We start from the raw sequence: 142569 nt of genomic DNA on the forward strand, positions 1-142569 counted from the left end.
TAAATGTACACAGTAAAATTTCCTGTGTGCATGGACTCTGTTCTTGAGATGCATGGATGGTTGCTTTGAAAGGTAGTTTCTTTTCACTCAAGTGACCTCCTACTAATTTTATTCTCTTTTTCAGTCTATTGCGTTGCTTAGCAGACCATTTTACCTGGTAGTACTCTTTGAAGGAGCATGTCTTTTAACTCTAAGTACAATTGGAGATAAAACCACCTCCCTAGTGTGTATAGGCTTTAAACAACCAGATCATCATCATCATCCCAGTACTGTGCTAACATGAGCATGGTTTGCAAATCAGACTCTAAAGAGGCAGAATAATTAAACTCAGAATAATTAAAAAGTGAAAGTGAAAGTCGATCAGTCATGTCCGACTCTTTGCAACCCCATGGACTATACAGTCCTGGAATTCTCCAGGCCAGAATTCTGGAGTGGGTAGCCTTTCCGTTCTCCAGGGGATCTGCCCAACCCAGGGATCAAACCCAGGTCTCCTGTATTGCAGGAGGATTCTTTACCAGCTGAGCCACAAGGGAAGCCCCAGAATAACTAAAGGCTCAGATAATTAAGCTCCCAGAAAGGTGTTGAGGGCAGCAATGGATGGGCTCCATGTCTGATTGTTCGAGATATGCAGTGTCCACGAGTGGCTGTCCCGGCTGGCTCCCTGATATTCAAAGTGTGGTCTCTGGACCACCAGCAGCAATTAAGAGTTTACTAGAAATCCAGAGGGTCAGTCCCCTCCCAGGCCTATTGGATCAGAGTCTGCATTTTTAGTACGATCTCTGGGTCATTTTTCTGAGTGTTAAATTCTGAGAAATACCCCATCTTATAACCTGAGGAGCCTGCCTTCTGAAAAGACACTGGTATTGTAAGAAATAAAGCTTTCAGAAGAGGACACTCCTAGCAGAGTGTAGGAAGAAAAGCTATTCTATTTCTTAAGGGTTTTTTTGGTTTGCTTTTTTTTTTCTCTTACTGTGGACCATTTCAAAAGTCTTTATTGAATTTGTCACAATACTGCTTCTGCTATTTATGTTCTGATTTTTTGGCCATGAGGCACATGGGGTCTTAGCTCCCCGACCACATATTGAACCCACGCCCCCTGCATTGGAAGGTGAAGTCCTAAACACTGGTCAACCTGGCAAGTCCCAGAGCTGTCCTAAAAGCCACGCAAACCAAAATTCTCCAGGCTCTGCTCAAGCTTTGGGTGGCTATTTATATATTTTGTACAAAGTTGTTACTCCCTTTCCCCTCCATTGAGAATGTGAAGAAACGTTAGTCACTCAGTCGTGTACGACTCTTTGCAACCCCGTGGACTATGGCCCGCCAGGCTCTCTGTTCATGGGATTTCCCGGTCGAGGATGCTGGAGTGGGTTGCAATTTCCTTCTCCAGGAGACTTCCTGACCCTGGAATCGAACCCAGGTCTTCTGCATGGCAGGCAGATTCTTTACCGTCTGAGCCACCAGGGAAAGCCCCTGAGCATATGAAGCTGATTCCAAAAAATAGCCGGAAAAAGGGTGAGAGAGGAAGGATTAAACATAATGTGAAAGTCTCACATCCTTGTTTTTTATAGTTTTACTTATTTATTTGTGGCTGTGCTGGATCTTTGTTGCTGCGCCCGAGCTTTCCCTGGTCGCAGGGCACGGGCTTCCAATTGCGGGGGCTCCTCTTTGGCAGGGCATAGGCGCTAGGGCACGCGGGCTTCAGTAGTTATGGCACTTGGGCTTCGTTGCTCTGCGGCATGTGGGCTATCCCTGGGCCTGAGATTGAACCCGTGTCTCCTGCGTTGGCAGGCGAATTCTTAACCACTGAGCCACCAGGGAAGCCCGCGAGTTCTTACTGAAGCGTCTTCTTAAGTGATGTCCGTCACGACCGTGATCCTCACTGTGCCTCAGCTTCCCCGACTTCAAGAATAGCCCAGTCATTTCCCAGGGCCTTCCTGGGACTCATAGGCCAGTGTTCAAGGCCTTTGTGGTCCCCGATGAGAGGCGTGGCCCCAGCTGGAAGCATCACTGGGGCCTTTTCGGCTGGCGCCTCGCTCAGCAGCCTCCTTGCTCTCTGGCCCGGACTGCCCACTTTTATCTCTGTCCCTGGCTTGTCTGGGAAAAGACCGGCAGGCCACGAGGGTGGGGAGAGGGGGATAAAGCAGCTTCCAGCGTGGATGAGTCAGAAGAAGCTTCATTTGTGGCTGGCAGATCCTTGTTACTCACAGACCTGTGGGTGAAAGGAGCAGGAATTTTTCCCTGTTCTTCCGTGATGAGAGGGGGCCCACGGCCTCTGGGCCCCAGCCCCCCGGGGGTGGGGCAGATACACAGTGACATGGTCAGGCAGCAGATTGGTCTTCACACATCTGACAACACACAGCGATGGAGGTGAATAAATGGCCATGACTCGCAAAGTGGGTTTTAGACACGAGCATGCAATGAAAGGTCTGTACATCAGGGGCTATCATAGAAACTCCTGGAAGAAGTGATTGCAAACGGGCAGCTCCCAGAGCAAAACACATGCCAGGTGTGCCTGACTTCAGAGAATTCGGTATGTGTAATCTAAGCATCTCAGATTAGTGAGGGGAGGCGGTGTGATGCCTGACACCATGCAAGCGACTGCTTTACAGCAGGACTCACCCATGGCGCTTTTGTCAACTGTAGGAAACATGCAGTGACATAAACCAGCGGCATGAAGCCCCCTCGCATTGCTGCCACTGTCACCACCATCCATCTCGAGCTTTTCCATCTTCCCAACTGAACTTGTGGCTTCCCAGGTGGCTCAGTGACAGAGACTCCACCTGCAGTGCAGGAGACCCGGGTTCGATCCCTGGGTCTGGAAGATTCCCTTGGAGAAGGAAATGGTAACTCACTCCAGTATTCTTGCCGGGAAAATCCCATGGACAGAGGAGTCCGGCGGACTACAGTCTATGGGGTCGCAAAGAGTGGGACACGACTGAGTGACTAAATAACAACAGAGGAACATGAGTATCCAAGTAACTCTCCAAGTCCCTGCTTTCGATTCTTTGGGGGTAATGCTCGGCAGGGGAATTGTTGCATCATCTGGAATTTCTATGTTAAAATGTTTGAGAAACCTCCATATCATTTTGGTTTCAATTTATCCACATCCTTGTGCTGAGTCGCTCAGTCGTGTCCGACTCTTTGTGACCCCACGGACTGTAGCCCCCCAGGCTCCTCTGTCCATGGGATTCTCCAGGCAAGAATACTGGAGTGGGTTGCCATTTCCTTTTCCAGGAGATCTTCCCGACCCAGGGATTGAACCCGGATCTCCTGCATTGTAGGCAGACACTTTACCGTCTGAGCCAGCAGGGAAGCCCCTGTCTTTGGAAACGCTGGCATTTAAAAGAGGCAGAGTAAAACTCTAGATTAATTTCTAAAGCATCAAAAACAGTAAAGCGTGTCGATTTAGCAAAGCCTCACTTGCTTTTTGTTGTATTAGGTGCAAAGTTGAAGAGTTGCTTTTTCAGTCCTTGTTCCCCAGGTCCAAGGGATCAAACAGCACTGAAAACAAGTATTCAAAATCCCAGCCTGCAGTCCTGTGAGATCCTGGCCCAGGAGCTCGGGGTCAGGTGGTTGGAGCACACCACAGGCTGTGATGGGAGCACCCAGGCTGGTGGCATGTGGGACAAGCTTGCCACCAGGCCCAAGTCGTGTTATCCCACGTGGATGTGGGTCAAGAATGAGAACACTGCTTTTGATTTATCTGCTAGGCGGCTTTTGGGGGGAGGGAAAATGACTTTACATAAAAACTCTAAAGAGAAATTCACCAAAACTGATATTGGCAATTACATTATCTATTTTTTAAAGATCTTTCTAGATGTGGACCATTTTTGAGGTCGTTATTGAACCTGTTACAATACTGCTTTTGTTGTTTACATTCTGGTTTCTTGGCCCTGAGACATGTGGTCCATCTTAGCTCCCTGACCAGGCATGAACCCGCACACCCTGCATTGGAAGGTGAAGTCTTAACCACTGGACTGCCAGGGAATTTCCTAAATTATCTCTTGGTAGAGGGATTGATATGTTTCATAACTTCTTCATATTTTAGAATTTTGTAATGAACAGTACTAATTTTATAATCTCAAAAAGATGCTGTTTTTAAGCATAAAAGGAAATATCCAAAAAAAAGGCAGAATAATGAGATTATTTTTGCTTCATTCAGAAAGATAATGGAAAATAGAATACTGGCAGGCTTAACATTCAGAAATGACCCTGGAGAGCCAGGATCACACACCACACTTAATTCTGTCACAAACTGGGGACGGTCCTCGGCATTTTCTGTAATCCATCATAAACTCGAGGAAGAAAGGATCTGCAAGAATCCCTGTGATAGCATGCTAGCCCTGCACACACTGTCTCAGGAAGAGGACAATGATGTGCTCAGACTCACTCAGAATCTATCTTTTTCCTTCTGTGTGAGCTGTCCTTCTATCTTGAAAGTTTTGAAAGTCTCAGGTAGGAAGTGGCATATGAAGGCAGATAAATGTTGAGTTGTAATTCCTAGCTGTGACATTTTAATTCATAAAAACAGAAAGATTTAATGCCTCTGATGGGAGCATGACACATTCTAAAACAAAGGAAGTCACTAAGACCTGAAGTAGACGTTGGAGGTTTGGTTGGTTTGACTGGGAGGAAGCTAATCTTCTAAAAGACATGCATGGCTGCTCTGAAATTCAACTTCCATGAGTATTTGTGGGTAGGTAGGGAGAGAGGTGGAAATTGTGTTTGGGGTATATATTCTTGTTTTTAATACAATTTCTTCTTCATCTTTTTTTTTTTCCTATGCTCCTGAATTGAAATGTTTCTTCCTCAAATAAAAGATGCTGTTTATCTATGGCCACACCTCATGGCCTGTGGGATCTTACTTCCCGAACCAGGGATCAAACTCATGGCCCCTGCAGAGAAAGCACAGAGACTTAACCACTGGACCACCAGGGAAGCCTCTAATGCAATTTCTTTATATGGGCCTCATGAGAAAGGGGCCTGATGGTCTGAAATCTCTAGACAAGAGAAGTGAAGTGTTGATCCTGCAAGCTTCGGCTTGTGTTGGCAGGTGAATGAATGTGCTGCCGCAGGTGGGGGTCAGAAACTTGCTGCGTCCCACACCCATTCCTGATTTGCAAGAAAAAAGCCAACCCAGAAGCTGGAAGGAATCCAGAAGACATGGACCAACCCACAGCTGCTCCCTAGAGAGAGGTGTGCCCGCTCGCTTCTCAGGCTTACTAAGTCTTAAGATTAATGAGGGGTTGCTGGCCCAGGAGGCTGTTCACAGAGGCAGGCTTGGTCCTAACCAGCAGCGTTGCCAGGCCGTCAGGACACACACACACAGAGCAATCCCCTTGTGAAATCCCCTACATCACCTTTGCTGACTTAGAACTGTGTAGACCCTCTTTTTCGGGCCAAAGGGACTCAGGAGCAAACACTCCCAGGGAGATCTTCCTTTCCTCGTCACATCTTCAGAATAAATTGTGTGCGTGTATGCTCAGTTGGGTCTGACACTTTGTGACCCCCATGGAGCCCACTAGGCTCCTCTGTCCATGGGATTCTCCAGGCAAGAATACTGGAGTGGTAAAGTCAAAAGGGACCTTGAGATTAGCCAAATTAGTGAAAACATTCACCTTAATTTACTTTGAGGGGCTTCCCAGATGGCACTCGTGGTAAAGAATCTGTCTGCCAATGTAGGAGAGACAGGTTTGTTCCCTAAGTCCGGAAGATCCCTTGGAGCAGGAAATGGCAACCCACTCCAAGCTTCGAGATGATTTGTTGTGTGTGTGTATGTGTGTTAGCTGCTCAGTCGTGTCTGACTCTTTGCAACCCCATGGACTGTAGCCTGATGATTTGTTACACGGCCGCAAATAACGTTACTGAAAAAGTGTATGTGCTGGGGTCCGGCTGCTCGCCGCCCAGAAAGCCAATAAACAGGCCGGGTTGGTGGAAAGGAAAGTTTGTTTTCAGAAGCCGGCACCCAGGAGAGGGAGGTGGACATCTTTCCAAAGGCCAGCTCCTCCCGCCCACTCTGGCAACCAGTGGGGCAAGAGCTCTCACAGGCGGAAGGAGGGGACACGTGCAGAAACAGATGGTCGGCTCTGCCAGTCATCTTTAGATTGGTCAGCGGTGGCCTGACCAAGGTCATCTGTTGTTTTAGGTACAGTTAATCTTCGGTTCCAGGGTCCATGGGTTCCCATTTCTTTGAGGCCAAGTCTCAGAATTGTGGCAGCTTGTGTTGTGCGTACGGTCTGGTCACCCTGTAGTTAACTGCTTCCACCTGGGGTTTTAGTATCAATAAGACAGCTCCCTGGTTATGGTTCCGAGTATTATTTGTAGCCCTCGAGAAAGAACTGAAGGTCCTTGATGATACTTAATAACTACATTATTACTATTTGATCTCCTTTGACTGTTTTCCTTTGTTTCTGAATTTCTCATTTCTCTGATTAAACTTATTCTTCGACTAAAGTTTCCCACAGACAAGAGGCAGGCAGAGGAGATGGAGGGGTGCGGGCAAGGACCATAGGGTCCTGCTCCATTTCAATAACTGAGACAATCTCTGTATCTCAGCTGAGAAAAAGTGAAAGTTGCTTAGTTGTGGGGTCTTTGCTTAGTCATGGGGTCTTTGCAATCCCATGGACTATACAATCCATGGAATTCTCCAGGCTAGAATACTGGAGTGGGTGGCCTTTCCCTTCTCCAGGGCATCTTCCCAACCCAGGGATCGAACCCAGGTCTCCCACATCACAGGCGGATTCTTTACCAGCCGAGCCACAAGGGAAGCCCAAGAATACTGGAGTGGGCAGCCTCTCCCTTCTCTAGGAGATCTTCCCATCCCAGGAATCGAACCGGGCTCTCCTGTATTATAGGCGGATTCTTTACCAACTGAGCTATCAGGGAAGCCCATCTCAGCTGAGAACCTGTTTATTAAACTTTACCACAGGGTTTTGCTTTTGCTCTAGGAACGGAGAATATAGTTTCTACTCTATCATGAGTGGGGTAGGTGGAAGATGATTTGAAATTGGATATGAGGTATTTAGGTATCTCTTTTAGAACCAAATTTTTGTTTTTATTTATTTTTTATCAATTATTTTGGGGGGGTTGTGCTGGGTCTTCATTGTTGTGGGGGCATTGAAAACAGGAACACCTGTTTTCAGGGGACCCGGTTTCCCCATTGTGTTGGGGGATGATAACAGCGAGACTGTCACCTCCTGGAGGCAGAGATAGTAGCAGCATCCATTGCCCTGTCGTGATTTGCTGATGTAGCTGCACTCGACATCCGTGTATCTTCAGCTGTGGCGGGCGGGATTCTCCCGGCAGTGGCTTCTCTTGGTGCAGAGCACGGTCTGTGTGGCGCGGGCCCAGTAGTCGCAACACACAGGCCTGCTTGCTGCGCAGCCTGTGGGGTCTTCCGGGATCAGGCATCTTAACCGCTGGACCAGCAGGGAAGTCTGCCACATTTTGATCAGAGGGAAATAGGAGCTGAGAGGCCGAGCCCCATGTGGCCCCAGCCCATGTGGCCCCCATCAACCCCGGGCAGCTCTGGGTGGTCTCAGCTCTGTGCCGCCTTGAGCAGCAGAGATAGCAGAAGGCATCAGGGGAGGGAGTATGGATAGATTCCAAGGCGGGGAGGCGGTCAGGGTGCTAAGAGCATTGCCAGCAGCAGCTCCTTGGAGGCGGGGAGCCGTCCCTCCTGCAGGGGCCTGGATCTGCGGCCTAACAACTGCCCGTCCTCCAGACTGCTTTACCAAGGGGCCATGTCCTACCTGCCACACTGCTTCCGCGCCTTCTCCTTCTGGACCCAGGACACCAGCCACCCACAGCAGGGCCCAGGGGCTTTCAGCTCCACCGCTGACTGGCCCTCTTCTGCCTGGCTTACTTGTGACAAACAGAATTTTTAAGTTGGGGTTGGGGGAGTGGCAAGAGAGACTCTTGTTTTAAATGATCAAATATTAATTAATTTATTTGGCGGTGCCAGGTCTTAGTTGGGGCCCGCGGGATCTTTGGTCTTCGTTGCGGCCTGCAGGATTTTTGGTTGCAGCTGGTGAACTCTTAGTTGCAGCATGTGGAATCTAATTCCCTGACCAGGGATCGAACCTGGGTTCCTCTGCATTGAGAGCAGGGAGTCTTAGCCACTAGACCACCAGGGGGAGTCCTGAGAGACTCTTAGTTTGATACTACTGGTTCTCTGAAGAGTATCCACGAGCATTAAGACTCTCAGTTCAGTTCCTCATGGGACCGCTCATTCGAACGCTATTGTCTTTTACAATCCAATAACTCAACTTACGTTGTGTATGTTAAGATGAAGGTGAATTACCCGTTATTTCATTTGATGATAAAATATAGAAATCCCTGGCCCTACCGTGTATTTTCAGTCTCACCTGCCATGAATTCATGCTCACCTTTACAGCAAGATAGATCTACAGAGTTGTCCCAAGCCCACTACTCCTCATTCTGTTTTGGGTTTCTTTGCACATGCTGTTTGCTCTTTCTGGAGTGTTTGCTTGACTTTTGTAAGCCATGAAAATGCCTATTCATTCTTCATTGTTTGGTTTTGATTTTTCCAACCCCCATGAAGACCATCACCATCCTTCAACCCCTCTCTTCTTTTTGTGCCTTTATCAGACTTTATTTTAATGGCCTACATAAATGCCAGTCTCCCAGGCTATCTTATGAGCTCCTTGAATACAGGATTGTATTCTTTACTGTTTATATTTGTTTTTCCAACACAGGACTGTCCTTTGTTCATGTGAGTGTGATCAACATTTCTGCAATTTTACATTGAAAGACAAAAAAAATTAATGAGGGGAATTCCTGACCTTTTACTCCAACAGGTTAATGATCTTCTCCTGGGGTTGTTTCCATCTTAGTTATTGGTTAGAATGGAAATTACACCCTTTTGAGGACACTCCCAGAAAAGCTAGTAAATGTTCTCAAAGTCTTTGTTTATCTATAGGATGGCATAATGCCATAAATGAATAATTACATGTGTGAAGTATATAATATGTTGTGTAATTAAAGACGTGATGCTAATAGAATCTACCTACCTACAAGAGCTGCCTCTTAGCAAGTCATCTTTAGGGCCACTTGTGCAACGTTTCTATGGAGTATATTCCAAGTAGAACAGAGAAACCATAATAAAGGACAATTGAGACCTCCCTGGTGGTCCAGTGGTTAAGACTCTGCGCTTCCACTTCCGGGGGCATGGTTTTGATCCCTGGTCAGGAAACTAAGATCCTGCATGCTGTGTAGAGTGGCCAGATAAACCACATCAAACAAAATAAAGGAAAATCAAGCAAAGTAGCTACCATATGAAATCTAACCAAATATCACTTATGCAGAAGTATGTGTATCTATTTTCATACTCATACGAAAGGCTCTCTTTTCATTTTTCATTTGTGCTTTTCAGGAGGACCTTTTCCACTTAGGAGGTGTAAATATTCAAGGACATGTCTGATTTGCAGGCAGCTCACTTACATTCAATCAGATCCCTGAAAATCAGCTTCCTGATCCAGTCGAAGGTTTAGCATCATCTAAATAAAACCACAGAGATATTCCAAGAGGCTGGAAGTACATAAGGGCCATACCTGCTCTCTTTTAAATGTGCCTCTCTTTGAAAGCAGATGTAAACGTCAGCGCCTGGGATGCCGTTTTCTTTCCTCCTCACCGTCCCCTTTACACCCCTTTGTCTGTCTCACAGGGACTAGAATTCTCTGTATTTCAAACACATTTTGAGCATCCACAGTGTGCTGAGCACTGCCTTGTACATCACCTCAATACTCATGCTTTTCTGGAGATGGGTCAGAAAACGGCAGCCCCAGACCAGTGTCGGGGAGCAGGGGGCAGACGAGGGTGCAGGCGGTGCCGTCCTGGTGCGAGCTCAGTTGCTCAGTCCTGTCCGACTCTTTGCGACCTCATGGACTCTAAGCTGCCAGGCTGCTCTGTCCCAGGCAAGAATACTGAAGTGGGTTGCCATTTCCTACGTACAGATGGTGAATCCCCAAGAGGAGGAGGGTTTGAAATCAGATCCCTGTGCAGAGGGAGCACAACTCTATGTAGCTTCCTCTCTCTCTCTCTGTTTTTTAAAAATATCGATTTATTTATTTAGTGTTGGCTGTGCCGGGTCTTCGTTGCTGTGAGCAGGCATTCTCTGGTTGCGGTGAGTGCAGGTTACTCTATGCTGTGATTCACGGGCTTCTCATAGTGGTGACTTTTTTTTGTGGAGTCCGGGTTCTACAGCGTGTGCGCTCAGTAGCTGTGGCTCACGGGCTCAGTTGCCCTATGGCACATGGGATCTTCCCGGGATCTTCCCGGACCAGGGATCAAACCTGTGTCTCTTGCATTGGCAGGCAGACTCTTTACCACTGAGCCAGCAGGGAAACCCTGCCATCTCTTCTTTTATTTTAAAAAATGTGTTGGTGTCAAATATATTTACCAGAAAATTTGCCATGTTAATCATTTTAAGCATACAGGTCAGTTGCATTAAGTACATTCTCTGTGTTGAACAAGGATGACTGCTGTTTTCAAAGCTCTTTCACCACTCTGAGCAGAAACTCTGTAAGCATCCAGGGTAGAGTGCTACCTCAACAGTAGCAGTCACCGAAGGCTGTGTGGACAAGGCTGTGTGTAACCCGGGGCTTCAAAGATGGACAGGATTTCCACAAACAGGGAAGAGGAGAGAGGCAGCCTGGTAGGTGTATAAATGGTGTGATGAGGGATTGTCGTTCGGTCGCTAGGTCATGTCCGACCCTTTGAGACCTCAGGGACTGCAGCACGCCAGGCTTCCCCGTCCTTCACCGTCTTCCAGAATTTGCTCCAACTCGTGTCCATTGAGTTAACAATGCCATACAACTGTCTCATCCTCCAAGACTCAGTGGGAGGGAGTTTAATGCCTGTGTGAACCAAGAAGATCTGTTTTGGGGTAACTCACGCATCTGGGAGAGAAGAGAGGACCCAGCTACAGAGCCAGGACCGGGCTGAGTTGAAAGAGCCTTGAAGCAAAAGGAATTGTCTGGAATCACTGATGTCCGTGGACCTATATGCCCCCCTTACACAGCTTCCCAGGTGGCGCTAGTGGTAAACAGCCCACCTGCTCGTCCGTGCAGGAGACGTAAGAGACGCGGGTTCCATCCTGGTCGGGAAGATCCCCTGGAGGAGGGCGCGGCAGCCCCCTCCAGTATTCCTGCCTGGAGAATCCCATGGACAGAGGAGCCTGCTGGGCTGTAGCCCACAGGGTCACAAAGAGTCGGACACGACTGGCGAGACCTAGCACGCACGTGCGCACGCGGCTTTGGTGAGCACCGCCTTTCCCGTTTCCAGAGGACTCATGATCTCCAGTTGGAGCTGGAATGTGGTCCCCAGAGAGGCTTCAGCTGGAGCAGGTGCCCGAACAACCACGAGGCACACCCCTTCGTCTCCAGCTTTTATTCTGTGGCCTCCACCCTGGTCAAGGCCCTCATCACCCCGCACCTGGAATGACTGCATCAGCCTCTCATCTGACCTCCTTGCCTCCAGCCTCACCTCTGCGCCAACCACGGGCAGCCCCACGCCATCTGTTGAGCCTGAAGCAGCATCACCCACAGGGCGTTCCTTCGCACCAGCGTCTTAGTGCTGGAGCGGGAGGTCTCTCTGCTGCAGTGAGCGTCCCAGAACTCCCCGCAAACAGAGCAACTGCATTTGTGTCACTCATTTGGTTCTTCAACTGTTTTCTCACCATTCATTACACCTCAGGTGTAGCCAGAGTGGTGGCTGATTTGTGCCCCTTCTACATCCATAAAGTCTTTTTAAAAAATAGATGTTCATCACCCAGTCGTGTTCGACTCTTTGCAACTGCCGGGACTGTAGCCTGCCAGGCTCCTCTGTCCATGGGATTCTCCAGGAGAGAATACTGGAGTGGGTTGCCATGCCCTTCTCCAGGGGATCTTCCCCACCCAGGGGTCGAACCCAGGTTTCCCACAGTGCAGGCAGTTTCTTTACTGTCTGACTCATCAGGGGAGGCCCTAATGTTAGGTCCATGAATCAAGGTGTATTTTTACATATATACATATCTTTTAAAAATATTAATGTTTTTAAAAATATTATTCATTTATTTATTTGGCTGCATTGGGTCTTAGCTGTGGCAAGTGGGATCTTTCAGTTGTAGCATGTGGGATCTAGTTCCCTGACCAGGGATTGAACCCAGGCCCCTGCATTGGGAGTACAGCGTCTTAGCCACTGGAGCACCAAGGCAGTCCCTGGAACTCACATTTTCTGTGGGAAGGACCACAGGCGCCGCCTACTAGGACTCCCAGGTTTCAGAAATGCAAAAACAAAGGCCTGTAGGACTTAATGACCCCTAGGGTTGGCTCAGATGGTAAAGCATCTGTCTACAATGCGGGAGACCTGGGTTCGATCCCTAGGTCGGGAAGATTCCCTGGAGAAGGAAATGGCAACCCACTCCAATACTCTTGCCTAGAAAATCCCATGGACAGAGGAGCCTGGGGTCCATGGGGTCACAAAGAGTTGGACACGACTGAGCGACTTCACTCACTTTCACTAAAATCATTCCCAGGGATCAGATTTGACCTCTGGATTGGGAAGATGCCCTGGAGGAGGACACGGTAACCCACTGCAGTATTCTTTCCTGGGAAATCCCATGGACTGAGGAACCTGGCCTCTGGTTCATGGGATGGAGAAAGAGTTAGACGCGACTGAGTGACTGAACACACACGTGCTCGCACACACACACGACTTAGCGACTAAACAAGATCATTCCCAAGGTAAATACTCAAACTAACAGAAGAATTCAAACCTCCAGGATTATCTTAATTCTATCTCAGCGCTGCTGAAACGGAGGGACCACCAGGCCCCCCCCAGGTTACACGGGTTCTCTTCTGTCCAGTCATTTTATTCATAAGGAATCAAGAATCAGAACTAAGTGTAACCGTGGAGGTCAGTTGATCTAACCTCATCTTATAGTTGAGAAAACCGAGGGCCAGCGTTGCCTGCAAGGGTCCTGCCCAAGATCAACGTTTCCTGTACCCGAAGTCACACAACGTGCGGCCTTCTGTGTCTGACTGTTCACTCACAGTGTCTCCTTCAGTCCCAGTTACGCCCGCAGTGACGCACACACCCTTCCCACGGCCTCAGAGCTCCTCCCAGCTGCCCCCCCAGGCTCATGCTCTCCCCTGCTCACCACGCTTCTGTTGTTTGTATCCAGTTTTAGATCCCACTTCTGTTATCACATGGGACTTCTCTTTCTCGAAGTTCCCTTAGTTCGATGATCTCTAGTTCCATCCACGTTGCTGCCTGGCCTCTGTGCTATTGCTTAAACAGCCAGATAGCTTTGTTGTTTTAAATTTATTTTCATCATATAGTACATACAACTTATTTTGTCTTAGTTTAACTTAGCTTATTGAAGTATAGTTGGTTTACGATGATTCAGATGTACAGCAAAGTGATGCAATTACACCTACATATTCATTTTCAGCTTCGTTTCCATTATAGGTGACTGCGAGATTGAGTGCAGTTCCCTGTGCTGTAGGGCAGCTCCTTGCTGTCGATCTGTTTTATACAGTAACGTGTAGCTGTTGATACCAAGCTCCTGATTTATCCTTCCTCCCTCAGCCCTGCCTTTCCTCCTTGGTAACCATAAATCTGGTTTCTGTGTCTATGCATCTTTTTGTTCTGTATATAAGTTCATTTGTATCATTTTTTTAGATTCCACATATAAAGGATATCAAATGGTACTTGTCTTTGTCTGACTTATTTTGCTTGGTATGATCATCTCTAAGTCCATGGCAAATAGCATTATTTCATTCTTTTTAAGGCTGTTATTCCATTGTGTATATGTACTACATCTTTTTTTACCCATTCATCTGTCTACGGGCATTTAGGTTGTCTTCATATCTTGACTATTGTAAACAGAGCTGCAATAAACATAGGGGTGCATTTTTTTTTTATCATAGTTTAGTCTGGATATATGCCCAGGAGTGGGATTGCCAGAGCATATGCTGACTTTGGTTTTTTAAGGTACCTCCAGGCTGCTGCCCACAATGGCACCAGTTTGCATTCCCACCAACCAACAATGGTCGACTTTTAACGCGTCAGCATATGCCCAAACCTAGCTGACTGCCCTCACTGAGCACACAGTCCTTCGGCGTCCTGATTACAGCTGGCCTGGCTCCAGGTCGGGAGAGGCCCTCCCTCCTAGAGGGGCAGCTCCGTTCAGCAGGCCACTGGACTAGAGCTTGCTCTGAGACTGCCATGGCTTCTGAGCCGGGAGCCCGGGTCCGGATGCTCCCGGAGTCCTGGTGAAGCTGCAGGGCTCCAGGGGGCCGTGACTCATCACCACATAATTCCAGCCCCAGCTTCCCGGGGAGGCTGGAAGCAGGGAAGGCCTGAGAGGCTGAAGCAGACAGAGGGGAAAGCGGCACACCCAGGGTGGGGCCCTGCGGGGAGGTGCCCGGCCTGACTCACCCCAGGCTTTCTGCAGGGGCAGCCACGCCTTGTGCCCAGGTTTCGAATGCCAGGTGGGGAATGTGCCTGCACCAGGCTCCCTCGATCAAGTTGCAACAGGTCTCCTGAAAAGAGCGTTCCCATTAAAGTGAATGGAGTCAAAACAGGCTGACCTCTCTGGAAACACAATTTAGTTTCTTTTCTAAATGTTTCCTAAGTGCTCGGGAGACCCAGGTTCAATCCCTGGGTAGGGAAGAGTCCCTGGAGAAGGAAATGGCAACCTGCTCCATTTCCTGGAAAATTTTCCTGGAAAATTCCATGGACAGAGGAGCCTGATAGGCTACAGTCCATGGGATTGAAAAGAGTCGGACACGACTGAGCGACTTCACTTGCAGAGACGCCTGAGAGTGTAGAAGAGAGAGAGAGAAAAAAAAAAAGCAGACCTTGACATCAAGGAGGCTGGGAGCTAGAGCGACGGGGAGGTTTTATATGATCCATCCTGGCAACCTAAAGAAACCAAGTTGAGTGCACAGAGGAGGGGAATGGGTGTGAAGCCTCACAAGTTCCTGCATTGTGGTCAAGATCTTTCCATTGTGTGTACTCATGAGCACAGCCGCTACTGACTTAAGAAGAAAAGTTCTGGAAGGGAAAGGCTTGATATATAATTAATTTTCAAAACCTGAGGGGTGGCTGCTCTTTAAAAAAAAAAAACCCTCCAAACCTTGAAAGCAAGTGGGACCGGCATGTGGACAGACTGGAACCCTCTTGCCTTGGTGGTGGAGTGTAAAATGATTCAGCCCCTGTGGAAAATACTTTGGCAGTTCCTCAAAAAATTAAGCACGGAATTACCACATGACCCAGCAATTCTACTGCTGGATATATACTCCAAAAGAAAGCAGGATCTTAAAGAGATGATTGTACACCCGTGATCATAGCAGCATTTTTCACAGTAGCCAAAAAGTAGATATATCCCATGTATTAATAGGTGAATGGATAACAACGTGTAGTCTGTACGTACAGTGGAATATTTCGTGTGTACTCAATTGCTCAGCTGTGTCCCACTCTTTGAGACCCCCATGGACTGCAGCCTGCCAGGCTCTTCTGTCCGTGGAATTTCTCAGGCAAGAATCCTGGAGTGGTTGCCATTTACTTGTCCAGGGGATCTTCCCGACCCAAGGATCAAACCCGTGTCTTCTGCATTGGCAGGTAGATTCTTTACTGCTTAGCCACCTGGGGAGGCACCATGGAATATTATTTGCCTTAAAAAGGGAGAATATTCTGACATATGCCACGACACAGATGGGCCTTGAAGACATTCTTTGAAGTGAAATAAGCCAGTCGCAAAAAGATAAATACTGCATGATTTCATTTGTATGAAGTACTCAGGGTAGTCAAATTCATAGAGACAGAAAGTAGAAGGGCTGGGGGAGGGGAAATGGGGAGCTGGTGTTTGGTGGGACAGAGTTTCAGTTTGGGAAGATGAAAAGTTCTGGAGATGATGGCTGCATACCAACGTGAATGTGCTCAATGCCACTGAACTGTACACCTAAGGATGGGTGCAATGGGCGATTTTATGATATGTGTATTTTACCATCATTAATCTATACACACACACCTTGGGGACAAACCTTCAGGATTTGAAACCCTGTTTCAAGGTTTGCCAGAAAGATGAGCTTGGTGAGATTACTCAACGAGCGTGAGGTTTTTGCCATCTGTGCAATAGGCTGTTTCAAGCTCTGAGTGAGACACTCAGGCGGGGCACTTGGCACAGAGCTTGGCAGACCCTAGAGGCTCAGTAGCAGTGGCTATTGTCCTGTTGAGGCTTCGGGCATCTTGGCTGAAGGTCAGTGAGAAGCTGGCCATGGGCAGTCTTGTTTAATGAGTCCTTTGATCTTGGTCCCCCAAAGAAAACAATAAACTCCCACCACATCTATGTACACCTGTGAATACACACACCATGAAGACGCACGTGGAGTACAGATGAGCCAGCGTCTCTAGTCAGCACGTTTATTGCATGTATTCTGTCTTCTCTACTGATGTATCAGAGTCTTGCTTTACCCTTATGTACACGTGTGTAAGGCAGAGAGAAGCCTTGCGATCGTGGACCCCATTGGACATTTGCTTTCTAGGAGGAACAGCTGGAGTCGTGTCGGACGTGTTAAGGTGCTGTCCGCATAAGTCTCAGAGCGAGGGCTGCAAGAAGGAGCCGGTGTGCAGTTATGGTGGCCGCAAGGGCAGAGCCCCACCCAGCCCCTAGCCCCCAGAATCACACTCTCGGAGCCCCTAAGGCCTTCGTGTGCCCCCTGGTGCCAGTGGAGTGTCTGGGAAGTGCATCTGCTGGAGGCCCAAGAAAGTCAGGCAAGGAGAAGAGCGGGGAAGATGCTGAGGAGATGCGCCCTGTGGGCCCGAGGTCTTTGAGACAGTATTTGGGCTGAAGTATGAACACGAGCATGTGCGATTTTGCAATTCCAGTGACTATTTCTGGGACAGTGGTTCTTACCTGGGCCGGGGGGCCTGTTATGTGGGGACTCTCTCCTTCTGCTCTCCACCTCCAGGGGACACGCAGCCAAGTCTGAAGGCATTTTTGTTTGTCACAGCTGGTGTCAGCGGTGAGGGTGACAGGGTGTTGGGGGTCTGGGGGAGGGTGGAGGTAGACCAGTCTGTTGTTGTTCAGTCACTAAGTCGTGTCCGACTCGTTGCAACCCCATGGGCTGCAGCACCCCAGGCTCCCCTGTCCTTCATTATTTCCCGGGGTTCGCTGAAACTCATGTCCACTGATGACGAGATGAGAAGTGAAGGTACTCAGTCATGTCTGACTCCTTTCAACCTCATGGACTGTAGCCTACCAGGCTCCTCCGTCCATGGGAATTTCCAGGCAAGAGTACTGGAGTGGGTTGCCATTTCCTTCTCCAGGGGATCTTCCCCGCCCCCCTCCCCACCCTGGGATCGAACCCAGGGCTCCCGCATTGCAGGCAGACACTTTACCCTCTGAGCCACCAGGGAAGCCCAGGAGAAAGGCCTCGCTGGGATTCGAACCCAGGATCTCCTGTTTACCAGACAGGCGCCTTAACCGACGAAGCCAGGAAGCCCCCACTGAGTCGGTGATTCTGTCCAACCGCTTCGTGCTCTGTCATCCCCTTCTCCTCCTGCCCTCCGTCTTTCCCAGCATCAGGGTCTTTTCCAATGGGTTGACTCTTCGCATCAGGTGGCCAAAGGCCTGGGGCCCCAGCTTCAGCATCAGTCTTCCCTGCGAGTATTCCTGGTTGATGAGAGATGCTGCTGAAAACCATATAGATTCTCCACACTACATTGTCAACAGGTCCCAGGTTGGGAAATCCTGCTCTTCAACAGCCAGAAGGGATTAAAAGAAATCATTTCCTAGCTGAGAAGAGGAAAGAGAAGAGCTATTAAAATTGGATGGTTAAAGGGCATTCCATGGCAGATCAGCTGTTAGGACTCTGACCTGTCATTGCTGAGGGCCTGGCTTCCATCCCTGCTGGGGAAACTAACATCCCGCAAGTCAGGAGGTGCAGGCAAAAAAAGAAGAAAAAAAATTTCAATGGTTATAGAGGAGGCCCAGAGACAAAGAATGCCTTTTTTATACAATTTGGTGTTTTTAAAAGTTCTCACCTTTTTCTTAACACACACATACACACACAGACTGCTGACCAGAGGCTATGTATTACATTGATTTATCTTTTATTCTGCAATAGAGGTATTAACATTTAAAATTGCATTTGGTTAGGAGGGGAAATTTTCTTTATAAACTATTCAGGGCTTCTTTATTTAGACTTTCATTGTATTAGCCCGAACTTGTTTCTTATCTTGCTCAACCTTCAAAAGAAATTTGTCCAAACATGAAAGCCTTTTAAGCTTCACAGTGAGTTATACCTGGGAAACTGCTTTATAAGCCACAGATTAAAGTGTGAAAAAGGTTCGGAAAAAGATGCGCTAAAACATCCATGGAAAATGATGACAAGAATATGAGGCTGCCCTGTGGGGTGGGATACGAAGACATGTCTTCACACGTCCCCCCAAACATCACCTTCGACAGAACAAACAGCAAATCAGAGGCAGGTCCTCAGTCTGACTGCCTGGGTTTCTGTGCTGTTGTCAGAAGACAAGCTGGGTGTCGCTGGGCAAGTTACCGAACTTTTCTATGCCACTATTTTACGTCAGAAAATAGGGATAACAATAAAATGTGCCTCAGGACTTCCTTGGAAGTCCAGTGGATAGGACTCCACACTTCCATTGCAGGGGTCGGGGAACTAAGACCCTGCAGGCTGCATAGGGTGTCAAAACAAAGAGCAAAACTCCCCAAAAGCAAAACAAACAAACAAAAAAGCCACAACAGAATGTGTCTCATAGGGTTGTTGGGTAGATTAAGTGAGACAGCTAACACAGTAATGCGCTGAGCCCAGCGCCATGGCCAGCGCAAGGCCTCTACAAGAGTTAGCTGTTACAGACGGGATCTGAAGGCAGGACAATGATACCTTTATAAAGGTTGGAGAACAGAAGTGATTTGCTTTTAAATGTAATCACTTTTTGATGTCTCTCTAGTTCAAAACAATTCTTAAATTGGTTTTTTTTTCTAACCCCATTTTATTTTTTAAAATGTAAGTTACTGATTTGGCTGTGCTGGGTCTTCACGGCTTTTGTGTGGGCCTTCTCTGGGTGTGGTGCAAGGGAGCGCCTCTCTAGTTGGGGTGCTCGGGATTCTCACTGCAGGGCCTTCTCTTGTTGCAGAGCGCCAGCTCCAGACCACGGGCTCAGTAGCTGGGGCACAGGGGCTGAGTTGCCCCGAGGCATGCGGGATCTTCCCAGGCCAGGGATCAAACCCACGTCCTCTGCCCTGCCAGGTAGATTCTTAACCAGCGGACCACCAGGGAAGTCCTGTTCCTTTTATTTGACTTGATTTTATTGATGTATAGTTGATTTACAATGTTGTGTTAGCTTCGGGTATATAGCATAGTGATTCAGTTATATATATATATATATATATAATATATTATTTTTCAGGTTCTTCTCTCTTAATAGCTATTATAGAATAGCAAGTCTGCTCGTTATCTGCTGATATGTAGTGTGTATATGCTCAAGTAGTTTTAAAACTGGGCAAAAGGTAATTAATTTTCTTTCCCTCTCTCAGAAAACAATAAGCCATCGTGATAGTGGCAACAGTGAATGCTTACAAAATTAGAAAAGAGGATTCACGAAGAAAGAGCCCGAGAAAGAGTATTTAGATAATTTACTGCAAAAGGAAGTTTAAGAACAGGTTTTGTGTTTATGCAAATTCCAGATGCTCAGTAAACATTTACTGGCAAATAAAGCTAGGAGGTACTTCTTGGAAGAGGAGAAGCAATACGACAAGGGAAGGCTGGGTAGCGCAGACGAGAGAAGTCACTGGGTAGATGAGACGTTGACGGACGACGTCCCGCAGGAGTATTAACGCGCTCCGGCCAGGATGCTGAGGGAGTGGTTTTTACCCCTGGCTGCACACTGCGGGCATTTTTAAGAATCCTAAATCCCAGACTGATAACATCAGACTCTTGGGGGCTCAAACCTGGGTAATCTGTATTCTGGAGTCCCTATCAATTCCAACCTGCAGCCACGGCTGGGAGACAATGCTCTAGACAATTTTTTCTCATACTTGAATGACATGATAGTTGCCTGTAGATTTTAATTAAAACTTTCATTAAAACTGGTTCAGTGGGGTGTGTGTAAGGGAAGGGAGCAGAGGGAGGAAGCAGGAGGCTACGGTGCCACATTTTTAAGAAATTCCCAGGAGAGGTCCATTCTGCAGTTCTGGGGATCCCATCTGGAGCTGCAAGTCTCCGAGGCTTTGAAAATGAATCCATGTAAACTCAAGTATGTTATCATTCTAAACTGCCTCCATACTTCTTTGAGAGGAAATTCTTTCCTTCAACAAACGTGTAAAAACCTTGTGTATCTTTGTGCTTTTGGAGGGCGAGTTGTTTACCTTTCATCTTATAACAGATGGCATTTAAGTTAGGAAGAAAAGAAAACCTCCTGATTGTATTATTTTCTGATGGCAGTGAAATGGGGGTGGATATTGACGGGTATTCAGGTTGGAGAATATTAGGAACAGGAATTTCATTTCAGAAAAGTACCGAATGAAAAATATCTGTGCGAAGCAATAGCAGAGGCTAGAACTTTCAGGAATGAGGCGGAGGCAATGGACAGGTGAGGAGACTGAGTATTTAGGTTTCTTAAAAGGAGTCTGTAGATGGTGCTGAAGATTTGGAGGTATCCGAGGGAAGAGCCCTTACATTTGAGGTTTTATTTGGAAACCTCCATTGGCCCCTTTTATTCATGGGGCTTAGCAGGTAAACCAAACACAGAAGCTCAACCGTAGAATTTCTCTAAAATCTCATCCCTATGTCATTTGCATCTTCTGACTTTCAAACCACATGCTATTTGCATCTGATTTACAAACGTTGAGGCCAACTCAGTCACATGCCAGTGCCCGGGAAAGCCAGAGTATGAATCTTTCTAAGCGATCTTCCCCTCACATCCCCACATATTTAACATTATCAAACAAATGACGGCTGCCCAGCATGAAGAATGCTTAATTCAGGGACTTGCCTGGTGGTGCAGCAGTTAAGACTTGGCCTTTCAGTGCAGGGGGTTTGATCCCATCCCTGGTTTGGAAGCTAAGATTCCACATGCCTGGCAGCCAAAAAGCTAAAACATGAAAGAAACTATTTTGTAACGAATTCAATAAAGAATTTAAAAATGGTCCACATTAAAAAAAAAAAGTGCTTCATTTATCCCCATGTTGTCAGAATTGGCAGCAAATCGATGGATGGCCTAGTTATAGGAGCTTCATGTTCATCGGTCACACGTCTGATACCAACTTTGCTGAGCCTGGCAAGCACATCACCATGACTGCCGAATCCCCAGCTGCTTATGAAAGCACCAGACCTGCTGGATCTTCATAAAGCAGGACAAACCTGCTGTTCCTGACCACGTGCCAACAGGTACAGGAGTGCCTTGGACCATCACTGCCCCAAGCTTGAGAGCAATTACATTTTTAAAAAGGAGGCTGTGTTCCTTTATCTCATGAAAAAAGTAATACTTGGACGAGACTTCCCTGGCCATCCAGTGGTTAAGACGTCACCTCCAGTGCAGCGGGTGTGAGTTCAATCCCTGGTCGGGGAGCTAAGATGGCACAATAAGCCTCGTGGCCAAGAAACCAAGACATAAACAGAGGCAATATTGAAGCAAATTCAATAAAGGCTTTATAGGTCCTGTTACTGTGGTGACAAATTCCTTCCCTGCCGCGCATGTTCCAGATGTGGGATTATGCAGCCTAGACGGCTTGGCTAGCCTACTTGTTCGCTTATTCTTGTTCAATAACGTAGAAGGGAAAATTGTTTTTCTTAGTCATCTTCCCTGATGCTGGGAAAGATTGAGGGCAGAAGGAGAAGAGGGCCTCAGAGGATGAGATGGCTGGATGGCATCACCAATGCAATGGACCTGAGCTTGGGCAAGCTTTTGGAGATGGTGAGGGATAGGGAGGCCTGCTGCAGTCCGTGGGGTCACAGAGTTGGACACAATTGGGCAACTGAACAACAAGTCTTCTCAAATCCGTTCAGGAAAATAGCTCTCCTTGGGTATGAACTCCGACTGGTGGGCTGTATTCTCCATGATAACATCCTCGGTTTCTCCCCTACAGACCGCAGCGTCTGGTAAGTCAGTTGTCGTGTTCTCCAGAGCCTTGAGCCCGGATCACTGTTAGACTCAGTCAAGAGTGATTCTGTCTGTGATAGGAATTAGTTAAGGCTGGTAGAATTTGTTCATCCCCACTCTCGAAACATCTTTGGGACTATGGAGATCCCAGGCTTAGGAGGGGTAAGGGCCCTCCAAAAGGGCCACCTGGGCGTTTGTAAAATAAGATAACATTTGCTTGACTGACTGTATCATCCACCCTCGGGAACTTTTCATGCTAAATGCTCATTATTTCTTAGGCTCGCCCTTCCCTCTCACCTGTCCATTAACACTAAGCCTCATTAGCCAAGTCTATCAGCAAGCCTTTATTGCCCGTTGTCAGCTCTGGAATTTTAAGAATGGCCATGAGCAGGTCCCTGAAGCTTCCCTGGGAGGTGACTGATACAGAGATTCAGGGTTCATGGAGGCCATGAGCAGTGGTTCTCATCTGTGGTGACAGGTTGGAGTCACCAGCTTTTGCGCTGAGGCTGAGCCTCAGACCAGGTGAACCCACACCTGTGAAGATGGGATTCCGGCTTGTAGCTCTTGAAGCTCCGCCGAGTGACTCCAGTGGGTACCCGGCCTGGAGAACCAGAGTCGTGGAGAACTGATTTTCATCTAACTGGCTTCACCTGGGGATATTATTAAAACATTTAAATGCCTAGGCCCCACCCCAGAATGAATGAGTCGGAATCCATGGAAAAGGAGTCCAGGAAATGTGTATGTTTTCCCAGCTCCTTCAGATGACCTGATACAGAGCGTGTGGTGGGAACCACTGCCATCGGCAATCTAGCGAATGAGAAAATCTAGATTTGAACCCATTTTGGGCTCTTTGGCTTTGCAAGCCATGCATGACTGTAAGATGATGAGGTAGCTCCAGGAGGCCACATGGGGGAACGGACACAGCCCTGGGCTGGGCGGGAAGGACCCTGAAGACCATGACTCACATCTTGCTGTGTGATGTCAGACAAGTTCCAGAACCTCTCTGGTCAGGAGCCCAGATCTGCCTTCCTGTGATTTCTCCCACGCCTTGTGTTTTCACACTTTCTTTTTTCTTTAATTGATGTCCTATTGGTTTTCATTTGGGATCAGCATATAGCATGATGATCAATTTCTATATGGTTCTTAATATAAGTATTGATACATTATAAGGTGATCTAATTATAATTCTTCCAGTTTTTCTATTGACTTTCCAGCTTAAAGTTCAGCAATAAATTGTTCTTTAAAAGAGGCTCTTGGGACTTCCCTGATGGTCCAGTGGTTAAGAATCCTCTCTGCAGGGCAGGCGACTTGGGTTCAGTCCCTGGTCGGGAACTAAGATCCCATATGTCACAGAGCAACTTAACCCAAGCACGCCACAAGTAGAGAGTCTGTGGGCCCCAAGGAAAGACCCGCGTGATGCAAGGAAGATCCTGCCTGCCAAACCTGAGACCCAACGCAATCAAAACACACACACACACACACACAAAACAAAAAGGAGGCTCTCAAAGGACCTTGAGGGCGTTCTGCTAAGTGCAATAAGTCAGACAATATCGTATCATCTGGCTTATCTGTGGGATCTTAAAAACCAAACTCAGAGAAGCAGAGTAGCGTGGTGGTTCCCGGGACTGAGGAGTGGGGGAAATGGGGAGCTTTTACTCTGAGGGTACAAACCCCAGGTACAGGATGAATAAATTCTGGGAATCTCACGGACAGCATGGTGACGACAGGTACCAGTCCTGTATTATAGGTTTATTAGCGACAGAGATGGGATTGTCTCTTGGCAGGCAGTGGGGTGTCCTGTTGTGGAATTCAGATACATTTAACTTGAAAACCTCACTGCTTTTTCATGCACTGATGCAAAGACTTTCAGTGCGGAGTATGAAAAAATGACAAAAAGCCTTTAAGAGGTTTGTTTGTTTGTTTCCTAAATGGGAATGACTTGTCCCTTCTGCCAATTCTTGGAATTGGAGAAAACAAGGTTGAGGGCGGATGCTGAAAGAGAAGGCTTTGGGAGCTCACGGTTCTTACGGTCCCGCCCCTGCCGCTGGGGGGTGGCGGGGGTTAGGAGAGGGGTGGCAGCCACAGTATGCAGGGACCTGAGCCTCCCCGCCCCGTGTTCACACGTGGTCTGCCTTCTTCCCCCAGGAGTGCGATGGAGAAGGAGAGCGGCGTTTCCTTCTGAGCGAGAACGCGGTGGGGAGGCAGCTCTGTTCTAACTGGCCCCCGCCGCTGAACCACCAGGCGCTCAGCCCCATAGACACACCCACTGAGCCACTCTCTTAGGTGACCCATGACCTTAATTAATGGCCACTATTCTGTATTCACTGTTTACCAGCAGGTGAATAAGGCCTTTAATCACACCAGAGAAGGAAACGATTAGCAAAGTAGAGGCTAGATGACTGTGTGACCTGCAGACCCTAGACGTTTATCTGGCTGATCAGTTTGGGCTCCACAGAAAGTGTAGCTCCACTTTAATCAGGCAGGCCCTCTTCCCTCCTCTCCTCCTGGGGATGCGCCAAACACTTGCCTCATGAAGACACACTCTACTCTTGACTGTTGGTATCTAACCACCAGTCACCTTCTTTAGAGAAAATGTATGTAGTTTTGAAATTGCTTCTTCTTTTATTCAGATTCAATTGCCAATGAAATAGCCTTGACATTTCTCTGTAGGCATTTTCAGTAAATTTTCAAGTATCATATACATACATTGCGCGTGCACACTAAGTCACTCAGTCGTGTCTGACTCTTTGTGACCCCACGGACCGTAGCCCACCAGGCTCCTCGGCCCAAGGGGTTCTCCAGCAAGAATACTGGGGTGGGTTGCCAAGCCCTTCTCCAAGGGATCTTCCCAACCCAGGGATCAAATCTGCATCTCTTAAATCTCTTGCATTTGCAAGCAGGTTCTTCACCACTAGCGCCACCTGGGAAGTCCCCATATAAACATCAATACATGCAAATCATGAGTATACAGGTGTATGAATTTTTATGCCCAGGTACACACTGTGCCTCCAGGTTGAGAAATGGAACCTTACCTTCACGTCAGAAAGCCCCTGGTTACTTCCCACCCAAGGTAAGCACTACCACCACTCTAACACCAAACCACTGTGCTGCGCTCAGTCGTGTCCGACTCTCTGCGACCCCGTGGACTGCAGCTCGCCAGGCTCCTCTGTCCATGGGGTTCTCCAGGCAAGAATACTGGAGTGGGCTGCCACGCCCTCCTCCAGGAGATCTTCCCAATCCAGGAATAGAACCCAGGTCTCCCACATTATAGGCAGATTCTTTATCGTCTGTGCCACCAGGGAAGCCCCCCCCCCCCCCCCCGCCCGCCTTTTTTTTAAATGTCAGCCATCATAATTCTAAAGATGCTATTTTGCTTCAGCATTTCCCACCGGCCTGATGCAAAGCCATGGAGCTCACAGGATGAAGCATCTTTCCCACAGGTGAAGTCAGTCTTTTTGTTTAATCCTTTTTGTCACAGAGGAAGCAAGATGTGCTGTGAACATCTCCAGGCAGCTGGTGCCTTTCATGGATTATTTGTGGGTCAACTTCAAGTCAAATATGTTTGCAAATTTTGTGCACTTGTAGACTATGCAGGCGAGTGTGCACACAAATGCACTGGCATTGAGGGTGCACAAATACCCTTTTTCTGTTTTGACCTCTTGTTTTCCTTTTTCTGTTTTGATCTCTTGTTTTCCTTTTTCTGTTCTCAGAAGACCACCTTCTCCACTCCATGCTCTCCTAGCACAAAGATCCTCCTCAACAAATCCTACTCTCCAGTATTCATCACCACGGCACACACTGCCTTGAACTGGTTTTACTGTTTATCACACAAAAGGCATAACTTTTATCACACATAAGTTATCACAGATAACTTCAGAGGATACCTTTTTCACTTGTGCTTTCGATATAAACACCAGGAAATCCAGACCTGGGAGGGGAAAAACAGATAGTAAAACCAACCATCAGCATGTGTGACTTTTTGATGACCAGCCTGAGGGTCGGGCCTGAGTTTTCCATGAATGAGGGGATCTGTGGTTATGCATTTGTTTGTTGAAGGCACAGGCGCCATGTTTATTAACTCATTCATTCATTTCCTGAGCCCTTTTATGTGCCAGGCTTTGTGTTAGAGGCTGGATTTTCCAAGGAGGAGCTCTGTGCTTTACACCCAGGGAGACCTCACCATAGATAATGCATCTGACCACAGATCAGAAGATTCTAGGTTCAGCTTCTGGGTGGCTCAGAAGCTTTGCTCTTTCCAGGTAGCTCAGCGGCAAAGCATCTGCCTGCAATGCAAGGAGAGGCAGGAAATGCAGATTCGATCTCTGAGTTGGGAAGATCCCTGGAGGAGGGCAAAGCAACCCACTCCAGCATTCTTGCCTGGGTCATCCCAGGGGCAGAGGAGCCTCATGGGTTACACTCCACGGGGTTGCCAAGAGTCGGACAAGACACAGCACGCACGTGTGCACAGACTGACGTGTGATCTACGTCAGGAAATTCGGTGTACAAGAAACTCTTGATTTCCTAAAACAGAATATTGGTGCTTTTAATGATGCCCTGTATATTATAGCACTCTAAATGCATTTTCGGATAAAGATAAGAGTATTGTGCATGTTTCTCTATAATAGATCAGGACAAATTCTGAATTGGTTAGATTGTCATAAATCCAGTTGATTATTACTTTATAAATTAAACCCAATCTCTTTGCTGGTTAATTAACAACAATGCGTTATAGTCCTCCAGGGCTTGCCTCCCTGGAGGTAATGGCTGGCTCACACTTGGCCGACCTCTGTCCTTTCAGCTCTACAGCAGGAGTGAGAATCACCCATCGACACCTCCGTGTTGCTGTGAGATTTGAAGTCTCATGTTGGTGGTCCAGTGGTTAAGACTCTGTACTTCCAAGGCAGAGGTCTTGGGTTCAATCCCCAGGTAGGGTACTGAGATCCCACATACTTATGGCTCGGCCAAAACAAAGACAAGATTCTGGTTTAAAAAAAAAAATAAGGTCTCATGTCAGAAGAATACCTAGACCTCTTCAAGGAAGTACTCAGTAAGTGTACGAAAAACATGTTGAATAGTCTTTTCGAGTTGTGCAATAAGTTGTCAGTTGTGTGTGTCAAATGATTTCCTGCAGGTCCGTGGCCACAAAGAAGAGTGACAATAAGAGGTTTGCCCAAGGGCACGGGGTGGAGGGTGATTCTCTTCTTCCAGAGGCACACATCTTGTTAGCAGCTGACCATTGGATCATTTCCAGCTGACAGAACTCATACCTGTCAGTTCAGCTTCCTCTGAGGCCTGGATTGCAGCGAGGAAAGAGGCAGGCCAAATGAACTCGCTCAATGGGATTTAAGTTTATCTGACGGAACTCACTGCTGGAAATCCCTTTAACACCTGCAGTAATTATGCTGTCGTCTGTGGGCTGAGATACCACGCCCAATCCCGCAAGGCCCCATTTTGTATCCTTGTTGAATACGGAAGAGACATCAGTATCGGAGCTCTGCCCCAAATTAACATTCCTCCCCATAGAGAATTCTAGACCCAGAAGCGACGCGTGCCCCTTTCCAAGGTGCCTTCACCCTGCCCACTCTCAGCTCAGGGTCAGCAAACTCACAGATCAATGCTTTCTAGTCTCTGGGACGGGGATGTGTGAGAAGGAGAGGGCTTCTGTCACGGGTTTTCCAACGTTGTCTGTAGCTGTGTAAATCACGCTTTACATCTATGCATTGTTGTTTAATTGCTCAATCATGTCCGACTCCTTGCAACCCCAGGGACTGTAGCCCACCAGATCCTGCTGTCCATGGGATTCTCCAGGCAAGAATACTGGAGTGGGTTGCCATTTCCTTCTCCAGGGGATCTTCCCAACCCAGGGATTGAACCTGGGTCTTCTGCATCTCCTCCATTGGCAGGCGGATTCTTTACCGCTGAGCCCTAGGGAAGCCCACATCTATCTGTACTATTTTTCAAAAGTAGAAAGATGTGACTGGGATTCACAAAACATAAGTTTGTTTCAAAACCTTATTATATGCGTGGCAGTGTTTCTCATTATGTACTTCCTCCGTCGGTTGCTAAAAGAAGCATGATTTTGCTTATGTGCAGATTTGCAATTTTTAATATAAAGTGATCCTCATAACTTATAAGTTTGGGGGTCACTGTTTGAGAGTGTTAGCAGTCTATGTTTAACTCATGGATGACTTCCTCCAAGCTGCATAAAACATTGAGGTGTCATCATTGCAAAGCTGCTTCACTGGGATCTTTGAGTCCTTTTCTGTAAAAGTCAAAATATTCTTTTTTTGTGGCACTCTAGCTCAGTAGTTGAAGCATGTGGGCTTAGTTGCTCCACAGCATGTAGGCTCTTAGTTCCCCAACCAGGGATTGAACCCATATCCCCTGCATGGCAAGGGTGATTCTTAACCACTGGACCATGGGGGAAGTCCCCATTGCATTATTCTTAACTGCATCCTTTCCTGACTCCTTCTATCTAGCTGGGGAAATACAATTTAAGCACATAAGAGATTAAAAGTTATGAAAATGCAGAGAGAAAACATGCGGTATTTGATCAATTATCAAAGGCTTTGAGCTTAGAGAAAAGAGTGGGAAGAGGGGAAGGAGATAGAAAGAGCTGAGACAGAGTGCCACCCAGGAGTTCGGACATCAGGGCAGGTTTTTATAGACTCTGCTGATTACCGTTGGAGTGACCATGATCAGATTGCCTGACCCCGGTGAGCCTCGGTTCTACCATCAATAAAATCAGGATTATAATACCTCCCTCACAGTGTTACTGTGAAGATGGCTTATGACAATATGTTCTAAATGCTTTGTACTACACCTGGGACATGGTATGTGCGAGCTAAACGGTGGCTATTATTTGTTTTATTGGATTGTCAATCCCATCAGCATTGAAAGGATGACATTTATTTATGCTTCCCCAGAACTCGGCACAAGGCCTGACTCATAATAGGTACTAAAAGAAAATGTTTGCTGAATGAAAGGATGGAAAGATCGTAGGATGAATTTTATTAATGAGCCATGTGAGCTGGGAGGGTCTCATGGAGAAGCGAGACTTAACGTGACTCGAGCAGAATGCAGAGAGAAGGTGGGTGAGTGTTGCCCTGGGGGGTGGGCAGGAACCAAAGCACAGAAGCAGAGAAGTGCAGCGTGGGTAGAGGGTCTGCAGGTTGTGCAGGGCTCTGGGTGCTGAGACTGGGGGTGTGCGTCTTGTCTGCTGCCAGCAGGGAGTCAGTGTGATCTCGAGATGGTGAATAAGGTGAGGAGGGAAACTTTCAGAAGGTTAGTCTGGAGCAGGAAACTGATATCCACACCACATGTCCATTCTGAGCAGATGGAATCCCTGACCAGTATAGTCATTCAGTTTAGTCGCTCAGTCATGTCCAACTCTTTGCGACCCCATGGACTGCAGCATACCAGGTCTCCCTGTCCATCACCAACTCCCGGAGTTTATTGAAACTCTTGTCCATTGATGCCATCCAACCATCTCATCCTCTGTCGTCCCCTTCTCCTCCTGTCTTCGATCTTTCCCAGCATCAGGGTCTTTTCCAATGAGTCAATTCTTCACATCAGGTGGCCAAAGTATTGGAATTTCAGCTTTGGCAACAGTCCCTCCAATGAATATTCATGACTGATTTCCTTTAGGATGGATTTGTTGCGGTCCAAGGGACTCTCAAGAGTCTTCTCCAACACCACAGTTCAAAAACATCAATTCTTCAGTGCTCAGCTTTATAGTCCAACTCTCATATCCATACATGACTACTGGAAAAACCACAGCTTTGACTGGATGGACCTTTGTTGGCAAAATAATGTCTCTGATTTTTAATATGCTGTCCAGGTTGGTCATAGCTTTTCTTCCAAGGAGCAAGCATCTTTTAATTTCATGGCTGCAGTTGCCATCTGTAGTGATTTTGGAGCCTCCCCAAATAAAGTCTCTCACTGTTTTCATTGTTTCCCCATCTATCTGCCATCAAGTGATTGGACAAGATGCCATGATCTTAGTAACAACTATGGAAATAGAGAGAGACAGTTTAATAACATAATAAAAGAGATAATGGGGCTTCCTTGGTGGCTCAGTGTTAAGGAACCTGCTTGCCAATGCAGGAAACACAGGTTTGATCCCTGGGTCTGGAAGAGTCCCTGGAGAAGGAAATGGCAACCCCCTCCAGTATTCTTGCCTGGGGAATCCCATGGACAGAGGAGCCTGGTGGGCCATGGTCCATGATAATGCAAGAGTCAGACATGACTTAGCAATAAACAACAACAAAGGAAATAATAAAGCAGAGATTAAGGAGAGCCTAACTGTCTCTGTGTCTTATCTAGTCTCTATGAATTCTTAATGTGATCATTTAAACCATTTGCCAACATGCATACTGATGATTCTGAGATGTACAAGATGACATTTTAAAAACCATGGCAGGTGAATGTTTAGCTACAGAGTGACACGCTGAAATTGGAGGGTCAGATCCCCGAGGAACATGGAAGACGTGGCATCAACAGAGTCAAGGAAGAGAGGTGATCTGAGGTCCACGCTGGGCTTTTCCATCTTGGAGACTTGGGAAGATAAAACAGTACTTCGATTAAGGTGGGTAATGGAAATGGGTTACTCCAAGAGAGGAAAAACTGAACCGAGCAGCTCAACTGCCGACAAGAGAGACTCAGCTGCAAGGAGGAAGGTGAACTGGTTGCGGTGCAGGGGGGGCCGGCTGGGGTGGGGACGCAGGGCTGAGGGACAGAGGGATGGACCGGAGCCAGGAGGCGGGTGGGAGGAGCCAGGTGCGGCCCCGCCTCCTTCTGCCGTCACCTGGGCTGGCCTGGGCCCGCCCCTCCTCACTCACATCACCTGATAGGAGGAAGCAGGTGGAGCCTGGAGGTGGCGCTGGAGCGGGCTCCCTGCCTGTGTTTCGTTTTCAGGAAAGAGGTCTGTGTGTCTGTGGAGGAAGTTACTCTTCCCGATGAAGGAACCATTTCTGGAAAGGGATACAGGTGAAAGAGAGAAAGAAAAAAAGAAGGGAGGAGAGAAAAGAAAGAAAAGGGCCTTCCTTTCCCCTATTCTCAAGGGGAGTCCATTCATTCATGGACAATATTTATTAAATTGAAAAAGCCTCACTTTCATTTTCTTCCTATAACCGCCGTGTTTACTGACTGCTGATTTTATTGCCACAAAACTCTCTGCCAGCCACAACATAGTTGTTTTCTCCGGCACTGGGGGAATGCAAGAAGGATGTTTAGGTTGAACCCGCCTCCCCTGCAAGTTTATTGATTGATTGATTGATTTTTACTTTTGGCTCATTAGAAAAGACCCTGATGCTGGGAAAGATCGAAGACAGGAGGAGAAGGGGACGACAGAGGATGAGATGGTTGGATGGCATCACCGACTCGACGTCAGTTGGAGCAAGCCCTGGGAGTTGGTGATGGACAGAGAAGCCTGTCATGCTGCGGTTCATGGGGTTGCAAAGAGTCAGTCTTGACTGAGTGACTGAACTGAACTGATTTTTGGCTGTGCTGGGCCCTTGTTGCCCCGAAGGCTTCTCTCTAGTTGCAGGGAGCAGGGCCTCTTCTCTTGTCCAGGAGCACTGGCTCCAGGGTGTGTGGGCCTCAGAAGTTGTGGCTCCCAAGCTCTAGAGCACAGGCTAGGGAGTTGTGCCACATAGGTTTGTTTGCTCCAGGCATGTGGGGTCTTCTCGGGTCAAACCTGTGTCAGATGGAGTCTTTACCACACAGCCAACCAGAAGCATTCCTGCCAGTTTTATGTTTGAAAAATGATAGAACATCCTGATAACTGAAGATTTCATAAAATGTACAAAGAACCCAAATGGCTTTGGACCTCTTGACCACAGTTCCACAAATAGCAGATGGTGGAGCAAGACCTCCAACAATCAAGGGGAAATTATTTCTGTTCTAGATTTCCATATCCAACCAAATTATCAGCTAAGTATGTGCAGCAGTGGGAAAAAGAATGCTTTGGGACACACAAATTCTCAAAAAAATTGTCTCCCAGGCACTTCTCAGTAAAGTAGGTGGAAGATGTGTGCAATCAAAATGAGGGAGTGAACTAAGAGAAGGAAAGACACGGGACTCCAGAACACAGGGTCCTGCCAACACTCAACAGGCAACGGGGACCCTTAGGGGGAGGATGGAACTTCCTCTCAACAGTGGAGGAGCAGGTCTGCAGACCAGTGGACCCAAATTAGAGCAAGTCAGAAAATTCCAGGAAGGATTTCTCCCTTTCTTTCTCTTGCTATCTCCTTTTTAAAAAAATATTTTGAGGCTGCAATATCTTTTTGAAAAAAAAAATTGTAATTAAAAGTATTTGTAATTAAAAGTGTTGAGATGTAATTGACACAGAACATTATATTAGTTTCAGGCATGTAACATAATGATTCAATATTTGTATATGCTCTGAAATGATCACTGCACATAGTAGGTCTAGTTAACATCTGTCACGGTACATAGCTACAAAAACAATTTTTTTTCTTGTGATGAGGACTTTTACTTTTTTATCAACTTTTTAAATTGCAGTATAGTTGATTTATAGTATTAGTTTCAGGTATATAGCAACGCCGTGATTCAGTTATATATATGTGTGTGTTTTTTGGATTCTTTTTCATTATAAGTTCGTATAAGATAATGAATGTAGTTTCCTGTGCCGTAGATCCTGTTGCTTATCTCTTTTATGTATAGCGGTGTGTTATCTGTTAATCCCACTGTTATTGTTGTTCAATTGCTAAGTGTCCGACTCTTTGCGACCCCAGTCCACCAGGCTTCCCTGTCATTCACCCAGGTCCGTTGAGCAGGTGATGCCATCCAACCGCCTCATCCTCTGTCACCCGCTTCACACTCCTAATTTATTCCCCCTCCTTCCCCTTTGGTAGCCATAAGTTTGTCTTCCATGTATGAGGACCGTCTCTGTGTGAGAAGATGGGAGAATTCTGGAGCTGGATGCTGGTGCTAGTCAAACATCTTTGTGAATGTACTAAATGCCACTGAACTATACACTTAAAAATGGTTTAAAGGGTGTATTTTATGTTACTGTATTTTTAAACGATTTTTAAAATAAAAAACTATAAGTGCTACACAAATGAATTGAGTTATAATTATTTTTCGAATACTGATAAATATCAGACTTTTAAGACTCAAGTATTAAAGGACCTCACTTTTATTTTCAAAACCAGGTACAAAGGCTACGTTTTTCTTTTAAATTGCACATGTTTATTTAAAAGATCTATGACTAGAAATGTATATTCTAACGAATAGATCTTTCAGTGATAACATCTATGTTTTAAGTTTATATGTCTTGTAATCATATTTTTAATGTAAAAAATCTTACCATTTTTAATGTAAAAAAATTATAACTTTAATTTAAAAATCTGACCATATGATTTAAAAATTGCTTTTTTACTTGACATTTTCCCTTCAGTCTATGCAAGCACTCTCATTTTCTTCAAACTTTTAAAAAATTTTAGATTTACACAACCATTTTCTTAACATTTATTTTTAATGATAACTCTGAGATCAAAGTGTATTTAATATTAATATAGTGCCTCTTACAAGTCAAGTCCCTCTGTAGTTAAAAAGGAGGTTTTAAAACCCTCCTTTTGTGTATTACATATTTTCTCAGGAATACATTAAATAGGAATACTGACTTTTGTTTTAGGAATACAGTAATTCGGATTTTAAATTGAGAGATTATTTTTTGCCTTATTCAGTAAAGAAAAACAAAAGCTTGCTCAGAGGTGACAGATGACACCTCTTCTGAGGGCCAGGGTGGGAACGGACTCCAGATGCTTTGCTTGATCCCACCTGGAGCCAAATGGTAAGTGGTCACAGCTTCCAAAGGGCCGTCAGACAGGTTTCACGGGAATGACGCGTAGCTCTCCACACCCACCTCTGCAAGACAGAACAGCCTCAGGGGGTGCTGAAACTGCCTCAGAACTGTGCTACAACTTTTTCCTCAGTGTGAAACGTTTCTGGCTGATGTCAGCAAGGTTTAAATGTTTCAGGTTAAATTCTGCAAATCAGTAAAAAGAAAAGCACAAATTAAGTTAGATTGGATGTCAAGGGCACTGATTTATGGCAGTAGAAACACTCCTCCATAGTCTCCTCTCGATTTTGGATGACTTTTTGTTGAGCCCAGCTCTTGCTAAAGGGAAGCCAGGGCTAAGGAAGGATCCCTGGGAAGACCCTCCAAGCACTTCCCTGCGTCCCTGGGGCAGGACTGTTTCCCTAACACACCTTTGGGGATGGTCATAACCACCTCCCTCGGATTGCTCCTTGCTCCAGCCCTGCCTCACCCTCTCTGTTTCTCATCCACAGGGAATGCTGTTTGCCATAATAATGTGAAAGTTCTAGAACAGAGGTGTGTTGTATAGAAAGCTCGAGCAATTGCCCCTTACCACTTTTAAGAAGCCTTTTTATTTTTTTTTTTATTTTATTTTTTTTAAGAAGCCTTTTTAAAACAACAACAAAATAATACCCTTAAAAAATAAAAAACCCAATACTAACAAGACATTTTAAATGAGGTTGGAAAATGCTCATGACATAATGCTAAATTAAGAAACTGGAAATGAATCTGTGTAGGGAATCTGACATTAGTTTGGTTAAAAAAAAATTATTGGAAAAAAACTAGAAGGCAATCTAAAAAAATTGTTTAGCTTGATTGCTTTGGTCTGGATTGTATATTTTAGGTGAAATTTTCTTACCTGTTCTATGTTCCCTTCTACTGTTTCTGAGTATCCTATAGCAAACATACACACTGTTATAATTGAATGGTGGGGGAACCCCAACTTTAGATTCATCCTTCTAAGCAAGCCTCTTGCTTGATCTGCTAGCAAACTTTCCGCTCACATTGAGGTCTGCCCTCACAGGCTGAGAGGGGGGCAAGAAGTGTAAATTCTCATGGCCTCTTTCCACTGTGCACAACTAGGAGTTCAAAGTGTTTCTTCCTGATGTTCTATAATCTTTCCAAGTCTGTGACAAAATTAAACTATCATAAACTTAGATGTTAGGAGAGTCAGTCAAAGCTGAAGATGTTTTTTATTTCCCTCTCCTAGCTCTTGCTCTATTTAGATTCCCACTTTCTGTGATTTTGTAATACTACCAATTGATTTCTGTTTCATATTCTGTCTCCTGCTTTAGCTGCTTTAGTTGTCAACATAATTGAAGACAGGATTTTTAAAAATTTATTTTGTAACATTAATTTTTTAGTTTTAAAATTTTATTGAAATTTTTATTTGAAAAAAAAATAAAATTTTATTGAATGCTGCTTTATAATGTTATGTTACTTTCTTCTATACAGCCAAATGACTCAGCTATACATATGTATTCTTTTTCATATTCTTTTCTAGTATAGTTTGTCACAGGACATTGAATGTAGCTCCCTGTGTGTTTTGCTATTATTATTTTAAGGAACTTATTCTTTAAACTTCCTTATGTGGACACTTCTCTCTGCAGCAGAGAAACAAGGTGTATGCAATAAATTCTTCATGATGATAAAGTGATAATGGTTGGCTTGCCTGTGAATGTCTATAGTTTGGAAAGATGATCACTTCAGACAGTAGGTGACATTTGGTTTGCCCTAGACTCTACCCAAAGTTAGGTGTCAGATCATTTATGGCTTCATTTCCATTCTGACTTAACGTTGTTAGTGTATGAATCTCTAGTTTCACTTTTCCTAAAAGATGGAGGCCATATTAAAAACCAACAACAGTACAACCAAACCAAAACAAAAATATGCCTTATGACTTGAGGATGTCAGGAAAGACAACCAGTTCACCTATAGGAATATGGTTAAAAATGATGAGTAGTCTTTTTGATGTATCTTCTGCAAAGCATGCTGATTACTTTATCGTCACTGTCTTTGTAAACATCCTATGTCTAGTGTAGGAAAATAACAGTTGATGGTTTTTGGTTTCAAACTAACACCAATCATTGCTCAGAAAGATATTCTTTCATGCCTGATTGGACAGGAATTTTGACCTTGTGGAAAGGGCAGAGACTGGAAACAGAATTCTGACATTTTACGTATTAAGTAACTCAAGGAGACCTCTTAAGCTCTCTGGGACTCACTCTTTCCTGTCACTAACTTGCGGTTTTTGGTTTATAGGCTCTCGTGTTGAGGGAACGCAGTGGGTAGGACTGTGATCCCAGCAGGCTACGGCCAGCCTGGCCCCACCACGGCCCAGCCAGCTGCTGGCTCTCCTCACAGGCTTTCTTTGACAGAGAGAGCTTTGAGGCTCTCAAAGTTTTGAAAGCACCTGGGATAAACGTTCTTCAAAGCAGATTTCATTTCTGAAATCCTCTGTGGAATATACATTTTGAATTCTTTCAGTAAAGGCTGAGTGTTTTTAAAGGCTGTTGTTTAGTCGCTGAGTCATGGCCAACTCTTTGCGACCCCAGGGACTGCAGCAGGCCAGGCTCCTCTGTCCTCCACTGTCTCCTGGAGTTTGCTTAAATCCACATCCACTGAATTGGTGATATTGAGCAGCTATTCATAATTTTCTTCATGGAGCTATTAGCACATCATATATCCGTGTGGTGCTGATGGCTGATAACAGGGCTTATTGTCTGTATCTTGACTCTGTAGACCTTTGAGTAAGCGTTCCAGCCCCAGTATGGTAGAACGGTAGTCCCTCACAAGTGTAAGCTTAGAAAACTCCTCTGAGAGCGTATTTTTGAAGGCTAGCTTATTTGGCCCCTGTGTCCGATTCAGCGACTGTATGCTTGCCCAGGAAAATTAATGTGAGTTATTGTTTAGCTTGGTGGGTTAGAAGTCACTTGGCCAAGGTTGTAGATGTCTTCTATGGAGCCATACCTGTGCATGTCATCAGCCATGCCTTTAACTTGCAGCCTCCTGATCTTGCAACCTTGGGCTCTTAATGAAAGAAGAAGATTAGGCAGGAAAGGACAGATGAATCTCCAGGATCTGTGCTATCCAGCTAAAGAGAGTCAAAAAACATGCTCAAAACATGCAATTTATCAGATACCATCTGTCCCCAAACCCAGGGGCAAGTCCTCGGTACAGAAACAGAAAGTGTATTTGAGATGTTTCTCTCAGCTCTGCAATTTCTGAAAAGTTAATCCCCCTCCTCTGGCAAAAACAAAAAACCACTACAAACAGAAAAATTCTTCTGTTCCCGGGAAACTTGAACCAAGGAAAATAGAGTTCTGGGCTAATTTATATATTTCACAAACATTTTCCCATTTCTGAAATGGAATTTCTGTGGGTTTATGAGACTGCTTTCTTCATTTAAAGCTTTGAATAGCTTCAACAACTTTAGGAGAGATTAGTCTTATTTTTTATAATACTGAGAACACAGATTTATGATTTCTGGAGGAGTCTAACTTATTCATAAAAATGGAAAAATAAGATAGTTATATATATATATATATATATATATATATATATACACACACACACACACACACACAATTCCAATCCTAGTTTCTGTAGTTCTAATTTGTTAAACAATTCTCCTTCCCTGGGAATTCCCCAGGGGTCCAGTTAGGACTTGGCGCTTTCACTGCCGGTATCCGGGTTTGATCCCTGCTCAGGGAACTAAGATCTTTCAGGCCTCATGGTGAGGCCAAAAAAAGAAGAAAAGGATACTACTTCTGTGGCAGGCAGGAAGAACAGCTATTTTAACTCACAAGTTGTAAATCTTTTCTGTGGTAAAGGATTATCATTTATCCCCAAAGAGATAGGAGATAGTCCCCATGGGATTTTGAACTAGTAAATGGTTCTGCTTAATCTCATTGAAATCAAGGGGCTCTGTTTCATTTAAAAAATATGTTCAGGATACGACTGATGCCTCTTTCCTAACCGCAAGGTCATTTTTAAGGTCGGCTAGAGAGAAAGTGACTTGTCAGTGATGTGTCTGTAACAGTACAAGGGGACCTATCTACAAGTGGAAGGGAAAAAATAGCTGACCTTACTCAGGTCAGCTAGTGAGGACTGTGCCAGACATTGGATTCTAAACTTCAGCAACCTAGTTGTAAGAAAAAAAGCTACTTTTTAACCCCTTTCCTGTGCCCCAGAAATTCTGAAGACATACCATGTAACAGCAGACCTAATATTGTATTGCAATTATTTGCTTTCCTGCTGCAGATGAAATCCTACCGTGAGTGACCAGCAATGAGCCTACAGTAGATGCTTCATAGCTGCTTTCTAAATGTGTGCGTGTGTGTGTTCATGTTAGTCTCTCAGTCGTGTCCGACTCTTTGCCACCCCATAGACTGTAACCCGCCAGACTCCTCTGTCCATGGGATTCTCCAGGCAAGAATACTGCAGTGGGTTGCCATGGCCTCCTCCAGGCGACCTTGCCCATCCAGGGATTGAACCCACATCTCTTGTGTCTCCTGCTTTGGCAGGCGGGTTCTTCACCACTGTGCCATAGACTATCCAGTGTGAATTCTGAGAGGGACCCCCCTCCACTACCCTGCCTCCCTCCTGCAGTTGAGCAGAGCTTTCGCCACACTGGGAGCTGGTTCACAGATGAGTATTGTGGTTAAGGAGACTTTTATTGTGACCTTCTTACTACACATTATTGGAATAAAGAAATCCCTGAATTTTTAACATTGAAGTTTTACTATAATGTTTTTGAGGACAGTCTGTGTGTTTTCCAGTCTAGCATTGGCCCTTTCATATAAGAGGTTATACCTACTTGATGAATAATGAGGTATATAGAGGTATTTTATACATTATGGGCTGATACCCTGGAACGGTTTCTCCCCTCCCACCCATGGATATCAGCCACTTGTACTGATGCTGACTTCCAGCCACTGATTCAGTTTCAGAAGAAACACTGTTCTTGTCACTGTGTATGTGTGCTCACTCAGTTGTGTCTGACTGTTTTGCGACCCCATGGACTGTAGTCTGCCAGGCTTCACTGTCCATGGAATTTTCCAGCCAAGAATACTGGAGCAGGTTGCCATTTCCTTCTCCAGGGGAATGTTCTTGTCTATATATCTGTGTTTGTGAAATCTTTTGAACACTATCACATTTGCCTTTATTAGAAAAGGAAATTGAGAAAATGTTGGGAATTACTGAGTGTGCTAACAGTGGTAAACTTTTATCTCATGATATCTTTAACTGCTTGGACTTAGGCTGGTGAACTCTGCAGTTCATGGTGGAGAAAAAGGATATGCTGTCCAAGATTTGTGCCTAAAAATTGAGGGGAAATTTAGAGTGCTATAAAATGGTATCTTTAGAGAACTTCCATTCTCTTTACAACATGCAAATATACATGCAAAGATAGTTTGATTTTTGTTCTTTTCAGTTTATATACATATACATACAAATATAGTTTCAGTTTATACGTGTACATACAAATACAGTTTGGTTTTTGTTCTTTTCAGTTGATAAACACTGCAGAAATATATTGTATAAGAAGATGAGTTAACTGTCATTGTTTAGAGAGATGACAAGTATTTATTATAAAGATCTTTAAATGGTGTTTATTACAGAGTAACTGAACAATGTTTCTGAAGTATAAAAACAGCCTTTTATGGACGGTGTGACAGAGACCGCGGTGTGGGTCACACTCAGGTACTAACTGGGAGGGGCCCTAGATCAAGTCGCTGGAATGTTCTGCCTTACTCATCTGTAGCCAGTGGACAATCTCTGTCCAGGGTTCTCTGCTGCTCTCAGCGAGGCTGAAGGTCCCTGGCTTGTGGGAAAAGCTGTTTCTAAAAGGATGGGTCCAGGGAGCTGCTGCCCAGGGGCGCGCAAGACAGGAGTGGTCCCCGAGTTCTTTTATAAAATTTGGAAATTTGGTCTCAGGGTGGCAGTCTGCAATTTCTCGTTTAAGATAACTGATCATCATCAGGCAGAATGAAAGAAACTGCAATTTATAGTTTCACGGTGCCCTATGGAAACCGTAGTGTTTTCCTTTTTATCGTCATACCAAAGAAATTATTTACGGTGAAGACTTCCCCGGAAAGCAGTGATTCTGGCTAAGGACTTGTTTCACGCGTCGGAAAAAGGACTTCTTCAATATTCTGAATTACCAGACTAAAAGAAAATTTTTAAAAAGCCTCCAAACAAAACCTCATCATCTACGCGTTCTCTCCTCAATAGTTCCTAGCCGAGGCTTGGCCCGCACCGTTTCCAGGGATAATCAAAAGTAAACGTTTAATAGGTAACTGCAATCGAATGACTTATATTTTTCAGCTTATTTCCGCCCCGGGGGCCGTAAAATCCTCAAAAAAGGGGAGGGGGGCGTCTCCCTCCCCGCCACTCCAGCTCGGGGCGGCGCGCACGCCCTGCCCTCGGCCCGCCGCGCGCCCCGGGCGCTTGGGTCCCGGGCCCCCGCCCTGTCGAGTTACTCAGGCCCCGCGCGCAGGGCGGAGCCGCGGGCCGGCGGCGCAGGTGGGGAGGGGCGGCCGGGGCGCGTCGGTGACACCCGCGGGGGGGCGGGGAGGCGCGGCGGCCGCACCCCGTCCTGGGAAGAAACCGGCCAGGTGTGGCTTCGGCGCCCAGCGGGGAGGAGACTCGCGCCCCCGCCGACCAACACCACCACCCGCCCGCGACCCGGCTCCTCTGCGCCCGCGCCGCGCTGCGAGCCGCAGCTCCCGCTCCCGGCCCGTCCCCGGCGCCCGACCCCCGCCCGCCTGCCGCGCTCGCAGCGGCCGGGCCGGCCCCAGTGGAGAGGCGCGTCCTCGCGATCCTTCTGCGTCCCCGGCTCAGCCCCGGCGTGGGGCTTCTCCCTGGAGCCCCTAACCCTCTCCGAGCCGGCCGGCCCTCGCGTCCGCCCCGGCGCTGAGCGGCACCCCGAGTACCCGCCGACATGAGCTGCAACGGAGGCTCGCACCCGCGCATCAACACGCTGGGCCGCATGACCCGCGCCGAGTCCGGCCCAGACCTGCGCTACGAGATGACCTGCGGCGGGGTCGGCGGGGGCGGCGGCGGCGGCGGCGGGGGCACCACCAGCCGGATGTTCTACTCGCGGCGCTGCACGGTCACCGACCAGAACTCGGACGGCTACGGGTGGGTACCGGGCCGGCCCAGGGCGCGCGGGTGCGCGGCCGGGGCCGCCACCCTCCCCTGGTACCCTGGGAGCGGGAGGGACCCGGGACCGACGGGGAAACTCAGGTCCCGAAATGGGACGGTCGGTCAGTCCGAGGTCCTGTGCACATTTCTCGCTCGCGCTGGGGCCGGATCGGCTGTCCAGCGCGCGCAGCGCCGACCGGGGTGGGCGCGTGCGCCCGGGGAAGGGAGCCGCTCCTACGCGTTCGAGGCCGGCCGGCGAGGCGCCGGGGTCCCGGCTGCCCCCGGGACTATCCCTAGCGCGGCGTCGCCTTAGTCTAGGGCCGCAGATGGGTGGTCAGGAGGACGGGGCTGCGACCCCCAAAGCCAACTTCTCTACCTGTAACCAAAGTAAATCAGTACAGAAGCGGGGCTCCGGCCTGGGGGTTGGCCGGGGCGGGGAACTCGGCGGGCGCTACTGCTCATCGCCAACTCGTGGTCACCCCGAGACCCCCTCCGGAGCGGCGCCTGGGCAGCTCGGCCACCCGGGGGGCTTCTGTGTAGAGGCTGCGCGTCCCGGTCGCTCGAGGTCCCGGGTCGAGAAGGCTCCGCCTCATCGGCCTCTCCTGCTACCTAGACCAAGTTTCCCGGCGGGGGCGGCGGCCTGCTTCCGCGCCCCCAGGCCCCAGAGCCCGAATCGGCCGCGCCGCAGCCCCGGCCGGGAAGCACACCTGTGGCTCCGCGCCTGCGCCCTTTGTTTCCTGGTTTTTAAAATGCACCCGAGAAACAACTTCGTTGTCCGGGTGGCGGGGGGCGGGCGCAGACTCCTGCGCTCGGAGCCGGGGCGTCGCGTCCCACCCCCGCCGACCCGCCACGCCGGGGGTGCCCCGGTCCGGGTGCTTCGGGGAGGGCCGTGGGAAGAGGGCCAGGTCTGCCTCCGAGTCAGCGGGGAAATCAGCGAGGGGGTCACTCGGGTGGGGGCGGAGAAAGATAACAAACCTACATTTACCCGGTTCCTGGAGCCGGGGTCGCCCACGTGAATCGTGAGAATTTCTCGGCCCTCACCCGCCTTTCCGCCCCCTGCAAGTCCTTGCCTTTTAGGGCTTTGGGGAAAAGAGGCCTGGGTTCCAGAACTTTGCCGACCTTGCCTTGTGGCCTTAGGCTGGGGAGGAGCAAATTGAATCCACTCCCGGGGGTTTTGTTTTGCCAGCAGTTTTGGAGGCGGGACGGACTCGAGTTGCAACGTGCTTTCTGCTTAGATTTATTCATTTCTTTATCTTCCCGGAGCCTCTTGAAATTTTATTTTCCCTTTTTGAGTTACCAAAGAATCGTCTCAGTCTTGGCGCTCTTTCTTTTCTTACTAATTTTCTTTTAAAAGTTTGGATGCAGCTCTTTCTTTAATGAGCAAAATGCGCCTGGGGGTTTCCAGGAAGACTGTGCCAAGCCACTGGGAGGCTGGGAAGAAGCTTTTGCTCATTTTCACTTTGGTTTTTAAGTTAGTTTGAAAACTTGGCCAACCATTTAAGTCCGAAACTTTACTTTTCCCTCCAAGTCGTCCAGTATTTGGGAAGCATATGCTTTTAAATCCATCCATGCTTTTAAAGCCATTTAAACCCAAGTCAGAATTAGCAAGGCCACTTCTTTCCTGCATTTTATGAACCAAGTTTTTTTTCTTCTTTTTTTAATGCTCCTGATATCCTATGTTTTAAATTGACAATACGCGTTTTTGTTAATGGACTATTTCACTCCCTTGGCTTCTTGTAGAAGTAAATTTGTAATTAATATCTTCGTTAATGAACTGCATAAAAAGACACCTGGTTTTTAAGAATTCTTCACCGAAACCTTTCGGCGAGGTTCAGTGTTTTCGCATAGTAGAGCATCATTTTTGTGTATTTGGTTTTTCCAACTCGAAGGCTGTTTGTAAATCTCAAGTTTTACATCTCTTCGGGAAGGGAAAACTGACTCAAGTGAAAAATGACCTAACTTGGGAGGGAGGTGGTTTTTCTGCTCTTTGCTGTGGAGCTGCCGGCCGAGGGGCAGCAGGGAGGAGAGGGGCTGAGTGGGGGGCCTCAGTCGGCATGTGGCCGGGGGTCTACGTGGATTCAGGGACTGGAGTTTCCCCTGGCCTGCCGCTGCCTGGCAGGTGCTGTTGCCTTTAGAGGCCAAGCGTTATTAGCCACACACAAAAGCCCACAGAAGCCAAGGTCTGCATTTTACTAAAACCGAGACTGACTGCAGTGGGTCCCTGCACACACCGCACCTGTTTTCCAGGGCTTTTTTTTTTTTTTTTTTTGCGGTTCCTGGCAGGGACTTTGCAGAAGCAAGATGCCATCTCTCACCCACCTGCCCTCTGCCAGATGAATGTTGAGGAAGGATTTAAAAAGCACTTTAGTGACCGGAAGTTTTTCTAAATTGAGGTGCTTTGTTTTTAAAGCAAAAAACAAAAGAAAAACAAAAAGAAGCCCCCCCCCAAAAAAAAAAACCAGTATGAGAGCGACTGGTTGAATCTAAACTCCTTTGTTTCTGAAGCTCCCACTTTATTGACTGAATTGGATTGGTGGGTTTTTTTTTGCATGATCAATGGTTGCATGTAGCCTTTTCCTAAATACATTGATTTGAGTGTGAACAGAGCCCGAATCTTATTTTTCCTTTGAGAGTGGCTTTACAGTCTCTTGCCTTTGTCGGTCCTTTTCTTAGTAACACTTGTCACTGTTTAGGACCTGACTGTTCTCACTCTGACAATCCCTCCTTCCCTCGTTGTCTTTTTCATCTTTGTTTTAGACTGCATGGAATCTGCAACGACTTTATTTACTTCTGCTGCTCTAACTTAATATTATCAAGTTTAGTGCATATTACATGTTTAATAATTACAGATGTTTATTTTTGAAAATTTAAACACTGGATTTTTCCAGTGTAGGACGTTACTATTTTCAATGAAGGCAGAATTGCTCTAGTCGTTCTCCTGTAAAAATCACAAATCTGTAGTGAGATTTAGTGGCCCAGTAACCAAGTCCTCCAGTTAGATCTTCTGCTGATGAAAGTGTGGAATTTGTAGGAGGATTGCCAGCCAAACACGGTCACTAAGGTTTTCCTGGTGAAGACTCCGCCCGCCGTGCGGGAGGCCTGGGTTCGTTCCCTGGGTTGGGAAGATCCCCTGGAGGAGGGAACGGCTACCCACTCCATCTGGCCTGGGGAATTCCATGGACTGTGTAGTCCATGGCGTTGCAAAGAGTCGGACACGTCTGAGCGGCTTTCACTTCACACTCACTAAGCCACAGAAAAATGTGCATAAAACGGTAATGCTTTTCTCCAGAACTCAGCGACTTCCAAACCGGAACGTGTGTGGTCACTGCTGCGCTGCGCTCAGTCGCTCTGTTCTGTCTGACTCTTCGCGACCCCATGGACTGGAGCCTGCCAGGCTCCTCTGTCCGTGGGGTTCTCCAGGCATTGCAGGCGGATTCTTTACTGTCTGAGGGAAGGGAAGCCTCCCTACTTGATAGCTATTTTATTTTGTTTTATTTTTTTGATACCTATTTTAAACTACCTTTTAAAAGAAGCCTGTTTCTTAGCATGAGATGAAACAGGCATATTTACATTTAATTTTAGAGTGGGAAGGGGATGCTGGGGAGGACATAAACCTCACTTTCCCACTTGAGAGACAAAGAGATTAAGACTTGCCCCGAATCCCAGAGTCCACTCAGGGCTCGTCCGCCTGCCCTCTGCCCTCTTGTACCTTCAGGCTGGGCGCTGAAGTGTAGGAGACTGGACAGGCCTGTCCTTCCAGGATGAAAGCTCGAGTGCATGTATTTGTCCCCTCAGCCAATACTTCCTGGGCTTCTGCTGTGTGTTAGGTGTCAGGCAGATTCAAAGGTGGAGATACAAAGCCTTCTGGAAGGGAGCAGATGCTCCTTAAGGGAAGATAAGGACATAAGTACTCTGTTACACCGGAGGGGCGCCGGTGACTCAGGCTTCATAAGGGACATGATAGCATCTGTATTGGCGGCACTTGGAAGACTTGATTATTAAGGCAGCAGTTGAATTGGACTTTGGGGAATTTCAGCTGGTAAGGACAGGTGGGCAGAGAGTGCTCCAGCGGGAGGGAAGAACAGGAGAAAAATGTGAGAGGTGGAAAACCGGGAGCAAGTTCAAGGGCTAGAGAGTGGTGGTCTCCTGATGGAGCATTTGCTGAAGTGGGGAAATAGTAAAGAGGTAAGGAGGAGGCTCTGCTGGGACAGAGCCTGGGAGACCTTGACTCCGTGGTGGGGGGTTTGGGTAGGCACAGGAGACCCACGTCAGGTTTCATCCAAGCCAGTCAAGATCTCCGTTGAAGGAGCAGGGAGATGAGACCTTCCCAGAGCGCTCTAGGACTGTTTTCATGGCAGCACTGTTTCGGGGGGTGGGGGTTGCCTTAAGGAAGCAGTTGTACCGGTGAAGGGGGGAGGTGATGAAAGTCTGGTCCAGTTTGGTGGCAGTGGGACAGGAGGTGGATATGACGGAGTGGCAGCTTCAGCTGAGAGTTGGATCAGAGAGGCAGGGGAGAATCTGAGAAAACAGGCTCAGGGGTGGGTGACTCATAGAACGGTCATTCTAAATGTTTTTCTGGGAAACGATGGCAAAGTAAGATTCAGTGTCGCTTCATATAAGGCAGATGATACCACTTACATAGTGATTAAGTTTAAGTAATATATTTGATACAAATATCAGACCTGGGTTAATAGTAGTTACATCATCACAGGGCAAACACCCACGATATTGTTATCTCAAGCCTCACGACAAACTTCCCATTTCACAGATGGAAAACTGAGGTTAACGTCGTTAGATGACTTGGCCTAGGTCACACAGCGAGTTAGTAGTTAAGCTGCCTTTGAGTCCAGTATACCACCATGGCTCAAGAAAAGATCAAACTTTTAACATCTCTTTTCCTTGTAAACGCTTTATCCAATGAGTTTTCACTTCTTTTTAAATTGTTGCATTCCTGGGATGTATTTGGTAACCAGTGTGTTCTTTCATTCACACTCCTGTAGAGTTTCCATCTGCGGAGGAATGCAGTTAAGCCCACTAATTGCTGGGCAGATCTACAGAACAGCTTCCAACAAGTAGTTAATTTTTTCTCTAAATATGGGCATAATTTCATTGTTGTTCAGGTGGCTGAAGTGTCCTGGGAAAGACAAAAAGTGCTGATGCCTCCACGCTGACTTCTTGGGGTGGATCCCAGGAGGGCTTGGGTGTGTCTTGGGGAGTCTAACTCTCAGCCAACCAGTCTTTCCAGACTTCTCAGAGGTTCTGGAAGGAGTGGCAGAGTCCTGAGGCCTTGGTGCCTGGGGCTCTGCTCCCCGCCCTCTGCTTTTCTCTGTCTCTCTCTTGCAATCCTGGGAAAATGGGCAGGTGTGGTTCTGATGTGGAAACCACCGCCCTACAGACCCCGGGATTCCGAGAGACAGCATCTCGTAAAATGCCAGCATGCCCCATCGTCACGGGCACCTTAACACCAACACCCTGGGCTGGGGAGGATCCAGGACCTTCAGAGACCCCAGGAATGCGAAATCTGGATTTCATGGAGATAATGACCCAGAAGTGGGAGGCTGTAGCCCATAGGTCTAAGCTTTTGCTTGGAATTCAGAGTCTTGACATGGGGTGGTAAAGAGTCAGACATAGCTGAGAGACTAACAACTTCAATTTTTTCACTTCTTGGTGGATAACTAGATAACTTCTACATGACTTTTTAAAACAATTTTTTACAGACATCAGAAGGAATGTAAGTTTTCATATAGGGACAGAATTCAAAATACAAATCCCTATTTTGGCTTTGAATTTTTAAGGGTCAAACACTCATCCCTACTTAATACAGGAAAAGAAAACATATTTTCCTGATCCTTTCAAAAAATGTCTTTCATGCAGTTAAAATGTATCACTCTCTTTGAAGTGTCTCAAATTTTATTTTAGATCTTATAGATAATTTTAGGAATTAAAAATTAGTTGAAAAAGTCTGAAATGCCTCACACTTAATACTCAGTCATCATTTCTTGTTTTTTTTTTTTTTGCTTCTCACTCTACCCTCAATTTGCTGCAAGATATCCTTAAAATTAAGAACTGGGCAAAGTTCAAGATTATAAATTGGGGCCAAAACCACAAAGTGAAAAATCAAAGGGAAATCTGAGAATCATTTCAGGACAGCAGCCGCTGCTCCCGTGTAAGGGCGACCCAGCAGGAGGATTTCGTTTCCTCGGGGCTGTCGGGGGCTCCTCCTCTAAGCATCAGGCCAGCCCCGGGAGGTGGCTGTGATCCTGCAGAAACCTCAGGCCCCTCCAGTCTAACTAACTTGCTCCAAGTCACAGGCTGTCCTGCCGGAAGCCGCTGAGCAGGGGTGGCCCCCAAACTCTTTTCTGAAGTTAATGATCTGTGATGGGGTTGCCCTCCCCGCCCCGCCCCCACCTTTCACCAACAAACTGTGAAAATAGTAAGCTTGGGGAGGAAGTGGGCCTTGATTAGAGCACTGATTCCGAAGATTCTGGGTGAGGACAAAATGAAGGCTCAGAGGAAGCCTTCTTTCTAAAATTGATAGGAAAAGAAAAATATTTTTTGCCCACTATTCGGGTGAGGTAAATGCGCTACCTGATGGCTCTTTGGAAATACCAGCCTTTGAGTCGCCTTTGTTTTTCTTCCCCTTTCCTGAACCAAACAAACATGCATTAGAGATCTTCTGTGTACACAGCCCTTTGTTGTCCGCGCCTGTAGGAGTTGAAAGTGGCTGAGATGTGGGACTTTGCTCTCCAGGAGCAGGCCAGACAGGTGTGTAAATAACTCGTGCAGAATGGGGGCAGAGATGTGCCAGGAAGCTCTGTGCATGCTGGCCGCAGCCCTGGGAGTGTAACTCATGATACGTGATATTTCCACTGACATGTGTTTAGTGAGTCTTAAAGGTAGGGTGTTTTCCTTAGATGAAGTAAGCAATTTTTTAAAAAACAACCTCCATGGATGTTTTTCTTTTTAGTTAAGCTCTTTTAAAGAAACTCAAATAAGGTAATGTATGGAACGTGTTTTGAACCTTGTAAGGAGCTAAGCAAATAGACTTTAAGTCCATGTTAATGAAAGTAAGTTTCAAGAGCATTACGTAATCATCATAATTTCCATCAAATATTTATTGAGTTTTTCCAAGGTCACTATTCTGTGAATCTGAATACACATAAGACATCGTTTCTGGCACATGGCCGGGGTCCTGTGTTGGTGGAATGAATAAAAAGGAGAGAGAGACAGAGCGAACGAGGAAGAAACGAAAGAAGGAACCAAATGGGAGAGAAAATATATACACAAGAAGAAATACAGAGCGGGGGCTCCGGTCAAGTGTCTAATGAACAGCATGAAAGGCTGTAAAAGACTTTTATAAAACGAAGTATCAAAAAAAGGTCTTAATCTTGTAATGTTGCACGCCCCTTTTCAAAATATTTTTCTCGTATTTTTTTCCTATAATCTTGGGAAAAGTGCTAAACTAATGACTTCACAGTTAATTTTGGAATCTTTTTTTTTTTTTTTAAGAAATGACTGTTATTTGTAGGTAGTAAAATAAAACAGAAAGCTCTATAATACCGGTTATGCTTTCATGTGGCCCACTTGGATAAAAATCCTGACCATGTTTTCCATTTAGCCTCTGATGAAGGGAGCTTTATGTAAACCTGCTGCAACCTTTACTTGTTTAAACAAGTTTTAGGAAGGACTTTCCAAAAAAGTGTAGGCAGGCCCTTTGTTGTATGAATCATTTGTCTTTGTGAGTTTGAAGATAAAAAGGATTTCAGAGATGTTAAAAACTTTTAAGGACACATGTTATTTTTTTCAAGACAAGCTGTTAATTTTGGTCACAATTATTTTTTTATTGATTTGACCCAGATGAGTTTCTTTTTTTTCTCTCTCTTTTTTTTTTTTTTTGCATGACATCCTTCATCCTCCCTGTCACTGAAATAAAACTTAAAAATTGAACTTTGACGTCTTTAGTTCAATTCCTAATATGGTTTAAAATCTCTGCACCCCTAACACCAGTTTGTACTGGTTCTGAAAATTTCTTTGAGGCTAGGGATTTATAAAGTCCTTATGTGCTTGTTAAATAAGTATTTACTTAAAGGTGATTTCTTCCTGTCTGATGGAATTTCGCTTTTTCCCAAAATGCACTATATGAAGAGGAAACTTTATTATCTTTAAACAGAACATAGACTTCTGAATTATTTTCAATAGGAGTAGTGCATTTGTTGGCTTCATAAAATAAAGTTAAAGAACAAATGAGCTAAGGAAATTTTAGATAGAATCTAGCCTAACAGATGAATTAACTGAGATCTAAAACATTTCAGATATTAACTAAAAAAGATCTAAAATTATGTGAAAAAATGTTTTTGACTTTACAAATTTTGAATGACAAAAAACCAGCGGTGTTCCCTGAAGCAAGCTCTCCTGGCTCCTCTGCTTAAGGGTCCAGTCTTGAGAAGCATCTGGGTGTCTGGTGAGTCAGAATCCTCTGAGCAGACACAGCCTCCTAGATTTAAGTACAGCCAGCTCTGTGTGGGTCCCTCACTGGGCGGAAACAGGACGGCTGAAATGTGAAGGTGGATTCTCTTTCCTCATCAGTAAACCTCAGGGGGCCTGGGTCTCCCTTCCTCCCCTCTCATTTTGATGGTGTTTCCCAAAGCTGTTCCGACTGAAGTGAGATTTTACAGAAGACAGACGGGATCTGTAGGTCTTGCTTTAAGGACCAGTCTTGACAGGGTGTGTCTAAGAGAAGATTTGCTTCATCAGATCATACTTTCCTATAGACCAGTCCCAGTACCAAAGGCTCTTCATTACACTGTGCTTACAGTTTAGCTTTTCATTTTTCTTTTTTATACTTTTAAAGAGATTAGATTTTTGTGCACGACAGCTGTTAATCTATTTCCTGACCTGCCAAAGCAAACACAGAGGGTTTTAGCGGCTGTCAAGGGTGTGTATAGTGAACATAAGCATGTCTTTTAGTAAAACATGAAGAATTCTTTTTAGTATTATTAATAGACTATGGAGTTACTGTTTTTTTTAAGTGCAAGTTCACAATATTTTAAACCAACATTTAATTGCTTTTCCTCTAAATGTCGTGTAACTAACTGCTCTAGTAGTTGGGTAAGAGAGCTGATGAGTTTATTTTGTTGTCAAAGGAATCTAGTGGCATAAAGTCACTTTAAAAAGACCTTATAGGGACTTGCCTGGCGGCCCAGTGGTTAGGACTCAGTGCCTACGCTGCAAGGGGCATGATTTCGATCCTCGGTCCCAGAACTAAGATCTCACGTGCCCCGAGGCAAGGCCGAAAAAGATTTGCATATACACTTAGAGACCTTCATTCACAAGTTTGGCCTCTCTGCTTCTTTTTTATTTTTTTAATGTTTAATATTCTAATTTTTTACGATATGGAAAAACCCAAGCGAACATTTTGGCCAAGCCCTTCCCTCACCCAGCGTCCCCATCGGCACCTGCCTAGGAGCTCACTGTGCTAGTTTTTATAGTCGCACACATTATTAAGTCATTGAAGAAACTCTGACTTTGCACTGCGCTGAGAGCGCCCTGTCTGTGTGGGAGGGATTGGCATTCTTTGTGGGAATCACCCTCTGAACCCAGGCCTAGATCAGAATGACCCAATGTTTCAGAAGAAAGGTCCTCTCATGCCTCTTCAGCTGGGAAAACAAATGTAATTCACAGGACCTCCCTAATTGCCTACCCATCCTCCGTCTCTCAGTGACGTTTCTGTGCTTCTTAATGTTTCTCTTTGTCTGCTGAAGCTCTTTCCTCCCTACTACAATAGGTGCCTTTTGGAAAGTGTTCTAAGTCAATTGGAATTTTGCACAGGTTTTGACAAGGGATGGAGTCCTGTTTATATCTCAGCAATCCCAGAGGTGTGCCAGGTTTCCTGCCTGATTCTGAGTGGGAGGCGGAGAAGGGCGGCATTCATGCGGGGAGGGTGGGGTGCCCTGCTTTTGTTGGGTGGGCGGTGCCCAGCCTGCCTGGAGCAGCCCTGGCCCCACCTGGCACCGGTTCCCAGGGGAGCTGGTTTCTCACCCACGCACTCTCAGCGGGTGCTGGCATGTCGGGAGCCCGGCTGACAGGGATGGGCTGCCAACGGGTGGCAGTGAGAGAAAGTGCCTCTTGGATGTGAGATGAGGCAGAATCAGGAATGGAGGGGGAGCATCCCACATTCTTGTGACCTTACCCCATCTCTGCCTAGTACAGCCTGTGCTTTTCAAAGGTTTTTTTTTTTTTTAAATGGTGAAATTCTTCCTTTAAAATGCACAGACACCCTTTCCGACACAGACACACATAAAAGAAAGTCTAGTATATTGAGCCGGCGTCAGTTTTATCTGAAAGCTTGGGCTGGCCTGACTGGTGGCTTTGAACGCTGGGAGGAGCTCAGGTTTCTTGTAGGACACTCAGAAAGTCTTTCCTGAACAGTAAGAATTTAGTGGGCTTTAAATCTCTCTTAAGCTAAGCCGTAGTGGTCTGTGATGTGGCATAAGGTATCTGGGCAAATTAAAATAAGACTTGGTTTATTATAGATGACTCTTTTAATGGATATCTGGAACAGACTGAATTTCTTTAATTTCTTTCTTTAAAATATAGAATATCTGGGACTTCCTTTGTGGTCCAGTGGCTAAGACTGGGCTCCCAATGCAGGGGGTGGAGGTTCAATGCCTGTCTGGGAAGGCCGCAACTAGGAATTCACATGTGCAATTAAGACCTTACACGGCCAAACAAATGAATAACAAATAAAATATTTTTTACAGTGTAGGATATCTACAGCATTCTCCTTAAACACCACCCTTGTTTCAAGGTTTCCGCCACTTGTCTTCCAGTAAAGTGCTGCACATGCCACACGCTTGTGGCTGAGCATCGTCGTACAGGATAATATTCCACAGTCATCTTGAAAGGAAAAGTGCCTTGTTTTTGCATTAAAGATACTTAAGCTTGCCATCACTTTCTTCACCCCATTTTTTCTTTTTTTTACCATTATTGTCTTTTTCTATGATTGCCGAAAATATTTTTGCAGAATAAGCTTTTCTTTCATCTCCTACAAGTGCCCTCACAGACTGGTCAGGGAAGCCCTGCAGCTCTGGGCTGAAGCCCCCTTTTCCAGAGGGACTTTTGGTGGCATTGACGTGGGATGAGTGACAGAGAAGATGCTAGAAATGCTTTTCCACGACTCAAAAGACTATCTCCAGATTAGATCTTGTGCTGTGCTTAGTCGCTCAGTCATGTCCAGCTCTTTGCCACCCCATGGACTGTAGCCCAGCAGGCTCCTCTGTCCATGGAGTTTCTCCAGGCAAGAACACTGGAGTGGGTTGCCATGCCCTCCTCCAGGGGATCTTCCCGACCCAGGGATTGAACCTAGGTCTGCCGCATTGCAGGCTGATTCTTTACGTTCTGAGCCACCAGGGAAGCCCAATTAGATCTTAGACCTGGGTGGGGAAAAAAAAGTGGTGTGAAGAACATTACTGGGCTCATTAATACAATTTGAAAATGTTCTGTAGATTAGAAAATGGTGTCCCTTCAGTTTTAAATGTCCTGATTTTGATGATTCTGCTGTGGTTATATATTTGAATGCCTTTATTCTTAGGAAAAACGTGCTGAAACCTTTTGGGATAAAGGAGCATGATGGTTCTCAAATGGCTCAGAAAGATGTATCATTTGTTGTTTAGTCATTCAGTTGTGTCCAGCTCTTTTGCAACTCCATGGACCGTAGCCCACCAGGTTCCTCTGTCCGTGGAATTCCCCAGGCAAGAATACTGGAGTGGGTTGCCAGGGGATCTTCCTGACCCAGGGATCACACCTGCATCTCCTGGAACAGCATACGGGACCCAGAGACCCAGCCCGTGTGAACAACTGGGAGACCTGGGTGAAGCGTTTTTGCATCTTTTCTGAAAGTTTACAGTCTTTCAAGATGGAAAAGAACAACCTTTACCACCTGCCTTCTCTGTGATTTCTCTGCAGTCAAACGGGAACGATGTCCAGGCACCAGAACCAGAACACGATCCAGGAGCTCCTGCAGAACTGCTCCGACTGCCTGATGAGGGCGGAGCTCATCGTGCAGCCCGTAAGCTCCATTCCCCGCTCAGAGCCGTCCCTGGGCTTGCTCGTGCTGACATGGACGCGTAGACCTCTGCAGTCTCATCCCTCACCTCCTTCACATCCTTAGCATGTAGCAATGCTTTGTCTCAGAACAGACTTCCCCAGCTACCTGCGGTGTTGATTTAACCATGGGTCACACTGTTTTCCCAACAAATTTGTAGTCTGTGGATCGCCACCCTTTTGGGATTGCGATCACCTGTGGTCATTTGTGTGATTTGGTAACACTTTCTTTTCCTAGAGATGCACCCTGATGTGTTTATGTCACTGGGTTGTCATGGATTGTGATGTACACCATCAATTTAATGTCATTTTTTCAGGAAAGTTTACCATCTTGTGAAAACAGTTCTACAGGAGAAACATTACACAGTATGGGAAAATGAGCAATTAAAAATTGAGGGGCGATGGTAACATTGGTGAAGGCCTCATGCTCCTTGACGTTACTGAGATAGCGTCGGATCTCACTGAATCAGGTGTAGCAGTCAAGAGATCCGTGATTTTACCTGAGTGCCCATCACTCAGCTCCCTCCAAAAGTGGCGTTTCACTAAGTATCACTCGTCATCAAAGCCAGAAAAGTCACTAGTTCAATACAACCAACCAGACAGCTTTCTAAGAACTGAAAAGTTATTTCCCACAAGATGCAGGAAAAACTCAGTTTGTGTGTTAAAAAAGAAAGATCTTATCTGGCATAATGGTACAGGACTCTCAGCACTGCAGAATTCCAGTTAGATGAATGTCTTGTGTAAATAAGAAAGATAGGCATTTAACACTGAAGCAAGGGCGAGATTAGCAATCTTTGGATGTGCTTTTAAAGGCCTCTCAGACTTTAAAATACAGTCTACAATTTTGGTTTGTGACAATGAAAGTCCCTTAGTTGTGTCTAACTGTTTTTGACCACATGGACTGTAGCCTGCCAGGCTCCTCTCTCCATGGAATTCCCCAGGCAAGAAGAGTAGGTAGCCATTCCCTTCTCCAGAGGATCTTCCCGACCCAGGGATTGAACCCAGGTCTCCTGCATTGCAGACAGTTTCTTCAAATTAATAAGATAATTTTCAATTGAAGGTTTTTTTGCAGTTACATGGAATGGGGGGTACTTATTTAAGTTTATAGCAGAAACTTTCACTTCCAGTTAACACACATGTAGCTTTTCTTTCCAGTATTGTGTGCTCCCGTCATATGACTTCTTTCTTGCAGGAACTGAAGTATGGAGATGGAATTCAGCTGGCCCGGAGCAGGGAGCTGGACGAGTGTTTCGCCCAGGCCAACGATCAGATGGAAATTACCGATAGCTTGATCAGAGAGATGCGGCAGATGGGCCAGCCCTGTGATGCTTATCAGAAAAGGTACTGCGGGGACTTCCCTGGCGGTCCAGTGGCTAAGCCTCCCCCTGCTGCCAATGCAAGGGGCCCAGGTTCGATCCCTGGTCAGGGAACTAGATCCCACGTGCTGCAACTAAATGTCCCACACGTGGTGACTAAAAACATCCTGAATGCCACAACCGAGTGCCAGCTAAGACACAGCGAAGCCAAACAGACATTTTTTAAGAAGAGAGAAAGAAAAGGTATTGTCCGCAGAGTGAGCGTGGCGCAGACAGGCCTGCAGACCTGCAGGAGTTGCACTCAGTCCCCTGACCCAGGTCTTCCCTTGAGGGAAGCACAGACGTTCTCTGGGAAAGGCTCCCTTGCTTGATAACTTCACCCCTTTTTTGGGTCTCTAATACAAATCACCTAAACCCACTACCTTCATCTTTTGTGGAATCACGAAGCTGCCAAGCAGTGAATTAAACAGACCTGCCCAGGAGGTGTGCTCCTTTTGAAGAGTTGAGTTTGCTGTGAGATGTTCACTGTGCTTCCACTTAGGGGGCAACAAAAGCCTTTGAGCGGTTGCTGACTTTTGAGTCTGAGATTAAGTTGAGGACTTCCCTGGTGTCCCAGCAGCTAAGATTGGGCGCTCCCACTGCTGGGGGCCTGGGTGGCATCCCTGGTCAGGGAACTAGGGTCCACGTGCCCCAAGTAAGAGTTCACCCCGCAATGAAGATCGAAGATCCTGCGTGCTGCAGCTGAGACCTGCTGCAGCCAAGTGAATAAATGTTTTTAAAAGAATGAATAAAACAGAGTCCAGCTAAGTTTATTGCATAGAGCAATGAGACTCATAGAGTTGAAGATGCCGTTGACTGCAGAGGTGTGTAGTCTGATTTTTTGTGATCATGGTATTCAGTGCGTGGGGTCCTAGGAGATCCCCGGGCTGGAACTCGTGAGAAAGTAAAAGATGCTACCAGGTTGGGCAAAGGCAGTTACCCTTACTGTGATGCTTCAGGCTTGGAGCAGCGGAATACTTAAGGTTTTGTCTGTGACTAAGGTATATATATATTTTTAAAAAGCCTATAAACTATTTGTGGGCTTCCTTGGTGGCTCAGAGAATCCACCTTCCAGTGCAGGAGATGAGGGTTTGAGGCGGGAAGATCCCACATGTCTCAGAGCAGCTAAGCCCGTGCTGATTCTCCTGAGCCTGTGCCCAGGAGCTGGGAGCTGCCGCTAGTGAAGCCTGCCCGGCGCCCTAGAGCCTGTGAGAAGCCCCCGCGTTGCCACGAAGAGCAGCCCTCACTCTCTGCCACGAGAGAAAAGCCCCTGCAGCCGTGCAGACGCAGCGCAGACGAAAGAGAGAAAATCATGAAAGAGAGGAAGTCGTAGGGAAAGAGCGTGCGTGGGCCCCAGAGGCGCCGGTTGCCGGGACGGTCTCGGGCTGTCTTCCTGCGGCGCTGTGACGGGCCCCTCTCCTCTCAGGCTGCTGCAGCTGCAGGAGCAGATGCGAGCCCTGTACAAAGCCATCAGCGCGCCCCGCGTCCGCCGGGCCAGCTCCAAGGGCGGCGGAGGGTACACCTGCCACAGCGGCTCCGGCTGGGACGAGTTCACCAAGCGCCTCACCAGCGAGTGCCTGGGGTGGATGAGGCAGCAGAGGGTAAGCGGCTTCCAGCGGGAGGGGGTCGCCGCCCGGCGTCCGGCCCCTTCTCTCACCGGCTTTTATTTTGGAATGACGGCTTTTATTTAGAAAGAGATGAAACTCCAGGGATTTTTTTTTTCTCCTTCCTCATGTGGCTTAGGGAACCAGCCTCATGGCTTTACAACCATACTTTATCACTCGAGTAATATTTAACAGGTATGATTGAATTGCTACATTGTGAAAATCTAGTTCTTGCCGGAACATCTGTTATGGGAGTTTATGGGCTAAAAACACTTCATTCCCTGAGCTCATCAGGTGTTTCCTTAAGAGAAAGAAGGAGAACGTGTGGAGGTTCATTTAAAATGGCAAGCAAAAAAAAATAAAATAAAATGGCAAGCAATTGGAGGAGCTGCCAGGCAGGGAAACTGGGTCTTCCGGTTTGGGCTCAGGGGTTGTTTCACCTTGTATTTTTGAAGTGTCAGGCGTCTTGGGCAAGCGTGACATCACTGATGTGGGAGCGAAGTGAGATCCTGGCACCCGATGTGCTGAGCCCCAAGAACTGGAGTTTCTACAAAGGATTTTTCATCGCTAATGATTGTTTTGTTGTTTTATGTAGTAATTAGGGGCTGTAATGAACAGGTGGCAGGAGGAATGTGCCATCATCATGTAGATGGGAATTTTATAGTGAGAACCAATCCTAATGAACCGTCCTTCTCTTGAGAAGGTGGGCGTGTTAGAACGATCGGTAGTGCAGAGGGGTGATCGCGGTTGTCAGAAAGAGTGGTTTTATGACTTGTTCTTGGACCAGTCTGGTAGTGGTTCTGACGTTTCTCAATCTATTTTGTGGGTGTTCTTTCGCAAGTGTGAGGGCTTATGGGACTAAACAGTCATTCATTCATTCAGTTAACCTTTTCTCCCATGTCTTACAAAGACTTTGTAACACTCTTACAAGAAGGTGGGGCTTATAGAAGAGCAAAGTTGTAATTCCAGAAACGTAAATATAAACCTATCTGCAGGTTTCCCAACTCCCTTTAAATCTTTGAACACACATTTCTGACGTGTGTTGTTGTATGTGTTGATTCCATTCCAGAAAATGAGGGTTCCAAAGTTGTGTCCCATAACCCTGAACGGGGAGATTATTGAAGAAAAAAAAGATATATGTATATATATACCCAAGTGCCACATTTCTATGCAGAGCAGTGTGGGGTTGATAGCTGGGTTTGAGCTGTAATAAAACCATGCTCAGATAGGACTGGGGAGGGGGGTGGGCACGCCCGTCCCTATGGGATGGAGCCAGCAGAGAAGGCTGGGCAGAGCTCCTGGAGCCTGGACTGTGTCGGGAGGATCAGTGACATTAGGTGAAACAACCTTTGAACCAGATGACTTCTAAAACAGCAGACCCTCTCATTTCTTCTTAGTCACTATGACAGTTCTATAAAATGACAGCTCATACTTCGTCACTTTCTGAACTCATGTTGGGTGTAGCTTTGTGAGAATCTTTTGTAGCAAAGGCTCAACTTTTTTTTTTTTAATCTGTAAACATAGCATTTTGATTAACAAAATGTCTACACTCTCCTTACAGTACAATAAATTTTTTAGTGACTTAGCATGGTATCCTCTAGACAAGTTCAGTATAAAATATTCAAGCTAAAACAATAGTTTAAAAGTAGGCCAAGGCTCAACATTTTTGTTTAGTCGATAACTTGTGTCCGACTCTTTGTGACCCCATGGACTGTAATCTGACAGACTCCTCTGTCCATGGGATTTCCCAGGCAAGAATACTGGAGTAGGTTGCCATTTCCTTCTCTGGGGAATATTCCCAACCCAGGGGCTGGCAAATTCTTTACCACTGAAACACCAGGGAAGCCCCAAGGCTCAGCATTTTCAAATTTTGGAAAATAGCATTATCACATGGACTCAATTTTCCATTCTGGTGAGGAGGGGGGCATCTTCTAATAGATGCAATTGATGAGGGTTTCAAAGGAACTGCGAGCTGTTTTATCCCTTACTGCCGGTTTGCCCTGAGGTTCTCCGGCCCGTTCCTCTTGTCCCTGCTTCCTCCACGCCTGCATTCTTCCTGTGACTCCCGGGGGACTGAGCCGCAGGGCCGGCTGATAAGTGAGAGGTGTCTCCAGCAGCACAATCGGCACACAGTCACACAACTCCCGGGCCACGGTCTTGCTCCCCTGATTTGTGTTTCTGCTGATGAACAGGGCAGATATTGCACACCTGGCTGGTGATGAAGGCGGGGTCGGTCATTTCATTAACTTCCTGGTACACTCGCTTGTTTTTGCTTTCAAGTTGAAGGGAGCCCCGGGAGGGAAAGGTCAGAATCCTGGGTGACTTACAGTTGTCTGGTGGGCTGCCTTTTCTGAAGGCTCATCAACTACATGAGAACATGGATGTGGCTCAGAACAGCGTGTGTTGTTCCTGCTGCATTACCGTTCTGGAATGTTTGCCCTCCCCATGTCCGAGAGATTTGGCAATTTACATGAGCTCATGCCAAAGAAAGATGAGATGATAGTAGACTCGCCCCAGTGTGCAGCTTGTGAAATAATATGTTTGATTCTTATTATTTGGCACTCATAATTGAAGTAATGGGGATGCAAATTAGAAAGTTAGGTTTAATTTTTAGAAAGCTAACATAAATCCATAATCTTAATATCGCCAATATTCATTGAACTGAAGGTGTTGGATGTATATTGTCACTTCTCTTTGAAATGGGCCAGGGAGAGTTTTGCAACCCAAAGGCAGTGCTAAATTCTGGATTTAAAGAGTCAACAACTGCATTATTCAAAACAAGTTAAAGAAATAAACAATGAAAAATTGTCTTAGGTCAACTGTTGAGCTTGGGAAGTAGTACTTGATTGAGCTTAATGAACTATTTTTGATGCACATTTAAAAACAACTGAATATACAAACCTCTGTCAGTATCTTATCACATTGTGTCATACATAGATCTGCACTCACAGCTGTATATATACACAGGTCACTTGGACATGCACAGGTAGATTTTTTTTTTTTTTCCTTCAGAGCATATGGTCTAGGTTTCAAGGATCTCATTACAGAATTGTCTCTGCTCAGCCCATCTTGAGATGGGGGTAGATAAGTTGAGGGAACCCCCAACTTTTACTGTATTGGGCAATCCCCATGAGCTGTTTGGGATTCCCAAGCCTTTACAAACTTTTTTTTTTTGGTTTCAAAAATATTGATTATTTACAGCTTCATTTGTATCTGAGTGCAAGCTTCACACGCCCCGCGGCCACCTGGCCGCTGGGGGTACTGTAGATGAGGGAATCGGAAATGAAGGGCCCCCTGTGTCTCCCGTGGCAGGCGGAGATGGACATGATGACCTGGGGCGTGGACCTGGCTTCGGTGGAGCAGCACATCAGCAGCCACAGGAGCATCCACAACGCCATCGGGGACTACCGCTGGCAGCTGGACAAGATCAAAGCCGACCTGGTACTTCGGAACTCTGCCTTATTAGAGGCTTCCAATGGTGTGCTGAGGGTGCTGTAGTTACACCACCCCAGGCAGTTTGGGCTCAGACATGAGTCTGTGATTTCTTCCCTGATAGACTGGGAATTTTTTTTTTTATCTTGGCCGTTGGGCATTGTTTTGAATATTGAAGTGTAGTTCATTTGCGATGTTGTGGTTAATGTCTGCTGTGCAGCAAAGTGATTCAGTTACACATGTGTACATTATTTTTCACATTCTTTTCCACGATGATTTATCACAGGATATTGAACACAGTTCCCTGTGCTATACAGTAGGAACTTGTCTATCCGTCCTGTATATACTAGTTTATGTCTGCTGATCGAAACCCTCAGTCCACCCCCCGACCCCACTCCCTGCTGGCAGCCGCAGTCTGTTGTCTATATATAGTCTGTTTCTACTTCATTGATAAGTTCATTTGTACCATTTACATCACTGACTTTTGTTCTTAGCCCGAGATGCTCATCCTTACTTCTTCCACGCTTTTTTTTTGTTTGTTTTAACCTACTCTCGTCTACCTGAGTATCTGATCAGGTCTCTCCCTCTTTTCTCTAAGTTCTGAGGAGTACTAAATGATATTTTCAAACTTTTAAAAGTTTGTGTAACAGCGAGTCTGTAAGTGACAGTGATGAGCCCTTAACTTTGTAGAGGTGCCACCACCAGGCCAGTGGACTTTGCCTCCAGACTGACTGGGAAAGGTCCCTGTGGGTAAAAGTTTCCATAGAGCAGCTACTTCTTGCTACTGGGGAATCGGAAGTTAGTATGTGTTTGACAGAAGGAGGTTTAGAAGGGCTGTTCTTTCTATGTAAACTCTCAGGGGGAATTAAATAATTAACTTGTTGTTGGTCTTCTTCTAGCGGGAGAAATCTGCAATCTACCAGTTGGAGGAGGAGTATGAAAACCTACTGGTAAGACGACTTATTTCTGACAGCTCTTGTTCGGTGCAGTTCGGTTTCATAAATGTGGACCTGGGGATTAAAGCACCTGCTTGGCGCTATCCCTAAAGACTCTGAAAGTACCTGGAAGTATATGAGGGACTTGCAGATGCCAATTTCATTTCTGCTGCTGTGTTTTCTTTACAAGGGAGTTTTAAAATATTTTTTTCTAAAGACAGTACTTAAGGCTATTCTATTTGCAAGTTGAAGGGTCCCGTCAATAGCCCTTGTTAAACACTTCCATGTTTAAAGCCATGAAGCTTTTCCACTTGTGAACTGCAGCCTTTTTATAAAATGTAAGCAAAAATAAGACTTGTTTTCTTTAGAGAGAGGTTTACCAGACCATCATTACCATTTTATGACAAGCTGAATCAATTCCTTGACTCGTAAAAAGAGATATTTCTGTTCTTCTGCCTATTTTTGTATCATCCTGTCTTCACTTTTCTAGTGTTTCCCTGTTGGCAATGATACTAGTTAAATAACATGGCTAGTGGCGACACAGCTATTTTCCAAGGTGATGACACCTTGAATTTCCGGGACACTGGAGAGGGCAGAAAGAGCTTGATTTATCTTTTTAAGAATCTGTTTTCTCTTTATAGTCCAAAACTAATTAGTGAAGCCAAACATCAGTGTATGAATCGAGACCCATCTGGATCAAGCTAGTTGATTGAATCTAAAATTGTCCCCTTGTTCCTAAGTTTGGGTGGGTCCTTTCCACCTCCCAGCTGATCACTGAATGCAAGAGATTAGCATTTGACTGATTCTTGGGATTTTTGTTGTAAAAGGAACCAGCCAGGGTTTATCTGTGAAACCTTCAGGGAGCTGCATTCATCTGCATCTTGTTGTCCTAACGCTGCTCTGACTGTCCTGTGCAGAAAGCATCCTTCGAGAGGATGGACCACCTGCGGCAGCTGCAGAACATCATCCAGGCCACGTCCCGCGAGATCATGTGGATCAACGACTGTGAGGAGGAGGAGCTGCTCTATGACTGGAGTGACAGGAACACCAACATCGCTCAGAAGCAGGAGGCCTTCTCGGTGAGCCCCCGGGAGTCGCGGGGTGGCGATGGACGCGTTTGTCATCATTTAATCGGCCACCTGTCGTTCAGCCTCGGTGGAGAGACCGTGAAAAACCCTTTCTTTCTGAAGGCTTTCCAGTGACTTAAGGCGGGCAGTGCGGTGCTTAGCATCTCAGAAGACAGTAGACAGAGGAGTGAGCTAGTTCAGTCCGGTATCCCCAAGTGTGGCCCGAGAACGTGGTGGCTTAGACCTGAGAAGTACACAGTCTCAGTATGTGTTGGGGGCTTCCCAGGTGGCTCAGTGGCAAAGAATCTGCCTGCAAAGCAGGGGACCGGGGTTCGATCCCTGGGTCGGGAAGGTCCCCTGGAGAAGGAAATGGCAACCCACTTCAGTACCCTTGCCTGGAGAATCCCATAAACAGAGGAGCCTGGCGGGCTACAGTCCATGGGGTCACAGAGACCTGGACACGACCTAGGGACTGGACCACAAGTGTGTGTTGTGACTGTCACATCACCTGTGTGAATTCGGAGATGTGTCACCGGTCTGGCCTCAGACGCATACTGGATCTCAGGCGTCCTTTCTGGTCTTAACAATGCTACGCTTCTTGAGAACACATCACGCAGTTCTCTGGCATTGTTCATTTCCAAGATGCAGTTTTGTATTTGATTCCTCTGAGGACGGTGGGAGGGGTGGGAAGCTGCCGGTGCCTTGCTCTAATGGATTTGCTTTTCTTTCATTTGCAGATACGCATGAGTCAGCTGGAAGTTAAGGAGAAAGAACTCAATAAGCTTAAACAAGAAAGTGACCAACTCATCCTCAATCAGCATCCAGCTTCAGATAAAATTGAGGTGGGTTTCATGAGATTTACATTTTTATCAGGGGAAGGAAGGGGACACTTCGAAAAATAAGACTATCCAAAAAACAAAAGACTATACAAATGAGCAGTTTTTGCCCATTGCAAAGCCATGGCAAGTTTATCAACACCCTAGACCAGGGATTGGCAAACTTTCTGGAAAGAATCAAATGATATTTTAGTCTGACAGGCCATTTAGTCTTGGTTGAAATTAACTCTACCATTGTGGTGTGAAAGCAACTGTAGCAACATGTAACTGAACGAATGTGGCTGTTTGCCAATAAAACTTTATTTATAAATGCAAGTAGTGGGCCGGATATGGCCCTTGAGCTGTAGTTTGCTGACTTCTGCCCTAGACTGTGATCTGTGGGATGTGCTCAAGGCAGACTCCTTGTCCAAAGGCTGACTCCCTCTACTGACAATCAGTGGGCAAGAGCTTTTATGAACGGTGGGAAGGGCTATGTGCAGAAATAGCAGAGTCAGCTCTGACAGTCATCTCAAAATTAGTCATGCAGTGATGATTGGTGTCATGTTGATGCTTTTAAGTAGTTAGTCTCTAGTTTCAGGATCGGTTTGTTCACACTTATTTGAGGCCAGTTCTCAAATTGCGGCAGCTTACGTCATGGCTACAGTCTAGTCATCATGTAGATAACTTCTTCCACCTGGGAAGTCTCCGTATGGACAGGACGACTCACAGGATATAGCCCTTGAGGAGGAACTAAAGATCCTTGACTTTGCTTAATGACCAAACTATTAACGTTTAGTCATGTTGGACTGTACTCCTTTGTTTCTGCATTTTCTCACTTCTCTGATTAAGCTCATTCTTTGGCTAGAGTTTTTCCACAGACAAAAGGCAGGTTGAGGACATGGGTGGGGGGGGCACGGACCATAGGGTCCTGCTCCTTCTCCTTGGACCTCCCCATGATCTAACAGCTGAACAGGAATAGGACTTGCTGCTGCTAAGTCGCATCAGTCGTGTCTGACTCTGTGCGACCCCATAGACGGCAGCCCACCAGGCTCCCCGTCCCTGGGATTCTCCAGGCAAGAACACTGGAGTGGGTTGCCATTTCCTTCTCCAATGCATGACAGTGAAAAGTGAAAGTGAAGTCGCTCAGTCGTGTCTGACTCTTCACGACCCCATGGACTGCAGCCCACCAGGCTCCTCTGTCCGTGGGATTTTCCAGGCAAGAGTACTGGAGCGGGGTGCCATTGCCTTCTCCGGAATAGGACTGGATGCCCCTGCTTTATCCTTGTTCTGACTGGTCTGTTTTGATTGGTCAGAAGCTATGTCATTGGGATGAATATTTTAACTAATACTTGTAAGGATACCCACTTGTTAACACTAGGTCTTTTTTTTTGACTGTACAGCTTACAGGATCTTAGTTCCCTGACCAGGGATTGAACCTGGGGCCGCAACAGTGAAAGCGCCAAGTCCTAACCATTGGACCACCAGGGAATTTCCAAAATTGGCCTTAAAATTTAATTTCTACCATACCAAAAGGTTCCTGTTGGGAGATTCTAGTTTCAGTTTTTAGAAAAAAACTCTACTTGATTTGGAATTAGGTTTTAAAAACTGCTTCATACTTTTCCTTGAGGCTCACCCATCTGTGGGTTGACAGATGCCTCTCTACGGCTGAGTGGTGGAGAGACGATTGCTATTCTCTTGTTTCAGGCCTACATGGACACCCTGCAGACCCAGTGGAGCTGGATCCTTCAGATCACCAAATGCATTGATGTTCATCTCAAAGAAAACGCTGCCTACTTTCAGGTTTTTATCCTTAGTAACCATTTAACTGTCTTTTGGGTCTTAATGCCTTCTCTTTTGAATGTGTTTGAGAAAGCCCTGAAAACAGTATTTACAATATTGCATAAACACTATTCGTTGGGGTTTAGCTTAGAGGAGCACAGACGGGTCACCAGTCTTTCAGATAGTCTCGGGCTCTCCTGTAAGTTTCTGCTCCCATCTTTTCCTTTAACCACCTGTCAGATAGACTCGTAGGGAAGATACTCCTGCAAGGTGAAGTACTAGGTGATGCTGCCTGTTCAGTTGCTTTTCACTGACATGGAGTCACCCCCGTCCTTCACAGTTTTTTGAAGAGGCTCAGTCGACGGAAGCCTACTTGAAGGGTCTCCAAGACTCCATCAGGAAGAAGTACCCTTGTGACAAGAGCACACCCCTGCAGCGCCTGCTGGAGCAGATCAAGGAGCTGGAGGTAGCGTCTCAGATGCAGGCGCTTTCCGGGGAATAAAATAAACGCACCCACCAATGCAATTCAGACTGCTGTTTGGATTTGTATTGTTCTGCAGAGCAGTGAGTGCTCCAAGCTCAAGCAAACCTTGTCTTCAGCGTGGCTTTTCTCAAATCCATTTCTCTGCATGCTTAGCTACTCTTGCAGATTGCTTCTGCTTCAGTAGTTACCATTGCTCTAGACAAACCTGGAGAGAGCACGGATGACTTAACATGAAGATCCCTTTGGAAAAGCATATGTCACATGTTATCAGCAGCGTCCTCACACAGTGATATGCTTTCCTGCTCCCCTAATTCATGGCTGTGTTGTCTCTGTAGTGGCTTCTTATGAAAGATACCCATGGTCCCTGCACACGAAGGAATGGGTGGCTTTTTACAGCTAATGCAACTACTGTGGGGTCTAATTTGTATTGTCATGATAGCTATAGGAATGTCCTTTCAAGATCTCACCTAATTTTCAGAGAGTATCTATGTTTAAGGATGATTTTATTTGCAATTGCAGAAAGAACGGGAGAAAATCCTTGAATACAAGCGCCAGGTGCAGAACTTGGTGAACAAGTCCAAGAAGATTGTGCAGCTGAAACCTCGTAACCCGGACTACAGAAGCAATAAACCCATTATTCTCAGGGCTCTCTGCGACTACAAACAGGACCAGGTGTGTGCTGTTACTCAGAATGCTGCGAAAGTTTTCCCTTTCTCTATGGATGGATTTCTGTCCATCGAGAGAGCAGAACTGAATTTAGGTTTTGGGAAACACTCTAGTAAATGTCTTTCTTTTGTATACAAAGGGGAAGCTGTTGAAAGAATGGAGTGATTTTGTTCTGAATCATGTGATAATTATCAATAAGTAGGACAATAGGTATTTTTAAATTATTCTAATTCTGTTTTAAGGCTTAGGACTTCTGAGGTTAAAAGCAAACAAGATACATGGCCATTATGCTGCATGTAAAGGGAACGTCATTGCGGATTTTATGTATTAAATGGACACATCAGTTCTGCAGGTTCTACCATCAATACAAACATTTCTATGGAAAGATGACTCCATTTTCGCAAGTTTTCATGAAATTCCCACAACTCTATTTTCTTATAAAAATTATGGAGGACTTAATAAATAAAAATGTGACTAGCTGGTGAGATGAACGTTATAAAACAATGGAGTTTATTCTACCATGCAGAAATGGTTTTAGAACTTGGCTGGAGAGAAGAAAGAAATCGAAATGGAGATCAAAATACCTACTTGTCAGACTTGTTACGTTAATAATTATAGATGTCATAATTTAAGTACCCATTTTAAGAAGCTATCTAGTTAATTTAGAAAAGAAGCAATTTAGATGCTGGACTTAATTTAGAAAGTTGTTTTTCTGGGGACCTGATACCAGAAATTTTTTGTTTTTATTTAAAAATTTTAACAAATGAATGAGATGTGATGCCCACACACTGAAATCTACTATATGAAACAAAAGCTCACAAGTGTGGAGAAGTCAGGGGGTGAGTTTTTGCTTTATAAAAGGATTTATCACTTCTCCGGAGGACCCCCCGGCTGTCTCCTGGAAAGTCACTCCTCCTAATTCCCTTCAGACATACCTTGTAGACTCACCTGTTGAATTTAAAGCATCAGTCCTGTTGGGTTGTGTCAAGGTCAGCTTGAATGGAGGAGAAATTAAGTGTTTCAAAGCTGAAACACTTTGCATGTGGTCCTTGCGGCTGCTTCTGTTTTTTGAGCGAAAAGATAAAAATGTGGGCCTGTGGATCAAGCCACAGCACGGTGCTGCTTGCCTTGCAGAAAATTGTCCACAAAGGGGACGAATGCATCCTGAAGGACAGCAATGAGCGGAGCAAGTGGTACGTGACCGGCCCGGGCGGCGTGGACATGCTCGTGCCCTCCGTGGGCCTCATCATCCCTCCGCCCAACCCTCTGGCCGTGGACCTCTCGAGCAAGTACGTAGTTCAAGTTCCTGCTGGCCGGGGTGTGCACGTGGGTGGGGAAAAGTGCGGCCCACCCCGGTACAAACACTCAGACACACCACTCCACACTGCTGTCTCCTCCCCCAAAGTGGGATCCGGTGAAGGTCCCTTCGCCTTGCCTTGCGGTTTTATGTGGGAGATACTGAACTTATCATTGGAGGATGAAAAAGAATATTTGACAGTAGACGAACTCATCTTGACCGTGCACTTGAAAGGCGTGGTTTCAGAATTCTTCCTCCTTTTACTCCATCGATAGTCTGACATATTGGAGGAGGGAAAGGCATCCCACCAGTATTCTTGCCTGGAGAATCCCATGGACAGTCCATGGGATCACAAAGAGTTGAACACGGCTGAGCAACTGAGCATGCACACACACAGTCTGACTTGTAGCCACAAATAGAATATGTGGCTAAACATTCCACATGAACATTTGGCCCATCAGGGAGTAGCTGGAACATTCACTTGACAGGTTGTCCAGGGCAGATTCTTCCAAATACTTTATAAAGGAAATCTTCAGCCCATTCAAGGTGCGGTGAGCTTAGCCCAAAGAATATTTCCAAACCCCAGAAACCATCAGAGTTCTATGACCCGAGACCCATTTCTTCCTGCCAGCATGCATGGAGTCAGACCTCCATCAATTAAAAAGTTGCCGACAAACAACCCAACCACCCCAAATTGTACTGTGTGTTTCAACAAAAATGATTCCAGTGTATCTAAACCCATGTCCGGTCATTGAGAGTTTTCTTTGGGTATCAGTTCAAATCTATCGAAATGTTGTTGTTTAGTTGCTAAGTCGTGTCTGACTCTTTGCAACCCCATGGACTGTAGCCCACCAGGCTCCTCTGTCCACGGGATTTCCCAGGCAAGAATATTGGAGTGGGTTGCCATTTCCTTCTCCAAGGGATCTTCCCGACCCAGGGCTCCAACCCGAGTCTGCTGCATTGCAGGCGGATCCTTCACTGCTGAGCCGCCAGGGAACTCCTTACTGAAATGCTGGATGTTTTGCAGATGTTCCCTTTGCCCATTGCTCTGTTAGTTCTCCTTTGAGCTTTCTGTGCCGTCGGGCCAGGTTTCCCCTTCGGGATGAACTTGGAGAGCCAGGCCTGCGTGTTTCCCCTTGTGCCTCCTAGGATCGAGCAGTACTATGAAGCCATCCTGGCCCTGTGGAACCAACTCTACATCAACATGAAGAGCCTGGTGTCCTGGCACTACTGTATGATCGATATCGAGAAGATCAAGGCCATGACCATCGCCAAGGTACGTCCTCGGGACCCACTCGCTGCCCAGAGGGGCTGCCCAGCCACTGCCTGCACTGCAGTTTCTGCCAGGCAAACCTCGCTGTGCAGCTAATGCCTTGTGGGTCAGCAAGAGAGTCAGCTGAACCTTCCTTAGACGTTCTAGTTCATCCAACACAGACGGGAGGAATTGCACCGGGCTGCTTATGACACAGAGGACTAATTAAAGTTACCCGACAAGCCAGAAGTCCCCGTGGCAAAGGCATGTGGTCCTGTGGTCCTCTGGGTCCCCTTCTCCTTAGAAGACATAATGGGAAATGAGGTCATAATTATTGACTGGATAGCACAGAAGTAAAAGGTGGGGTGGGATTCTTGGAATCCAAAGCATTAGCTACCCTGGACCAGTAATTTTCAGATTGTGGTCCAGGAACCTCAGGGGGCGGGGTCCTCTGGGAGGACAGGGGCGTGGAAGGGTAGGTCTGGGGGCTTCCCTTCGCTCTTCTTAGTCAGAGCAGCTTTGCTGTGATCCGCTTGACTCTTGGGGTTTCTGAGTCCTGTTTTCTTTGAAGAACATTTCCTAGGAAGAAAAAAAATTGACAGCCTGCTGCTGTGGTTCTTAGGAGCAAGGTCTAAATCCTCAAAGACCTTTTCTGTCTTAATGGGTCTTTGAGGGGCGATGCCTCAGGCCACTACCCTCCGCCCCCCACCCACCTTCCCTCCCACCGCCCCCAGCATGGTGAGTTTCCCAGCAAACTCCCCTTGGCCCCTCTGTGGGGCCGTCAGAAACACCTCCACTGGGTTTATTTCCAGCTGAAAACGATGCGGCAGGAAGATTACATGAAGACCATATCTGACCTCGAGTTACATTACCAAGAGTTCATCAGAAACAGCCAAGGCTCGGAGATGTTTGGAGATGACGACAAGCGGAAGATGCAGACCCAGTTCACAGATGCCCAGAAGCACTACCAGACCCTGGTCATACAGCTGCCCGGCCACCCCCAGCACCAGACAGGTTGGTTCAGAGCCCTTCTCTCTCTGCAGCCACCATACATGCAGTTTGCAAAAGAAAGGACGTAGTTGGCCCGGATCTTGTTTTGGCATCGCTTCTTTGAAAGATCACACTTCAAAAGTCATTTAGGTTGGAATAGAATGGATACATGTATATGTATGGCAAAGTCCCTTTGCTATTCACCTGAGGCTGTTAGTATCACGACATTGTTAATCGACTATACCCCAATACACAATAAAAAGTTCAAAAAGAAAGAAAAAGACACTTAAGTTTTCAGAACCCAATCAAAGAAAGTAGCAGCCTGGCTGTTTTCTTGAGGCCTCACACCCTTCTAGCTGGGAATTCTCTGATTTTTGTGGTCCTAACATTTTTACAGTAACCACGACTGAAATCACTCATCTTGGTACCTGCCAAGACGTCAACCATAATAAAGTAATTGAAACCAATAGAGAAAATGACAAACAAGAAACGTGGATGTTGATAGAGCTCCAGAAGATACGCCGGCAGATGGAGCTCTGTGAGAGCAGGATGGCCCTTAAGAACATCCTTCTGGCAGATCAGGGGTCTTCCCACCACATCACAGTGAAAATAAACGAGCTCAAGGTAGGCGCTCGCTATTATTTTGCTTGATCCCAGGTATATTTCTATTTAACTGAGAACTAATTAAAAAAAAAACCCTCCTGGTTTAAACATTTTTAGGTTTAAACCTATTGAAACCTTTGTTTTCAATAAAAGGCTTCTGGCCCAACTTCCTTTTTCCTTTCCCATGCTTCCAAATTTGTTGAACAATTCCAGGCTGGGGATTAAACCGTCTTTGCTGATAGATGATGGGTTGCTGAATCAGGCTGCCGTGTTCTTCCTTTTCTGCAAGGTAGCACTTTGTAGATTTCCTAAGTTTTAAAAAACATGAATTTGGCTTCTTCCCGAAACAGCGTATGATATGGGTTAGACAGGTAGAATGATGTTCTTTGCAAACAGGGAATGGACATGGAGAGACTTGGTTTGGGGAGGGGGTGTCAGAGCCGTGGAGCTGGGTCTGCAGCCTAGGTGCTCCGTCATCAGGCTCCTGCCCAGCCAGGCCTGGGCACGGCATTAAAATGTCCGAGGTGTACTTTCTAAGAAAGAGGGTTGATCGACCCAGTGCTGGTAAGGCCTCCCTGATGGACAGGAAGGGTAAACTTTGTCTTGAATCATTCACATTTTGGGGGGCTTTTTGTGGGCACGAATGACAATGAGAGACATACAGCTAGATCAAAGGCGCTTTCTTTCTTTCTGGACAGAGCGTACAGAATGATTCTCAAGCCATTGCTCAAGTTCTCAACCAGCTGAAGGACATGCTAGCCAACTTCAGAGGTTCAGAAAAATATTGCTATTTGCAGAATGAGGTATTTGGATTGTTTCAGAAACTGGAAAATATCAACGGCGTGACGGATGGCTACTTAAATAGGTAAACGCAACTGACACTGACCTCAGATATTCGGCTTTTCTCAAGCTTCATTTTGTGAGACTTCGTTTGCTTTATGTGCTGGTTTCTGGAGCCGTTGCCTATGGTTTGTCTTTTCGTGGGGGACTCACTCTCATTTTCTGTGCTTCCGGGAGAGGTTCCTCCAGCCTAGGATGCTAGTCCCACTGTTCTGAACTCCAGTGTCTCTTTTAACCAAGGCAGCCCCTTCAGGCCAGAGTGTAGAATTCTTCCATTAATGCGAAGTGGTGTTCTGAGTCATGAAATTGGGGGAAAAAATGCATTGCTGCGCTGCTTCTAAAATAAGCAAAATCAGTGTTTCTCTGCTTTAATATTGTTCTCTTTTATGAAGCGTGGCAAGAGTCAAAGTCTAACTGTCCCATCGGCAATTTTATCTGCCTCTTTGGCTCCTGACAGCTTGTGCACCGTGAGAGCCCTCCTGCAGGCCATTCTGCAGACAGAAGACATGCTGAAGGTTTACGAGGCCAGACTTACGGAAGAGGAGACCGTGTGCCTGGATCTGGACAAAGTGGAGGCTTACCGCTGTGGACTCAAGGTAATAAGAGGAGATTCAACAGCGGCCCGGTTAATTTTGAAAAAAACGCAGGAATACTCAGTCCCCAGTGACAAAGCTTCACTTCGTCTTCATAACTTTCCAGGATTGCTGGATTTTGTTGGCCACACGTGGTTGACATCAGCTGTTGTCAGGACCAGAACGCTGTTGTCCAGAGCACATTGGCAGGACCTACCTGAGAAGGTCGTTTATAGTGAGATTAGCCTGGGGAATGCGAGTTCAGCCTAGTTAAGCTGGTACTGTGGTACTGGGGTGGGCTTCCCCAGTGCCTCGGCGGTGAGGAATCTGCCTGCAGTGCAAGAGCCACAGGAGAATCAGGTTCGACCCCTGGGTCGAGAAGATCCCCTGGAGAAGGGAATGGCGACCCACTCCAGTGTTCTTGCTGGGAAATTTCAAGGACAAAGGAGCCTGGCGAGCTCCAGTCCCTGGGGCCATAAAGAGCGGAGCATGACTTGGCAACTGAGCCTAGTACCGTAGCACTTCTCAGAGCCTGAGATGCCGTATTCAATACATTAATGTGCGTGCGCTTGGTCGCGTCTGACTCTGTGTCCCCGTGGTTTTTTTTCAAAAAAATTTTTTTCTTGAATTAGCACAAAGAACTAGGTCATTAGCACAAATACTAGGAAATACAGTCTGTAAAGATATTTCCCTTGCAGTGTAGCATCAAGTGGGAATGAGGTTAATTTGTACTCTTTTTTTTTTTCCCTCCTGTGACAGAAAATTAAAAATGACTTGAACTTGAAGAAGTCCTTGCTGGCCACCATGAAGACAGAACTGCAGAAAGCCCAGCAGATCCACTCCCAGACTTCACAGCAGTATCCACTGTATGACCTGGACCTGGGCAAGTTCAGTGAAAAGGTCACCCAGCTGACAGATCGCTGGCAAAGGATCGATAAACAGATAGACTACAGGTGTGCCAGTCTCCTCCCACCCTCTCTGCCCGTTTGGTTGTTCCCAATATAATGTCAATTGAAGTTGTCATCACTAAAGAAAACAGTGGTTCTGGAGACTTCCCTGGTGGTCCAGTGTTTAAGACTCTGTGCTTCCAATGCAGGGGATGTAGGTTCGATCCCTGGTTGGGGAACTGAAATCCTATACGCCTTGTGGCTTGGCCAAAATCTAAGACAAGAGACCAGTGGTCTTGTTCTGTGTGTCAGTTCAGCATCCTGGGCACTCTCTTCACATCCTGGCAGCTTTGTGGGGAGTGGGAAGAGGGTTTCATCCCAGTAGCCAGGCTTGAACTCACTTATGTCGGATGCCCTCCAGGTTCATAGGGAAATAAGGGAAGCCATTGATCAAGCTCTTCTGTGCCGTCTAAACTCCTGTCATGACCGTTTGTTGGAAGGAGTAGTGACTCTGAGGGAACATTCTCCAAAATTTTGTGAAAATTAAATCTTATATTTAGTACAAAAGAAATGCCTTACTGCAAATGAGGATTTGAAAACATCTCCTGAAAACACCTCCTAAAAACATCTCTATTGATGTATAATTCACATGCCGTACAATTCACTTTCAATTCACATTTGAAAGTATACAATTCAGTTGTTTTTAGTAAGTTCAGAATGTGTAACCATCACCACATTCTGAGTTTAGAACATTTTCATCACTCTAAAAAAGAAACCTTGTCGACTTCCCTGGTTGTCCAGTGGTTAAGACTCTGCACTTCCACTGCAGGGGCACAGGTTCGATCCCTGGTCAGGGAACTAAGGGCTTCCCTGTGGCTCAGCTGGTAAAGAATCGCCTGAAATGTGGGAGACCTGGGTTCAATCCCTGGGTTGGGAAGATCCCCTGGAAAAGGAAAAGGCTACCCACTCCAGTATTCTGGCCTGGAGAACTCCATGGATTCTGTAGTCCGTGGGGTTGCAAAGAGTCGGACACGACTGAGCAACTTTGACTCACTCTTCACTCACACTCACGAGGAACTGAGATCCCACATCTGTGTGGCATGGCCAAAAACAAAACACCTTGCACCCACCGGCAGTTTGCCCTATTCCTTCCCAGCCCTCCAGCCCCAAACAACCACCGTTGTCTTTGCTGTCTATAGATTTGCCTATTCTGGATATTTCATATAAATGGAAAGATATAATATGTGGTCCTTATGTGACTGTTTTATTTTTTCATTTAGCATAACGTTTTCCAGGTTCACCCATGGTGTAGCTCATGTCAGTACTTCTTTTTTTTCTGACTGTATAATATTCCATTGTATGGCTCTACCACATTTTGTTTATTCTTCCATCAGTGGATGTATATTTGTGTTGCTCTCAGTTTCTGGCTCTCGTGAAGTGCTGCTGCAAACATTCACATGTTAACTCTTGTGTGGATGTATGTTTTCAGTCCTCTTGAGTGTGTGCCCGGTGGCATTGCTGGGTCATCTGGTAACTCTGTGTTAAATACTATCACAGAGCAATAGTGACGCTTTAATAATTTTATTATCTCTTATTTTCACCAGATTATGGGACCTGGAGAAACAAATCAAGCAACTGAGGAATTACCGTGATAACTATCAGACTTTCTGCAAATGGCTCTATGACGCCAAACGCCGCCAGGACAACTTAGAATCCATGAAGTTTGGAGATTCCAACACGGTCATGAGATTTTTGAATGAGCAGAAGGTATAAGCATATTTGTCATTATATGGATTTCACTGGGTATAAGCTGTATTTTCCTCTGGCTTTCATAGCAGTATCGAGGTTTAAAGTGATAAGTTTTTTTAAAAAATGTATTTTATTGAAGTATAGTTGATTTACATTCTTGTGTTAGTTTCAGATGTACAGCAAAGTGATTCAACTATACATAAATATACATTCTTTTTCATATTCTTTTCCATTATGGTTTATTACAGGGTATTGAATATAGTGTCCTATGCTATACAGTAGGACATGTTGTTTTTCCATTCTATATGTGAAAGTTTGCATCTGCTAATCCCAAATTCCCAGTCTATGTCTCCCCACCAACACACACACTCAGCAACCGCAAGTCTGTTCTCTATGTCTGTGAATCTATTTTATTTCATAGATAAATTCATTTGTGTCATATTTGAGATTGCACATATAAGTGATATTATATGGTATTTGTTTTTCTCTTTCTGACTTCACTCAGTAAGACAGTCTCTTGGTCTATCCATGTTGCTGCAAATGGCATTATTTCATTTGTTTTTTTATGGCTGAACAATATTCCATTGTGTATATATACCATATCTTCCTTATCCATTCATCTGTTGATGGACATTAGATTGTTTCCTTTTCTTGGCTATTATAAATAATGCTGCTGTGAACATAGGGATGTGTGTATTTTTTCATGAAATGATAAATCTTTAATATTACTAGTTCATTTTGGGAATGCTTAAATAATGCCCAGAGGAAAAGCATTGAGATATTTACAAAGAAATGCAATTATGAACATAGAAATAATGTTATGTTGTAGTAAAGTATCTTTACAAATTGAGTTAACAGGACCAGAAAAGAGTGCTGACCAGATAGTAACCTCTTAGGTCATAACAAGTTGAAGATCTTCCTTCTATTTTCTGAATAGAAAACATACTCATCTCCTGAGGTTTAATTGTGAGACTATGGGGTCAGAACAGGTCTTAAGCTGAGGAGGGGAAAAAAAACAAATAACAGTGGTTAAAGAATGAAAAAAACATTTATTTTAAAATATGTGTACACTTTAACATTTGTACATATTTTCTTTCCTGTATAGAACTTGCACAGTGAGATAAGTGGCAAACGAGACAAATCAGAAGAAGTACAAAAAATTGCTGAACTTTGTGCAAATTCAATTAAGGTATGTTGGTTTCAGAAAGCATGTTGGTGTTCCATCAAGAATATTATGAATGGTGTTTGCTGTGGCGGCATGTATATTAAAATGGGAACCATACAAAGAAGATCAGCCCAGCCCTTCTTCAAGGATGACATGCAAATTCATGAAGTGTTCTGTGTCTTTTTATTAGAAAAGAACATTATTGACTACATTATTTTCTGATTCACTTTAAAGATGATAAACTTCTTGAGGACAGTGATTATGGCTTTTGTGTATTCTCTTCTGAACAAACCATAAACGCTTATGATCCGTTAGCTTGACTCCACTATACATTGGCAGTATCTGTGGCAGTGGGCTGGTCTTCATCTTTAGACTGGTGGTGTGTGCAGAAATCTCTTGTTTAGCTTATAAAGATGTGCCACTTGGTTTAATACCATTGTATGATGCTTGGACGCAAGCAGCACATTATAGCCTTTGGGATCGGACATCAGAAGTACAGCGTAGTGATTTAAAACTGGAATTATAGCTGCCAGTGACTCCTTTTAAGTCACTTAGGTATGTTTTTCTGAAACGTCGTTATTCTGCAGGATTATGAACTGCAGCTGGCATCATACACCTCAGGACTGGAAACTCTGCTGAGTATCCCTATCAAGAGAACCGTGATTCAGTCTCCTTCTGGGGTGATTCTGCAAGAGGTAGATAAGTCATTACCTCTCTCTGAGAGCCCACCCCTCTGTCTGCATCTTCTTTCTTCCCTGTCCCCTTCCTGTCTTCCCCACCCTCCCCAAATTCATTTCTTGCTATAGGGAGGGTATCCATTCAGAAAGGTTTAATAGGTTATCCTCTCTCTAGTGTAAATCATCAGTATAAGATGCGTTGTAGGAAATGATCAGTGAGAAGTCTGGGTCTATTTATACATTAGACTCTCTGCAGAAACCAGGCTTAAATTCTGGGTTTATTGAGGGAGACATTCAAAAAGTGGAAAATATCTAGTCAATTTCTAAAGACAACTTCTCAAAGATTTCATATCAGATGGTTTAGGGGGCATACCCTAGAGGGATGAGGATAAAATGCATGGTTTTAGGCCCTTCATTTTATTGCACTTTATTGTTTTATTGGATTTTGGAATTAGCACAGATGAAAAAAGGGAATTCACTCTTTAAGTTATAATTTCACTACTGGTTTGTTTTAGAAACAGAACTGGTCAGCTTGTATAGGACTTCTTTTGAATGCAGTGTCATTGACTAGTCCTTGTGTATCTTTCCTCCAAGGCTGCAGATATGCATGCTCGGTACATAGAGCTTCTTACAAGGTCTGGAGACTATTACAGATTCTTAAGTGAGATGCTGAAGAGTTTGGAAGATCTGAAGGTAACCTACGCACTTTATTTCCATGGACGATTGAAAAGAAAATAGAATGGAACTTAAATTATTACAGCCTCGTGGGGTGTTTTTACTTTTTCTTTTGCACTGGGGTACAGCCGATTAGCACACAGAGTTGTGATAGTTTCACATGAACAGTGAAGGGACTCAGCCATGCACACAAAGGTCCCTTTTCTCCCCCAAGGCCCCCTCCCATCCCGGCTGCCACATAACATGGAGCAGAATTCCATGCGCTCTACAGTAGGTCCTTGTTGGTTATCCATTTTAAACATAGCAGTGTATACATGCCCAATTTTTTTTTTCCACTGCCTCATTTTAACACAGATACTCCTTGGTAAAACTGTATTTCCTCTAAATAGTTAGTATAATACAGTTCCTTCATAAATCAGGTGTCAGTCCTATTCTCCAGTTCACTGCTCGGAATGGACTGAGGTCATATTTTCAAAAGTATAGCTATTTTACTTTGTCAAAAACCCCAGGAATTTCAATTTAATATTTGGTCAAGGAATTAGCTTTATTTCTTTGTGTTAAATTAAGAAGAACACCCGGCACTTGCTGGATTTGAATTTTTCACGTCAGGTGATTGTTGAATTTAAACCTCATTTCTAATGCTCATGCTCTGAGTTTATATGGAAACTTACTTTATGCCTGGAAATTAAGGACGCATAATTTAGGAAATCATAAGCTTTTGGTCTTGAAAGAAATTCCTTCATTTATAGATATGAAGGAAGCTGAAATTCAAAGAAGATAGGTCCTTTACTAAGATCATGCAAGTACCCGATGGAAGAAGGACAAGAATACAGACTTGTTGAATTTTTTTGCCTAGTAGCTTTTGCCTTGTATCACTCTTTACGTGCTTGTCTGTGTGTGCGTGTGTAGTTGTGCAACAAGAAGTGAAGAAAGCACATGGGTCTGCAGGGGGGAAGTACCACTTCTTTCTTACAATGTCGAGGTATGTTTCTTTCAACACCCTCTCTGATTTCCCTTCCACAGCTGAAAAATACCAAGATCGAAGTTCTGGAAGAGGAGCTCAGGCTGGCCCGAGACGCCAACTCTGAGAACTGCAATAAGAACAAATTCCTGGATCAGAACCTGCAGAAATACCAGGCCGAGTGCTCCCAGTTCAAAGCTAAGCTCGTGAGCCTGGAGGAGCTGAAGAGACAGGCTGAGCTGGACGGCAAGTCGGCCAAGCAAAACCTAGACAAGTGCTACGGGCAGATCAAGGAACTCAACGAGAAGATCACCCGGCTGACGTACGAGATCGAGGACGAGAAGCGCCGGAGAAAGGCCGTGGAGGACAGGTTTGACCAGCAGAAGAGCGACTACGACCAGCTGCAGAAAGCACGGCAGAACGAGAAGGAGAGCCTCGGCTGGCAGAAGATGGAGTCTGAGAAGGCCATCAAGGAGAAGGAGTTCGAGATAGAGAGGTTGAGAGTGCTGCTGCAAGAGGAGGGTGCCCGGAAGAGAGAATATGAAAATGAGCTGGCAAAGGTAAGAAACCACTATAATGAGGAGATGAGTAATTTAAGGAACAAGTATGAAACAGAGATTAACATCACCAAGACTACCATCAAAGAGATATCCATGCAGAAAGAGGATGATTCCAAAAACCTCCGCAACCAGCTCGATAGACTCTCGAGGGAGAACCGAGACCTGAAGGAGGAGATCGTCCGTCTCAACGACAGCATCCTGCAGACAACAGAGCAGCGGAGGCGGGCCGAGGAGGACGCCCTGCAACAGAAGGCCTGCGGCTCGGAGATGCTGCAGAAGAAGCAGCACCTGGAGATAGAGCTGAAGCAGGTCATCCAGCAGCGCTCCGAGGACAACGCCAGGCACAAGCAGTCCCTGGAGGAGGCGGCCAAGACCATCCAGGACAAAAACAAGGAGATCGAAAGACTCAAAGCTGAGTTCCAGGAGGAGGCCAAGCGCCGCTGGGAATATGAGAGTGAACTGGCTAAGGTAAGGGCCAACTATGACGAGGAGATCATCAGCTTAAAGAACCAGTTTGAGACGGAGATCAACATCACCAAGACGACCATCCACCAGCTCACCCTGCAGAAGGAGGAGGACACCGGCGGCTACCGGGCCCAGATAGACACCCTCACCAGGGAAAACCGCAGCCTCTCGGAAGAGGTCAAGAGGCTGAAGAACACTCTGGCCCAGACCACGGAGACCCTCAGGAGGGTCGAAGAGAACGTCCAACAGCAGAAGGCCACCGGCTCGGAGATGTCGCAGCGGAAACAGCAGCTGGAGATTGAGCTGAGGCAGGTGACGCAGATGCGGACGGAAGAGAGCGCCCGGTACAAGCAGTCTCTGGATGACGCCGCCAAGACGATCCAGGACAAAAACAAGGAGATCGACAGGTTGAAGCAGCTGATCGAGACGGAAACCAGCCAGAGGAAGTGCCTGGAGGATGAAAACGCCAGGCTGCAGAGAGCCCAGGGTGAGCTGCAGAAAGCTCACAGCAGCGCCACGGAGACCATCAGCAAGCTGAAGGTGCAGGAACAGGAGCTGCTGCGCCTGAGGCTGGACTATGAGCGGGTGTCCCAGGAGAGGACCGTCCGGGACCAGGACATCGCTCGCTTCCAGACCTCCCTGAAGGAGCTGCAGCTGCAGAAGCAGAAGGCAGAGGAGGAGCTGGCCAGGCTGAAGAGGGCGGCCTCCGAGGACTCCTCCAAGAGGAAGAAGCTGGAGGAGGAGCTGGAGGGCCTGCGGAGGACCCTGAAGGAGCAGGCGATCAAGGTCACCAGCCTGACCCAGCAGCTGGAGCAGGCGTCCATCGTGAAGAAGCGCAGTGAGGATGAGTTGCGGCAGCAGCGGGACACGCTGGACGGCCACCTGCGGGAGAAACAGAGGACCCAGGACGAGCTGCGGAGGCTGGCCTCCGAGGCTGAGGCCCTGCGGCGGCAGCTGCTGCAGGAGCAGGAGAGTGTCAGGCAGGCGCAGGCGCGCAATGAGCACTTCCAGAAGGCCATCGAGGACAAGAGCCGCAGCCTGAACGAGAGCAAGATCGAGATCGAGCGGCTGCAGTCGTTGACCGAGAGCCTCACCAAGGAGCACCTGATGCTGGAGGAGGAGCTCCGCCAGCTCCGGCTGGAGTACGATGACCTCCGGCGGGGCCGCAGCGAGGCCGACCACGACAAGAACACCACCATCGCGGAGCTCCGGAGCCAGCTGCAGATCAGCAACAGCCGCACGCTGGAGCTGCAGGGCCTGATTAACGATTTACAGAGAGAGAGGGAAAACTTGAGACAGGAAATTGAGAGATTCCAAAAGCAGGCCTTAGAGGTATTCACAAATATTTGATCGCTGCTTGTTGCCGCTCCACTAATCCCCGCTGCGGTCCTCTCCGCCGGGCTGGAGGTTTGCAGCCCTCTCACGTTTTCTCTTTGCCGCTGTCTGTCCTCATCAGACCTGCGGTGGAGTGATTGCGGTGTGGTTGGCCTGTCTCTTCTCTCACTGGTTTTCTCTGTGTAACCCACACTGGCTCCACCTTTAGAACCTCCGCCGGGTGTAAGACCTGACATCACTTCCTCTCGATGTGCCAGTCTGTTTTCGAGAAGACGGCTCTTACCTTGTGAGCTGTGACCTACGTTTGTAGTTAAAATCTTCCTAAATAAAAGGCACGTTAAAGGGGCTTTTTGAGCCACATTAAATTGCACGCTTTCTGCACAAATTTTTAAATCGCTTTTTCTTGCTTGCTCCTCATGATTTTTCTGCATGCATTATTCTATGTTCTTTTCATCCTAGCCCTAATATGTTTCTTTTTGTTTGGCTTCTCTTTTAACCCCTAATTTTAACACTTCTTTAACTTCTAACACGTTTGACTTCTGTAAACAATATTTGTGTGGGGCTGGGGGTGGGGGGCTGGATATGTCCATAGATGTGTAGCTTTATTAATAGCTGTAACAGGTGGCATGTAGGTACAGCAGGTGTGATAACCTGGAACAAAATTCGCCATATTTGTTCAAACCATAATTACTATTACGAGTAAACCAGGTCTACAACTGCTCGTATCTCCTATGGAAAAGTATAGTAAGTATAGAAGCCATTTATCAAAGTGGCAACGTATATGTACAGATTTTTTTTCCCACGAACTTGTAAGATAAAATAACAGTAGGAAAGAGGGAAAGGGCAAATAAGTAATATATATTGTAAAAATGCAGGAAAAAGGTGAAATGGTGATAGTCCTATGATATGATGAAATCATTATTTTTTTTTCCCCTTTCTTTCTTTTTGCATTCTAGGCATCTAATAGGATTCAGGAGTCCAAGAATCAATGCACTCAGGTGGTGCAGGAGAGGGAGAGCCTCCTGGTGAAAATCAAAGTCCTGGAACAAGACAAGGCCAGGCTGCAGAGGCTGGAGGAGGAGCTAAGTCGCGCCAAAACGACCCTGGAGGCGGAAAGCAGGGTGAAGCAGCGCCTGGAGTGCGAGAAACAGCAGATCCAGAATGACCTGAACCAGTGGAAGACGCAGTACTCCCGCAAGGAGGAGGCCATCAGGAAGATCGAGTCGGAGCGAGAGAAGAGCGAGAGAGAGAAGAACAGCCTCCGGAGCGAGATCGAAAGGCTGCAGGCGGAGATCAAGCGGATCGAGGAGCGGTGCCGGCGGAAGCTGGAGGACTCCAGCCGGGAGACGCAGTCCCAGCTGGAGACGGAGCGCTGCCGGCTGCAGAGGGAGATTGACAGGCTCAAGCAGCGCCCCTACGGGTCCCACCGCGAGACCCAGACCGAGTACGAGTGGTCCGTGGACTCCTCCAAGCTGGTGTTCGACGGCCTGAGGAAGAAGGTGACGGCCATGCAACTGTACGAGTGCCAGCTGATCGACAAGGCGACCCTGGACAAGCTGCTGAAGGGGAAGAAGTCCGTGGAGGAAGTCGCTTCTGAGATCCAGCCTTTCCTCCGGGGAGCGGGAGCCATCGCTGGGGCGTCCGCTTCCCCAAAGGAGAAGTACTCCTTGGTGGAGGCCAAGAGAAAGAAGCTGATCACCCCGGAATCCACAGTCATGCTCCTGGAAGCCCAGGCAGCCACGGGCGGCATAATCGATCCCCACAGGAATGAGAAGCTGACGGTGGACAACGCCATAGCACGGGACCTCATTGACTTCGACGACCGCCAGCAGATATACACAGCGGAGAAGGCCATCACCGGCTTCGATGACCCGTTTTCCGGCAAGACCGTGTCTGTGTCGGAGGCCATCAAGAAAAATCTGATTGATCGAGAGACCGGAATGCGTCTGCTGGAAGCCCAGATCGCTTCGGGGGGCGTGGTGGACCCCGTGAACAGCGTCTTTTTGCCGAAAGATGTGGCCTTGGCCCGCGGGCTGATTGACAAAGATCTGTATCGTTCCCTGAACGACCCCCGGGATAGTCAGAAGAACTTCGTGGATCCAGTCACCAAAAAGAAGGTCAGTTACATGCAGCTGAGGGAGCGGTGCAGAATCGAACCACACACGGGACTGCTCCTGCTGTCAGTACAGAAAAGAAGCATGTCCTTCCAAGGAATCAGACAGCCGGTGACCGTCTCTGAGTTGGTCGACTCCGGCATATTGAGACCGTCCACTGTCAATGAACTGGAGTCGGGTCAGATTTCTTACGACGAGGTTGGTGAGAGAATTAAGGACTTCCTCCAGGGTTCAAGCTGTATCGCTGGCATCTACAATGAGACCACGAAACAGAAGCTTGGCATCTACGAGGCCATGAAAATCGGCTTGGTCCGCCCCGGCACGGCCCTGGAGCTGCTGGAAGCACAGGCGGCGACGGGCTTCATCGTGGATCCCGTGAGCAACTTGAGGTTACCGGTGGAGGAAGCCTACAAACGGGGCCTGGTGGGCATCGAGTTCAAGGAGAAGCTCCTGTCTGCGGAACGAGCCGTCACTGGGTACAATGATCCTGAAACAGGAAACATCATCTCCTTGTTCCAAGCCATGAACAAGGAGCTCATCGAAAAGGGCCATGGCATCCGCCTGCTGGAAGCGCAGATTGCAACCGGCGGGATCATCGACCCGAAGGAGAGTCATCGTCTGCCCGTCGACATCGCTTACAAGAGGGGCTACTTCAACGAGGAGCTCAGCGAGATTCTCTCGGATCCGAGTGACGATACCAAAGGCTTCTTTGACCCGAACACTGAAGAAAACCTTACGTATCTGCAGCTGAAAGAAAGATGCATCAAAGACGAAGAAACTGGCCTCTGTCTCCTGCCCCTGAAAGAGAAGAAGAAACAGGTGCAGACCTCCCAGAAGAACACCCTCAGGAAGCGCAGAGTGGTCATCGTGGACCCGGAAACCAACAAGGAGATGTCCGTGCAGGAGGCCTACAAGAAGGGCCTCATAGATTACGACACCTTCAAAGAACTGTGTGAGCAGGAGTGCGAGTGGGAGGAAATAACCATCACCGGCTCTGACGGCTCCACTCGGGTGGTCCTGGTGGACAGGAAGACAGGCAGTCAGTACGACATCCAGGACACGATCGACAAGGGCCTCATTGACAGGAAGTTCTTCGACCAGTACCGGTCCGGCAGCCTCAGCCTCACTCAGTTCGCCGATATGATCTCCTTGAAGAACGGCGTGGGCAGTAGCAGCGGCACCGGGGGTGGCCTCAGCGATGATGTCTTTGGCGGCTCCCGACACGAGACCGTCAGTAAGATCTCCACCATCTCCAGCATCAGGAATTTAACCATCAGGAGCAGCTCCCTGTCCGAGCCCCTGGAAGAGTCCAGCCCCATCGCAGCCATCTTTGACACAGAAAACCTGGAAAAGATCTCCATTTCAGAAGGGATAGAGCGGGGCATCGTTGACAGCATCAGTGGGCAGCGGCTTTTGGAGGCTCAGGCCTGCACGGGCGGCATCATCCACCCGACCACGGGCCAGAAGCTGTCTCTCCAGGATGCGGTCTCCCAGGGCCTGATTGACCAGGATATGGCCACCAGGCTGAAGCCCGCTCAGAAAGCCTTCATTGGCTTTGAAGGAGTGAAGGGCAAGAAGAAGATGTCGGCGGCAGAGGCCGTGAAGGAAAAGTGGCTTCCCTACGAGGCTGGCCAGCGCTTCCTGGAGTTCCAGTACCTCACGGGGGGCCTGGTGGACCCCGAAGTACAAGGGAGGATAAGCACGGAGGAGGCCATCAGGAAGGGGTACATCGACGGCCGGGCAGCTCAGAGGCTGCAGGACACCAGCACCTACGGCAAGATCCTGACCTGCCCCAAGACCAAGCTGAAAATATCCTACAAGGATGCCATCAACCGCTCCATGGTGGAAGACGTCACCGGCCTGCGCCTGCTGGAGGCCGCCTCTGTGTCCTCCAAGGGCTTGCCTAGCCCCTACAACATGTCCTCTGCCCCGGGCTCCCGCTCCGGCTCCCGCTCTGGCTCCCGCTCCGGCTCCCGCAGTGGGTCCCGGAGAGGAAGCTTCGATGCCACAGGGAACTCCTCCTACTCTTACTCCTACTCCTTTAGCAGCAGCTCCATCGGGCACTGATGATCAGTAGGAAAGGTGGCTAGACCTTGGCGCTCATTTATATGAATTTCCACTGTATTCAATCATAGAAAAAGCAAACGTCGTGCTTGTGGGATAGTGATAGAACTTTTTAGGCTTAAGGAAACATAGCCAAGGGGAGGGGGAGGGGGAAATACATAGTAGAGGCTGTTCTGGCTTTTTATCTTCTTAGCTCGTCTGAACTAATGTAATACACTGGATGTAGTATCTAAGAAGTAGTAGTTGGTTATAAGGATAGCACAGATTGAATCTAGAGTTTCTTTTCTCTCTTCTGTGTTTAGATTTTTGATCACTGCTTCTCTAACTTCTTTTGGCCAATAATCCAGATTTCTATGCTTGGAGATGAAAATAAAATTGATCTCACAGTCATCAGTCTGCTTCTCATCTAAATATATCTATTTTATGTATTAGGAAGAAATTACCCTACCCCCCCCCCACCCGCACCCCCACCCCCCCAAAAAAAGAACCCCTCTGAAACCCAAACGTTAGGAATAAGTCTCCTTGGATTGCATGACCCATGATCCCATATACTCTTCAATGTTCCTGTTTGGTTTGGTATTAGTTTGACTGTATGTGCATGATAGTAACAATCTTTGCTTTTCTTCTATCAAAGTTTCCTGTTTATTTTGCTTGTCATTGTCTATGTACTTTTAAAAGGTGTCCTTATGAAGTTTGCTATTCCAGCAATAAAGTTTTAAATGTTTGAAATTCTTGCGTTTTGATTTCATAATATGTTCATACACACAAGAGCACTTAGCAGTTTTCTGTTTATTGTAAAATATGTCTAAAATCGTTTACTAAGTACCTATTAGGCTCCCCAGTGGCTCAGGTGGTAAAGAATCTGCCTGCAATGCAGGAGACCCAGATTCAATATGCAAGACCATTAAAAAGCTGTTTTAGTTCTGAATTCTTTTTAGAAGTTGGTCTTCTGAAGGTAGTTTTTTCAACATTTCTGTACTAGGTAGTGTCTTGGAAAGAAGCCTGTGTAGAGGCCAGGTCAGAGGTCTGCACATACTTCTAATTTATTCTGGGCAGTGAATAACATAGGCTAATTCACAGTCATACCCTTTAAAAACATGAAGTGGCTAAGATTCCATTTTGGGTAGCCTTAAACAACATGGTTGCATTTTTGTCCCCTAAGAGGAAAGAATTGATTTTGAATCTGTGACACGGATTCCAGAAGAGTTCTTGGTTCTCTGTTGAAGCCTATTCCTCAGATCAAAGAAAACTAGTTCTATCACGTTAGGGGCCCTACAGTTATGACCTCATTTAAACTTAATTTACTCTGTAAACACCTTGTCTCCAAATATAGTCACGTTGGAGGTTTCAGCTTCAATCTATGAATTTTGGAGGGGACACAGTTGAGTCCACCCTGAAGGCCTAACCTAGAACAGAGGTCAGGAGACCTCTTTAGGAAATGGTGATGAACAGAGCATCCGGAAGCAGTGTAAAGGAGTTCTTTGGGGTGAAACGTCACACCCGCTCCAAGCTGCTGCCAGAGCTGCGTTAAGTTCTGAGCTGAGAGGGTTGGGTCCTGGAGAGTGGACATACTTGACCTGGGCTGAGGTTTGATCTGGTTCACATACACTGTACATCCACAGGAAAGGGAAATTTTCAATGACCGTCATCACTTCACATCCAAAAATAGCCTCACATCCAAAAATAGCCTCACATTTTCCAGGAGGCTTGGCAAACAATGTAAATGCAAATGAAAAGGATGCTGTGGGCTGAGTGTGAATAGAATGCTTCTTACAGCACATCCACTTGCAGCTACGGGACTGTTTCCATATTATTAACTTTATGTGTGTGTGTGTGAGAGAGAGAACTCTGCTATTTACCTTTGAAAATAGTTGTTCACAAAAGTATCCTCCACCGTTTCTTTGCCTCATGGAAACAAGTGCAAAGGAAAGCAAAGATTTGGCATCAGGCTTGGGGAAAAGAAAAAAATAAAGAAGGATTAGATTGTAAGAGTTATTAAAACTATCTGGGGAAACCAAAAGGGCTGATAAAGAACGTGGGTTAATCAAAAGAGGAAAGTACTTGAGGGCTAACAGGATGTGTCAAAGAGACAGGTGGTTATAGTGGTTTCCACTGGCCAAACTTGGGACCATTTGAGCCTCAATAAAAATTATGATGGTTAAAAAAAAAGTCCAGATTACTCACAGGATGTAAATGGACATTGATTATTAATGGCCTGAATCAATATGACAAGTTCTCCTTATCCTTTAGTAAATCCTCCTGCATTGCTCACTTATGTTGACAGCATCATTATGACTGTCAATTATCAATGATTTACTTTTATTCAAAAGAAGTCCATGGAACCATGGGAGAATTTTTAATTATTGATTTACCCAACTTAGTTTTCTCAAAAATATCAATATTTTGTATTGGTTATAATTTCTGCAAATACATTTCTGCTTAAAAACTAGAATTATAGTAATTGAGTATGTAATAATGAATTTTAAAATCCTTAATAATTTCAAAAACCTGGATTTCATAGTGAAACAACAGAGAAAAACGAAGGTGTGGGAAGAATGGCAGCTAATAAATGGAGGAGCCATGATAGAGAATCATCGTTTATAACTGCTGATGTAATCAGATTCAGGGAAGGGTTGTGGGAGTGCTGGGAATAGGAAGTTCATATGGCTTCAGAGTATCATCCTTCAGATTACTTACCAAATACCAAAAGGAAAATGTACAGTTACATTTCTGAAATGTAGAAATGGAGTGATGCCCTACCCCTACCAAGTGATCAAATTTAGCTTTACTAACAGCAGGGAAATCTATGTGTCCTTTATAAAGTGTAATAGAGAGGTACACACATCTAACAAAAAAGGCTTAAACTGAATCTAATCATAAAGGAAAAAAATCTGACAAATCCAGAAAGAGGAATGTTCTGCAAGATGACTGAGTCCTGACAAAATTGAATGACTTAATTTGGACATCCTTGGTGGTCTAGTGGTTAAGACTCCTTGCTTTCACTGCATGGGATGCCAGTTCATTCCTGGTTGGGGAAATGAGATCCCTACTGGCCATTGTGTGTGTGTCAGACACTCAGCTGCGTCTGACTTTAGCCCGCCAGGCTCCTGTCCATGGAATCTTCTAGGCAAGAATCCTGGAATGGGTTGCCACTTCCTTCTTCCACAGATCTCCTCCACCCAGGGATCAAACAGATTCTTTACTGTCTGAACCACTGTAGTGCAGCTTAAAAAATAAAAATTAAAAAGGAGAGTGAGGGAGGCTTTTCTGGAATAGCTCATGGTTTGAAAAAAATGATGAAATGGTTATAAAAGGAATTTGGGGGACAACTGGAGAGAGAGATATGAATATTATTATATATTATTAATTCTCTTGGGTTTGATCATATATTGTGCTTATGTAGGAGAATGTCCTTACTTTTTTTTTTCTAAATTAAAAAAAAATTTTGGCCATGCTTCCTGGCATACAGGGGGTGTTGACCAAAGACGGAATCCCAGCCCCCTGCAGTGGAAGCACCAGAGTCTTATTTATCACTGGACCGCCAGGAAAGTTCCCTCAGTTGTTCTTAGGAGATGCATAGGGCAGCAAAAATCAGTGTGCGGGGCCAAATATTAGCAATTAATAAGTGGAGGACGGCTACGGTAATGTTCATTGTACAATTCTTTCAAACTTTCCTGTTGATATAAGCCTTTTTTTTTTTTTTTTTTTTTTTTTTGATGGGTAGAGGGGTTGTTGATCGGATAACACCGTTCGGGGAAGGCCAAGGGCAAATGCATACACAGTGAGTGAAAGTCACTCAGTCCGGTCAGACTCTTTGAAACCCCAAGGACTGTAGCCTGCCAGGCTCCTCTGTCCATGGAATTCTCCAGGCAAGAATATGGAGTGGGCAGCCACGCCCTCCTCCAGGGGATCTTCCTGACAGGGTCGAAGCCGGGTCTCCCGCACTGCAGGCGGATTCTTTACCGTCTGAGCCCTCTAGAAAGCCCAACGCATCCAGAAACCCGGCAAAAACAGCCACTTCAGGAAAAAGCCGGAAGAGGCCTCTCAAACGCACCCACCCTTCCCGGGCCGCTTCCCTATTGGCGGTTCCAGTCACGTGGCGGCGTGGCCCTGCCCCCGCCCCAGAAGCCCCCGCGCGCGCCGCCTGCAGTCCAGCGGTTTCTTCCGGGAGCGCGCGCTGGCGGCGGAGGCCATGGAGGCCGATCCTCCCCCGATGGAGGAGCGCAGGCGGCTGCGGGAGGAGCTGAGCGAGTTCGTGGAGAGCTGCCGCCGGACGCTGGAGGAGATGACGGCGTCGCTGGGCTGGAGCCTGGACCGTCTGGAGCCGGGGGAGGAGGCGGCGGCGGCCGAGGTGAGAGGCCCGCGGGGCTGTGGGCGGCGGGCAGGGCGCGGCGTCTGCAGGGCCGAGGCGGGCGCGCGGGACTCGGGGGCTGCAGCCTCCCGGGAGCTCGCACCGCTCCCGGGGAAGCCGAGGAATCGCGGCGGGGCTACAATGAGATAAGCGGGCGGGCCTGGGGTGCTGCTTGGCGGCTTGCCGTGTTCTCCGCGCGTGGATACCGCTTTGGCACCAGGTTCGGGGTCGGGAGAACTGGGGAGTTGATGGAAAACAGTGGAAACAGTGACAGACTTTATTTTGGGGGGCTCCAAAATCACTGCAGACGGTGACTGCAGCCATGAAATTAAAAGACGCTTGCTCCTTGGAAGAAAAGCTATGGCCAACCTAGACAGCATGTTAAAGCAAAGACTTTGCCAACAAAGGTCCGTCTAGTCAAAGCTATGGTTTTTCCAGTAGTCATGTATGAATGTGAGAGTTGGACCATAGAGAAAGCTGAGCACCGAAGAATTGATGCTTTTGAACTGTGGTGTTGAAGACTCTTGAGAGTTCCTTGGACTGTAAGGAGATCCAATCAATCCATCCTAAAGGAAATAAGTCTTGAATATTCATTGGAAGGACTGATGTTGAAGCTTTAGCTCCAATACTTTGGCCACCTGATGCGAAGAGCTGACTCATTGGAAAAGATCCTGATGCTGGGAAAGATTGAGGGCGGGAGGAGAAGGGGACGAAAAACAGAGGATGAGATGGTTGGATGGCATCACTGAGTCAGTGGACATGATTTTGCGTAAACTCTGGGAGTTGGTGATGGACAGGAATGCCTGGTGTGCTGCAGTCCATGGGGTGGCAAAGAGTTGGACACAACCGAGGGACTGAACTGAACTCAACCAGGTTCCATGTCGGGAGAACTGAGGAGTTGCAGGTCGCCTTCCTCTGCCACAAGATAGTGCATTTCTGACGGCAGTGGCAGCATTCCAGGACTATTAAAGGAGTCGGTACTTGCAGCTCTCCTGGACGTTAGGATTGCTTTGGGAAGAGATGTAGGCAAGTGTATTAGGGTCAGCAATGCTGAATTTTTTTTTTTTTTTAATTATATACTCATTTGGCTGCAGCGGGTCCTAGTTGGCGGCACGCAAGCTCTTAGTTGCAGCATGTGGGATCTAGTTCCCAAGCCAGGGATTGAACCTGGCCGCCTGTATTGGGAGCACAGAGTCTTAGCCATGGGGATGACCAGGGAAGTCACCAGATTTTTTTTTTTTTTAATGAGGTGAAAGGAAGTGCTCAGGTGGCATCATACTTTATGAGGCCTACTATGCTTTACGGGTTTATCATTCTTTAAAAAAACCCTTTCATTGTTCGGAGGTATAGTTGAAGCTGTGAATTCCATTGAGCAGAGCCTCCCAGGCCTTTCCACGTCACTGTGCACCCAGCAATGTAGGAAATTTAGATTTCTTTTATTAACAGTTAAGTAGCTCTTTGTTTATGTCACTTACTATATATTACCTTCTTTAATACTTATAATGACCTTATGAGGTAGGTACCCTCAGCCACCTTTTACAGATGAGAAAACAAACCGAGAGAGGTGAGCATTCGTCCCAGGACTCATTGCTGTTGAGTGGTAGTCAGGCTGTGAACCCGGGCATTCTGCCCCCGAGAGTGCCTCTAAAACTCCGCTCTAAAAGTGCAGAATTCTTGGGAGTTCTGCAGTGGTCCAGTGGCTAAGGCTGCCTTCCAGTGCAAGGGGTGTAAGTTCAATCTCTGGGTGGGGAACTAAGGCTTGACATGCTGTGGAGTGTGGCCAGAAGTTAAAATTCTGAAATTCTGATAATCAGTGTGGGTGTGCATCTCATGTTTGTAAAACCAACACCTGATATTCAGGAGAGTGACCAGCATAAACATCCTGGAAAGTGGCATTGATAATTCCTAGACCAGGTGCAGTACAGAAAGGCAGTGAAGGTTCACTTCTCTGCTGGAATGCTCGCATCCTGTAATTGAGTGAACTGCAGTCAGCTTCTGCCCTCCAGTGACTGGTGGTGGTGAGGGGGAATACAGAGTAGCCACTGTGTGTTACAACGTGAAAAAGTCTGTGAGGGGTGAGTCGGAATTGCTGTAGTGCCTGCGGCTGTGGGGGTGGATGGGCAGGACTTCCTTCGTAAAGTGAATTCTAAACTGACCAATGAAAGGAGTTAAATTAGCTAGGTGCAGCACAGAGAAAGCATCAACAGCACAGGTAGAAATCCAGAGAGAAGGCTGTGCACAGATCAGGGAACCTCTGAAAATTAAGCATAGCTAAGAGCTTGGGATGTGGGGAAAGAGGGGGATGGTGGTCGGTAGGGGCCAGAGCTTAAAGGTCCTTGGACCAGCTGTGTTAAAGAATGTGTGTGTGTGTATATATATATATTTTTTCTTCTTAATGAGAACAGTAGGGGGAGACATGAAAATACTTGAAGCCAAAGTGTTAGTTGCTCAGGCAACTAAATTTTAATTTAATAAAGTTATAGTTGCTTATGTTTATTGACTGTGTGCTGTTTACCAGGCCCTGTCTGAATTGCTTTATGTGTGTGAATTCAGGTATAGTTTATTTAATCTTTACAGTAGCTCTGTGTGAGTAGTCCTGCTATTAGACCCATTTTACAGGTGAAGAAACCGAGAGAAAGGAAGGCTCCTGGCCGTGACTGAGTTGGCACAGTCATCAAGTGGCAGGCCTCGGACGCTCACGCTCTCGGTGTGGAGAGCGGCGGCTGGGAGGGGCTGGGGTCCCCTCAGACGGAGGAGACGGTGCCCTGCGGGGGCTGGGGCGGGGGCTCTGTGTAAGGGCCTCTGAGTTCCTCAGGGAGATGGTCGGTGAGGTGGTCCAGGCAGTGAGCATACATACATCTTTGAGGAGGTGGGCTTTGAAGGGTTGGAGGGGGACATAGGCTATAAGGGGTAAAGAGAACCAGGGAGGTTATTTTTTAACATGTACGTACACTTTCACGGGAAGTGGGGTGGAGAGGCTTACAGAAGAGGATATAAAAACATTTAATGGTATAGTTATTTCTTGAAAAATGATATACCCTTTCTTTTGCTTCTGTTTGATCTTTATAGGATGAAGTTGCGATATGCCCGTACGATTCCAATCACCACATGCCTAAATCATCTTTAGCAAAGCACATGGTGTCTTGTAGATTGAGGAAACTGGGCTATACCAAAGAGGAAGAGGTACCATATATTTATTATGTATATGTCGTGTGATTCATGCGTTGATAAATCCTCACAGTATTTGGAAGGTGTAGTGTGAGGTTTTCCGGGAAAATAACAGTCACTTGCGAGGTGCAATGGTATTTGCCTTGTTTTGCAAATGATTGCAAGAAATGCTTAGATGATACTAAACCTATTGTTGGTTTATGTCAAATATTAAAATAGTCATCTGATACTGAAGGACATTAAGATTTATTTATTTATTTTTTTTACTGTTTAGGATAAAATGTATAATTCTGACTTTTTCTATGAGAATGCGAACATACCTTCAATTACTTTGAGTAAGTATGAAATATAATTTTTAAATATCTTAGTGAAGCTGTATGTACATAGGTACTGATATTTCATTTTTAAATTATCAGAAGAATGGGTTTTGTAAGTTCCTTATGATTGATTAAGAAGGGTATTGCTTATAGTGACACTAGTTTACTCAATCTGAAATTTAGAGACCAGGTTTATAATGCACACCAGAAATCCTCTAGAGCGTCCTACAATAGGGCACATACCTTGCTTCTTGGTTAAAACAAAAACCTGGCCACACACATAAGTTGAAGATAGAGCTGAGTGTGGAAATGTGTTCTGCGTGTTCACAGATTACATAGAGGTTAAAATCTTGGACTCTGGAATCAGAATGCCTCATTTAACTAATTTTGTCACTAATAGTGTGTGGCTTTCAGTAAGGTAATTAATTGATTTTTTTGCCTAAATTTCTTTGTAAAATAGGAATGACGCTAATAACACCTGTAAGGAGGATTAAATATCACATACGTTATATGGTTAGAATACTGCCTGACACTTAGCTGGGATTCACTAAATGTTGGATATTATATTGGTTGCTAAAGTTTGCAGCAGCAGTTGCTGCATGCTTGATTATATGAATAGTGTTTTCTGAACTGCTCGAAGTCTGGTTGCTTATTGGATTCTGGTGGATTGGAAAGAATTCTGCATTCAGATTACCTCAGCAGCAAGGTGGGTTGTTAAGATTCTGGAAGGTTTCTCAGAGTGCCTCAGCAGCAAGGTGGGTTGTTAAGATTCTGGAAGGTTTCTCAGTGTGTCCAGAGAGCTTGGATTATTGGAACCTAGTTAATAATTCCATTGTGGACACTGATTCATATTGTGTTTATGGATTTTTTTTTTTGACAGATAAGGACTCACAATTCCAGATAATTAAACAAGCTAGAGCTGCAGTTGGAAATGATGGTGATTATTATAATCAAAGTAAGTGGCATCATAGTTTGAGCTAATTAGTTAGACTGTCTTTCTTCCATAGCGCATATCACTAATTTTCAAGAGAAATCTTGTGAACACAGTTATATGAAATAGGTTAAGCTTTCCATCTGACATTAGACTAAGTGCTTCAAATAAATCCCCCTCAGTAGACTGTCTCACCCTGAGATTTCCTTTCTTGTGAGCATTGTTATTGTTGTTAGCTGTTTAGTCGCTCGGTTGTGTCTGACTCTTTGAGACTGCACGGATTCTGGCCCACCAGGCTCCTCTGTCCATGAGATTTCCCAGGCAAGAATACTGGAGTGGGTTGCCATTTCCTTCTCCAGGGGATCTTCCTGACCCAGGCCTTGAACCCCCATTTCCTGCATTGCAGGCAGGTTCTTTTCCACCAAGCCACCTGGGAAGCCCCTCTCAAGAATCAGCCCGATGTTACATGTAAGGATGTTGAGGTGCAATGTGAGAGGAGAGGCTCGGGCTGAAGAAGACCCAGCACCATCCATCCCTGCTCCTCGTAGTGAAGCAAGGACAGTGTTACGTACCATTTCAGAGGGTTGTGGGAACCTGGTGCCCAGCTTTGGAAGCTGGGGTAAGAGATGCTACCTGGGACTTCACTTTAGCAGAGACAAGCTTAGAATTTTAAGTTTGAGCTTTTAGGAAATTGGAAGAAAATTTCATCTTTCAAAATCATAGAAGTTAGTGGGTAAATGGAATTAATAGATTTCTGACTCTAGGTAGAACATCCAGCCAAACCCTGACTGGCTCCTCTGATAAAGGTTCTCAGTTGTCTTTGAGCTTTCTGAAGCCAGTTTCTCTGAGCACCTAGCCTTCGTCTGCCTCATTGATGTTTAGGGTCATGACCCTGTTGTTGTGAGCCAGTGTCTGGGCTGTTTCTGCCTCGATCGCATTGTGACTTTGGAAGGAAGAAGTCTGTTAGTCTCAGTCCGCATTATATTGTAGCAGCCAGAAGCATGTTTCTTGTGTTTGCTGTTTTGAAGGATCCATGTAGTTCCAGGTGTTACTGTTTGACAGGGATGTTTGACTCCCATCTTACTCAAAGAGATGCTGAGCTGTGGTCAGTCAAGCCTTCTTTGGCCCCTATTCAGTTAAGGCGCAGTTAAAAAGTAGAGGATTTTGCTTTTGTGTTTTGGGAGAAGTTACTAGTTTTAACTTTATTTGACCTTAGCTAGTGAGATTTACTGAATTTATTTCATCTACTCCAGCATCTGTTTTTTTCAGATAAGGAAATAAACCCTGTCCAGCAGAGGTGATGAAATTCTGGGGTGCTTGTTCTAAAGTTCCTCCATACTTTTCTATTTTAGAAGAGATTCTTTTTGTTTTTGTTTTTTTCCAGAACTCTCATGTGTCTTTCATTTCTCTTTGACATCACAGTTGTGATAAGTTAGACAAGTATTTTCTCTTCCATATTGGGTGAAGAAATAGAGGAACACAGAAGTGAGTTAACACTTTAGTGCTTTAATATAAGCTGGATTGAAAACCTAGCTCTGAATTTTGTGGATGTGAACATTGAATTTGGTTCTTTACAAAAGCAAACAGTTACTTTAAATGAATAGTTCTTTCAATAGGTAAAAGGAACTTTGATTTTGGATTTTTGTACTGTCTTAATATTTAATTGTTAAGGACAACTTGTTACATCATCTATAATCCTCTTTTTAAAACTTTTTTTCATCTTATGTACAGCTCTGCAATTTCTCAATAGAGATGATTTTTTGTGGCCCACTTAGGTTTTACACATTTAAAACTTTTTACCCCAGGGCAAAAGTCTCTTTAATATCTTCTTATTGATGTTTACTTTGAAGGAATGACTAACATGAACAGCTTTACATTTTCCATATAATTAATATTTTGTTGGTTACGTACTAAATTTTAAGTTTCTTGTATTTTCATTTCATTGGTCATATCAGGCCCAAACTCAATGTATAGAATTCTCAGCCTGTTAATCTTTGTCAAAGCTTGAGCAGCCATTAGATCTACTTATTTACTTTCAGATGTAGTTATATTGGAATAAACAATCATTTTATATTTCATGATCTTTTCCCTTCAATATTAAAAATTCAAGTCGCCATACTTGAATTTCATGGCATCTGTGTGGCTGGTGGCCATGATTTGAACATGAGTATACCGGGCTAAAGCATCCTAAAGAGATGGGAGATGACGGTTCTAACCCTGATCTTTTCCTCCCACTTGTGAGACTTCAGTGAAGCATTTTATCTGCAAGGGCCTCATTTCTGCATCTCGTGTTAGGAAATTGACTTGGTATGAATTCTTCACAAAATTCTGAATTTGTATCTTTGACAGAGGTTAATATTTAATGTTGTTAAATATGTCATTTAATGTTAATATTATTAATACTTACTGTTGTATCTGACACGTTTGAGATGCCCTGTGATGGCCACAAGGACTAACAGGAGAATGAGAGCCCCAGTTCCTGAGAGAGTAGACTGGCGTCTCAGCTTGGGACGGCAGGGTCCGGAGCTGGGCAGAGCCGCAGGGTGCACAGTCGTGCGCGGCCGCTGAGCTATCCGCCCGAAAACGGGTCATGTGGCAGATTCTGTGTCGTGTCCATTGTACGACAGTTTTTTAAGGATATTATTAAAAAAAGTACATAGAGGGTCACAGTTAGTATGATGACAGCTCATTCAGATAGATCTCCAAATCATATAGAAACTTGCATTTGAATTTTTACGTCTTGTGGAAATGTAAGCTTCTTTAAGTGTGTTTATCCATTTTTTTTCTTTTGTCAGAAATATCTATGTTCTGAATGATTTGAATGCCGTTTGTTGTTTAACTTTTCCTGTACTTTTTCTTTTTCAGTAATTGGGGTGAGTATAAAGAGGAATTAGGAACCTGAATGTACTCCTTATTTAAAGATATGCAGTATCCTTTTTGCAAATGATATCCTTTTAAAAGTATCATTCAAATTTCTAAACTTTTATCTTAGTCACTGTCACAGCATTATAGTCTTGACTTGGAATTTTAGTTGAATTTCAAAGAATTTAAGTGTCAGGCTTGACCATACAGAAATTTAAGATGAATAAAGAAAACTTCAAAATATTTTAAGGAGGAAGTTACACTTCTTTGTTTACAAAGAATAGGCAAAGATTTGTGTGGAACATGTTTTAAAATACACCAGTGTTCTTTTCATCTTCGTATTTTTCTTCCAAAATATGTAGCCTATAATCAGATAAATTAGGTTTATCAAAGCTAACTCACTTTTATAAAATGAAGTGTTCAAAATCTGGCTGCATAAAGGGACTTTTCCTAGTGTTTGCCAGAGTTACAGTGAGAGGGATTGACAGTGGGGAACCCCTCCTCCGCACCAATTCAGAACCTTTTACTAGTACAGATTGTTATCCGTCACTGTTACTTCAAGGCTCGGATTCTGTGTAGCTCTCCTTGTAATTTATAGACCTGTAAAGTCACCTCTCTTCTCGCGTTGTTATCCTTAGTTCATGGTGTGCTCTGATTGGAACTTTTGTGTTGCCACTTTTGTAAGTGTCTGAGAAGAGCTACTGGTCTCATGCTGCCCTGTGAACCCGAGCGGTCGCTTCAGGGTAGCCTAGCAGACGCTGAAAGGATTCCTTCAGTAGCTCCTGCTCTTGGTTTGCATCCATGAATACTGAAGTCTAGAAAGAATCTTTTTAAATTGCTTTATTTACAGTTACAGTAATTTTTTATTTCTTTGAGAAAATTTGAATCTCAAAAATTTTCTTCAATGTTTAATACATCATATCAAGGTATTGTATTTACTTTTTTTCATTAATGAGCAGATGATAGAAAGTTCTGTGACTTTGGAGGGGGGGCTTGCTGTTGATAACTTGTCTCAGTTTGGTAAAGCCAACATGCTGCGGCTTCTGAAAATTAAGTTTTAGTCTCAGTCTGTCTTTCTCTGATCTGAGAAAAAGAAAGTTTGGGATTTCTGCCCCTTGGTCCTTAGCTCTACGTCATTGCCCAAATGGGATGTATTTTGACTGTGAAACATCTCGCTTGGTGTCTCATAAATGTGATGTTTTTAACACATTTTTCGCATTTCTATAATTTATTTTCAAGGGGGCTGTAATGTGTGTTGCCTATTAAAAACATTTTCCTTCACGTTTTATGGGGAAAAGCATATATAGAGAAGATTAATATCTACTTTTACAGTATAGGGAGCCTTTTAAAAGTTTTTTTTTTTTTCTTTTAATGGGCAAATTGTCTCACGGTTATTACTGCCTGCCTTCATGGGATCTATCTCAGCACTGTTGGGGATAATAGCCAACATCCACATCCGTCCTTCCTGTGGATGCAGCATCCAGGATAGAGTCAGTGCTGACCATTATCACACAGGTGGCTGTTCTGTATATTTAGGGATTGCTGTGAAAACAAATGGCTTGTGTTAATTAAACGTCACATTATTACCATGCATGTTTAAAGATAAGTACCGTAGATCGTAAATTCACAGAGCTTCATGTATTATTTATCCTTGTGATCTTATTTTTACTCTAGGGGTGTATTCTTCATTGCCTGTTGAAGTTCCCCTGAATCACAAACGGTTTGTTTGTGATCTGACTCAAGCCGATCGTCTTGCCCTCTATGATTTTGTAGTTGAGGAAACAAAGAAAAAACGCTCAGATTCTCAGATTATCGAAAACGACAGTGATCTCTTTGTAGACTTGGCTGCCAAAGTCAATCAAGGTTTGAGATGAATATCTGAGTTTTCTATTTCTTAATTGTCATTTCATCCTTTAAGTGTTAATAAGATGATTTGTCAGGCCATTTTGAGTTGGGAAAGGATGGTTTTGTATCATCTGATATTAACGTGTATATTAAGGTGTTTACTTAGTACTTGAAATTTTGTTCACTGGTTGTTACATTAAGCATACCTTCCTTCCATAAGAATGTTACATAGAACTGGGCTGTTACTTTAATCTCTGTACTGAAACACTCTTTAGATTCAGCTAATGGCTAGAGAAAAGGAATGATATAGTATATGTGCTGCTGAGGCGAGCACGAGAAAAGGAATGATATAAAACAGTCCATTTATACAACATAAAATTTTTAGAGTGCTACATTAAAATATGGTAAAATATCATGATTATGGTGTTCCTTTCGTCTGATTCATAAGAATTACAGTTTCTGATGATGTAATAATTTTATTTTGTTCTTTTATTAGATAATAGTCGAAAAAGTCCAAAATCTTACCTTGAAATCCTGGCAGAAGTGAGAGATTACAAAAGAAGACGCCAGTCCTATAGAGCTAAGAATGTTCACATAACCAAGAAGTCATACACTGAGGTAAGTTACAGATGATTGTGTAGAGCCTTGTTGAGCACAGAGGTTTCCCTTACTCAGTCATCACCTGTCCCGTGGTTTCCACAGTTGCCTAGAGGTTTTCTGAGAGGACGTGGCTCCAGTGGCCACGTCTGATTTGTATTTGTCCATCACGTTCAGACCCAACCTTCACCAGACAAAGGCTCTTCAGGGTACCAAGATCTTAACGTAAAGAGGTTGTGCAGTCTTACAAAAATACTGCTTTTGAGAAAGTGATACTGCATCATGCTGAGAACATAGATTTTGTCTTTAGACAGTCCCAGGCTTGAGTTTTGATCCTGCTATTTATTGCTGTCTGTTTGACCTGGGCAAATGATTTGAGCTTTTTAAGATTCAGATTTTTTTCATTTTATACTAGTACAGACTTTGCAGGGTTATTGTGAGAAGTAATTGAAATAATGCTTATGGACAAAGGAATTTTCAATAAGCTTTTTTTGGCAGAAACTTAAGTGTCCTTTTATGTACTCTACTAAACATTTGAAGTTTAAGAAGTGTTTTGGTTTAAATTATGTGTAACTTAACAGTATTATGTATATAATACAATTTAAGTGCATTGCTGCTGCTGCTGTTAAGTCACTTCAGTCGTGTCCGACTGTGCAACCCCATAGATGGCAGCCCACCAGGCTCCCCCGTCCCTGGGATTCTCTAGGCAGGAACACTGGAGTGGGTTGCCATTTCCTTCTCCAGTGCAGGAAAGTGAAAAGTGAAAGTGAAATCTCTCAGTCGTGTCCGACTCTTCGCAACCCCATGGACTACAGCCTACCAGGCTCCTCCATCCATGGGATTTTCCAGGCAAGAGTACTGGAGTGGGGTGCCAGTGCCTTCTCCATTAAGTGCATTAATCTGTGATTTAATTGCTAAGTTGTGTCCCTGGACTCTTCGACCCCATGACCTGTGGCCTGCCAGGCTCCTCTGTCCATGGAATTTCTCAGACGAGGATTACTGAATTGCCGTTTCCTCCTTCAGAGCATCTTCCCAACCCAAGGAGTGAACCTGTCTCTTGCACTGGCAGGCGGGTTCTTTACCACTGAGCCACCAGGAAGCCCGTCATCTGCATACAGTCTCTGTTTATTTTACCCCCACTCATTCCCTCTCATCCTGCCCCAACAGTCGGTGATCTGGGAGCAGATCCCCAATGTCTTTCGTCTGTAAAAACGTCCGTGCTTCCCACCCTTTTAGTGATTTATTGTGTCTCGGTGATCTCCAACATACGGATGAGTTGCACTACTGCCGACAGTACAAAGGACTCGCTCGTGTGTGTGCTCCCAGGTCACCCAGGGCTGACCACGTGCCCCTTTCCTGCGTGTGCACGCTCTCTCTCTGCACGTGGTTTCTAAACTCTCAGGGCTGAGTTAACACGTGTCCTGATCGTGTGCCCCTGAGTCCTTCGTGTGTCGCCCGTTTGTGTTTCCTGAACCGCACACGTCCCACCGTCCACCGCGTCATAGGTCTTGGGAGATGTCTGGTTGATCACGAGCGGTGATGTTTGCGCGTTTCTCGAGCAGCTTTCTCACCTGGCAGTCGGTTCCTCCCCGCCCGTAGGTTATCCGGGATGTGATCAGCGTGCACATGGAGGAGCTGAGCAGCCACTGGCAGGAGGAGCAGGAGAAGGACGCGGACGGGGCAGACAGGTGTGTCCTCGTGTCGTCGGCGGAAGAGGTCCTCCGCTGAGTCTGCTACCTGTCACTGTCCAGCTGGGTTTTAGCACTTCTCAGACCACTCCCAGCACACTGTGATTCATCCGGAGGCTTCCTCCTCTTCCTGTTACACAGTTGTAAAACATACTATGCAGAGCTGTGTTTCTTTGCCTGCCCTCTTACTGGAGCACAAGATGATGTGTGTTTATTTGGTCTCTGCTATAGAATGTTGGGCTCGAGGCTGGTCTGTTGTGGAGACCAGTGGTTGAAACTAGCTGATGACCATTCTTTCTGCCTCAGGAGCGAAGAAAGACGGTCGGCTTCAGTGGACTCCAGGCAGTCTGGGGGGAGCCATCTGGACGGTGAGTGTTCGTGGCATAGACGGGACCGAAGTCGGAGCCCACACAAACGGAAAAGAAATAAGGACAAGGATAGAAGCTGGGACTCCAGGAGAAGGAAGGAGAGGTAGGCCCGGCGGCACGTCGTTTGCTGCTGAGTTGTTTGTGTCTGACACGTGGGCAGTCCCTCTGTCACAGGCCGTGCTGAGAAGGTGGAGTGTAAGCCGTGCGCGGCAGGGGAGTACACGGTGTGTGAAGGCCCTTCCGTGTGTCCCGTTGCAGGGCGATGGCCACGGCTCTGCCGGCGTGGCTGGCTGCCTGCTCGCACCGGCTTCCTTTTTATTGACTTTTCTCACCGAGACCCGGGAAAGTAACGTCTGGGCAGAAAGCCAGCTGCGTTACAGAGGTGTTTGCCTGGGTCTGTCTCCCGTCCTTCAGTATCTGTCCCCGCCCCCGCTGTTTTCCTGCTGTCATTCTCTCTCTCACGGATCCCTCAGATAAAGGGCTTTACTAAGGCCCGGGCTTTACGGCAGTCAGCTCTGCCCTTGTTGGGATTCCTGATAGAAGTTTGATCACCGGGGAGATATAAAGTAATACTGAAATAATCCAGGTTGACACAGGTCTGTTCGTATATCCCAGCCGCTCAGTGGACCTCCGCCTGGACCTTAACTTGACCAGGCCTGCCCCCGGATGCATCTGCCTCCGCACGCCTGTCCTGGTTCACGGTGCCCGGCGTCGGTCCTCCTGAGCTGGAATGCCAGGCCCTGCTCGACGCCATCTCTCCCTCCTTCCCATATGGTCCTGGCTGCCGTCAGTCCTGTGTGCAGATGGTCCCCCTCGCGCCCCCCGCCCCCTGCCCTGGACGCTGTCCTCTGGTAGTTTTCCTGGCGGTTCTGTCTCTAAGCTGGTCCCGTATGGACCCGGGATCCCTACCCAGCTGCTGGAGTGAGCTTTCACCTCTTAAAACCCTTCAGTGGCCGAAGTCTCATGGTTTAGAACAGCTTTCAAGACCCCCGGGAGCAGGGCACTTGGCTCTCTATCTTGCGTTTTGCGCCTGCCCTGTGATTTCATAACGTCTGCCCTAGCCAGCCCAAGTTCCTCACTGTTCCTCGTCCCTGCTGTGCCTCATCCATGCCTTCGCACCTCCTGTTCTGCTGACTGTTTTTTATAAACTCCTCCTTAGCCTTTAAGATGCAGCTTAGCCATTTCCACGAAGCCTTTTTTTCCCATCTTGTTGCCACTCTACCCAGCACCTGCGATTCATTTACCTTACTTTTCTCCGTCCTAGACCGAGCTCATTGCAGGCAGGTTCAGTCTCGTTCGCAGTGTTTGTCCAAGAGTAAGCTCCTAACTGGTGTCTCTCCAGGATCAGTGGCGATCAGCAGTCAGGCTTACTGGTTCAGTAACTCTGCTCACCTTGTCATCGCTCAGTGCGTGGGTTCAAAGCTATGAGTTCACATTATGAAGTAGTCTCTTAGCCATCCCTGGTGATCCAGTTACTGAAGGACGGCCTCTGGTCATTACGTGCACATTAACTCGTGATGAGCCGTCGGAAACTGTGCTCTCTCACTTTCTCTGGTTGGTTAGTTTTTCTTCGTCTTAAGTAATGTTTGACATGTCCAATCAGTCCCTATTGATTGATGTACATTAAATAGCCTCAGAACCTGAACATGGGTGATTTTCCTTCAGTGAGGATAAGTTGAGCGTCAGCAGGAAGTGCTCCGTTTGAGACCCCCTGAGGTGGGATGCCCTGCAGGGAGCTGAGCTGGGAGCCGGGATGTGGAGCTCAGAGCTTTGAGTTCCTCCTGTGACTCCAGAGTCCTGTTTGACTGAACTCTCAGGTCATCCACCTTGTACATATATTCAGAGTGTAACTCCAAAGCAGAGCTTAAAAAAAAAACCCATTTTCCTATATCCTCATCTCAGTTTTGTCCTGTATTTTTAGTGACGCTTTTTTTCTTTACTTTTTAAAAAAACCAAAGAACTGTTCTGTTTTAAATGCATGTTTTAACTTGCTCTGTTTTATATCTGATGTAAGTACATTGCTGTGAATTATTATTTTAAAATTCTGGTCCTTTTTTTTCACCCCTTTCGTTTCAGGGATGGGGAAAGACATCACAGTCATAAAAGAAGAAAGCAAAAAATGTAAAGCGAAGTGTCTATGCACATGTTAATCAGGCCTGTGCCACGGTAACCAGTATGCTGGTGTCTGTCGTCGTTGCTTGCAGTAGGAGCATGTGCTTACGTCAGCTGTTCAGTGCTCACATCATTATTTTTCAATAAATACCTCTCAAACCATGAGTACATGATGATGATCTAGAGCTTTGTTTTCCTACCTGATTGCCTTCTGTTGCTGATTGTGTTTTATTGTCTTTTTAAAAAATATAACTTATGTATCAAAAAATTCTTTAAAGTGAATATTTAGGCTATGTAACTAATACATAAATGCATTCTTACTGTAATTAAGCTTATAGATAAAGCTTGCAGATAAGGCTAAACAGCCCTTGGAGCACCATCTGTGCTGGCATCACCTGTAGCCACCCAAAGGGTGAGCACTGGTGAACTGTAGCAGAAAACAACCCAGACATTCATCGGAAGAGGAAGGGCATGCTCGTGTGATAGAGCAGTGTATCAGACTGGAAATCAGCTGTATCAGCATGAACAGATCTGAGACATGATGCTACAAGAGGAAAGCAAGTTTCAGAAACACATCTAAGTTCTGTGTACAGAACAGCAGTGCACATTCTCTGTGACTTCTTATGTGTACGTTAGTCACTCAGTTATGTCTGACTCTTGTGACCCTATGATTTGAAGCCCACCAGGCTCCTCTGTCCATGGGGATTCTCCAGGCAAGAATACTGTGTGGGTTGCCGTTCCCTTCTCCTGGGGAACTTCTCGACCCAGGGACTGAACCCGAATCTCCTGCATTGGCAGGCAGATATTTTTACCATCTGGCCACCATATATGTATGTAAATATATTTTTAAAGGTTCAGAAGAACTTCCAAACTCAACTTCCAAACTTGGGGGAGGAGGTATAGATGGGAGAAAGGATGGGAACCAGGATTGGAAGGTGCAGAGGGAAGTTTAGCTTTATCCATAATTAATTTTAATTATTAATTATCCATGTTAATTTTTTAATAATATATTTGTGTTTCACTTGTTAATTAAAAATACACTGTCCTTTTGGATTTTTTTTTTTGTAAATCAGCTTTATTGAGGAACTATTGACATAAAATGAAATTCATTCATTTTAAGTTTCATTAAGTTTTGATAGACTTACACCTCCTTCCATGTAACCTTCATCTCAATTAAAATAGAGAATGTTTCTGTCTCCCTCAGTTTCCCTTAGACCCCCTTTCCCAGTCAGTTTCTTCACCAGCAGCCCTAGACAGACACAGCTCGGGTTTCTGTTACTGTTGATGAGGAGCATCTTTTCCAGGATTCATAGAGGCGGAATGCTCCTGCACCCTTCTCCCCGCCTCTCCGCAGGCTGGTCCGAGTTGTGTGTCCGTAGCCTACCCTGCTCATGTTGTGCTGCATGCTGGATCATTCAGGGCAAAGTCCGGCCTGAACTGTTAAACCTCTCGCACGTGAAGAGCGCTGTCTTGAATCCGGGGAGCCCAGGTTAAAGATTCCCCAGTGAGTTCCAGGTAGAAATTAAACCTTGATCATTTGAGTCTGTAACTGACAACGTCAGGAAGGTCAGCTGTATTTGGATCTGATTGGCTGCTGGGCTCCGGGTGTGGAAGAAGCACTCTGATTTATAAGGCGGGAATCACCCTACCAGTGTGAAGCCTGTTGGTGCCGTTGTGTGTAATTTCCATGTGTGTAAAATTCACGTTTAAAGTCTTAAAGCCTTTGGAGTTGGCATAATTTTGAGCTATGTGAAATTTCTACTTTGGTAGGTCAGATCCATTTGAATGATCTCGTTTCACGTAATATAACAGTTTATGATACTGTTTTTTGTTATGATTTCAGTGACTTTACTAACTGGAAGACAGTTTACTGAAGAGTAAAACTGAAAGGTGTACTGGGCTTTTAGTGTGAGAGATGGGGGAGGGGGCGGGGGAGGTTGGGCTGGGGAAGAACAGGAGAGTGTGTGTGTTAATGGCGTGCTCCATTCTCGTGTGTGCAAGAAGTTGCCAGGTTTTTGTTCAGGTGACTGCTCATGAGGTGTGTCAGTTCTATAGTCTCCTTGTCTTTGGTTTTAGTGTCAAGACAATGATGGCTGGGAAAGTTTGCTTTCTCTCTTATCTGGGATTTTGAAAAATCTATTATTCCTTCTTAGGTGTTTGGTAGAATTTATAAGTGAGGCCATTTGGAACTAGTTTTCTTTGTGGCAAAGTTTTATCTATGAATTTAACAAAATGAATCTATTTCAAGTATCTGCTTCTTCTTGAATAAACTTAAATAGAAAAAAAAATGCATTAAGGCCAAATTAAGCAGGAGGAAGATAACAAGAGCATAAATTAGTGAAATAGAAAACAGAAAAGCAATACAGAAAGAGAAACCAAAAGCTGGTTTTTCAGAAAGATGAATAAACTTGATACGCCTCCAGGCCGAAGGACCTGGGGGGTGGGCCGGGGGTGGGGGGGTCGACGACAAGTGACTAATGCCAAGAATGAATGTGGAGATGTTGCTATAGATTCTACAGAATTTTAAAATGGCAAAAAGGCAATATTATGAACAATATGCCAGTAAATTCAACAATTTAAATGAAATGGGTAAATTCTTTGAAATGCACACTGCCTGCAGTTGGAAGCATAGTGTCTTAACCCCTGGACAGCCAGGGAGATTATGAAGAAATTTAATAAAACGTACAAGACCTGCATGCTGAAAACTACATACCTTGCTGAGTGAAATGAAAGACTCAAGTGAAGAGATACTGAAGCAAGGGTCATCGTCAGAGCCATTAAACCGTAGCTAGCTTAATGGTGCCGTGGGCTCAGTCCTGTCTGACTCTGCAACCCCGTGGTCTATAAGCCTGCCAGGCCCTTCTGTCTATGAAATTCTCCAGGTAAGAATACTGGAGTGGGTTGCCATTTCCTACTCCAAAGGATCTTCCTGACCCAGGGGTTGAACCCAAATCTGTATTGACTGGGGGATTCTTTACCACTGAACTACCTGGGAAGCTCAGCTTGCTTAGTAATAAACTGCCTCACCAATCAAGCTGGCTTTAGTTGTTTTTTTTTTTTTTTTTTTTTACAAAACCCTGCCTGTCCTCCAGGCGTCTCAGCACTGGGCTTTCAGGAACGTGGCATCAGCTGTATCCAGTTCCAGCTGGTTAGGACTGGTTGGAACCCTCAAGACCCTCCAGCTGGAGTTGAGTGCCCTTTTAATGCTGGGAAGCTGGAAACCCTGCCTTCAGAGCTTGCAGACACTAGTTTTCTGAGCGTTTAAGTCCGATGGAGGAGCCTGTAGCCTACTGGTACCTGCACTAAACCACTGTCACCTCGCCGTTTCCTTCTCTCCATCAGCTATTCCACACTCCCCATGCCTCAGCTTTATCCTGTAAGTACCCCAAGCCCCTGGCCTTGGGGGAGGCAGGTTTGACTTGTTCTCCTGGCTCCTCTTGAATAAACAACCCCCTTCTCCGCTCACACCTCGGCATCTGGCTGGTTGCGTGTCAGACAGACAAATCTGGTTTGGTAACAGCACCGTACTCACAGACTCTTTTAAGTTACCAGTTCTCTCTAGATTGAACAAGGGTTTCAATGCAATTTCAGCGCATTTCCAGAGGCTTTTGTTTTTTAAAAGCTTGTTGAGGAACTTGTTTAGTCACTAAGTAGCTTCTGACTCTTTGTGACCCCATGGACTGCAGCACACCAGGCTTCCCTGCCCTTCAACCAGCTCCCGGAGTTTGCTCAAACTCATGTCCATTGAGTCGGTGATGCCCTCAAACCATTTCGTCCTCTTTCGTTCCCTTCTCTTGCCCTCGGTCTTTCCCAGCATCAGGGTCTCTTGGAATGAGTTGGCTCTTCATGTCAGGCGGCCAAAATGTTGGAGCTTCAGCTTCAGTCCTTCCAGTACATGTTCAGAGTTGATTTCCTTTGGGATTGCTTTGATCTTGGTGTAGGGTATACCACCGAAAGAGTTTGTGGGACTCTTCCTGCGGGTCACGGGTTTTGAGTCCACTGGAGTTGCAACACCCAACCTAGGAGCTGATTCTGATCCCCAAGAGGCAGCAGGAGAGCAAGCCTGAGGGCAGCAGGAGCAAGGCCGCCCTGGGGATGGAGGCAGAGTCCCGGGAGGTGGAAGCGAAGGAGACGTCGGGGGGTGGGGTGGGGGGTCCTGTTTGAAGAAGGAACAACCACCACCATGACCCCCCCCCCCAAAAAAAAAATCATTGTTGGGATAGAGTTTATTGGATTCTTTGGAGAAAAAAATCTGGAGCCAAGAAGGCAAAATTACAGCTTTGTTGAAAAAAGGTTTTGTTTTGTTTTTTTTTTAATCAAGAATAGATACATTTCCTGTAACTTTGTTGCCAGGTTAGAATGGCACTGTTCACTGGAGGCAATGATCCTGTGGGGTTTATGAAAAAAGATTCTGCCTCTTTGGACACTTCAGTTTATTAGGGGTGGTCATTTAAAAAAGGTCCCTAGGCAGGCCCTGGACAGAGAGGCCGCGTTCAAGGGGAGAGGGCTGTCTGGGAACTTTCTGTACCTTTCTCTAGGTTTGGCTGGGAATCTAAAATGTACCCCCTGCCCCAAATAAAGTCTATTTTAAAAGTATTAACAAAAGTGCCTTTGTTTGCCAGCAGAAGAATTAAGACTTGAAATTTTCAAAAAATTCTAGGAGGTCAGAGGTTTCAGGGTAATATGTAAACAGAAATGAAACAATGTGTCATATTTTTCTGGCTTCTTTTGATGAAGTCACATTAAAAGTCAAAATGGAGAAGCAAGTCTAAATCTCTGAGCCTCAGGCCTTCAGAATTGGGAGCAGCTGGTGATCTGGATTCTCTGCTGAAGGGAAGCATTGCTTTGGGTGGGGGCACTCACCTTGCCCTTCTCAGCCGGGCACCCCTGTCACCTGCCATCTCAACCCAAATGACAGGTGGCAGAAAGACAGGCCAGCACCCCTTGTAACATGGAGATCTTGGTCACACAGTCCTTACACAAGTGTTCACGTGAGAACACTCTTTTGAAGAAAAATTTCATGACTTGTCGAATGTATCATGCCATCCAGAAGTAAAACATTTCAGAATGTTTCTGAAACATCTAGGGCTCCACCTGTTTAATCATTAGGAAGGAGCAATGTATTTGTAAGACAAAACAGTTTTGCAGTGAAACTGGGGAGCGGGGAGAGGCAGCTGTCTTAGGTGGAGAGAATATTCTTTTATTGCTTTGTGGAGGAATTTCACTTTCTCAGCTACTCTGCAAACCAACTACTTAAAAATGTATTACTGCTGGGTAGATAAGAGTGGGAGGCGTTTCTGTCTGGGGACCAAAGTCAGGCAGGAGAAAAGAAACAGGCTAGCGTTCCCCTTTGGTTTTTCCCCCTAAGCTGAGCAGGAGAAAGGGAACCATCTTTCATGCTGTTTGCTCCACTTGGAAGTGCACCAGGCGTGTCACAGGCGTGGCGTCGGTCTCTTCGGGAAGCACCTCGGGCTCGAGGTGGACTGGCACTCGTTCCGCCCTCCTCCTGGTGTGCGTTCCCGAACCGGGGAGGCTGCGGGCTCAAAGCCGCATTTCAGCTCTGTCGCAGCAAGGGTCGCTGATGACGCAGAGGATCAGCCAGCCGTGAACCGGTGGGCGTGTGCTGGCGCAGCTGCGAGCAGGTGCAGGAGCCGGAGCCCCGGCAGGAAGCAGGGCAGGTCCTCCGCGGGTGTGCTTTTTGGGGAGATTTCCCGGGCCTCCTGGAGCCACAGCAGCAGTGGCTTCCTTATTCTTTTAGTGCCCTTACCTCTGCGAAGCTGTGTGAGCCTGGATCCGCGTCAGCTGGTCCTAATTTCCCTGTTCCTGGTGTGGCAGAGGCGGCGGTGCTCTGGGCCGGCCGGTTCTGGGAGTTATTTCTGAAGGCCCCGCTTAGCGCCCACTCCTGCAGCCCACTCAGTGATTTCGTAAGCGCCCAACTTAGCCCTTTCAGGCTGCTAGACTATCACAGAGTGGGTGGCTTAGACAGCAAACGTTTATTTCTCTTGGCGGGCCCGAGGGAAGTCCAGGATGAAGGCCCGCGCAGGTTCAGGGTCTGGTGAGGGCTTCCTGGTTCACAGCAGATCACCGTCTCCTCATGCCTCGGTGGTGGGAGGGTTGCCGGAGATCTCTGAGGTCTCCGTCTATAATTCCGGTCATGGGGCCCCCATCCTTGCGACCTAGTCACCTCCCAAAGTCCCCACCTCCAAATACCATCTCCCCGGGAGTTGGGTCTCAACCTATGAGTTTTGGGGGGGACACAAACATTCAGTCTAGAGCCTGCATCATACGATTGGTGCCTCTTAGAAACACCAGAGCATCTCTTTACTACATACGTTTCGTGGATGTCTCAGGTTTCCTGGGACACAGACCACTGAGAAGAGTGGCTGGTTTCTCTCACCGTAGTGGATGCCCTGGTACGTTTGACCACCTCACCACCTAGGAAGCAAGCATCGCCAGTCCCAGTTCACAACTGAAGAAATGGGGCTTGGGGAACTCAAATGACTTGCCCAGTGTCACCAGCCTGTCAGCCAGGAAGCAGGTTGCAAAACCAGGCACGTTCCCTCACGACCCTGCCCCCATTCCAGAAACCTGGCGTGGGTTACACGGTACCCTGGATTTTTGCTCATCCTGTGTGCTTGGGATCCAGTGCTCTGCTTTTGTGTTCCTGAAGTTCTTCTTCCTTTTTAGAAATGTTTGCTTGTTTATTCGGCTGTGTTGGGGCTCAGGTGCAGCGCTCAGGATCCTCACTGTGGCGTGTGAGATCTTTCCTTGTGGCCCACGGGCCCTCTAGTTGTGGCGTGTTGTCACAGGTGGGGGCCGAGTTGCTTCGAAGTATGTGGGATCTTAGTGCCCTGACCAGAGATGGAACGTGAGTCCCCCACACTGCAAGGCGGATTCTTAGCCACAGGGCCTCCTGGGGGTCCCCCATCTTTAAATCCTGAGTCACTTTATCATCTGCGTCTTGTGATGCAGTCGGATGGGATGACAGCACCCGTAACAGGGCTTCGCTCCTGGCCGCTAAGTGGTCCCTCCTCTCTCCTCCTCCCGGGGGCGGGGGGCAGGCAGGGAGCTTGGGCATGCTCACCCCAGAGGAGAGGGTGTCCTGTGGGCATCTGACACTCCACCTGTGACCGTGCCCGTGCCTGTGGGAACATGACATTGAAAACCAAACACCAGGACAGGTCAGGAGAGATCACGGAAGAAGTGAAAGCTCTTTTTGTTTTCCTGCTTCTTGAACAAGGGGCCCTGCATTTTTATTTGGTGTGGGGCCCAGGGAATTGTGCAGCCGCTCTGCCCTTTGACTCATAGCCTGGTGCTTTTATTGAATAAATGCATGGACTTATTTGTCCACATTAGACAGTGCTGTTAGCACATAAAAGAGGAGATAAATGGCACTCGTCTTTGCTCTTTTATTTTCACTCCCAGTATTAGCGTTCTAAGATCATCACTCTCTTGATGTACCAACATTCTTTAATATCTATTTGGCAAAGAAACAAGGCATTCATCCTGGAATTAAAGGTTAACGTAGTTAAAAGTTATGAATTTTCCTTTTGGTGCAGAGTTTAGCCATAGTACAGATTCTTAGTGTTTCTTTTTATGGTCTTTCCATTTAAGGATGCCCAAGTGTTGGATGAATGTACTATTTTGAGGGAAAAAACGCATAGAGGTTTAAAAAATTCTTGGGACTTCCCTGGTGGTCCAGGGGTTAAGACTCTGCACTTGAAGCACAGAGGGTGAAGGGTCAATCCCTGGTGTAGGAAGTAACATCACGTATGTCTCTTGGCATGGCCAAAAATTTTTTAAAATTAAATAAAATAGAAAAAAAAAAATTTAAATTAAAAGGTCACTTTTTCTGAAATAAATTATGCACACTTTGAAGGGTGATTGTTTTTTAATAGTAATTTGATATATCACAGATCAAATGGAGTGCCCTAAATAGGGCCACAGCACATTGACACATTTAGATAGATAAGTCCCCCAGGCTCGTGGTCATGGAGCCCCCCCAGGTGACTGATGAAGCCAACGTGGTTCTAGCTCACAGACCAGCTTTGGCGAATTTCTGCCCGATTCATTGGCTTAAGGCAACCAGGTTTTTAGTATATTTCATCCTCTTTCAAGGGTCTTAAAATTCTGGTATTTGAGGCAATTGTTTTGGGAAGATGAGGATGGAATTGTCTAGAGGAAATTTTATTTCATTTATTCCTTAGAGGGGAAGGGGATATAATGAGTAGAGAAGATTTCTTTTGATGAAAGACCTACATGAAGGAAATGGTGTATTTGTGGTTTTAAAAAACATGTGTGTTTTTTTAATAAAAACATGTTTAGATGGGTTCATTTTTGAATTATTTTGATAGTGAGATTTATATTAGAAATTCATATCTTTCTTTATTCATTGGTCTTCAGGGAAGAAGGCAATGACATATGAGGATTCTTGGTTATTCTTGCTTCTTAGGCAGCTGGGCAGTAATTCTTGATGGTTAGGTAATTCAAAACCTTATGAGTCAACTTGCAGTTGATATACATGGCCTGCCTCTCCTCCCAGAGCCTGTTTCACTCTCCTAAACATCTCCTTCATCAGCAGGGGCAGGAGACTGGAGATGAAACGTGAGCCGATGCAGGGGCGCTGGGAGCCCCTCGCTGTGGATCTGGGGGAGCTCTGAGGGCACTCAGGGCCCCCGTGACTATTAGAGCTGTGACTTCACGGTGACATGCAAGCAAAACCCGCGATCAGACAGCAGTCACGCACGCTAATGAGCGTTTGCACAAATAGATTCCCTCTGCTGGACTTTGAAAATATGAAACCTTATCTCTGATAAAAGGAAAGGCTTTGTTTACCTTAGAGGAACTGAAAGTCTCAGATGATGGGGAGGGGTTTTTGTTTTTTGAGGACTTTTTCTCTGATATCACAGTAATCACACTAGCCTTGTTTAGGCTGGCTCTGAGCCTGCGGTTGTCATTCTGGGGTTGGAGGAGGGTCTGAGGTTTCTCGCCTCCATCGTCCCTCTGCCTCCATGAAGAGACCAGGGTGGAAGCTGAGGGTGGGGGCCTCAGGAAATAGGGAGCTGGGACCCGACACTTGGCCTGCTGAGCACGAGGTCCCCTCCCTCCCTCACGATGCTTCAGCTTCATGTGCTGAGTCGCTCAGTCGTGTCCGACTCTTTGTGACCCCACAGACTGTAGCCCCCCAGGCTCCTCTGTCCATGGGATTTCCCAGGCAAGAATACTGGAGTGGGTGGCCTTTCCCCTTCTCCAGGGGATCTTCCTATCCAGGGATCAAACCTGGGTCTCCTGCTTGGCAGGCAGATTCTTTACCATCTGAGCCAGCAGGGAGGGTTCTTCAGCTTTAGGGAAGTGCTGTGAGTCCAGCCTTCTGTCATCCCTGAGACTGAGCCTGGATCTTGTCCCCACCCTGTGCCTGAGGCTGTCAACAGTCCCTTACTGGACCTGCAGGCCAGTTAGTGTTGTAGCCACACATTCCGGGAAACAAACTCACTCAGAGGGGCAATGCAGATAGTGGAGTGCAGTTTATTACAGCGGCGGGCCCAAGGCAGAGTCTCCTCTTAGCCAAGGACCCTGACCAGCTTTTGTGAAAACCTTACATACCCTAAGTGTACGTGCTCAAACCCACCTCCCCAAATTCCCTGAAACTAGTCTGAACAAAGGAAAAGAAAGATACAAAGTTAACCCATGATTCATATGCCTTAAACCCATGATTCTATGCCTTAAGCCTAGGTAGTTGACAGTGGACAGTCATCAATAGGCCTGTGGTCATACCCCAATGAGCATAATAGAATTTATGATTCTATCTGGTTACACAGACAATTAGGGTATTCTTTTAGGCTACGGAGAGTCTAGGCACAAGCCCTGGGGCTCTTCCATCTGGGGGACCTGGTTTTCCAGTTGGTGTGTTGTTTCCATAGATACTGGGCTTAGATCTCCCAGTCCACAGTCTGGCCCAGGATGGAGTCCTGCTTTCAAGAGGGAGCCTGTTCCTTCTGCTTCCTCCTTCATTAGGACTGGAGGGTGGGGGACTGGTGCCACGTGTGACCAAGAGCAGCTTGGCTTTGGGTTCTGGAGGCAGGTGTGTGGAGAACTCTGTATTGGAAGAGCTGAGTCCTTTCCAAAATCGCTAAGCGGCATTCAGAGATATTACGGTTGGGAATTCCCTGGGGGTCCCGTCGTCAGGATCAGTGCTTTCACTGCCAGGGACCCAGCTTCAATCCCGGGTCAGGAAACTAAGATCTCACAAGCTGCGAGTCTCGGCCAAAGAGAAAGAAATTATGGCTTACTGTAAAGTACACATTTCACAAAGAAGATTTGGGATGTAATCGCTCTTCTTTCACCAACCAGCTAGGACTTCAGACAAGTAAAGTAACTTCTCTGAGTCTTAGTTTCCTTATCTGTTAAAAAGGGGTTCTCTAAGCTCCCTCCCAATAATGTAAATCTTGTGTCTCTGGTCCTACTAGGAAAAAAGTCACTGTCACCGCCCTCAGAGACAATACAGAGTTAACTGAGCAAGAAGAGAAAAATTGAAAATACGGTTTTGTGTGTTTGCTTGTGTGGTGTGATAAAGACTATACCTGGTTCTTATCCTCAGTTTCTGGCAGGACTTCAAAAACCCTTGGAATTTCCTGAGACAGGAGTGTTTTGTCATGCTGATGAAGTGACTCTGGGTGGGCCCCCAGAAATCTTCCAAAGCGGGGCTGGTCACCAGAAAGCCCACACAGTTAGTATCGGAACTTTGCAAGTTTAAGGTGTGCAGTGTGTTGATTTGATACATTTATAGATTGCATTTATATGATTACCGCCAGGGTGTTAGCTGACATCTGTATCCCCTTATGTAGTTACCACTGCGTTTCTGTGCTGAGAGCTTTTAAGGCCCATCCACCTCAAGGAAGATACAGCACCGCCAAAAAATGTAAAAACTCTTCTCTCAGCAGCTTTCAAGTGAATTTCAGTATTGTTAGCTATAATCATCCATGCTGCACAGAAGATGGACAGAAGTTAATCTTAACTAGAAACGTGTACCCTTTGACCCATAAAATCTCACCATTTCCCCCAGTTCCCAGCCCTTGGCAACTATCACTGTACACTCTGTTTCTCTTCCTAAAGCTTAACTGTTTTTCTGTTAATTATATGTTCCCGTTCGTTTGACCCGATTTTCTATTACTATTTGCTGACTTAAAAAAATGTGCAATGTGAGAGTTACAAGCTAAGTTGCATTTGGGGCAAGATGAGGACTGCAGCTCAGGAGACAGGACCTCAGATAGCTCTGAGAGATGGTTCTGGAGAGGCAGTGGGAAGGTCAGTGTATATGTGTGATTTTGGTGAAGGGGGAATACATGCAATTAAGCATGTATTTGTCCAGAAGGTTTCTGCTGGTCTCTGAAACTTTGCTAGTCACGAGGAACAGTCGTCATGATGAAGGATTTTAGTGCTTTTCTAGATATGAGGAGATACAAGAACTGGGCTCATAAAAGCAGCTGCTGAAAATACCTATCTCAAGACCTGTCCTGTCAGTCGCCCCGCGGCTCCCACCCCCGCCACCCCAGCACAGAGTGTCTCGTTTCTGATCTCCACCCTGAGCGTCCTCCGGGGGGTGGTGCAGGTCAGCAGCTGTGGCAGCACATGATTGAAGCCTTGTCGAGGTAGATGGCAAGTGCCAGGTTGGAGTTGACAGCTCTTTTGAAAACGTCTTACCGGCTTGTCTGAGCCTTGCTAAGAATAAGCAAGGATCTCGCTGGTCTAGACCCGGGCGGCAGGGGCCGGTGATGGAGGCGCTTGCACCTGAAGAACACATCTTCGAGGAGCAGGTGTACTTTCTCCGTCACCTGACCTGTTCAGAAGCATCTGGGTCATTGGAACAGCAGAACTCCCACATGCACAGAAGCATCTGGGTCATTGGAACAGCAGAATTCCCACATGTTAAAAAAAAAATGGGCTTTGGACAAATTGATGTACACTCGTTTCTTCCAATCCACAGACATCCTCCCAGGCGAAGACCACAGTCTTGGGGAGCTCAGGGTGTGGGAACTTCCGGGGTACCCAGTGACTGTGGTACTTCTATTCCTCCTCCACTGACCCAGCATCACATGAAGCAAGGATCACCCGTTTTAAAAGCATTTTCAATCAATCATGGTGGGCTGCTCTCCCACTTAGAGCTTTGTACTATGTTTGGCCAAGGACATAGCCATTAACCATGGGCAGTGATGGTTGGCTATTTGGGGCAATATGAAGATTAATTTGTGGGAAGAGTCATCATGCTCCTAAGTGTTTGAAAGCAGGCAAATCACCAGCAGAGTCTTAGGAGGCAAACGGCAAAGGAAAGGCAGCTGTGTCTACCTGCAGGGGGACAAACCTTCCAACTTTTTCCATCTGATAAAAGATGTGTAACTGAATCACTGTGCTGTAAAGTGGAAATCAACACAACATTGTGAATCTGCTATAGATCAATAAAATACATCTTTAAAATTATTTCAAAATTATTACTTACTTTTGGCCGCTCTGGGTCTTCGCTGCTGCACACAGGCTTTCTCTGGTTGCAGAGAATGGGGGCTTCTCTTGCGGTGGCATGTGCTTGAGATCTCAAGGGCCCAGAAGTTGTGGTGCACGGAGGGAGGCCTTGGTTGCTCCAAGGCCTATGGGATCTTCCCGGAGCAGGGATTGAACCCATGCCCCTTCACTGGTAGGCAGATTCTTAACCACTAGACCACTAGGGAAGTCTGGTAAAATAAATTCTTTTAAGAAAAGCTTTTCCCATGTAAAAGTGAAGCATTGCGTAAGACGCAAGACCAGCTTAAACTGGCTCTGCCTCCCTCCGTAGGTCTGTTAATCAAACCTTGAGTTATTGTACGGAGACAGCCCTGCAAGGCGAGAACTCAGACACCGAGAAGCTTCAGCCCGTGAAACTGGAAGGAAAGAAACGCAAAGTGGGGCCGTTTGCAAAGTGAGAGTTCTCTCAACAAGAAGAACCTGGCTTCCAGCAGCAGGAGTACCTCGTATGGGAAACCTGACCAATCAGCGTCCAAGTTTGAAATGCCACTGTCTCCTTAGATTTCACCACGAGCCCTGGACCCTGGATCTCGGAGACAGATTTGAGAGCCTTGTGGGTCAAGCTTCTGAAAAGGCTCTTTTCTCAAGAGTTGGTGCCATAGAGTTGGCTTTTATGCATGTTGGGCACGGGGCCTTTGCTTCATCCGTTCCAAAATGTGGTAAGTGCTCAGGTTTTATCCTAGATGTCTTAAAACCCAAGAAAAAGAGAGTTCCAGTTCAGTAAAGATGATAACTTTGATTGTATGTGTAAAGAAACGGAATGATCAGGTTGTAAATCTGTGGTTTCTCTAGTGCTTCCCCAAAGGACTGAGTGCCTTAGAAGGAAATTTCTATTGTAGTTTTTGGGCGTTGAATGCTAAAAGGAGCTAAAGTGGAACCCCATCGCTGGAGTGCTACAGAATTGGATGGAAGCGCCAGCGGCTTTCGGCTCTCTTGCTGTGAGACCCTCTCCGCATGGCCTATAGCAGTGCTGGCGGTCCACACGGGCGGGGAAGCCCCTCTATCGAGGCCACGCTGACTCCTGTGGCTACGGAAACTCAGGGCCATCCAGCACCTCTGCCGGATGGAAGAGAAAGAAGAGGCTGAAAAGAGACGACATGTAAGAGCAGCATTTATCAGTCTCTGAAAAGCTCCCCACCATGGCCTGGCCCTTGTGAAGGGACCAGCGGGCCTCCACCCCGCCCTGTGAACATCGCTCCCTTGGCATTTTCCATCTGCCTCAGAGCCACATCTGAACCTGCAGGCTGAATGGTTCTGTCCCCGTGCAACAGGGGATACTGAGGTCATTGTGTGGCTAAGTGCTGATTGGGGTTGGAAGGGATATGCAGTTTGCTTTAAAAAAACAAAAAGAACAAAACAAAAAAAACATGATTTGGAAGCAGCTAATGTAATTGATGGAGAAGGAAATAGCAACCCACTCCAGTACTCTTGCCTGGAAAATCCCATGGATGGAGAAGCCTGGTAGGCTACAGTCCATGGGGTCACAAAGAGTCGGAAACGACTGAACGACTTCACTAATGTAATTGAGCAGCTCTGTTCTGCCTGGTGAGTCTTGTGACAAATAAGGAGTCCTGGGAGCACTGAAGAATTGATGCTTTTGAACTGTGGTGTTGGAGAAGACTCTCAAGAGTCCCTTGACTGCAAGGAGATCCAACCAGTCCATCCTAAAGGAAATCAGTCCTGGGTGTTCATTGGAAGGACTGATGTTAAAGCTGAGACTCCAATACTTTGGCCACCTGATGCGAAGAACTGACTCATTTGAAAAGACCCTGATGCTGGGAAAGATTGAAGGCAGAAGGAGAAGGGGAAAACAGAGGATGAGATGGTTGGGTGGCATCACTGACTCGATGCACATGAGTTTGAGTAAACTCCGGGAGTTGGTGATGGACAGGGAGGCCTGGTGTGCTGCAGTCCATGGGGTCACAAAGAGTTGTACACGACTGAGGGACTGAACTGAACTGGGATCCATGCTGAAATGGGAGAGGTGGTCCAGACACGAGCAGATCTAAGATACTGTTCAGACCCCATGCCCCCAGCATGCTCAGGAAGAGATTCCAAACACCTTTCACACGAAAAACACTTGAAGATCCACATCTTCCTTCTCTCATTTCACATCATCTTTCATTAAACTCAGGACACTCCTGCCTCCTGTGGTCTCATTTAATTGTCTACTAGCTTTAGCACCGGCATCAGTAGCCTCCTGGAAGGGGTCTTCCCCGGTGATCCAGTGGCTGAGACTCCTGCTCCATAGTGCAGAGGGCCCAGGTTCCTTTCCTGGTCCGGGAACTGGATCCCACATGCCGCAACTAAGAGTTTGCATGCCGTAACCAGGATCTCCCACAGCCAAATAACATTAAAAAAAAAAAGCAAAAAACAAAAAGAACCTTCTTGGGAGGCACAGAGTTCCCACAGCATTTGGGCTATCCTTCTAAAAGCTTTTTTTACATTGTGGTGAAATATGAATTTACTGTTTTAACCAGTTTGAAGTGCACGGTGCAATGGCAGAAGTGTAGTCACATTTCTGGGTAACCATCACCATCAACCATGTCCAGAGCTTTTTTCATCTTGCAAGATTGAAACTCTATATCTATTAAAAATAATTCTCCATTCCGTCCTCCCCTCAGCCCCTGACAACCACCATTATGCTCTGTTCCTGTGAATTTGCTCTGCTTCCCTAACTTAAGTGGAATCAACAGTATTTATCCCTTGGGCGTGTGTGTGTGTGCGCGTGCCCGTGCGCACACATTGTTCAGTGGTGCCTGACTCTTGCGACCCCATAGACTGTAGCCTGCCAGGCTCCTCTGTCCATGGGATTCTCCAGGCAAGGATATTGGAGTGGGTTGCCATTTCCTGCTCCAGGGGATCTTCGCAACTCAGGAAACGAACCTGGGTCTCCTGTATTGCAGGCAGGCTCTTTACCGACTGAGCTTCGAGGGAAGCTGGTGGGTTTATCCCTTAGGTGGAGCTCATTTAGCATAATGGCCTCCAGGTGCGTCTATGTGGTGGCCTGGGTTGGAATATCTTTTCTTTCCGAGGTCAGATCATACCCCATATGTATGTACCACATTCTGGGCGATACTTTTTATCTGGCATTTGAGATCTGCTGTTGCTTAGCTTGTAAGCTGCATGGGGATAAAAAGACACGAAGGATTCATATTTTAAATCTTCTCTGGGGATCCAGTGTATCATTAAGTACATGCTATTTTAACAGGCCTGTCAGTGCTCATATACACACACCCCTCAAAGTACATGTCCTGGTGCGGAGCGGGGCAGGACGGACTTGCTGTGAATAAGAGGATAATTTGGTTCTGTCATACACTGATTGCTTGTCTGATGTGTTAATTAAATAATTCATTCACCCAACATGCTTTGTGTTCTCCTATCATATGTCAGGCAGTTTGGTAATGACTGAGGCCACAAGGCAAATCCAGCACTTGCCCCTCATGGAGTTTTCTTCCTTAATTAAAGTATAGTTGATTTACAATATGCTGATTTCAGGTACACAACGCAGTGATTCCTTTATACATAAGTATATTCAGATTATTTTCCCTTACTCAGGGAAAAGTCGCTTAGTCGTGTCTAACTCTTTGCGACCCCATGGACTGTAGCCTGCCAGGCTCCTCCATCCATGGGATTTTCCAGGGAAGAGTACTGGAGTGGGTTGCCATTTCCTTCTCCAGGGGAATCTTCCTGACCCAGGGATCAAACCCGGGTCTCTTGTATTGCAGGCGGACTCTCTACCATCTGAGCCAGAGCCAGGACTTTTCCCTTACAGGCTGTTACAAAGTTCTCAGTACAGTTCCCTGTGCTATACAGTAGGTCCTTGATGGAGTCTCTAATGGAGGACAAATTAAAACATAAGTTCCCAAATATATGCAATAAATATAAACTGTGGTAAGGCCTGGGAAGGAAAATTACAGATAGGGAAATTATGTTTCTGTTGTATTTTGTTGTATCATTATCTGTAATGAGCTTTTCAAGTAAAAAATTAAAGTTCACTGACTTTCTGACCGCTGAACTTCCCTCTGTCAATTTCAACCTCAAAACCCTCCTTCCTCCAAAACCTAGTCGTGTGACCCAAACAACGGATAATGAGTCAGCAAAAATTGCCAGCTACAGTCAACAAAGGGAAGAGCTGATGGTTAGTTAATAGAGGTAAGGAAAGAGTAGCCAAATAACAGTTGAGCCACTCCTGTCCTGTTGCCCAGCAGCGCCTGACTCCACCCTCCCAGAAAAGGGTCTGGGAGGGATGAGTTCGTGAAATCTCCGCAGATGAGAGCGGTGGTCTCCAAACTGGAGGGCGGCGGAAGAGAGGGTGCTCAGGACGGAGCCGGAGCTCCAGCAGGTGACCTAAGAGCCGGTCCGCAGGACACGGAGGGGGAGGGCTGAGCTGACCGATGCCGCCCCTGAGAGGCCTGGTGGGGGCTAGCAGCCAGCAGGGAGAGAGTGGCCAGAGGCAAAGACAGAAAAACCAGGTGCTGTCAGGAAGCCGGGAGAAGAGGGTGAGCTAGTGTTGTAGCCACGCGTTCCGGGAAACCAACTCACTCAGAAGGACAATGCAGATGGTGGAGTGCAGTTTATTACAGCGGCGGGCCCAAGGCAGTCTCCTCTTAGCCAAGGACCCCGATGAATTTATGTGAAAACCTTATATACCCTAAGTGTATGTGCCCAAACCCACCTCCCCAGATTCCCCGAAACTAGTCTGGACAAAGGAAAAGAAAGATACAATCAAAGTTAACCCGTGATTCGTATGCCTTAAGCCTAGGTAGTTAATAGTGGACACTTATCAATAGATCTGTGGTCATACCCCAATAAGCATAATAGAATGTATGACTCTATTCTGCTACACAGATAATTAGGGTATCATTTTAGGTGACGGACAGTCTAGGCACGAGCCCGGGGCTCTTCCTTCCAGGGACCTGGTCTTCCAGTTGGTGTGTCGTTTCCATGGATACTGGGCATAGAGCTCAGAGTCCACAGTCCAGCCCAAGACGGAGTCCTGCTTTCAAGAGGGAGCCTGTTCTGTCTGCTTCCTCCTTCACTGTGAGGAAGGCTCATCTACAGGATGAGCTCGGGAATCACGGGGTGGGGGGGTTCTGGGGGTGAGCCCTGGACCCTGTCATTAGATCTGGCAAAATAGAAGTGATGGTTGCCTTGACACCAGCAGCTGGAGTGGAGTCAGATGCTCCAGCTAATGACACCCAGGCCCCCTTGAAAATCACTTTGACCAGGGGGCGGGCAGGGGCTGTCCCACTGCCAGCGATCCGCGGTGGCTGGCAGAGCACCTAGTGTGTGTCTGTGGAGACGGCCTCACTGGCGGGACTCCCAGTCGCCGAGAGCTTGGATTTGGGTTAGCCTCCGGGGACGCACAGTGCAGGCTCGCCATGCGGGCGCCTGTGGTTTCCTCACCCTCTCCACCTGAGTCTGGCTTTTCCTTTCTGTGGCAAGAAAAAACTTGAGCATCTGAGATTAAAAGGACACATCCAGGGGACGTCCCTGGTGGTCCAGTGGTTAAGACTTCGCCTTCCAAGGCAGGCGGTGTAGGTTTTATCTCTGGTCGGGAAGCTAAGATTCCACATGCCTGGAAGCCAAAAACCCAAAGCATAAAACAGAAACAATACTGTAACAAAATCAATAAAGTCTTTAAAAAATGGTCCACATCAAAAAAGAAAAATTTGAAAAAGGATACATCTCCTGGGGAGAGAAGCCCCGTAGTCCAGCTCTGGTGAGAACAGGACCCCCACCTGCTCCCAGGAGCGGGTACCCATCTTCACCTCCCCCCTCAGCTTCCCCCAGGGAAGCAGCTAATTGATTCTGGGGAGCAAACTGAAAGTCTCCCAGGGGGTTGGGGGGGGTCTCCTAGGACATGTCTTCATCTCAAAGGCAGAATGTGAAAAAAGGTTCATTAATCCTTTTTCATTTGGTATCAATATGTCTAGTAGTTTTGTGTGTTCATTTTGTCATCTTTGAAAACATGAGTTACTATTCATCACGTTAACAAACATGACTCTCTTTGCAGAATGTTTTAAAGTATTTTTTTCCCCTTCTTTGTGGCTTTCTTTCTCTTCTTCAAGGAGCTACAGGTAACTTGGGTGGAAAAGTGAAAGCGAAACTGTTAGTCGCTCAGTCGTGTCTGACTCTCTGCCACCTCATGGACTGTAACCAGTCCGGCTCCTCTGTCCTTGGGGTTCTCCATGCAAGAATACTGCAGTGGGTTGCCATGCCCTTCTCCAGGGACTTGGGTGGAAAGGAGACGTGACCTCCAAGGCTTGTTCTTTGGGATGTCCTGCCTTAGGGGAGTTGATGTCTCAGAGGAGCAGGGCACAGGATCCCTGGCCTGGTCAAACATCCCTGTGCCCCAAGAATTTCATAGGAGTATCAAGGCACTCGACACTTGGAAACTACTCAGACCAACAAGGGCTTCCTCTCGTCAGTCCTCTAAGACTGGCAAAAAATATCCTCATGACTCACCAGTGCAGGCAAGTGACCTGGGGACTGGTCACTTGCTGTCCCAGGAGTGCTGGTGACCCAGCCCTTTGCCTTGGTCCAGGGAAGACTTTGCCACCTTTTCCCCTGAAGATGGAAAGAGCACCTTCTGAAGGACAGAGGTCAAGATCTCCTCCAACCCAGGGATTGTGGCCACCAAGTTGAAATTTATTTGATCTAAAAAAATTTTTTTAAATCCGTTTTACCTAGTGTACTTGATGGCTTCCCAGGTGGCACAGTGGTAAAGAATCTGCCTGCCAATCCAGGAGACCCAAGAGACGTGGATTTGAGCCCTGGGTCGGGAAGATCCCCTGGAGGAGGAAATGGCAGCCCACTGCAGTCTTCTTGCCTGGAGAATTCCATGGACAGAGGAGCCTGGTGGGCTACAGTCCATGGGGTTGCAAAGAGTCAGGCACGACTGAGTGCACACACACTAGTGTGCTTGATTTTGAGGTCTGAAAATAGTCATGACCATCTCATATTATGTTAATGTGCAGAAGTCAGGATACCGGCCGCTCTTGATTTTGTGGTCCCTGGAAAGGAATAGCACGCAGACATGCAACCCACTGTTAATTCCAAACTGCTTTTCCCCCTTGTAAGCCTTTTTGGGGGGGTTGATTTTTTTTTTGGCTAAACAGCAAGGTATATATCTTCTCCTTTCTCCCCTTATTGTAAGCTAAAATCATATACAGCCACTCTAGTAACACAGTTTGGCAGTTTTTGGTTTTTTTTTTTTTTACAAAGTAAAGTGTATGCTTACCATACAATCCAGCAATCCCACTGCTAGGGTATTTACCCAAAGAAGTGAAAACACATGTCCACACAAAGGCCTGTACTTGACTGCTCACAGCAACTTTACTCATAATAGACAAGAACTGGAAACAATTCAAATGTGCCACTGGTCAAAGGCGCACAGTCCATCCGTACAGTAATGGATATTCATCATCTGGATATTCATTCAGCAAGCTGAATGAATTACTGATGCAAGTCACCACGAGGATGAAGCTCAAATGCTTAATGCAAAGTGAAAGCAGCTTCAATGCAAGAGTACATACTGGACGATTCCAGTATTTGAAATTCTCTACAAAGCGAAACCACAGTGGCAGAAACCAGAGTCTAGCCAGGGGTCAGGGAAGGCCGGGACCGACAGCAGGGGACCCGAGGGAGCTTTCGGGAGAGCTGGAAACGTGCTGCGTCGTGGCTGTGGCGATGGCAACCACGTGTCACAGCTCATCACACTTTATACGTAAAACTGGGGGATTTTATTGTTTAGAGAGCATGTCTCAAAAAAGCTGACAAAAATCATGTGGGAGAAAGAAAGAAAGATGAAAGTAATGAAGGTATTGAAAGACTGGTTCCCAAGCCCCAGGAGGACTTCCCGGGTTGCTGAGGTCAGGTTTTTTTTTTTTTTTTTTTGGCAGTTCAATAACTTTATTGGACCATCAGCAATTAGTTCTCGTCCGCAATGACTGTAGATTTTTGAAGGTGGTGACAGGCACGTAGGTAACCGAAGTGTAGAGCTTGTTTGGAGAGTCTTCGTCTTCATTACATTTTCTGGACAACTACACACGGATCCGCTATGGGACATTCCTGATTCCTTTGGCCCAGACGGCTTTGTTGAGCCTGGTGTCGATGCGCAAGTCCAGAGTTCCCATCTCCTTCATGGCAAACTTCTGGATTTCTTTGAGTGCCCTAGGGGCATGCTTCTTGAAACCCACTCCTTGGAAGCGCTTGTAAACGTTGATGGTATATTCTCTGTCACCACCTCGTTGATGGCGAACCGGCCCTTCTTCTTCTTGCCGCCCTTCTTTGCGGGAGCCATCCTGCAGGGCCGTGGTTGGAAAGGAGGTTTTCTTTACTGCCCTTGAACTGCACGCATTTCCCTCCCCGAACCACCAGTGCTCCAGGCAGAGCTGCCCTCCCATCCTCCCCAACACCTTTTCTTCCGCTGGGCAGGAGCCAGGCTGTCTGGGTCCAAGGGAGCCAAGGGGAGCCCTTCCCCACGGAGTCCTTCCCTAACTCCCCCTGTCAAGCTGTTCCTTTGAGCTGGCCCTTCCTCCCATGGCCATATTGCAGACCCTGGGTAAGATTTATCACATGTGTTTGCGTGAAGGTGCTCAGGCTAGAGAACAGAGAAACAGACCACTAGGAAAGATACAGAATGAGAGAGAAAGGCACTTATTTTAAGGAATTGACTCCCACAGGGTTTTGGAACTGGCAGATCTGAAAATCGCGGGGCAGGCTGGGAATGCAGCAGTCTTGAGTCCGCAGGCTGGAAACGCAGGTGGAATTTGTCTGCTGCCTGCTTTATTCAAAATTTACTGATTTAAATGTAAATCGCATCTTTAAAAGAAAACCTTTTTACACAACACCTCAACTGATGTCTGACCAATCAATTGGATATCATAGCCCAGCCAAGTTGACACATAAAACTAACCATCACAAATTGGTACCCACATCTTCAATAGCCTCTTTCCGGCCACTTAAAGGCATTAAAAGTCTGGGTCTGGGCTCTAGCTCTGTTTGCTAGCTGTGTTACCTTGGGAAAATTTCTTGTCTCCCTTGGCCTTTATTTCCCCCAATATAAGCCAGGAGCAACAGTAGAATTGTTAACATAAGGATTAAATCAGTTAATATAATACCTTCAAAGAACCTAGATGAGTACTCAACACATATAACCTAATTATGCCTAGCATTATTCTAAATTTCACAAATACTAGCTAATTTTCCAGGAAAGTTTCTATTCATCTTAAAATTACATTTATTGTTAAGAAACTCCTTAGTCACAGCCAATGAATGACTTGAATCAAGGAAGGTGAAGGGAAAGCAAAAGTTTGCAGTAAATAAATGAAGTATTATGAATATTATGATCTCTAGAGATTAAGGAAGGATTGAATGGAAGGATTAAAGTGAATTTTTCTAGCACAGAAAAAGTGCTCAATAAATGAAATTATTCTACTCTAGAGATCATAATATTCATAATACTTCATTTATTTGGTGTCAAATCCTTATGCTTTGCTTTCCAAATGAGAAAAGTGGGCAGAGATATTCGTAGTTCCTCCTCTGGGGATTTCCCTGGTGGTCCAGTGGTTAGGACGCCATGTCCACTGCAAGGGTCACAGGTTCAATCCTTGGCTGAGGAACTAAGATCCCACATGACTCGTGGTGTGGCCAAAAAGAAAAAAGTATCCCCTCTTCCAAACTCTCTAAGGATATGCATTCATCCACATTTCCCCAAAACTATTTGTTTCCACTTAAGACCTTCATAACCCACGGTCATCTGGCTTCAGCAAGCAGCACTGAGGTCAACCATGACCTCTGCTTCGCCAAACCCAAAGGGCACTTTGGTTACTCCATTGGTAAATAATCTGCCTGCAATGCAGGAGACCCTGGTTCGATTCCTGAGTTGGGAAGATCCCCTGGAGAAGGAAATGGCAACCCACTCCCGTATTCTTGCCTGGAAAATCCCATGGAAAGAGGAGCCTGGTGGGCTGCCCCCCCATGGGGTCAGAAGAGTCAGACACGACTGAGCAACTAAACCCCCGAAGGACACTTTACAGCTTTGAATTACTGGGTGTTCATTCTGTGTTTGACTCTATGAAACGCACTGCAATGATCTGAACCGTGTCCCCCCAAATTCATATGCTGAAGTGCTAACCCTTAGTGCTTCAGATTGTGATGGTTATTTACTTGGAGACAAAAGCTTTTAAGAGACAGTTAAAATGAGGTCACGCGGGTGAGCCCTAATCTGAGATGACTGCTCTCTTTACGAGAAAAGGAGAAGAGGGCGCAGACACACCCAGAGGGTCAACCATGAATACACAGAGAGAGAAGTTGCCGTCTACAAGCCAAGGAGATAGCCTCAGGTGCAACCACCTCTGCCATCCACCTTGCTTTTGGACTTCCAACCTCCAGAAACATGAGAAAAATCAGTTTTTCATGTTTTAGCCGCCCAGCATGAGGCGCTTCACTATTGCAGCCCATAGCAGGTCTTCCCTGGTGGCTCAGATGGTAAGGAATATGTTTCGATGAGGGAGACCCAGGTTTCATCCCTGGGTCAGGAAGATGCCCTGGAGAAGGGAAAGGCTACTTGAAGAATTCCATGGGCAGAGGAACCTGGAGGGCTACAGCCCGTGGGGTTGCAAAGAATCGAACATGACAGAACGACAAACATCCATAGCAGACTAATACAGCCTCCTTTTTGAAACTTACTACTGCCAGGATTCCAACTCCACATTTTTCCTCTGGAGAGAATTTTGTCCTTTGCTCCTCTTAGAAGTTGATGATTCTCAGTGTGGATGTTCTTTCTCATCCCATAGTCTCTGTCCAGCAGATGTCACCTACTCTCAGGTTCTAACCATGTTGACAGTAACCAGTTTGCTTGTATTTTGACTATGTTCACAGTAGCTGGTGACTTCCACCTAGCCCTCGTGCAGGCACCGTGGTTGTGTGTAAAACTGCACACCTCCCCTGAATACGTTCCACTTATTTAAGATCCTGCAGTCCAAACCTGTCATCACCTTCCCTTGAAATTGGCTGTGCTTCTCACGTTCTGGTCCTCTGCGTTCAGTTCACACCAACATCCTCCTGTTCACTTGTGATAACCTGAGAACCAGTCTCCAGGTCTCCCTTTTCTGATATCTGTCACCTACTAAGTATATGCTAAGCCCCCTTGTCCTTTCCTTGGACTGCAAGGAGATCAAACGAGTCAATCCTGAATATTCACTGAAGGGACTGATGCTGAAGCTGAAGCTCCAATACTTTGGCCACCTGATGCGAAGAGCCTCGACTCATTGGAAAAGACTCTGATGCTGGGAAAAATTGAGGGCAGGGGATGACAGAGAATGAGATGCTTGGATGGACATGAACTTGGGCAAACTCCAGAAGATGGTGAAGGACAGGGAAGCCTGGCATGCTGCAGTCCAAGGTATTGCAAAGAGTTGGGCAAGACTGAGCAACTGAACAACTTGTCCTTTCCGTATTGACTGTCCTGCTCTAATCCCAGGGCAAGCATCTCTAGCTAGACTGCTGCCACCGTCCCCTCCTTGTGCTTTCTGCCCTCAGCCTCTTTCTGAAGTCCATCCCAGCTGTGGTTGCCTGGGTAACCAACCACCTGGCAGTTACCGTTCCCCATGCTCTTCCCTGGATAGCAACAAGCATCCGTTGAGTCTGAGCGACTATCACCTTCTCCAGAGAGCCTTGGGACCTACAGAAGGTGCAATTGGAAAGGTAAGGACTGACCAAGAAGATGCTATTCAAGAGGAGGCTGGAGGCCTGAGGAGGTTCCAGTGTGGTCCTTTAGAACCCCTGGCGAGTCTTTAAAACAACAACAAAAATTGAAATCGACTTCAAATTTGCCATTTTCTCCAAGGTGTTCTTTAAGGGTTGTTGGGTTGACGCAAAGCCGTCTACTGCCACCTTATGGCAAAAAGTTGAAAAAGAAACTCCCAAGGTTAAAATAACTTCTAAAAGCCTGATCATCTCTACCGTTGCAGTGGAGGAGTTTTTCTCGTGCTTCACCTAAAAACATTACTTCTATCTGATATTGTCAGTTCTTTACTGACTCATTTTCATCAGCACCCAAATTTGCTGATTAATCATCATCTTACAACCAAAAAAAACCAAACCAAGAAAAAAACCCAAGTTCCTTACATTAATCCTAGACTTCTCTCTAGGTACCACCAGTTTCTCTGTTCTCCTTGGTGGCAAACCTCTACAAAAGAGTTTTCTTTCTTTCCTCTTTTTTGACCTCACGTGTGGCAAATGGGATCTTCGTTTCCCTGGTCAAACCAACAGCCCCTGCATTGAAAGGAGGGAGCCTTAACCACTCCAGAAAGTGAAAGTGAAGTCGCTCAGTCATGTCCAACTCTTTGCAACCTCATGGACTGTAGCCCACCAGACTCCTCCATCCATGAGATTCTCCAGGCAAGAGTATTGGAGTGGGTTGCCATGTCCTTCTCCAGGGGATCTTCCTGACCCAGGGATCAAACCTGGGTCTCCAGCATTGCAGGCAGACGCTTTACCGTCTGAGCCTCCAGGGAAGTCCCTAGAAGAGTTTTCTATACTTGCTGCCCTCTTTTCTTCCTCTTGTCCTATCTTGGATCCCTTTGAGATCAGGCATTTGCTGCTAACCCTTCTCCTAAACTGCTGGATCAGGGCCACAGGTGACTTTGATTCCCCAATCCAGTGGCCCAGTCTCAGTCCTCATCTTGACCAAGTATAGATGCCATCATTGCTGGGTCCCTTCTGGAAACATGTTCCACACTTCCCAGACCCCCCTCCCCTGCGTCTCCCTCCTGGGTCACAGGCCACCCCTTCCCGGAGTGCAGTGTGGTTCCTTCCTTTATCTCTGGGCTCTGAGCACTGGGATGCCCCTGGCTCACTCTCCCCACCTCTTCCCTGTCTCCATCCACTCCCCAGACCATCTCATCAGTCCCTCCACATTCAGTCCCCTTCACACGTTGGCCACTCCAGCCTTTGCCCCTGAATTCTGGACTTGGTATCACCCCTACACATCGAACAGGGATCTTAAGTGAAAGTGTTAGTCGCTCAGTCATGCCTACTTCTTTGCGACCCAATGGGCTGTAGCCCAGCAGGCTCCCCCGTCCCTGGGATTCTCCAGGCGACAATACTGGAGTAGGTTGCCATTTCCTTCTCCAGGGGATCTTCCTGAACCAGGGGTGAAACCTACATCTCCTGCATCTCTTGCACTGCAGTCAGATTCTTTACCACAAGTGTCTACAGTTGGGTAAATTTACCGCAAAACCTATTCTCTAACAAAGCATCGAATATCTCATGTAACGTACTGGGTACTGTACTGAAAGTGAAGAACAGAGTGGTTGTTGGGTTTGAAATGGTCCCAGTGTATCATTTGGGTTGTTTACCCTTGTGATTCTGCCCAGCGTCCATGGGGTCGCAAAGAGTCAGACAGGACTGAGCTACTGAACTGAACTGAGCATCCTGAAAGGATCACACTGTGTACCCCCAACCCAGAAAAAGACCAAAGGTCAAAATGTGAAGCATGTTTCTACTGGATGCGTATTGCTTTCATGTCACTGTAAACTTGAAAAACTGTGTTGAAAAACTGTGTTGACGCATCATAAGTCAGGGACCATCTATATGATGACACGTATCCATCATTATTCTATAGAGTATTTTTACATCCCTAAAACTCCTCTTGTTACCAAACCCAGGTCTGGCTGCTAGCCGCTTTCGAGCCGGTACTCAAGTAGGAAATGAAAGATTGCTTCATTTCCGAGGCTGGCAACCCCTAGGGAGAAGGTGGACTCCTGTCCGAGAACCTACTCGGACTTGCTGCTCAGGGGACGGGAGCTTTCAGAGGCGAGTCTCAGGGTTGTTCGGGCAGTGGGAGGGAGCAGGCCAGCACCGTCAGCTTGGAATCAGGCGTGTGCTGGTCTGATCAGCATCATCTTGGTGGTTTGAAGGACAGTTAATCTTCAGTTCCAGGGTTTGTTCCCAGCTCTTTGAGGCCAGTTCTTGGAACTGTGTGACGTGGCGCGGCTTAGGTCACGGCTTCCACTTCGTCATCATGCGGTCATCTTCCTCCCCCGGGAGGGCTCTGGTGTCTGCAGACAGCTCACAGGATCTGGCTCAGAACGTCATCTACAGCCTGGAGGAGGAGCTAAGGGTCCCTGGCTTTGCTGAGTGACTAAACTGCTACACTTTGTCTGTGTAAAGGCTTCGAGTGTAAAGCCTAAGTTCCAAGACCAAGGCGGTGCTTACCTAGCCCTCCCACCCCTCCGGTCGTGGTTTAGTCCCTCAGTCGTGTCTGACTCTTTGAGACCCCATGGACTGCAGCCTGCCAGGCTCCTCTGTCCACGGGACTTTCCAAGCAAGAATACCGGAGTGGGTTGCCATTTCCCTTCCCTCCATCCCTGAGCAACCCCTGAGCCTTTTACTGTCTCCATAGTTTTGCCTTTTCCATACGTTGTATAGTTGGGATTATATAATGTGGCCATTTCAGATTGTCTTCTTTCACGTAGGAATAGGCATTTAGGGTTCTTCCATATCCTTTCAAAGCTTGACAGCTCAGTTATTTTTAGTGCTGGATGATATTCCATTATCTGGATGTACTATAGGTTTTTTTTAATCCGTTCACTTATGGAAGAACATCTTGGTGGCTTCTAGGTTTTGGCAATTATGAATAAAGCTGCTATAAACATTACAAGCAGGTTTTTGTGTGGACCTAAGTTTTCAACTCCTTGGGGTAAACACCGAGGAGCATGATTGCTGGATTTATAGTAAGATTAGGCTAAGTTCGTAAGAAACAAGCAAACTAACTTCTAAAGTGTCTGTACCGTTTTGCATTTCCACCAGCAGCGAGCCAGCGTCCCTGTTGCTCCATATCCTCCCGCATTTGGTGTTGTCAGTGTTCTGGATTCTGGCTGTTCTAAAAGGTATGCGGTGGTGTCTTACTGTATTAACTTGCATTTCACTGGCATAATGAGCATCTTTTCACGTGCTTACTTGCCATCTGTATGCCTTCTTTGGTGAGGTGTCTGCTCAGGCCTCCAGTCCATTTTTCAGTGGCATTGCTTGTTATTGCTGAGTCTTAATCAATTTTTAGTTTTATTTTTGCCCACAGAGAGAAGCCACCATTGCCAATTATTTTTCTGCCCTGGGCAGATGGGGTAGGGCAGGCCTTCATGGTGACTTGACTGAAGTCACCCACCTCTCTGGTCTCCAAGTTGTAGGAAGATAAGGAACGTCCCATGAGGAAGGAAAGGGAAACTCCAGTCTTTCCCTTCTCTTAAAATTTGAGTTATTTTATTTTTGGCAGTTCTGGGTCTCTGCTGCTGTGAGGGTGTTTTCCCCGGTTCCAGAGAGCGGGTGACTGCTCTCTCCTCGTGGAGTGGGGGCTTCTCACTGCGGTGGTCTCTCTTACTGCCTCTCCCAGGCTCTGGAGCCCAGGCTCAGTAGCTCCAGGCACGTGGATCAACTTCGGAATCAGGGATCAAAGTCGTGTCCCCTGCATCGGCAGGCGGATTCTTCACCCCTGAGCCACCAGGGAAGCCCCCAGCTTTTCCCTTTTGAGGTTGCATGTTACTTGGATTTTACTGATTGGGAAGGTTCCTGCTGAGGCGGGTCAAGAGACAGATCCCTCCAAGGCCTTCCTGGGGCCACTGGTCACGAGGGGATAGGGACTGGACTCAATGGGATGATCCAGGGTGTCATGGGGGAGAAGATGGTCTGAAGTCCTGTTGGGTGGGGACACCTCTCTGCTGGATTTGGGTCCTGTCTACAGTGGGACATGGTTGGGGAGTCTGGGCTGGTTTGGGGTAGAGACACTTGGAAAGTGGGATTCTTTGTGAAGAATTGCTCCATCGTGAAGCCCACAGTGGGCTTCCCAGGTGGTGCTAGTGGTAAAGAACTGCCTGCTAATGCAGGAGATGGAGGAGACATGGGTTCAATCAGGAAGATCCCCTGGAGGAGGACACGGTAACCCACTCCAGTATTCTTGCTTGGAGAATCCCATGGACAGAGGAGCCTGGTGGGCTACAGTCCGTGGGGTGGCACAGAGTCAGGCATGACTGAGGTGACTTAGCACGCATGATTGAAGCCCACAGCAGCATCAGTGCATCAGTGATTGCCCTGAATTGTGACACGAGACCGGCTCGTAGCTTTCGTGAACCCCGATGCCTGGCCAGGGCAACTCATTCTGGAGCAGTCGAGTTCAGGGGGCTTCCTTCAGCCCCGAGGGCATTTGTCTGCTTTCACTTTTCGTGACTGGATGGGACTGGTCTTGGAGATGCTAATAAGCATGTGGGGTTTTGGACAATGCTGGGAGGCTGGCAGGAAGCCGCAAGCTGGAGATGTTGAACTTCCTGCTAATCTGGAGTGCTGCAGCCTGAGCCGGGTTCCGTTTGAAAAATACACGGGTGCTGCATTCCTTGTGCCCTGAGTCAGGGGGAGGCTGCTTCCGGTTATGTAACAGTCTGGTGTCCTCTCTGCTGCACGGGTCCCCAGCCTCTGTGATCTAAAGCTGATGATCTGAGGTGGAGCTGATGTAACAACAGAAATAAAGTGCACAATGCCTGTAGTGTGCCTGAATCATCCCCAGACTATCCCATCACCCTCCATCTGTGGAACAATTGTCTTCCACAAAACTGGTCCCTGGTGCAAAAAAGGTTGCGGACTGCCAAGTAGAAACTGGGGGGTCACTGCATTCCTGTGTGTTTCTGCTGTTACACAGTCCTCTCCCTTGCCCTCATCCCTGGTTTCCACGACCTTGCATCACACCCAAGCGAGGCACAGCCGAGACTAATCCACATCTTCCCTCTGCTCCTGCCCTGGAGAGCATCACGAGACCCCCAGCCCGCTGCCACGAGGGGTGCACCGAGTCCAGTCTTGCCCCCATCCCGTTCATGTCCCTCTTTCTCCACATCTTCTTTGCTTCCCTCAAAAGGACAGTCTGATCATCTCCTCCTTCACTCTGAAGACAGAAACCAGCCGACAGGGCTTCCCTGGTGGTCCAGTGGTTAAGGGTCCTCCTTGCAATGCGGGGCACACGGGTTCCATCTCTGGTCCAGGAAGATCCCACATGCCTCCGGGCAACTAAGCCCGTGTGCCCCACCTACTGAGCTTGTCTGCCTAGAGCCCATGCTCCCCAGTGACCAAAACTGGAGAGCAGCCCCTGCTCTCCGCAACTAGAGAAAGCCCACAAACAGCAACGAAGACCCAGCACAGCCAGGAAAAAAAAAACGTTATGTTTTAAAATAAGAAAGAAACAGATCACCAGCCCGGGTTGGGTGCATGAGACAAGTGCTCGGGCCTGGTGCACTGGGAAGACCCAGAGGGATTGGGTGGAGAGGGAGGTGGGAGGGGGGGACCGGGATGGGGAATACATGTAAATCCATGGCTAATTCATTTCAATGTATGACAAAAACCACTGCAATGATGTAAAGTAATTAGCCTCCAACTAATAAAAATAAATGAAAAAAAAAAAAAAGAAACAGAAACTCCTGCCACCAAAGATGTTTCCTTTTCAGAATCTGTAATGGTGTTGCTGTTTGTGGCTGTAAGCACTCAGGTTGCCCGAACCCTTCACTTGCTGGTCCGTTTCATCCAGTGTTGGTTCTGTTTTATGATGAAATAACTTGACTGAGGTCACACAGCAAATTAGGAGCAGACCTGGGATATGAACTCAGACCAGCTGACTCCAGAGGGCCCAGCACCTGTTATAGTGCCTGGACACCCAGGCGCAGAGGCGCAGGGTGAAAATGTGTCCAGTGAATCAGCACGTGAACAAATGAATGCCCAAAATCAGCAGCTTGAGTTTATAACTTGGGTCATCTCAGTATCAAACGAAAGGGGAAAATGACAGCGATTTGGAGGGCAGGAAGCAGTGAAACCCAGTAAATTTATATTTCTTTTTTGTGCACAAAAACAATACTTACTAATTGAAGAATATATGGAAAATTCACAGAAGTATTACTATAAGGAAGAAGAGAATACCAGTAGGAAAACCAGTAAAAGCCGTTCTTTTGGAAATTCACATATTTGTGGAAATGTGGGGAGCCTGACATGCTGCAGTTCATGGGGTCTCGAAGAGTAAGACACAACTGAGTGACTGAACAACGCATCTCTGGAAAAGAAGATCTTGTTTTTCCAGAAGGTCACGTACACCTCTGAATGAGTTTCAGATGCCTTTTAAATGGACTGTGATAAACAGTTCGGGTTCAGGGTGCCAACTGCTGCTGCCCTCCTTTCTACTGGACAGAACGCAGACTTCAGGGGCCCAGTTGGGGTCTAAGTGTTGACTTATTAATGGCAACAGTGCAACTGCCCAGTGACCCTGAAAGTGCCTGGCCCCGACATCCCAGATCAGAGAATGTTCTGGACCTCCCACCTTCTGCCCCGCGTCAAACCTGTGTGGATGGACCGGAAGGCCCAACTTGGTTTACCCGTGGTATTGGTCAGAGCTCTCCAAGCAACAGGCTGCGTGCATATCTCTGTAGAAGGATATACCCTGAGGCCTCGGCTCACACTGCCGTGGAATCTGGCAGGTCCAGAATCTGCAAGGCGGGCTGGCAGGTCGGGACACCCAGGCTGCAGTCCAAGCTCAAGGGCATCTATCGGCTGAATTCCTTCTTGCTCAGCAGAGGGAGGCCAGGCTTTTATTCTATGGGCACCTTTGACTGGATGGAGGCTGTCCTTACCAGGGAGGAAAATCTGCTTTCCTCACACTCTACAAACTTCAGGTATGTCCCTGGTGGTCCAGTGCTTGGGGGTCTGCCCTCCAGCGCAGGGGACATGGGTGTGATCCCTGGTCAGGGAACTAAGATCCCACGTGCTGTGGGATAATTAAGCCCACACACTCCAACAAAGACTCAGCGCAGCAAAACCAACAGCAGCAAAACTCTGCAAATTCGAATGTCAATCTGACACACAGAGCACCCTCACAGAAACATCCAGAATAGTGTCTGACCAACTATCTGGGTACCAGGGCCCAGCCAGGGGCTTCCTTGGCGGCTCGGCAGTAAAGAATCCACCTGCAAAGCAGGAGATGAAGGAGACGTGTTCGGTCCCTGGGCCGGGAAGATAACCTGGAGAAAGGCATGGCAACCCACTCCAGGATTCTTGCCTGGAGAATCCCATGGACAGAGGAGCCTGGCAGGCTGCAGTCCAGGGGGGTCACAGAGAGTCTGACACGACTGATGCGACCGAGCACTCAGGCAGGCAGGGCTCAGCCATGTTGACGCATAAGATTAACCATCACACCCACCAAGCCTAGCCTCATCATCAGCAGGGGAGCAAACAATCCCCCTTCCCCAGTAAGGAGCCTGGTTGGCAGGGAGGGGCTGCTCTTCGGAGAGGGTTGTGGAGAGCTCACGGTCCTTGAACTCAGCAGGTCTAAAGCCGTGTGAGGCAGAGGCTGAACCAGACGGAGCAGGTGCTACCTGGAACGTGTTAGAGAACCAAGGGCAGATCCCATGTTTTTGGAAAGAAAAATGAAAATGAGAGTGTGAAAGTCGCTCAGTCATGTCCAACTCTTTGTGACCCCATAGACTACACAGTCCATGGATTCTCCAGACCAGAATACTGGAGTGGGTAGCTGTTCCCTTCTCCAGGGGATCTTCCCAACCCAGGGATCAAACTCAGGTCTCCCACATTATAGGCAGATTCTCTACCAGCTGAGCCACAAGGGAAGCCCAAGAATACGGGTGGGTAGCCTCACCCGTTTTTGGAATCTTCTTTAATAAGAAATGCAAGCTCAGGTACCAGGCTGCAGAAGAAGCTGTGAAGCTATGCATCCATTCCACATAGTGAATCACCTTGAGGAGGGGGGTGTGGGGAGAAGGGCACGGGACCCGCTTGCCACTGTAAACCCCAGCGTGCAGAGGGGTTTGCACCACAGTTGGTGGCTGAGGGAATGAAACCTTGATGGTGACGCTGGGTGGTGAAGGGGGCCGGTCCTTCCTCTGCGTTGTGACTCACGCGTGGACGCACAGGTATCCAAGCTCGTCCAACTCCAGACGTCTTTCCTCTAAACCAGGGGTTGGCAACCTTTTTCTGTAAGAGGCCAGAGGGTAAATCTTTGAGGCTTTGTGGGTCATACAGTTCTTATCTCAGCAAGTCCACGCAGCTCTTGGACCACAGGGCGTTCGTGGGTGACGGATGCACCAGCAGGACTGAGTTCCAATCTAATTTTATTTCTGAAAATAGGAGATGGGCCAGATCTGGGCTCTAGGCTGCCCTTTGCTCTAGATCACAGGTTTTTAAGCTTTAAAACCAAAATCTGTTTTTTTTTTTTTTAACAACAGCTTTGACCACACCCCAAACGTCAAGCTGATCAAAGTGGTTGCTCCAGTCAAAGTCTGGGTGGGTGGGAAGCGGCCCAGAGCCTGACTCCTCTCGTGGAGGCCCCGGGAGACCTCCATGGAGCCTCTGGGGCCCCCTGGGGCCCCGTGTGAACCCAGCGCCCCACCCTCACATGCTCAGGGACGACCCTCAGGCCTTGGCTGTAATGTCGCCCCTTGCCCCATCACTGTACTGGGATGTGGTTGAGAGTGTGGACAGCAGTCTTTCCCTCACCGTGGCGTCTGGTGGTGTCGGGCTCAGACGCAGCTGCCTCACTTAGCACATCGAGGAGCATGGTCTAACACTGGTCAGTCCTGGCTCAGGGCGGCCTGATGCTGAGCTGCGGGAGTCTAGGGCCGGGAGAGAGCGAGGCTGGGCTTCTCCCCCGTTCGACGCCGTCTGCCACTGTTCAGCTGAGGATGAGGCCCGCGGGGTCCTGAGGTCATTCACGTCCAAACCTTCCTTTCGCCCACGCCGTGGCTTCCCCTTCTCACAGGTGGTCAGCTCGGTCTGCCCCTGATGTTTCCGGAAAGAACCCTTCAGGCTTCTCACGGGAAAGATCGGGAGAAGGTGTGGTGGGGTGTGTGTGTGTGTGTTCTTATAGGAAAGATCAGGAAAAGGTGTGTGTGTGTGTGTTCTCATGGGAGTGATCAGGAGAAGGTAGGTGGTGTGTGTGTATTCTCACGGGAGTGATCAGAAGGTGGGTGGTGTGTGTGTGTGTGTGTGCTCACGGGAGTGATCAGAAGGTGTGTGTGTGTGTGTGCGCTCACGGGAGTGATCAGAAGGTGTGTGTGTGTGTGCGTGTGTGTGAGGAGGAAGGAGGTGGCTGGGGCAGTTGCTCGGTGTGTGCTGGTCCTTCAATAGAAAGGGGAATAACCGCCAAGGGCGCTGCGATGGGTCACTTTATGTGTCAGTGTGACCGGGCCACAGGATGCCCCGATAGCTAGTGAGAAGGCGTGTCTGCAGTGTGTCTGAGGATGTTTCCAGAAAGGTCAGAGCTGGACTCAGCAGGCTGAGTGAAGCAGACGGGGCTCCCAATGAGGGTGCAGCACCCGGCCTGGGAGGCCTGAGAACGCGGTGGACGCAGGGAGCGTTCACTCTCCGCCCGAGAGCGGGGCGGACACGGCTCTCCTTCGCCCGACGGGGCCTCACCCTGCAGGCCTGGACTGCGCCTCCGCCGCCGGCTTTCCTGGGCCCCCATCTGCACAGAGCAGGTCGGCAGGCTTCTCAGCTTCCAGGATCACAAGAGCCGACTGCTCATCGTAAATACACTTAAATTACTGCTGTCTACCCACTCTAGTACCCTTGCCTGGACAATTCCATGGACAGAGGCTATGGTTCATGGGCTAACAGGGTCCAGCGTGACTGAGCGCCTAACACTTTCACTTTTCAACACACAGCTATTTTAAATATATATATATATCTGTATATATATATAAATATATCCATATGTATATATAAATATATCTGTATGTACATATAAATATATCTGTATATATATAAAAATATATCTGTATATATATTTATTTTATTGGTTCTGTTTCTTTGGGCAACACTGACTAACACAATACCTTTTTCACTGTGTCTAGAATAACCCTCAGGAGGACTTCCCTGGCAGTCCAGGGGTTAAGACTCCATACTTCCACTGCAGGGGGTGTGGGTTTGATCTCTGGTCAGGGAACTAGATACCAAGTGCCTCAACTAAAGAGCTCGCATGCCGCAACTAAGACCCAGCACAGCCACATAAATAAATATTTTTAAAAAGAAATAGTGCTCAGCACACACCCTCAATATTGGATGAATTGAATTAACTGGGATGGCAGGCTTGAGAAGGCCTTGTAATCCCAGGACTCTCCTTTTTTGGCGGGCGGGCACACTGCATGGAATCTTAGTTCCCCAACCAGGGATTGAACCCGTGCCTCCTGCAGTGGAAGCTTGGAGCCTTAGCCACTGGACCACTAGCAAAGACCCTATCCCAGGATTCAAAGCTTTCATGCCAAAGTAAACAGTCTGCACAATGACAATGCAAATCTGGCCAAACAGAATTTTTTGTGAAGCTGATGGAAATGCTGAGGCCGCACTGCTCAGATCCCGTGCAAAGCTGTCAGCAAAAGAGGCTCTGGGGGCATGGAACCAGTTAGGAGGGAAGACAAGAAAATTTACAAGAAAATCAGGATCGATTCTCCAAAGCGTAGTGATTTAGATAAAAAGTATTAAGAGAAACTTTTGGGAGAATTGATGACATCTGCAAATATTTTTATAAAAGTGACTTTGCTGTAAAAAATTGGGGACTATGTTATACAATCAGAGATTTTTATCTGAAAAATTATCCCCCTCTGTAAAATCTTGATTTATTTCTTGCTCATTTTGAAAATTAGCTGAAGTTGAAATTAAAATGGAAATGTTGCTAGGTGTAATATTAAAAACACTTACTTAATTTCATTTTCCAGATGACATTTCAACCCAAACCTTTTTTTCCCCATTATTTCCTTGGTACTGACAATCCTCAGACAACAAGGACTGTTTTCCCTGACGCGGGGGTGGGAAAGACCTTTCTAAGCATGACACGAAATGCCGAAGAGAAAGACTGTCAGAACTGACTGCTAAAAATGTGATAGTTTACATGACAGACTGAGAATAAACCAACTAAAAATAGAAAAGTCTTTGTAACATATGTAGTCTACAGATGGTTAATAGCCATGATATATTTTGTGTTGGACAAAAGGTTCATTCGGGGTTTAGAAGATGGTACGGAAAGACTTGAATGAACTTTTTGGTCAACCCAATAGAAAGCAAATACAATTCAATAAGGAAAAAAAAAACAAAATTCAGTGGCAAAATAGGCAAAAACCATGGCTGGTGGATACACGGAAGAAGAAAGAGGGGCTGGGGTAAGACAAATCTGTGAAAGAATTCTTGCCTTTAACAGTAACTAGCAAAATGCAAATAAAACACCGAAACTCCACTTCAACCCATGGGTTGCCAAAGTCTCAGAAATAACACGCAATGTTGGTACGTGTGTGCCCAGTAGCTTCAGTCGTGTCCGACTCTGTGACCCCGTGGACTGTAGCCCGCCAGGCTCCTCTGTCCATGGGATTCTCCAGGCAAGAGTACTGGAGTGGGTTGCCATGCCCTCCTCCAGGGGGTCTTCCCGACCCAGGGATTGAACCCCAATCTCTTACGTCTCCTGCACCGGCAGCAGGTTCTTTACCACTAGCACTGCCTGGGAAGCCCTTTGCAGGTACAAATAAATACCCATCTTGCATACATTTTCTCCTTTTTGGAGACACAGTTTAGTAGAGTCAAACAAAATTATTATGTGTCTGCCTTTTAATATAGCAATTGCTTTTCTAGAAGAGGAATCTGTCCCCTAGAAATACACAGAATGGTCTACAAGTTGTCTGCAGGACTTAACTGGCAGTTAAGACTCTGTGCTTCCATTGCAGAGGGCACGGGTTTGATTCCTGGTCAGGGAACTAAGATCCCACATGCCATACAGCATAGTTAACAATATAAATAAATACACTGATTAAAATACAAGTCATTTGCTAAAATATTATCATTGCAAAATTGGAAATATTGCAGTTACTGGGAATAACAGCTAATACTTACAGAAGGCTCACTGTGGGCTGGTGGTTTTCTAAGCACCTTACGTAAACCTCCGTGACAGCCCCTAAGTGCTCTTCTTATCCCCATGACATGGATGAAGGAGCTGAGACACACACAGTGAGGAAGCCCCGCAGCTACCAGGAGGCAGAATGGTGGTGAGATGTGGCTCCAGGTGGCCTGGCATGAGTCTGGGCTCACCATCACTTGCCATTCAACCTGCATTCCACGGAGGGTTGATTAACACCCTGACAAGGATCACGGAGATGCGCTGTAAGATGGAATGAGTGGGCGGCCGTGTAATCCATTTATGAAATACACAAGCTATGGGCGTGTGGTGTACGCGTGCTGGGCGTAGCGTGTGTGTTGTGTACAGTATGTGTGGTGTGTGTGAAGTGTGTGTGCGTGTGTAAATGCATGGATGAGAACAGGCTGGGAGGAGCCCCCAGCCCCGTCTCAGAGGTGGCACCTGTGACTGGGGGCGGGTGAGGCGGGGTGCTGGTGTCGGGAGCCTCTTCATTCCTACTCCGCAGGTCTTCGATTGTTGATTCCGCAGGAGAACACGTCTACAACGTGGATAGCTTCGAGATGCAGAAAGCAGGCCCTGAGGGGCTGAGAGACGTCTGACGCGGCCCCCGAGCCGCTGAGACGTGGGGCCCATCGGCCAGCTCGCCCGCAGGCCGGGGCGGCGGGCAGGGAGGGACACGTCTGAGGCTGGGGAGGCGGGCTGGGGGGGGGGGGGTGGGCCGGCGGCTGTCTGCCCCCCTGGAGCCCTCAGCCCGGGGCCTGGGCTGAGAAGGGGCAGAGCGGCATCTCTCGCCTGTCACGTCCACACCACTGCTCATGAGAGGCCGTTCCTAACGGTGATATTCTCACAGCCGGCGGTGCCACTGGGCTTGCTCTCCACTGATTTCTTGTTCATTTGAGAGTTAGCTGAAGTTGAAATTATAATGGAAATGTTGTCATGTGCATCAAGTAGGTTCCCCATTTAATTAAGCAACTGTTGCGGATTTATTTTGCTTTATTTTTATTTTTTGAAACGTCTGTTGGACTACAGCTGCTTTACACTGTCGTGTTAGCTTCGGCCGAACAGCAAGGTGAGTCGGCTGTACGTGTGCACGTGTCGACTCTTTGCAACCCCGTGGACTGTAGCCCGCCAGCTTCCCCTGTCCATGGGATGTCCCAGGCAAGAACACCAGAGTGCGATGTATACTTGGATCCCCACATTTCTGGATTTCCTTCCCACTGAGGTCACCACAGAGCATTGCATACCGTTCCCTGTGCTACGCAGGAGGTTTCATTAGTTATCTATTTTCTACATTGTGTGTTGCTCAGATGCTCTGTCATCTCCAACTCTTTTGTGACCCCGTGGACTGTAGCCCGCCAGGCTCCCCTGTCCATGGGATCTTCCAGACAAGAATACTGGAGTGGGTTGCCAGGCCCATCTCCAGGGGATCTTCCCAACCCAGGGATCAAACCCAAGTCTCCTGCACTGCAGGCGGATTCTTTACTGTCTGAGCCCCCAGGTAAGCATTTTATACATAGCAGTGTATATACGTCAACCCCAGTCTCCCAATTCATCCTTCCCCGACCCCATTTAGGATTTATTTTGGCTGCAAATGAAATATCCCTAACTGATATATTCCTAATGACCATATCTATTTCTTTGTGTATCATCCGTCCATCCATCATCCATCTTGTCAACCAGTTTTGGAAAGTACCTATAGTTTTGCAGGCAGGGAGCTGGGTGATGTCTTACTCAGAGCTGGGTGTGGCCCAGAGAAAGTTATTTGTTAGGTGCATGCTTGGAAGACGGATTCCTTGCTTTCATGCAACTCAGAGTTAAGAGGACACACACATTGTCAGTGACAACGCAGAGGCAGACTCGATGATGGGGCTTGACGTGGGACATAAGGAGGTTTCCTGGTGACAAAGGTGGTGGAAGATGTACGGATGCTGAAGAGAGTGTGACACATTTGAGAAAGTGAGAACAAATTTACCGTGACTGACCCATGCGGGGTGGTGGTGAAGGCGGAGGGATGCAGTGAGGGAGGAGAGACTCGTGTGTGTGTGTGTGTGTGTGTGTGTGAAGGGCAGTCTGGGCACATGAGGCTATAGACATGAGAGGGAACTCTTGGGATCACCCTTTCTGATTTGAACCTGTGTTGCTAACATCAGTGGTCTCCAGTCTTTGGCACCAGGGACTGGTTTCTTGGAAGACAATTTTTCCACTAACTGGGGTTAGGAGTGTGGTTTGGGGATGATTTAAGAGCGTTACATGTATTGTGCATTTTATTTCTGTTGTTATTGTTACAGCAGCTCCCCCTTAGCTCTTCAGGCATTAGATCCCGGAGGTTGGGGACCCCTGACTAAGATGGTGAATGTGGAAGGTGACCTGACCTACTTTCATATTTTGGGAGGAGACGTTCTGTCAGTGGGATGCCTTTTAATTTTCATGTGGGTCACCAGTCAGAATGGCTGCCATCCAAAAGTCTACAAACAATAAATGCTGGAGAGGGTGTGGAGAAAAGGGAACCCTCTTACACTGTTGGTGGGAATGCAAACTGGTACAGCCACTACGGAGAACAGTGCGGAGATTCCTTAAAAAACTGAAAATGGAACTGCCATACGACCCAGCAATCCCACTGCTGGGCACACACACCAAGGAGACAAGAACTGAAAGAGACACGTGTACCCCACTCTTTATTGCAGCGCTGTTTACAATAGCCAGGACATGGAAGTGACATAGATGTCCATCGGCAGACGAGTGGATGAGAGAGCTGTGGTACATATACATATACACAATGGAATATTACTCAACCATTAAAAGGAATGCATTTGAATCAGTTCTAATGAGGTGGATGAAACTGGAGCCTATTACACAGAGTGAAGTAAGCCAGAAAGATAAACACCAATACAATATATTAGCATATATATATGGAATTTAGAAAGATGGTAACGATGACCTTATATGCGAGAGAGCAGAAGAGACACAGATGTAAAGAAAAGACTTTTGGACTCTGGGGGAGAAGGCAAGGGTGGGATGATTTGAGAGGGTATTTTTGAAACATGTATATTATATGTGAAGCAGATGGCCAGTCCAGGTTTGATCCATGAGACAGGGCGCTCAGGGCTGGTGCATTGGGATGACCCTGAGGGCTGGGATGGGGAGGGAGGTGGGAGGGGGAGGTCAGGATGCGGGACACATGTACACCCATGGCTGATTCATGTCAACGTATGGCAAAACCCACTACAATATTGTAAAGTAATTAGCCTCCAATTAAAATAAATAAATTAATTAAAAACTTTTCGTGTGTGTTTTTAATCAGATTTACTTGTTTATTTGACTCTGGCTGCACTGAGTCTTCATTGCTTTGCACGGGCTTTCTCTCTCGGCGGTGCTCGGGCTTCTCACTGCAGTGGTTGCTTGGGCTGCGCAGCGCTGGCTCTAGGCACACGGGCGTTAGTAGTTGCCGCTGGCGAGCTCTGGAGAGTGGCCTTAGTAGTCATGGTCTGTGGGCTTAGCTGCACCTCGGTGAGTGGGATCTTCCTGGACCAGGGATGAAACCCATGTCCCCTGGATTGGCAGGCGGATTCTTGGCACTGCGTCAGCAGGAAAGTCCTGTTTTCTACTTTTTAAGTTACCTGACTGATGTGACAATATGTATGATGCATAGCAGAGGAAAAAGGACCTTAGGATGCAAACATTACCCTTTTGTACCGCTCGGTCCCACTCTGGTAGACTCTTGGGTCGGGTCAGTAGAGGATGAATGCTCCTATTCCATAACTTCTGTGGCCCATGTTAACACTTCAGGGATGTTTCCAGTAGGTCTTGCCTTCACATCATCCTTGTGCAGCTGTGTTTTCTGGATGACACCGTCGAGGGCTGGGTTATACCAAATGCTCATTCCCAACACCCGGATTCTCATCTTATGTCTTGTTTGCCAAGACAACAGGCAGAAGCAGCTTTCATTTCCATGGGCTTCTTTTCCTGCATCCCTAAAATTAACCTTAAAACACTTCATCAAAAAACCAAAATAAATCAGGGATGCCTTGCACATGGCAACCAGCTATTGGAGGAGGGGATCCTCTTGGGGAAGACATCTTCCTGTGATGCCAGACCCTGAGAAAGCAGATCGGAATCAGAACGTCTAGAGATGGAGGGAATAGAACATGATTACCTTGAGCTGGCAAGTCAGTAATGTCTGCGGTTATCTGGCTTCAGATGCTTTTGGGAAAATTAAAAAAAAAAATTTCACAAGGGCTTCCCCGGTGGCTCAGTGGTAAAGAATCCACCG

The 142569-nt window shown here is 46.6% G+C and overlaps 2 protein-coding genes, 1 long non-coding RNA gene, 4 other non-coding genes and 1 pseudogene across 8 annotated transcripts; 4 read left to right on the forward strand and 4 right to left on the reverse strand.

Annotated features, from left to right (window-relative positions):
- Positions 1–17436: 17436 nt before the first annotated feature.
- TRNAT-GGU (transfer RNA threonine (anticodon GGU)) lies at positions 17437–17510 on the reverse strand. Its single transcript has one exon. It is a non-coding gene; the product is annotated as a tRNA-Thr (tRNA).
- A 16100-nt stretch (positions 17511–33610) lies between these two features.
- LOC139031597 (uncharacterized) lies at positions 33611–42259 on the reverse strand. The gene is made up of 3 exons (XR_011484096.1): positions 42102–42259; positions 36947–37070; positions 33611–34144 (listed from the first exon to the last, which is right to left on the reverse strand). It is a non-coding gene; the product is annotated as an uncharacterized lncRNA (long non-coding RNA).
- Positions 40822–84296, forward strand: DSP (desmoplakin). Of its 2 annotated transcripts, none has more exons than XM_070457007.1 (24): positions 40822–41119; positions 53087–53189; positions 54417–54565; positions 56006–56180; positions 59496–59624; positions 60515–60565; positions 61468–61629; positions 62355–62459; positions 64137–64232; positions 64552–64677; positions 65215–65367; positions 66496–66650; positions 67808–67934; positions 68723–68924; positions 69298–69524; positions 70202–70368; positions 70801–70939; positions 71675–71868; positions 73407–73569; positions 74657–74740; positions 75304–75411; positions 75988–76086; positions 77092–79386; positions 80346–84296. In XM_070457007.1, the coding sequence occupies exons 1-24, from the start codon at positions 40920–40922 to the stop codon at positions 83568–83570; spliced, it is 8634 nt and encodes a 2877-aa protein (XP_070313108.1). In that variant the 5' UTR covers positions 40822–40919; the 3' UTR covers positions 83571–84296. The 2 variants fall into 2 exon arrangements, with proteins under 2 accessions (XP_070313108.1, XP_070313109.1); XM_070457008.1 differs by having other exon boundaries at positions 40826–41119; positions 77092–77589.
- TRNAE-UUC (transfer RNA glutamic acid (anticodon UUC)) lies at positions 63848–63920 on the reverse strand. The gene has a single exon. It is a non-coding gene; the product is annotated as a tRNA-Glu (tRNA).
- Positions 72589–72660, forward strand: TRNAG-UCC (transfer RNA glycine (anticodon UCC)). Its single transcript has one exon. It is a non-coding gene; the product is annotated as a tRNA-Gly (tRNA).
- On the forward strand, positions 74797–74899 carry LOC139031666 (U6 spliceosomal RNA). Its single transcript, XR_011484169.1, has one exon. It is a non-coding gene; the product is annotated as a U6 spliceosomal RNA (small nuclear RNA).
- A 3430-nt stretch (positions 84297–87726) lies between the features above and the next one.
- Positions 87727–101971, forward strand: SNRNP48 (small nuclear ribonucleoprotein U11/U12 subunit 48). Its single transcript, XM_070457009.1, has 9 exons — positions 87727–87918; positions 90988–91101; positions 91361–91421; positions 92284–92358; positions 96871–97059; positions 97538–97659; positions 99238–99326; positions 99633–99797; positions 101771–101971. Exons 1-9 carry the CDS (start codon positions 87760–87762, stop codon positions 101817–101819), a joined length of 1023 nt encoding a protein of 340 aa, XP_070313110.1. The 5' UTR covers positions 87727–87759; the 3' UTR covers positions 101820–101971.
- A 20197-nt stretch (positions 101972–122168) lies between these two features.
- LOC110122221 (large ribosomal subunit protein eL31-like) lies at positions 122169–122686 on the reverse strand (annotated as a pseudogene).
- Positions 122687–142569: the final 19883 nt, after the last annotated feature.

This window comes from Odocoileus virginianus, chromosome 27 (assembly GCF_023699985.2).
Source record: "Odocoileus virginianus isolate 20LAN1187 ecotype Illinois chromosome 27, Ovbor_1.2, whole genome shotgun sequence".
Lineage (NCBI taxonomy): Eukaryota > Metazoa > Chordata > Mammalia > Artiodactyla > Cervidae > Odocoileus > Odocoileus virginianus.

Coding starts and splice junctions, on each gene's coding strand:
- SNRNP48 (XM_070457009.1), top strand. CDS start 87,760: ATGGAGGCCGATCCTCCCCCGATGGAGGAGCGCAGGCGGCTGCGGGAG. Junction 87,919..90,987: donor AGGAGGCGGCGGCGGCCGAG/GTGAGAGGCCCG, acceptor TGATCTTTATAG/GATGAAGTTGCGATATGCCC. Junction 99,327..99,632: donor GACGCGGACGGGGCAGACAG/GTGTGTCCTCGT, acceptor TTTCTGCCTCAG/GAGCGAAGAAAGACGGTCGG.
- DSP (XM_070457007.1), top strand. CDS start 40,920: ATGAGCTGCAACGGAGGCTCGCACCCGCGCATCAACACGCTGGGCCGC. Junction 53,190..54,416: donor CGGAGCTCATCGTGCAGCCC/GTAAGCTCCATT, acceptor TCTTTCTTGCAG/GAACTGAAGTATGGAGATGG. Junction 54,566..56,005: donor TGTGATGCTTATCAGAAAAG/GTACTGCGGGGA, acceptor CTCTCCTCTCAG/GCTGCTGCAGCTGCAGGAGC.